At 36.4% G+C, this 134,805-nt stretch overlaps 7 protein-coding genes across 8 annotated transcripts; 3 read left to right on the top strand and 4 right to left on the bottom strand.

Moving 5' to 3' along the window:
* Positions 1-5,165: 5,165 nt before the first annotated feature.
* LOC140150087 (uncharacterized) lies at positions 5,166-13,990 on the bottom strand. The gene is made up of 4 exons (XM_072172091.1): positions 13,736-13,990; positions 9,643-9,870; positions 7,645-7,728; positions 5,166-6,088 (listed from the first exon to the last, which is right to left on the bottom strand). The coding sequence occupies exons 1-4, from the start codon at positions 13,988-13,990 to the stop codon at positions 5,315-5,317; spliced, it is 1,341 nt and encodes a 446-aa protein (XP_072028192.1). The 3' UTR covers positions 5,166-5,314.
* A 4,381-nt stretch (positions 13,991-18,371) lies between these two features.
* LOC140150741 (coiled-coil domain-containing protein 166-like) lies at positions 18,372-30,388 on the top strand. The gene is made up of 7 exons (XM_072172840.1): positions 18,372-18,540; positions 21,140-21,193; positions 22,906-22,960; positions 23,665-23,809; positions 25,213-25,292; positions 25,985-26,161; positions 27,519-30,388. The coding sequence occupies exons 1-7, from the start codon at positions 18,431-18,433 to the stop codon at positions 27,774-27,776; spliced, it is 879 nt and encodes a 292-aa protein (XP_072028941.1). The 5' UTR covers positions 18,372-18,430; the 3' UTR covers positions 27,777-30,388.
* A 2,857-nt stretch (positions 30,389-33,245) lies between these two features.
* On the top strand, positions 33,246-33,899 carry LOC140150086 (uncharacterized). Its single transcript, XM_072172088.1, has one exon. The coding sequence runs from the start codon at positions 33,246-33,248 to the stop codon at positions 33,897-33,899; it is 654 nt and encodes a 217-aa protein (XP_072028189.1).
* Positions 33,900-44,319: 10,420 nt separating this feature from the next.
* Positions 44,320-57,677, bottom strand: LOC140150085 (uncharacterized). Its single transcript, XM_072172087.1, has 9 exons — positions 57,554-57,677; positions 53,612-54,543; positions 53,074-53,180; positions 52,143-52,332; positions 50,696-50,791; positions 50,180-50,311; positions 48,027-48,131; positions 46,909-47,038; positions 44,320-46,251 (listed from the first exon to the last, which is right to left on the bottom strand). Exons 2-9 carry the CDS (start codon positions 54,519-54,521, stop codon positions 46,188-46,190), a joined length of 1,734 nt encoding a protein of 577 aa, XP_072028188.1. The 5' UTR covers positions 54,522-54,543; positions 57,554-57,677; the 3' UTR covers positions 44,320-46,187.
* Positions 57,678-69,414: 11,737 nt separating this feature from the next.
* Positions 69,415-79,213, bottom strand: LOC140150740 (lysophospholipid acyltransferase 7-like). The gene is made up of 7 exons (XM_072172839.1): positions 78,950-79,213; positions 75,718-75,844; positions 74,496-74,670; positions 72,979-73,115; positions 72,074-72,300; positions 70,907-71,074; positions 69,415-70,022 (listed from the first exon to the last, which is right to left on the bottom strand). Exons 1-7 carry the CDS (start codon positions 79,159-79,161, stop codon positions 69,662-69,664), a joined length of 1,407 nt encoding a protein of 468 aa, XP_072028940.1. The 5' UTR covers positions 79,162-79,213; the 3' UTR covers positions 69,415-69,661.
* Positions 79,214-85,481: 6,268 nt separating this feature from the next.
* Positions 85,482-102,861, bottom strand: LOC140150739 (tRNA-dihydrouridine(16/17) synthase [NAD(P)(+)]-like). The gene is made up of 11 exons (XM_072172838.1): positions 102,732-102,861; positions 97,887-98,157; positions 97,523-97,631; positions 96,687-96,737; positions 96,307-96,502; positions 95,633-95,736; positions 94,504-94,648; positions 93,477-93,656; positions 92,961-93,097; positions 89,389-89,505; positions 85,482-87,412 (listed from the first exon to the last, which is right to left on the bottom strand). The coding sequence occupies exons 2-11, from the start codon at positions 98,127-98,129 to the stop codon at positions 86,973-86,975; spliced, it is 1,722 nt and encodes a 573-aa protein (XP_072028939.1). The 5' UTR covers positions 98,130-98,157; positions 102,732-102,861; the 3' UTR covers positions 85,482-86,972.
* Positions 102,862-112,264: 9,403 nt separating this feature from the next.
* LOC140150736 (heparan sulfate glucosamine 3-O-sulfotransferase 1-like) lies at positions 112,265-119,735 on the top strand. 2 transcript variants are annotated; one of them, XM_072172836.1, is made up of 2 exons: positions 112,265-112,435; positions 117,301-119,735. In XM_072172836.1, exon 2 carries the CDS (start codon positions 117,390-117,392, stop codon positions 118,818-118,820), a length of 1,431 nt encoding a protein of 476 aa, XP_072028937.1. In that variant the 5' UTR covers positions 112,265-112,435; positions 117,301-117,389; the 3' UTR covers positions 118,821-119,735. The 2 variants fall into 2 exon arrangements, with proteins under 2 accessions (XP_072028937.1, XP_072028936.1); XM_072172835.1 differs by having other exon boundaries at positions 112,265-112,768.
* The last annotated feature ends 15,070 nt before the right edge of the window (positions 119,736-134,805 follow it).

Genomic DNA, 134,805 nt, shown 5'->3' with positions numbered 1-134,805 from the left:
AATACTAACCCTAATCACTGACCTTTCTTGCAAATCTTCTTGACCCTTGGGTCAGTCCATGTCGAAACAGATTGAGCAGGGTGGAATTTCGGCGAGAGTCCGAGAGTCGACTCTCGCAGAGACTCCCGTAAAAGTCCTATTGCGAGAGTCCATGTGGACTCCCGCTGGAAATTATCGGCTCAGCGAACTTATGTTTTTCCATGTTTACAACAAGAGCAGTTTCCGATTTTAATCAATACTACCAATTAGTCAATAGCTGCAATGACATATATGGAAGTGCATGAGAGTATGATGACACATATATTAAAAACTAAACTTTGTCAGTTTATTTGTTAGTTTGTTTGTTTGAATGCATTTTACGTAGGCCTACATGGCCTACCTTTTGGACTCCCGCAAGATTGTACAACGAGAATCCATTTACGAGAATCCATGGACTCTCGCAAAACTCTCTTGTGAGAATCCACTTGGACTCCTGTGGCACTTTACGAAATTCCACCCCTGTTGAGTGTACACCCACCCTCTTGGATTTTGCTCTCCTTTGGCTCAGGGGTACCTTTCATGGATCCCTAGGTGAGGTCACAAGAAAAAATTCAAATTCCATTTCGTTTATGAATGGCGGGCAATCAAAGTTTGGCGACCTCGACCAAAATTGTGAATTTAAGGGGTCCAAATGACAAAGTGCTCTCTTTGAGGGCACTTTCTTCTTAATTGAATCAGTTGTGATCCTCTTTTTGAATGTGGTCACTCACTGGCTGTGTCTGAAATACCTAATGCCAAAAAAGATAGATTTCGGAATTTCGTTGGGATTTCAGAGGGGGTCAAAATCAACACTTCGTACTGTTCAATCAAATTATCTTGATTTTGAAGGACCCATGATAATGTCACAGTGCACTTATCAGAGATTTTTTTTTTTTAATTTTCAAAAAATAATTACTTGTTATTCAAGGTTGGAAACCATAGAAATACTGCTATTTCAAAAAAAAATTGCCAATTTTATTTTACAAAGTTGGATAAAGTTGTACATTTTGATTACTTTTGCTTCTATTGAACAGTCAGGAACACATTGAATTAATATACATTGCTAGCTGTTCAGTAGAAGTAAAAGTAATTAAAATGTACAACTTTATCCAACTTTGTAAAATAAAATTGGCAATTTTTTGTTTTTGAAGTAGCAGTATTTCTATCAGTTTCAACATTAAATAACAAGTAATTTAGAAACATATAACTTGCATTTTTGGCCAAAAATATTTTTTGAAAATTTAACAAAAAAATAGGGGGGGGGGTCAAAAATTTGATGAATCATCGTTTTTATATTACGCATTATATATATCCATTTTAGCCATGTAGGCCATGTTATTAGGCCAAAAAAAATACTTTGGAAAATGTCTCTCATGTACAAAAGTATAGGAAACTGAACATTTAAAACCACTTTTTTGGGGATGAAGGAAGCATTTTTTTCAAAAAAGTCTAAAACTGGTTTTTTATGTTAAAAATGGCCTTTTGGGGTGCTAATTCTGCTAAAATTGCCTGGGCTTAGGTACCTAATTTGCATATTTTATGGTATAATTTTGAGAAAACAAGCCTTGAAGAATATTACATGTATAATAGATAGTCAATACTGCATCTAGGCTTGTTTTCTCAAAATAACCTTTTTTTTAATCCATTTGAATGTAATTTTACCCTCAGAAATGGTGTCTCCTGCAGTGTAAAATGTGTAGAAACCCTCTGGCTTTGGGGGGCTTCGCCCCCTCAACCCCCACCGGGGCTTTGCCCCTGGACCCCACCAGGGGCCCTTAAGCGGGCCCCTGGACCCCCGGCCGTGGGGGCGAGACTTCGGTCGCTTCGCTCCCTACGTTCGCAAATTTCAGATTTTTTTTTCATAACCCATTGGCATCTCTGACTTATAGGTCCTAATTATGTTCAGAATGGATTAACCATATGCCAATGTCTATGAGCAATTCAAAAAAAAGAGAAATTTCTAGACCCCTACAGAATTTTAGGCCACCCCTAAAGTGGTTCAGCCACAAATGGCACTTAAAGTCGGCAAATTTTGACCCCTAATAACTTTAGGTGTACACCAGATATGAATTTCTAGTCTTTTGCATCTGAAAGAATGTAGTTTAATGTTACTAGGAACATAAGATTTGTTTTGTATTTTTGTGTTTTAGTATTAAGTTGACGCTTTCAAAAATAGTCATTTTTGCCTAACATACCATGCATACAGGATACGGTACAAAATGCCAATTTTAGTATGATATTTTTTTATATTTTTGATCACTTTATAGCCATTTGTATTATTTATCCTGATATTTCAAGTTGCTCTTGAGTCAAGTAATAAGAAAAACTACTTTCTAATCCTCTGTATGGATTTTTAAGGGGTCAAAAATGCACTTCCTGGCAACGATGCACATGCAAAGTACAGGTTATGGGGTCAAATTTTCAGAATGCTCCCAATTATGTCAAGTAATATATCAAATTACTCGTATGGTCATGAGGATTCCAAAAATGTATAGTTTGTTATGGGTCAGACCTTTCAGGAGGGCGCTATGATGAAAAATGTTCATAGGTCAACGACCTTTTGAAAATATCAAAACACAAAAATACAAAACAAATCTTATGTTCCTAGTAACATTAGACTACATTCTTTCAGATGCAAAAGACTAGAAATTCATATCTGGTGTACACCTAAAGTTATTAGGTGTCAAAATTTGCCGATTTTAAGCGCCATTTGTGGCTGAACCACTTTAGGGGGCCTAAAATTCTGTAGGGGTCTAGAAATTTCTCTTTTTTAATTGCTCATAGACATTGGCACATGGTTAATCCATTCTGAACATAATTAGGACCTATAAGTGCACTGTGGCATTATCATGGGTCCTTCAAAATCAAAGATAATTTGATTGAACAGTATGAAGTGCTGATTTTGACCCCTCTGAAATCCCAACGAAATTCGAAATCAATCTTTTTTGGCATTAGGCATTTCAGACACAGCCAGTGAGTGACCACATTCAAAAAGAGGGTCACAACTGATTTAATTAAGAAGAAAATGCCTCTCAAAGAGAGCGCTTTGTCATTTGGACACCTTAAATTCCCAATTTTGGTCAAGGTCGCCAAACTTAGATGGCCCGCCATTCGGACACGAAATTGCATTTGACTTTATTTCTTGTGACCTCACCTAGGGGTCCATGAAAGGTACCCCTGAGCCAAAGGAGAGCATAATCCAAGAGGGTGGGTGTACACTCAGTCTGTTTTGACATGGACTGACCCCCTTTTGTTTTGGGAAAAAAGATTTTGTTGGTCAGTGTGAAAATCAAGGTGAAATGACTATGAAAAAAGGTTTAAATATAGCCCTATCATTGAAATGCCTACTGGTACCTAAACATTGACTTGCAGGTCAATTGTGCCATTAACTTACCCTTTTTAGCACTGGGGTTTGTGTGGCACCCCAGGAAAAAAATAAGTACAATATATGAAGAGCTTAATTACAAACCGTGTTAAGTCCACAACCCCATGTGTCTCATTTACTTGTGAGATACAATCACAATTACTTTGACAAGTTTGATATTAGCAACAATGAGTTGTACCATAACAATGCTGCATAACAATATGCAGACTATTGTTGTCATTTGGGAAACAAAGGCCTCACACAGTATTGTTACTGTGCGTCCATCCACTGTTTGCTTTGTAATGGTGCATCCAACTGAAATTATAATACCTAGCATCACAACACATTAGAATATCGCACAGAGAAATCAGAAACATGGGATAGTGGACTTAACACGGTTTGGAAATAAGCTCTTCATATACACATGTCAACTTCTTGAGGACAATTCAGAAATCAAAACTGGAATAAAAAATTATTGTGGCACTTACGTTTTTTTACTACGGCCATCTTAATTAAATCCTGTGTCTCAAAGCTTGTGAGAAATTGAAAACCTACTGGTTTTTAATTTTTTTAATATTAACTTTTTTATGTGTCAGTACAGGATTTCGGATAAACATTTTGTACAAAAATTGCAAATGTTGGAATAGCAGACAAAAAAGTCACTGCTGCAAACTATTATTCTTCTCTTTTATTATTTTCGTGTCCAAAGTTTGCGAAAATTAAAAACTTGAAATCAAATACAAATTTTGAGTTTATTTTCGCCATTTTGTTAAAAAAAAAAGAGATAAAAATTTAAAAAAAAAGAATTTCTTGATTTTCAAAGAGGACTACGTGCACGATTTTACTAACACGCACGGCAGCTTTGAGACACAGGATTTAATTAAGATGGCCTACATGTAAGTGCAAAGAAATGATATTCTTTAAATATTGGTAGTTTTTCAAATACAATATCGTTTTTCACTACCATGGATTTTGTTTTTCATTGGTATCAACAGAAAGATGTAAAACATACTATCATCTATCAGTCCTTGACAGTAAAATAAAGTGTAAAATGATTTCAATTTGGTGAATTAAATTTCAATAAATGATTTTATCAAAAACTGATTATTCAATTTGATTTGATTGACTAATTCAAGATATTGTCATTCATTTACTGCTTAAGAACGAATGACAATAAATGTTTGAAACTGATAAAAATGATTTGAAGACAATGTTCGTGCAGGCACTCATGTGCATTAGGGAACAAACCAAAAGATCAATGACGTCCTATAAACGTAACTAGTTTCGTTTCTCAGCCGACCCCTCCCTCCCTGCCCGAACCGTAATAATGAAATGTTGAAAATTTTGACATAATAACAATAATGACACATTCTTCAGACCGATTGTTCAAACGTAATCGAGTATTTTTACCCCCTCCACCTAAACGAAACTAGTTTCGTTTATAGGACGTCATCGATCTTTTGGTTTGTTCCCTTACTATTTTCTCCTTGAATTATAGATATTTCAAATTCAATATAAAATGTATAAAAATATAGTCAACTAAAATAATGTATAACCAATATCAACAGACCATTCTCATAATTGGTAGCCCATTACTGATGAGCAGAGGTAGGATGACATCATTGCCTAAAAAAGTTTGTTGCAACTTAAGGGATCGGATAGCAACATTTGCACAGTAATTTTTGTGTGACATGAGAGCACATCAAACATCGAATTGCATTCTGAATAATATGTCCACCAAAAAATACTGTGCAAATGTTGCTATCCGTTCCCTTAAGTACCTAATTATTACATTATAAATCTTCCTCATTTATCAAGGCTTCTCCTTCATTTTTGTGAACTTTTAAATTCAATGACATCATCCGTTTACCCCCTCATTGGCAATGGGCTGCCAATCATAGGAACGGTCTATATCTGAGCTATCAATGACTGTCACCATCTTGTGTCTAACAAGCCCTTATCGACAGACACAAGAACCACGTTATCTCCTCGTAAAAATAACTGATTCACATGTCTTCGCTTAAAGTCCTCCGGTCTAATCATAAACTTTCCGCCGCCTGTTTTACCACTGCCGCTCTTTCTACCTGCATCTTGTTCACACTTCTCCACACACTGTGCCGTTTGAACTTTAGTTCTTTCCAAACTACCTGTTGCTTTACTAGCCACCGGTATGTCTTTAGTTCTACTCCTCAACAGCTGCTTTTCAAAAGCCATTGGTTCTAGAAGATGATCCTTATCACTTCCTGGTACTCTAACTTTGGCAGTCTTGTCAGCTCTTGAGGTACTTACTGATTTATTACAATGGCCTATTGTTTGTTTATCAGGGCCTGAACCATGACCCAGTTTTTGTTCTGTGACTGCACTTTGTGAATCCGATGATGATAATTGAGCAAGTCCCTGTTTCACTCGTTCCATTTTCAACTCCAGCGCTTTATCCTCCTCCTTCTTTCCATCACCTTTTCCATCTTTCCTCCTCTCACCTTTCCTCTTCCCTTCATCTTCTGAAAGCCCCTTTTCTGTTCGCCTCCTTTCTTCTTCAGTCATTTCTGATATCTCGTCACCTTCACCTTTAACACTCTGTGATCCCCTCCCTTTCATGTATTTTGCCAGGGCTCTCTGCTTGCTCCTCGATGACCCTGTTCCACCTGTCCCTCTGACCTGAGGATCTTCAACTGCTTTGGGTCTCACTTTGCTGAATTCAATAATCTGTGAGAAAAATACATACAGGGTAGATTAGTAATTGGTTGATTCAGTGGACACTTCACTTGACCATGCAGTACATCACATTGATGCATTTTTTGCCTCCTATGACTCTTACCTAATTTCTAAATAATTATACAAAAACTTTTCCACTATAAACATGTGCTTCAGATTGTTGAAACATCTGTAGAAAATTAAAATGAAATACTTATAGAAAAATACTTTTCTTGGATGATTGAACCTTTATAAACCTTTTCAAATCTTATGAGCCTCTAGCAGCCCTCGAATTAAGGATGTGAAGGGGCACGGCAACTTTTTTAGGGCAAGTTGATAATTGCCTTGTATTTTCACTGAAAAGGCAAGGCAGCATGGCAGTTTGTAATATTTCAAGAGGGCATCATGGCAAGTGTTAAAAATTTGAGAAGGGCACCATGGCAATTTCCCAAAAGTGAAGAAAACACACATACAAACATAGATAGATAATTTTATAATGAAGGCTGGGGCACCAACGGCAACTTCATTAGAGGGCACGGCAAGTGACTGCCTTGGATAAAGGTCATATTTTGAAGTCATTACGGCAGTGGGGATGGGCACCCACAGCAAAATGCCATGGGTGCTGTGGGTTAATTCGAGGGCTGGCCTCTACATGTAGCAGAGGTTGTACCATCCAAAAGAGGGTGCAAGCAAGCACGCAAGGTGGTGTCAAAATAAGTAGTACCTGTTAGTTTCCAGTGATTTTAAAGATTGACAAATCCAAATTATCAGATCATTTAAAAAAGGTCTAATGCCCATATCATACTAATATTTGCAGTGAGTGACAGAATTACTATAGTTTTCAGCACAGAACTTCAGCGGTCTGCCAATTTGACGCAGTTTATGGCGTATACGGAAGTGGGGTTCTGATTGGCTAATTGAATCAAATCATTATCATATCTGCACCTCATTCACTAGTCAAATTGTGTGACCTAGTTCTTTTTACTTAATAATCACCCAGAGCAGACAGACACCGCTGAAGTTACAGTAGAAACTCGTTAATGCGAGAAACCGCTTACTACGAACAGTCACACATGGTCCCGATTTTCCCATAGTATTTACTGTACAGCTTGAGAAATCATCTAAATTTCATCAGAAAACGCTATGAGAAAAATGTCTCTTATACCGAAAATCAAAAAGGAATATTGGCCTATAATAACGATCGAGGGAATTTGGAACTGTGACATTGACAGCTGCAAATCTAGTATGAAGTTTCGCTCGTACAGTCTCACTGTGCTGACTTCTGCAGGCTTAAACACATGCAATCTATGCAATCTTCCGACACATTTTTGGCACCTGACGTTTAAAACGAACTCCACTTAATACGAGCTAAACATGCCGGCCCCGGCAATCTAGTATTAACGAGTTTCCACTGTATTTGCTGAATGGTATAGTGATCACAAGCCTGCAGTAAATGTACACTGTCACTACACTGAGAGTTCCATTGAAGTAGCAATTTTATGCTAGAGTAATGCTAGTGTAACCAACAACTAACAATACCACCAAAATAAAATATAATGTCCCCATACCTTGGAGTAAGTAAGTTTTTCTTCATGGAAGAATCGTTGACCTGTTGATGGTATCCTGTAGACCTCATCCACATCTGACAATGCCTGCAATACCAAATATATGTGTAAGTTTTAAAATCAGCAATGCTACAATAACCTGGTAGTACACATACATGTATACTGCACCAATAAAGTATCCTTACACTTGGAAAAATAATCACAATTTCCAAACTGAACAATATTGGGTAAATTTGTTTTTTTTTCTAATCCTGCACATTATGACACCACATTGAAACCAATGTAACTTCAAGAAACAAAGTTACAAGCATTTGATTAGACAAAGGTCCCGTTTTAAAAGTGACAAACTGGCCTATTAAAAACTCCACATACTAGACATCTGGTTTGAGAGTGGTGAATGGCTAATTTATGCATTTGGCTTTAATTTAAAACAAAAGGAACAAAAGAAAACCGAAACAAAAGAACTGACAAATAAAATGAAAGTTATGAAAAGTACAGAGAAGCAAAATTGAAATAAAACTGCTTTAAATAACGCTTCATTGAAGAAACTGTGTTGTCTCTTTGTTTCGCTTGTTGGAATCTTTTTGCGCCTTGTATAGGCCAGTTTGTCACTTTTAAAACTGGACCTTCGTGTACTCAATTGCTTATAACTTTACTTTTTGAGGTCACATTGGATTCAATGTGGTGTCATAATGTGCAGGATTAGATAGTGCATCTATTTAAAAAAAAAAAAATTACCCCAATATTGTTCAGTTTTGAAATTGTGATTATTATTCCAAGTGTAAGGATACTTTATTGGCGCAGTATATATAACCACAGACACTGTGATACAAACTAATAATACCGGTACATGACCAACTGTAATAATAAAGAGAATAGGTAAGTTTTGAGCTACCATACTTTTAGAAAGTGGTGATGGATTGTGATTCACAAATCATAGGAATTGGAAGCTGCAATGTGTACAGGGACCATGATAGAGTGAAGCAGCTTTAAAACCAGGTAGCACAAGGAAAAATTTGTTTTCATCACAGCATGAACTTACCCCATTTCAATAGTGAAGTCAGTGTAAGAATGGTACGATATATAAGAAATCATAAAAATATGATGGACCATAACTTAACATTTGTACACATTATGAATTCTGAGCAAAATACATTGTCCTACATGTATCTTGAGCCGTGAAGTTGAATTCAAATTTAACAGTTTCTCCAGGTTTCTGTCTCCCTAGACTGACTAAAATCCCTGGGTCTAAATTTTTCCTAAAACTTTAATACTACATGTACACCTGTATCAACTGTAATCTCGGTTTACGGGTTACCACAAATTGAACGTTTCAATTCCATACATGTATGTGGCATGATCAAGAGGAATGAGTCACATGTCAGGAATATTCAATTAGAAGTTTTTTACATATTTTTGCTGCATTTTCATGCAAACCCAATCAAAATTGGACACCTGGTTACTGAGTTATGAGAAATTTAGCAATAGCTGAAAATAATATAACATTTGAACACTGTTTTTAAATAACATTGTACCGTATATCTCAAAAACAATATTACTTATTTAATAGCGACATCTGGCTCATTCCCCTTGATCATGTCACATACCGTAACCACTCGGGTATAAGCCCACCCCCCTAGATAGCAGATTTCACTTCAAAAATGGGGGTGGGCTTATAACCGGGAGGGACTAGTACTTGAATTTAAAAATAAGAACAATCATTCCCATTTGTGTATGCTTGAATGTACCAATAGTTTCTGTCATCTGTGTCAATTTTGTTTAAATTATAAGTATAAATGTTAATGATCAACTGATATTTTTTCATACATGCTTTTAAAAGTGTTGATTTAAGAACTTTACAACTGGGCTTATACCCGAGTGCACCCTTGTCCCCAGAATGTTTTGAAAAATAGGGGGTGGGCTTATAGCCGAAGGTGGGCTTATACCTGAGTGGTTACAGTATATACTGTATCTTGTCCATATAAATTATGACAGACTTACCATGTTCATATCCCTGTCAAAAGCCACCAAGTACCCAGTGCAAATCCTCTCAACCCTTTGAATGAAGCGAACACAGACCCGAACCTTGATGCGTTGTTGAACACATTTGTACAGCAGAGAATATGGGCCTTTGGTATGCTCTGACATGCGGGATAACACATTTCTGAGTGGGACTCCATATTTGGTTGAGTCAACAAGCCCTGCTGCTTGAGCTTGCAATTCCTTTTTCTGTAACAGAAAAAAATGAAATAAAAGTATCAGTAAAACATTGACAGCAGTGGCAGCACCAGTCACATGCGAAGACACGCAATGCTGGTGTGATGCGGAACGATCGGCCCTCACATGCTCATGAATATGCGAGGATTCATACAGGGCTGTCAACTTTTTGGAATTGCTTGGCGTGAGACAGAGGTGTACGTACCGGGATTTGCAGACTCCAATGTTCATTTTTATTTGAGTCACAGCGCTCGAGAATTCATGTGAAAAGCAGGGGGGGGGGGGTTTGGAACAACAAATTATTCATGATGATGCGTGAGATTTTAATCATTTTCTTGCTTTTTTGCGTGAGATTTTATACTACCTAGACGTGAGATTATACTACCTTGGCGTGAGATCGTGACAAAGTGACCCAATGCGTGAGACTCACGGCCGATGCGTGAGAGTTGACAGCCCCGATTCATAGTAGGTATGCCAGGCAAACCTTAGTTAACACATTTGCTAGTCAACCAAATTCGCCTAGAACTCAATACATATTTTACATAGAAATTTAAAGAACAGGCTGGTCAAGGAAACCTACATAAATATGTTTTCTATACTTCACTTGACCCAAATATATGATTTTTTATGGTGATAAGACAATCGCACATGGAATTTTAGAGGGATTTGGATAGCAGTTCCATTAAAAAAATCTGCTATCATAATGAGACTAAGATCTAGAAACACCCCCGAAATGCCGTTTTGGGGAATTTTGCTAGCTGAATCTTTTTGATGAAAGTCAATCTTTGACAAAATGTAACTTTGCTACGGAAAGTGCTATGAAAAACAGGTTTTCAGTTTTGGCTTTGTTTACTCAAGGGTTTAATTTGATATATAAAATGATGCAGTTTGATGGCAAATTTGAATTCACCTAGCATACCTATTCATAGCATACATAGTACGGGTACTTTAACTGTTGATAAATAGTTTGTATTATGCCCCTGTCATACATACTTGCATGAAGCTTGCCGCTGCGGCATGATGTACTGATAAGCCTTAATTGTGTCTGTTCGGCTGCACGCCTATGGCAAGCCAAGGGGTCCAAAAGCGCGGAACAGCTACGCGTAGCTTCTTTCTCGTTATGTGCAGCTTATTAACCAATCAGATTCAAGCGGTTTTAAACACGTGGAGCTGATGTAAACATCCTCTCTCACAAATATTACGTTGTTAATTTTTGTAAATGAAAATATCTGTAGTATATCAGCAAAAAATGGTATAGGTGCTATTAAAGTAATATCTGAACAGAATGATGATTGTTCTATTAGGCTAATGAAAGTCAATGTTATGTTTAGCGTCACCCGCCCGCGTTTGGATTTTCTGGCCGCGTTTGTGATGCAAAAATCCCAAAACAGTTCATTATTTTGTATTTTGTACACAATTAGTTTCCAGTGGGGACACAAGCACAAATGCCAATGATAAATCAACCTATTCCAACATAAAAAAGAACTAAAAACAAGATTCTGTTATCAAATTGAACTATAATTGGCCATTACCCCAAGGAGGGCTGGTTTGGGACCAATAATGTGGACAGTCATTTAACAATTTATGGCCTTTTAACTGGTAAGAAAGCTGGTATAAATACCTGGATGGTGAAAAATATTTTTTAATACAAATGTGTTGGTTCATATGCCTTCAAAAAAGGCCTACTGTTGATTAGAGTTATTTTAATAGAATATTGGAGGGTATATAGTGCGACAAGTGTTGATGAAGTGGCTGCTATTTTGTAATTAATGAAACGTTGCAAAATAATGAATAATGAATAATGAAAAAGTTGCCTCATTGTGGTTTGAAAAAAAATGTTACGCTAAACATAACATTGACTTTCATTAGCCTTAGGGGGCTATCATTTTCTTCGGAAGGGGATCCCAAATATAGGGGGTCATACTTTTTGGAAAGAAAAATAAGGGGAGGGGTCATAAATTGATAATGACAAAATGTAGGGAGTCACAAGATGACTACAGATAGTGTGTTTATTGTATTCAAAAGACTGATTTCAATACAATTTTAGCCTAAGGGGTAAGGTGTATCGGTGGTGGGAGTCGGGGGTCATAACATTTTTTGATTCCGAATTAGTGAGGGCCGCAATTATACTGACGCCGACTTTTTGTAAATTTAGGAGCCCCCCCCAAAAAAAAAAAATGATGACCCATTTTACTCTCTCCATATTTACACAGTGGCATGTGATATCGCTTTCCCTGCAATATCTTTACACAGCGCTTTACATTATTTAGTAGTAGTTGTTGTTTGACCTTCATATCCCCTGCACCGCTAATACAGCCCGAGTATAAAGTTACTTGCTATTAAACACGGTGTAAACTTGGAAACACTAAATAAATATGCTGCAAGTACTGCAAAACAGGGCAGCTCGAGTCATTTTTAGATGCAATAGACTTCAGTCCTCAGCACCCCTGCGGAGAGAATTACATTGGTTGCCTGTCAATGAGAGGGTTATCTTCAAAGTGCTGCTTTTGACCTTCAAAGGTATCAGCAATCTCACACCTGGTTACCTGTCCTCATTACTCACTCAGTACAAACCAAGCAGGGAAAATTTGCGCTCCAGTAGTAATTTTCAACTTCAAGTTTCTCGTACTCGACTGTCAATAGGGGACCACGCCTTCAATGTTGCTGCCCCACGCCTTTGGAACTTGCTCCCCTTCCATATCCGCCTTTCACCCTCAGTCAATATTTTCAAGAAATTGTTAAAAACTCACCTTTTTCCATCTCAATAATGTTTTGTTCCTTATATGCATCCTTGGTATTTGCCTACATTTATTTTATCTTTATATTTGCTTTGGGGCTTTTAAAATAGTGTACTTCTTGTATCTTAATCATGTTAATAGGGTCTATTGATGATTTATCGTGTTGCTTTTTAATAATTATTGTTGTACATGTAAGTGATATTTATTTTTGCTGTATAATTTTATATTATTGTGTTTTTAACCATGTTATTTGCTATTGTACAGCGCTGTGGTAATTTTTGATATAGCGCTCAATAAATGATGTGATATATATTTGTGTCACTTTAGCCAGGCATTAGCAACATGTTCTCTTGACACGTGCTGTGATTTGCCCTCCTTACCCGCTCGTTATCTATGCTAATTCCGTAAATTAATTACAAGATAATAATTGTGAAAGAGGATACCTAGCACTATGCTACGCGCAGCTAACGACCCAACCACGTGATTAAATTTGACTATTTTGATTGGTCAAACAGCTGCTCGTAACGAGAAAGAAGCTACGCGTAGCAGTTCCACGCTTTTGGACCCCTTGGCTTGCCATACACGCCATGCTGCTCCTGAGCGGCAAGTTAAGTGGCATGAAACTATGACCCCAGTCCCCAGCATTAAGCTGAATTTATACTTGATCGCTTTTGCAGAAAAAATATCGCTTGACACCGTTGGCACGTGAATGCATCAACCAATCATTTCCTATCAACTGAATCTATTATTTTGCTAATTAATTTACCTTTCTCAATATTATTATTAACTTTCGGTACGGAATTAATTCAAAGCAATAATAATTGACAACAATGGATGTTCTAAAAATGTATTTTGTGGCATTTAAAATATTTTAATTGCCGTCTCGTCTAGACTATCTTGCCAGTCTCGTGTACGCCGTTTGTACACTGTCACTGATACGTGATAGTCTTGTCTGTAATCGCTATCGCCATGACGGCATGAATGATGAGGATGTACATGTATGTAAAATGCAAAAGGAAAGCGACGAGCGATGCATCGCAAAATTCGGCGATTGCCCATCGCTTTCCAAAAGCGGTGCATCGAAATCGCGTGGCGATCGAGTATAAATTCAGCTTTAGTCAATGGATTTAAATACACACCCTTCGCCTTCGCTGTGCATGTTCACTTTGACCTCGACCTCTTCCCTGCGATCGGCCACTCACGAAGCTTTCATATTCACTCAAATTATTAAAACATTTGGCATCTGGAACTGGTATAACGACACTAGATGAGTACAATGCTTTAAGAGGATCAAAGTCTGGGGACGACACGTCCAAATGTGGTGGAACTTCGCCAGTTTCTGTTAAAATATTACTACCAGGTTCGTTCCCGTGTTGCCCTATGGGCGCCGCCATGTTTGTTAATTTCATAGTTTTTGTCAGCATATAAAAATTATTATGAAAAAATTAATTCTTAATATTCTTCCATTGTCAATTAAATAACTAAAATAAAACATAATTATTTGAATCTTATTTTATGTGTATTTTTAAAAGAGGATAAATATGATATTTACGCAACATTTTTATTGAATATAAGGAACTATTTTTTGGGACGCGGAATTGTGCAGTACCGCGTGCGGTACTGCACACTTCCGTTTACAGTCCCGCATGCGGTACTGCACATCCCGACCTGCATTCCCGCATCAGCCCGCATGCGGGAATGCAGGTCGGGATGTGCAGTACCGCATGCGGGACTGTAACATTTTGGTGCATTTCCGCTAGGGGATGTGCAATATTTTTAGTGTTTTTCCGCATGGGGATGTGCAATATTTTCGGCGTATTTCCGCGTGGGGAACTGCAATAGTTTTGGTGCATTTCCGTTAGGGGATGTGCAATATTTGTGGTGCATTTCCGTTAGGGGAACTGCAACATTTTTGGTGTTTTTCCGCCAGGGGATGTGCAATATTTTTGGTGTTTTTCCGCATGGGGATGTGCAATATTTTTGGTGTATTTCCTCGTGGGGAACTGCAATATTTTTGGTGCATTTCCGCTAGGGGATGTGCAATATTTTTGGTGTATTTCCGCGTGGGGAACTGCAACATTTTTGGTGCATTTCCGCTAGGGGATGTGCAATATTTTGGTGTATTTCCGCGTGGGGAACTGCAATATTTTTGTTGCATTTCCGGCAGGGGATGTGCAATATTTTTGGTGTTTTTTCCGCATGGGGATGTGCAATATTTTTGGCGTATTTCCGCGTGGGGAACTGGGGATGTGCAATATTTTTGGTGTTTTTCCGCATGGGGATGTGCAATATTTAAATTATATTAAATTACTATCCTCCGTAAATTGATTGATAATCGATCCACTCAGTGAGAAATTCTCCGTTGGAACTTTAATAGAAAGTGGTCACAATGTCAAGTTGAATATATAATAGTCATCATTAAAGAGGCGTGTGAAATTGATTTTAATAAAATTAATTTTATACAATAACTATTAGGCCCCTAGCTAGGTTTCTATACTATGCCGACCTTTCGGACACGACTTTCCAAGACTCTCTTTTAAATACAAAAATGCGACATTAATTACATGCGACGATCATTGATTGTCTAAAACTAATTACTAAAAAAAGTAAAAACACCTAAGAGCCTGACGTATTTTTCACCACGAATGTAGGCCTACTAAATTGTTGTCATACCTATTTTGTTGCATGTCCGCATGCGGAACTGCAAAATATTTGGTGCAGTTCCGAATGCGGTATTTTCGCATGCCCGCGTGCGGAACTGTCAAATATTTGGTGTAGTTCCGCATGCATTTAATGTGAATGTCCGCGTGCGGTAATGTAATATATTTGGTGCAGGTCCGCATGCGGGATGTACGGTACATGTTTTTTCGCATGTCCGCATGATGAGGGAATGCAAGACGAGATGCACAGTTCCGGATACGTAGGCCTACAGTATGTTGTACATGTTTTATTTATTGAAATTTTTAAAGAAGAAAGTCTTGTTCCAAATTTCTGCATATAGTTTCATTGTTGTAATTAAAAAATAAAGTCTTCTCCAAAGGTCGGCAGAGTCAGGCCTAAAATATGTACACAATTTTATATTAAAATCATTTTCACACGCCTCTTATGATGATTAGTGACTATTATAAATCTACTTGATATTGTTCTATTATAAGAACCCAGCGGACATTCCTCAAGTGGATCAATCATCAATTCACACTGATCTCAAACGATGCATGCGCATCAATAGCAGCGGCAAGATCAGAAAACAACTTTTAATGTTTATCACAGCATGACCAAGTCAGTATTGGGCACACAGGTATGTCCGGGGTGGGGGCACTTCAATATGAAATGGATATAGGTGTAGGGCTGACACTTTCGCACTAAGGGGCATCCGGTGAGAGCAAAATGTAAAAATCTGGGGTCATTGGGTGAGAGCATGATTTTTGGCATTCGGTGAGAGCAAAATGTAAAAAATATGGGGTCATTGGGTGAGAACATGATCTTTTTATAAAATGGAATCTTTGGGTGAGAGCCAAAACAGCGCCTTAAAAACCTCGAAAATCGAATTTCTAGTTCTAAATGCCGGGTCTAAATATATTCAAAATAAGTAACAAAATCAGTGATAAATGAAAGTTGCTGTTCAAATTGAACTTGTAAGGGTCTTTGGATGACAGATCAAATGGAAAAATAGGGGTCTTCGGGTGACAGAGCATGTGTTCGTAAAAAATATGGGGTCTTTGGGTGACAGCGACGCTGAAAAAGAGGGTCTTAACAGCCCTACATACGCGTCACCTCCAAAGTGGGAGTGCCCCACTGCCCCCCCCCGGGAGGTCTGTCTGGTCTACCTGAAGAATTTTAAAGATTAAAAAAAAACCTTTTAATTTTTGTGCGTGTGTGCATAAAATGTATACAATATACGAGCGGTCATATTATTATAATCAAGACAATATGGAGGCACGCGGAATATTTGGTACAATTACGCATTGGTTATACTAGTGAAAATTTATTTTCGCATGCCCGCATGCGGAACTACAAAATATTTGGTGCAGTTCCGCATGCGGTAACAGCCGCTTTTAATACCTGGTAAATATATACATTTCATCATGCTAAATACAATTATTAGGTGATTATATAATAGTATATACATTTCATCATGCTAAATTAAATTATTATCCTCCGTAAATTGATAATCGATCCACTTGAGAAATTCCCCGTTGGAACTTTAATAGAAAGTGGTCACAACGTCAAGTTGAATATATAATAGTCATCATTAAAGAGGCGTGTGAAATTGATTTTAATAAAATTAATTTCATACAATAACTATTAGCTAGATTTCTATACTATGCCGACCTTTCGGACAAGACTTTTCAAGACTCTCTTTTAAATACAAATAATGAAACGGAAAGTAAAACGATAGTGGGCCTAGGCCTAATATTGAATTAATATTCATATCTACATGCGAATATGCGGATACATGCGACGATCATTGATTGTCTAAAATTCCATGATCTTGATCCTATTTTTATCGATATACATCGATCACTTATCGGATTAAGTATTGGACACAATAGATGAAGTATTTGATTGACAAGGTTGGGCAGCTTCTAACATGAATAAAATGCACACAATGTCAAGTTTATTACAATGGTCACTAAATAGATTCATCACAATAGCCACTTATCATTAAGCGACGTGCGATAATATTTTTAATATAATAAAATACTATAGACTTTAAAGTTTATAACACTTTCTTTTAATTACAGCAAATGAAGCAAAACTCACAATAGGCTAATATAGTCAAAGTAAAACGATAGTAATATTAAAGAAATTTATATATGCATGTGATAATATTTTCTACGCCGCAGGGCCTACAAATAAAAAACAAAACAAATAAAACCAAAACAAACAACAACAACTACAACAACAAAACCTTTTCGCCGCCGCACACGCGGAACTGTAGGGCATACAACTCGTCTTGCATTCCCTCCCCGGATTCTCTGAGGACATGCGAAAAAACATGTTCACCCCACATGCAGGGCTGCACGAAATATAATTGCATTTCCGCACGCGGACATTCGAACAAAAACCGTTCATTATGCGGAACTACACCAAAAATGTTGCAGTACCCCATGCGGAAAGACACCAAAAATATTGCACATCCCCATGCGGATAAACACCAAAAATATTGCACATCCCCTAACGGAAATGCACCAAAAATATTGCAGTTCCCCATGCGGAAAAACACCAAAAATATTGCACATCCCCATGCGGATAAACACCAAAAATATTGCACATCCCCTAACGGAAATGCACCAAAAATATTAGAGTTCCCCATGCGGAAAAAAACCCAAAAATATTGCACATACCCTAACGGAAATGCACCAAAATATTGCACATCCCCTAACGGAAATGCACCAAAAATATTGCAGTTCCCCATGCGGAAAAAATCCAAAAATATTGCACATAGGCCTACCCTAACCGAAATGCACCAAAAATATTGCACATCCCCATGCGGATAAACACCAAAAATATTGCACATCCCCCAAAAATATTGCAGTTCCCCATGCGGGACTGCACATCCCGACCTGCATCACCGCATGCGGTACTGCACATCCCGACCTGCATCACCGCATGCGGGAATGCACGTCGGGATGTGCAGTCCCGCATGCGGAAGTGCGTGACGGAAGGTGCAGTTCCGCATGCGGGACTGTGAGCGGAAGTGTGCAGTACCGCACGCGGTACTGCACAGATAGCAGTCGCTTTCAATACCTGATATAAGTCTGCAAGGAAAAAACACATAACAACGGGACGCTTTCCGATTTCAGCGACTGTTTGCTGTCATTTTCATCATAATGCCACCCAAGAAAAAGGGGAAAGGAAAAGGCAAGAAGAAAAAGTCTGGTGGGGATGGTGACTTAGATCCTCTAGAGCCAACAGAAAAGGAAATTCTGTTAAAAAATGAGTAAGTATGGCAATTTTAGCGTTAGCGAAGTAAGCTTTAACCGGGGCTTTAACCTGGCATGACTGTCGAATTTTGCACCATATAGGGCGATCCTGACTTTTAGACCACCCTCGCTATATAGGGCTCAAATATTACTAATTCATCAAGGTTTAATATTCTAACAAGCTTAAACTAAAAGTTTCATCTAAGGAGTCAAGCTTTAAACTATTAAGCAACAATGAACAAGCTAAAAATTATTTTTTTACCCGTTTTTTAACAAGCTAAAACCAATTTTTGAAAAGAAGCTTTAACATCAATTTTTTCACAAACCGTTCAAACCCAAGGGAACGTCCTTTATTATTATAATACTAGTTCTTTGTTATTATTTACCTAATCCTCTTGATCCTAATCGATTGGCTGTCACTCAATTAATATATTATAATATATTCATGATATTTAGTTATAATAAGCCCAATCGGCATTGGAAGTTTGCAATGCATTGTGGGACAGTTTTTGCAGTTTTAGGACACTTTGTCCTTTGACCTATCGGGAAAATTGCTGTAATTATTAATAATTTATTTATTATTGTCATAATGTTATCATTAAAAATATTTAAATAATTATTTATTTAATAATAATGTTTTTAAGTTTGTTTTTATTCTAGTAACACGTTTTAAATTATATTTTGTGCGCACAAAACCCGATTTTTTTTTCTGAATTTTCCAGATAGGTCAAAGGGCAAAGTGTCCTAAAAAAAACGGAAGTTACAATAGCGATTTGGCTTATTGTTTACAGTTATTTTATAATTTTCAGTGGAGAAATAAGTTTGATAATATTAATATTATTAAAAATAACACAATATAAATGAATGAATGGGATGAATGTTTTTTTAATGTTTTTTTGTAATCAATATTATTTTTAAATATTATATTACTACTATTTATTATTATTTATTTATATTATCTATTATAGTTATTTTTATTTATTACTATTATATTTATATTAAATTATTATTATAAATATTAATCATTATTTTATTATTTTATTATTATTTTATTATTTTATCTTTTTTTTTAATTTGTAAAAATACAATTAAAAAGTAGGCCTACACTGAATTCATTTCAGATTTTTTTTTTTTTTTTTTTCTTATTATATGCCTTTTCATTTATTTGTATAATAAGTACAATATATTATTTGTTTATAAATGTCATTATTTTTGTTAATTTCTTCCGGTAACTTTCATTTATTTATCATTCATGAATTAATTTAAATTAATTTAGATGGTACTGTAGGCTAGCATAGAAGCATGATTTTAATTTTGTCATGATTTATTAAAATGACGACTTTGTTTATTATTTTACATGATAAATCTCTAGTACTAATAATTCCTGTATTTTTTATTTATTTTAAAATCATAATATCATGATTCATTTTCATTTATAATAAATGTATTTTTATTTATTTTTAAATCTGCTAAAATAATGTCAGCTGACCGTGGGTGATGGTACTCAAGTACTTGTGGCTTTTGATACCACGGAATAATCGAAGTCAAGTGGTGACTTCCATATAAGGCTCATATATAATGGACGTTCCCTTGGGTTTGAACGGTTTGTATTTTTTCATTGTAAAAACCATCTAAACAATCTTTTAAAATACAGTGACCTACCTAATTTACTAATCTATGTTTCCGATGATATCCAAGAAGCTAAAATATTGTGAAAGAGGGCAGGGCTTTGAGTAATGAGGGTAAAATACATCACGTTTTTCGAGAAATTTGCCATCTTGAATAAATGCAGAATTGCGTCATGCAGTAAAACGATGTCAAGCGCTTGTGCTACGCGAAAACTTCGGAGCTGGCATCACCGGTTTTGTAACCAGCTCTTTTACGTCAAAAATAGCTATAAAACGTGAATTTTGGAACAAAATAAAGCTTGTTTGATGGAATAAAAGGTATGTTTGTACAGTTGAAAACATGTTTAACCTTGTTGCGAAAGTTTAATATGATAAATTTGCAATTTGTACCTTATATAGCTCGGGTGGTATAAAAGTCGGGATCGCCCCATATAGTCTATCTATAAGACCTTTTCCCCGTGTTGTCACTTAATACACTACAGTTAAATTTGTATTTCTTCCATGGGCGGAGCTGTATGCATCGCGTACACAAGCATGGATATATTGTGTACACAAGCATAAACACAGACACAGGTGATAAACAATCACGATACAGTGGATAAACAATCCCGCTGGCGCTGCGCTGGTTGGCTGAAGTGCAGTCTTGACAACAAGATTACTTATTACCCATTTGGTTGTGGATGTTTGTCAACTTTGTGCGTATATTGGGGAGGAGACCTTGTCCGCCAGCGCGTACCTCAACTAGGGTTGGGATTTTCAGGTAATTTTGTGCCCGGGTACCCGTTAATATTTTTCGGGCGGGTACCCGAAATTGAAAAAAAAAAATAGACCTAAATGCTGGGATCATTCATGGTTGACCTAAAAATATAAAAAATTGCATGAATGATGTTTTGTGTTTCTAATATGAAAATTGATATTTTGTATTCATGTCATACTTTATCAATGATATCAAAATGCTTTGTGTTTTATTTTTTCTTATCAAATGCAGATTGGATTTATTAACTGAGGAGCTTGCCATGTTAAAAAAGAAAGTGGAAGAGCTGTATCCTTTAATTTGCAAATTTATGCAGAAAATATAATTATATTTTTATCAACATGACTTCCAAGATATATTAATTTTGTTGGTACTGCCCTGGTACTCAAAAATGTAGCCTGATCAACTCAGGCCAAATTTTTGTTGCTCAGATTCTGAGTCTTGATATTATTCCTTGATATTATTCCTCAATAAAGTTGTCATGTTAAAAACAAAATGTGAAAACCATGACCTACCCTCTCTTAGCTGTTCTAGATATAGCTGTATTCTGAGCCTTGATATTATTCCGCAATGAAAATGTGAAACCATGATCTATCATCTCTGAGCTGTTCTAGATGTGCCTGGGGAGGGGCAGTCGTAGGACCTGTGGTGATCAGAGGGTTTGTATGTGGCTTGTACCCTAGTCACTAAACTGGACTTAATGCCATATCATGAGGGTTCTGATCGGCTGGCAGCGGTCACTAAATAGCGATCAGAGGGGATGGGCAGTCTCGGGACCTGCGGTGATCAGAGGGTTTGTGTGTGGCTTGTACCCTAGTGTAGTTGTCACTAGACTGGACTAATGCCATATCATGAGGGTTCTGATCGGCAGGCAGCGGTCACAAAATATTTAGCAATCAGAGGGGAGGGGCAGTCTCAGGACCTGTGGTGATCAGAGCGTTTGTGTGTGGCTTAAATATATACCCTAGTGACTAGACTGGACTATGCCATATAATTAGGGCTCTGATTAAGAGCTAGAATTTTTGGAAATTGAGTTACTACCATTGCTAACTTGCTCAGTACCTACACTTACTGATGTTGAATCCCCAGGTCTCGTGAATACTTGGTTGCAAAGTTATGAACCTTTTATATCCATTTTTTATATTTTTTTTATTGTTTTTTATCTCATCTCAGTTGAATTATTAAATTGGCGACTTTAGCTTGATTAGATCAAATCTGGTCACAAATATACTTCTGTTGTTGGTACATGTACTCATCAATACCATATTATAGAAAAATTATTAAATTCATGTACATCGTGGAACATTTAACTACACTTGTTACTCCGTGACTAATCATGCTAATACACGAGCGTACAGCGCTACTCTCTACGTGTCCATATTGCGAGGTTATCTGTGTACAACATCTTACAGCACAGCTATGCAAAGAGTATGTTCCACGATGTACACAAATTAAATAATTTTTCTATAGTAGTGACTTGATCAAGAAGCATTGATTCAGAACAATTCTGGAAGCACTACATCTTCTAGAAACACCATCATTGTATCTGGATCAAGTTATTGCTCATGACTAGGAAACCAGACAAGTATATCAAAATGGCAACTCTCCAATCAACATGTAATTAATTAATGGTGATTGTTTTTTCTGTAAAAACCTCATGCTTTTTTTTAAATGAAATCCACAAAAATGTTTTGTGAATATTGCAACTTCTATCAGTTGTATTCTTTTGTGAAATCATGTGCACAATTTGTGAAAATATGAGCAGATGACAAGTTCAAAAAGTTTGAAAATGGTGTTTATTAGCTTTTGCATCTAGAAGTCTTTTATATGCAAATGTATGAGCCTTTTATTGAATGAAATACATCTGGTGACTATTTCAAAATTGGCTTTTGCAATTTTGACTGTAAAGAGCAGTACCGGTACCAAAAAGAGGGTATTATTTAACAATTACAAAATAAACATTGAGCTTTGTTATGTTTATCTTAATAATATCATCTCAGACGTAGGGAAAATGAGTGGCTGCAAGAAGAAGCACATAAGACTAGAATTGAGAGCGTAAGTTAAATGTTCCGTACTATACACTGGATCGCTTCAAGTTCTGTAGTGATGTCAGTGTTTTTAAACAGTTGCACTGCAAGGGTGGCGACAAACCGTCCTTGTACGTGTAAGGTCTGCACAATTACTCTGGGTGCAATTTGATATTGCGACCTGCAAAATATGCATGTACATTACTACCGAACTTGAGGTGAACCAAAGAATATATTGTATGATGTTTTTAGGAAATGGCAAACAGATGATGATTGAAAAGGACAACCCGAAATCTAGAACATTGGTTAATACTTCAAAACAGGTGCTGATGGTATTAGAAAGACATAGAATGATTGAATTTAGAACTTTTATGGTCTGTGGTGCTAAACAATATGCTGTGCGTGACCATGGGTTTTAACATAAAAAGTCCAAATTTTGAGATATTTTCTCGAAATATCAAGAGCTATCTCAAGAACCACAAAATCAATAATTTGTACTCATTTTAATGCATTTTTCATGGCAATTCCAAATATGGATGTGAAAATAAACAATTCTGAAATTTGTGAATTTTTAAAAAATAATTTGGAATTTGTAGACTGTGGAGAATGTTAAAAATACGAAAATAAAAGATCCAACAGTGCACCTCTGAGGCTCGCAAGAGCTTTGAGATTAAGATTCATGACATGTTTTTATTATCCATGAAACGTGTTATTATTTGTTTGTACATACAGCATGAGTACATGTCATACATGTCCAAGAAGGCTCATAAGAGACAATCAACTATTGTGACATTGAGTGATCAGAATCAGCAAGAAATCCGTATGATACATGAACAGAAGGAAGAGATGCTGAAGGAATATGAAGCAAAGAAACAAGGTAAGGAGGTGGAATTTATGTATTTATTTATAACATTTGGCCGAAGCCAGGCAAAACCTAATATTGAGAGGACAGGGATATGGAAGGAGGTCCGATTTTAGAAGCAGGAGGAAAACCAGAGCACCCGCAGATAGGCAACCAAACTCACATGTGGCAACACAAGAAATTGAACGCAGGTTGCAGTGGTGAAAAACAAGTGAGGAAACCAAATACACTAACACATCATCATCCTCCCATCATGAATGAGTACTTTATTATGGGGGTGGGGTTTTAAAATGGTTATCCTGTTTTACCAAATACAACTTCGCTCAATACTAATCCGCTAGGCAATTCAACAGAACCAAATTAGGGTTACTCCTTCATGTAATTATACACGAAATTAGGGTTAGTTTAGGGTTAGGATTAGGGTTACGGTTAGGATTAGGGTTAAGGTTAGGATTAGCTTACACGAAATAATTACATGAAGGATCGACCCAAATTAGTTTGATCTTTCGATCAACCATCGATGCTTGGTTCATCAGTATTGTTTATAAAATCAATTAATTGACTATTGTTAATTGTGATTACATATGAATCTGCATGTAATGATATTGACCAATACAAATTTACCATTCATTCTGATTAATTAGTTGATAGGTATTTTTTTTATGCATCGAAGCAGCATCGACAGTCGATCCAAAGATCGACCCAATTTGATCCCGGTGCCTTAGTTGGACCTAACTGGCAATGATTTATGGAAGTAAAAATGTAATGTTTGGTCAAGTTTTGGAAATAAGGGCCATCAGAATAGGTTGTAGCGTGTTATGCTGTGATCATGATGACAATCATACCTAACATTTAGCTATACATGATCAAGGGGAATGAGTCACATGTCGGCAATTTTCAATTAGAAGTTTTTTGCATCATTTTCTGGCAGTTTACAAATGCTACATTTTGATGCAAACCCCATCAAAATCGGACATCTTGTTACCGAGTTATGAGCAATTTATCAATGGATGAAAACAATATAAAACAAAAGAATTTGTACACTGTTTTTGCCTATATCTCAAAAACAATATTAGCGACATCCGACTCATTCTCCTTGATCATGTCACATATGTGTTCTATGTCTCTACTCTCATCAGCTTATGGGACTACTATTAGTTTTTAAGATAACTTGAATTAATTCACTGAATTCTACTGACTAAAAGATGTACAAGATAATTTTGATGTAATTTCATTTCGGAAGCATTTGCCATTCACATTTGGGTCTTATTACCGGGTTAATCTTGAAATGTGCTATATTTGGGCATCATTTCAAATGATCTGCAGATTTGTATAATTTGCATACTAATTATAAAATGATATTTTAAAAAATTTCTGAGGAATCTATGAATGACTATTACTTGAATTTCTTTTTGCAGAACTGAGAGAGGTGTTAATGGAAAGAGAAACACAACTAGCTAAGACCAGAAAAGAATTACAGGATTTGGAAGAATATAAAGTAAGTTTAAACTGTATTGATGGTACATATATTTTGTGTACACCTTGGTATGCTGGTAACAAAATAAGTGATTTGAACAAACTTATATTTTCAAAGTGAAGCACATATCTTCAGCAGGAGTCCTGTGATGTAATGATGGACTTGCCTACCAAAGGTCCCCCAAAAGGACTGTCAAAACATCACAGGATATTTACAGACAAGATGTGAGCTTTACATCGAAAATTCAAAGTTAGTTGAATTTAAAATAATTCTGTGCTGAAAGTAAAATCAATTTTGAATATTTCCACAATAGAACTAGTTAGGGCCTGACCTTACCATTCTTGTGTGGCTGCACCTGCTGTCTTCTATAAGATCAAGATACTGAAATCTTATGCACCAGTTGCTGCCTCTTCCACTGGCCAGCCAGCAGTGTCCATAAAAGATAGATACTTCTGGCATGTAGACTTAAAAGTTGACTTGCGGTTTCCTTGTCCTTTCCTCCATAGAGTTGATTTCATATAATGTTTCTTGCGTTTGTTTCATGCTTCAGATGTGTTTTTTCCCCGCTTTATATGATTAAAATATTATTGGTGTTACTGTTCAAACGAAAAGTGATTTTACTTGAAAATGGATGTTTTGTTGGATCCCATCACATACAATTTACTGACATATTCTACTCTTGTCTTTTTTTACTAATCAATTTCCATACGTAGAAACTTCAAGAGGAGCAGGTACAAAGGATACGAGATCTGGAGAAAGAAGTTATGGGTATGAGGGGTGATCACACACAAACTATACAGAAACTCAAGAGCCAGTTTCTTTCTGAGAAGAGAGAGTTCCAACAGGAATCAGAGGCTAAGATCCAGGAGGTAGCCAAACAAGCTAATAGGGTGAGTACAGGTAGTGGGTTATTCCTGTTGAAATCCACACATCTCCTTAGGAGCACGGTGGCCTAGCGGAACGGGCACTGACTCATAATCGGAAGGTTGCGGGTTCGAGCCCTGGCGACGCCATCGTGTTGTGCCCTTGAGTAAGGCACTTTTTCTCGATTACTCCTCTCCACCCAGGTGTTTAAATGGGTACCGGCATTCTTAAATGCTGGGAAGGTAACAGACTCGCTGTAGAGGAGGTGTAGCGATCCCCCTATAGCAACATTACATGGAGGAGTCGGGCCCAATCGCCAATGAAAGAGAGATGGGCACTCCAATCACTGTTTATACAGGATCGTCTCCTTTACCTTACCTATGAAAGATATAGTCCATGAGACCAATTTTGTTGAAATTGGTGCATTTTTAATTTTTGGCCCCTGTGTGGCCAAAAAAACTGACCACTCCCGTTCCCCTCCAAAAAAAAAAATTGGACCTTTTTGCTTTTAACTCAAGAACGGTATGTTGCAGGTAGGTCAAACTACTTTTTCTGAATCCTTGCAATGAGAGGAATAATTTGGTGTGCTTGTTAACCAGATTTCAGCAAATTTGAAATCAGAAGGGTCCAAGGAACAAAAAAATGATAGTACCACTGGCGGAGGATCTGGGTAGGGGTGCATGGGGGCCTTATCTAGTTCATGGAGTAATATGTTCAATTGTTCATGGATAAATAGCTGCCTCAACCACACACACCCAAACATTTAAAGATGCTGCATAAATGAGCATGCAAAATAGCTGCCTCAGTCGGCCCCCACACGTTTAAAGATGCAGCATAGGTAAGCATGCAAAATAGCTGCCTCAAGGCATTGACACCACTGACTCCCCGAGACAAGAAATAAGATAGAGATGTAATACCCCAAACTTCATAATTGTTGCCTTTATACCTGGTTGGGTTAGTTCATCCATAAACATAATGTGTCACCAAAAGTGGCTCAAAATGACAACATGGATAGTACCTGTAATAGTGGACATTTGTTAACTACATTTATGTTTGCACTTTTTGCTGCCATAAAAAATCACATTATGCAATTGTATTCCTTTGTTTATATCTCAATTTAAGGAATCTGGGAGTAGCTAATTTAAAAATAACTGAAACATATCAAAATTAGCAAAGTATGAAAATTGTCACTTTCACAGGAAAATAAATATTATGTTTGTTTTTAAAGAAAATTTTGTATCTTCCCCCTTATACATAATTATGTCCATTAATACCAAAGACAGAGTGGTCAGTGTATCACTTCCCTGAATTTTATTACTGAATAAGTTTTCTCAATTCTTGAGATCACTTTCATGATTTACTCTTTTTACCCCAAACCTACAGGAAGCAATACACTGTTTGAACGAGCACACAACCCGCATCAAGTCAGAAAATCGCAAGTTACGGCAAGAACTGCTCAAACTGATCACAAAATCACGAACCCTCAATTCACACAAAACAGCCCTTGAAGACCAACAGAAAGAGTTGCTTCGAGAACAACAGTATGCGGCTGACCTGAAGAGATTGAAAGGCACAAGGCAACATAAAGTATTGAAATCTTTTGGACTGTTGGAGGAAGAAAACCAGGAACCTACTAAATAACACCTTGTTGAGATGTCTGTCTTATATTTGACTTATAATGTCATCAATAATCACACTGATATTTCAAGGATGATTCCATCATAACAATGTTGTGTCTCCTTTGTATGCATTTGATAAACTGGTTCTATGCATTCAAACCATGATTATTTGATTAATTGAAACATTAAAACCAAAGGTCTTGTGGAAGTACATGTAAAAGCAGGCATTTTCATAATCGTTGAGAGTTATTTGCATAGGAGCGGTTTTATGCATGTCAGGATATTTATGTCAGGATATTTAATGTCATTGGGTTATTCCATTTAAAATCCACACTACCCCTGTGGAAGATTTTTGAAATATCTTCAGCAGGGGGAGTATGAATTTCAACTGGAATGAACACATTAGCAGCTCCATTTCAATTTCATACACCCTCTGAGAAAGATTCAACCTGAATATCCAACAAGGGAGGATGAATTTCAAATGGAGCTGCTAATGTGTTCATTCCATTTAAAATTTATACGCCCCCTGTGGAAGGTATTTCCAAAATCTTCCACAGTGGATTTTAAATGGAATAGCCCATTGCGTGCATATGAGCACCATGATTTTGAACTCTGAAAATGCCTGTATGTGTTGGATATTATTCTCTGCTATGATGGAGTATCAGACTCAAAATTATTTAATTTCACCAAGTTTTCAATACAACGTGATAAATTTTGTGTAGTACGGTGATTTTATACTTATGCAGATAATATTTTGTTTAGTCTGGGAGGTTTTCACAAGGTTTTGAGTACTCTTTATCCCACCACATCATTAACAGTGGGTTTCTTGTGACCCCTTGAATGTGATGTAAAATGCAATGCATACATTCTTTCTTAATCAAAATATGCTAAGAAATATCACCAGTGTACTGTATAATATTTGATAACTATTAATAGGCAGTTTTGTATCCTAGAAATGTATTCCAGTTGTTTTATGAGAATAGCAATCCGTCCATGTCAAATTCAGGTTTTGAAGATAAAGATTTTAATAGTTAATGATGTACATATTACATTATATATAAGAATAAATATGTATAAAAAGTGATAATATATTTATAATTTATGTATTCAAGTGTAAAATGCTATCATAAAACTGAGGGCTTAAAACCAGACCTGGCTATGTCCAAATTTGATGTTTTGAAGTTAGATGTTTAGATTTTTTCTGGAAATGAAACATCCCAGTATAGTAATTTAACAATTTATTCTCCAATTCTACAAAATGTAATCTTGTAGAATCTTGTACATTGACACCTCTGGCAAAGTAACCATACCCATACCCAGGTTTATGCTAAAAATGGTGGACTAAATCTGCATTGTAAATCCCCTTCAAGTTAAAGTGAACATAGGCCTTGGCATTCTGGTTTTAGCCCTTGATATGTAACAAAGCATACTTGGCAGTGGGGTTTGACCCCCACCCTTTTTATTTTACCCCCACCCTTTTTATTGAGGCACCCTTTATATTGAAAATTCCTGACCCCCACCACTTTTTACTGAGGCACCCTTTATACTGAAAATTCATGACCCCCACCACTTTTTGCTTTTCCCCCTATTTGTATACATTGATGAAGTCACAGGCAATTTGGTTCTAAGTAAATCAAGTACGCCAAATTCTGCACCTATCATCACACGATAACCTAGTGGATGTAAACATGCATCAAATGGAATCTTGCGATATGGTTTGCTGGCAGTGGTTTGGCACTTATTCTTGTGGTTTGGCACTTATTCTTGGAAACTAGGATGATTTTATCATTCAATGAAAATATATTGTAAGCTGGCACTCCCACCCTTTTTATTTTACTCCCACCCTTTATATCAATCCACCCTTTTTACCAACAAAGTTTAAACCCCCACCCTTTTAAGGATTTTCCAAATTTCCAAGTGGCACCCTTTAAAAAGGGTGCCCTGCCAACAGTACAAAGGCAGTGCTCGAAATAAGATGGGTTTTCAGACTAAAAGCCTGTGAAAGTCACTACGGACCTACTTGTGAAATTTTGTCACCAAATTCAGCAAGACATACTCAATGCTGATTTCATCATCAATCTATGGCATTACCTGTTGTGATATGTGAGTCTGAATTCAGAAAGAAATGTGGACCAGTGTAACTTTTTACAATTATGAGTTCAGGCTTATGTAAATGGGCGAGGGCACGTTGATTTATACCTAAGGCCTGAATGGCCCTTGAAGATGTTGGCATACTTCAAGCAATAGACAAAAAGGTCAACATTGTAGTATCTTGATATTCAGTAAGTCTTCCACTACCAGAGTGTAACATTTTGGAGCAGTTGTCCCATGGTATTAATATATGACAAGCATGTCTTCTATTTATGTTATTGGAAATACCTCCATGTGTACATGCACTTTGTGAATTAAATCTGATTATCAAGAAGAATAGCCTGTAAAAATCCAAAGCTATAGTAAAGCGCTCCACAGACTCCGAGTATTACACGTACAATATTGTATGCAACATATCTACGTTATTTAATCTATTGCCATTCTATTTCCAGTAATGTTTAAGTTCTAACGAATGTTTGATGACGAAAAATCGATAATATGTTACATATAATATCTAGTAGAAATATATTATTGATTTTACGTCATCAAACATTCGTTAAAACTTAAACATTACTGGAAATAGAATGGCAATAGATTAAATAACGTAGATATGTTGCATACAATATTGTATGTACAATAAAAAGTCTGAATACTGCTTTAAATTCAAAGTTAATGGCCTGAGATTTCTATAGAGATCTTGTTATTCGCTGTCAAAGTTATGCAATAATCAGATTTACTACCATAGCAAAAGATGAATACAATTTTTGAATAGATCGCCCTGCACTACAAGCAGGTTGCACTCATCACATGTGTATGTCTGCAATCAAAGATTGAATACAATACCGCTCTTTTCAAAGATACTAATCATGCAGGTGCGAGTGATTAGCATTTTTTTGACATCTATAATGGTTCAATACATAGGTACCGCATCAACGTTGTACTGCAGGGCGATCTATTCAAAAATTGTATTCATCTATTGCTATGGTATTAATCCTGTTACATCATCAATTCGACAGCGAAAAGGATTGGAAGCTTTCAGTAAAAAGACTTTTTGTGGACAGTTTTCTCTTGGCCCAATAATTTGGTTTTCTTTCTGCCTGTAGCAAAACTTTATTTTTTTCCTGTAAAAACTTGTGAGCAGCAATTAAATGTATTGTATTGTGTAGCAATAAAGAGGTTTGCTACTAAAAATCATATCACTGTTGTTCTGTACTTTTACTGACTACTAACCCCTATAAGGGACATTCCAAGATTTTGAATTTCAAAATTGCACAAATTTTGTTTTATGGCAAGTGGTGACTCAACACACATATATACTCAAAATTTAGATTCTGCACCCCTCCAAGAAGTGAAAGTCAAATTTTTTTTGCATGTTTCACCTGCATTTCAACATAAATAGTAATTTGAAAGACCGTTTTAAGACCAAAATTGTTTGTTTGCCTTATAATTGGCAAAAATATTAGTGACTCATAACATAATGTATTGATATAGAATATTCTTAAACATTAAAACATTATTTTTAGCGTAAAACAACTCCGCTTCGCCTCATTGTTTTACTTAAAATAATGATGTCACCTGTGTTATATGAGATGATAGATGTAAAAACAATACCTTTATTCTCTAAGCGTACAAGCAGATGGATGTTACGTAATTCCTGACTTGACAGAACAACCCAGCAAAAACAAAAATGTTCTTAAAACGTTTATTCAAAACATTTTAAGAACATTTAAATGTTGGGTTATATAAAAATCATGAATATGTTATTAAAAAATATGATAATTCATAAATATGTTTTTAAAATGTTGCAAAATATTTTGGGCTTTGTCAAGAGATAAATAACATTTAAATTACATTCTGTTAAAATGTTTTGCATCATGTTTTCAAAAACGTTTTATGAATGTTAATAAAACATTTGTATACCCTCTTTTATTACCCAACATTTAAACCTTTACTATGGAACGTGTGTTTGCTGGGAACACAAATTAAAAGTGCAATTATGTCATATTAACCCTTACACCAGAAAAAACCACAGAAAACCACGATGAAAAATTCTGCGCATGCACGCAATCACCCGAAGTGTCAAATGCTCACGGAATTGCTGGCCGGGCAGCAATTAGCAGTGTAGCTCCGGTCCTTGATCGTGTGCTTGGCATGCGGGGTCAAAGGTTCGAATCCGGGAGTGCCAAGTCAAAATTCTTCTTCTTGACTTTTTCGGATCTTCTGTGACTTCCGATAGCAAAAAACCTGGGTCAGTGTTAGGGTTAATAATATTATCAATTTGAGACATAATTTGCTTTGATTGAAGTTGACGCAGGTAAATAATAATTATCATATAACAAATATTATCTTGGCATAAAAGTCAAATGTTTGTTGTATTCCCGGGGTTGTATTGGGCTATTCCTGTTAACCTACACAACCTCTATGGAAGACATGACCTAAAGGCTTAATGTACGATTTCCTTCAAATTTTAAATTTGTCATTATATACTCAAAATGCTGAAATAATACTAGTAATAATTATCGGGAATGGTTTCTGTTAATTTAGAGCTGAAATAACGAGGTAAAGTGAAAGAAACACTGCTTGTTACTTTGGCCGTTTAACACGCAGTTCTATGGGAGGACATAAAGTCATAATTCTAAATTATGACTTTATGTCGAACTTTGCTCTGTTTACCTGCAAACACAAGAAATTTGGCTGAATCCATTTAGGTGCAAGTTGTGACATGTAAACATTACAAATATGCCAAAAAATCAGGTTTGAAAAAAATTAACCAAATTCATATTATAAGATCGTACATTATGACTTTAATCTTCCACACAGGGGTTGTGAATTTCAAATGGGGTTACCTGAATGGATAACTCCATTTGATATACACACCCTGTGTGGGAGATTAAGGTCATGTCTTCCATGGGGGTGTATGGATTTCAACTGGAATAGCCCATTAGATTCTACTGATGTATTTGATAACATTAATCGCTAACACCAGACAATGGTAAATTCTGGGTGCTTAAACTATTTCTATTTCTACAAGTTCAAGGTCCACTTCATAGCTAGCTCTTAATTACCAAATTTTGATAGTGAATTTGCCAACAGAATTTCCACAACTATACTTACGAAAGTCAACTTTTTGGTAAGTTTGATTAACTTACGTTTAATTTCATTAAACTTCATATCACAGTACTCATGTTATTACTTCTTATTATGGTGACACATTTGTAATGCAGCTAAAGAAACAAATAATTTGGTATATACTTATCTTTATGCGGTGTTATTTTACTTGTGCATTGATATTATCAACTTGGTTAGGTTTATTTACTGTAAATAATTTGACAACATTTACTAATTCTCAAATTAATCAACAAATATATATCATCACTTTTTCAGAACAAGATGTTAAGCCATGAATGCTATTTGGACTTATTTTATGGGTGCTGATTTGACATATCATGAGCATTTGGGGTTTGGAGCCAGTGGTACAGTCTACAGAGTCACATGGAAGTCTACAGAATTTGGCACTATTGAAGCTGCTGCAAAGAAGATCAGATTTGAAGGAGATATCTCAGAGAAGCATAAACGAGAGATTGAATTCCTCAAGAGACTAGATCATAAGAACATTGTCAAGTATTATGATGCTGTTATTGAGAAAGAACATGTAGTGATTATAACTGAATATGCTGCGAAGGGATCTTTGCATGGCTATCTGAAAGATAGAGACAAGCTTCCTAAAACTCTCCTTCAACGGTGGATCTATCACCTGGCTTGCGGAGTCAACTATCTCGAAGAAAATAAGGTGGCGCATTGCGATTTGAAATCGCCCAATTGCATCATAATGGCTGATGACGTCTTAAAGATTTGTGATTTTGGTATTGCACGAGACCTTACCAGTACCAAGACTACAAGAAGTGCCCACAAAGGAAGTGTAAAATGGCAGGCACCAGAGATTTTCAAAGATGAAATACTTTCTCCAAAAGCTGCTATATATGCTTTTGGAATCATCGTTGGGAAATGGTATCATGTGAGGAACCGTATAAAGGCTTTCGACCCGAGAGGGTGATCTATCAAGTTATGGCAAATAGTCTCCGTCCAAAGATTCCTGATGATTGTCCCCAATTTTTGAGAGAACTAATAGAGAAATGTTGGCATCAAGATCGCACACAGAGACCAGAAAGCATTGAAATACTTAGACATGTGAGGTGTGAATTCCAACAAGCTCTTGGTCTAGATGAAGCTGATGGTGAGTAGTTGCTTATCCATAGTATTCCGAAACTTATGCAATATTTACATTAATTTAATTATATTATTTTTTCTTATATTCACCTTATTTTCTTATAATAAAATTCTCATTTGAATGAACACGGCTGCCAACAGCTGTATGCAATCCGACTACGAATGTATTTTTCAAAGTAACACACATCCTTGGCTAATTCAATTCTGTGTTGAGCACACACAGACATTCATCATACAAACAAATAAACATACCAAAAAAAAAAGAAATTAGCATTAATTGTTGGTACTGTTATCAGAGCACTATACTGTAATGCTCCATGAACAAATTTCCAAATACTGGTATTTTATTTCGCTTTTAAAAACAAGTGTGCATGTAAGAAGAAAATAAAAATATTTTTACTAAATAAATCATTTCTTTCATGCAAGTGATATGCTTGTGTTTTTCTTTATTTTATTTTATATTAATTAATTCATAAATTTTGTAGTTAGGGTTATAATTCCTTATATTTTTTTCATGTTCTTCGTATCATGCCTAACAAGGAAAGGTCTTGCTTTTTATTTATTTTGCCTCTTATATTTTTCTTTATTTTATTTTTAATTACGGTAATTAATTATTTAATTAATTGATCGATTAATTTTGTAATGGGGACCTTGCTCCCTTGTATTTTTTTTCATGTTTCTTGTATCATGCTTGACAAGATGTCTTGCTTTTTATTTATTTCGCTCTTTATGTATTTCTTTATTTTTGTTTTAAGCGTATATCATTATAGCGTATATCATTAAATTTCAGGATGGTAATGAGAAAAATATTATTTGGTACCAAAAACGTCTCAACAATCAGAAAATTCGAGTTAGTGATGGGTTAAGGCCCTTTAAACCTGTAAATGGGAGAAATGGCATCATGAAAAAAGGTATTCGTTGATTAGTATTGCAGGAAAAAACACGCCCGGATTTTATATTTTTTGTGACTTGTAAATCCGAATTTGACATATCCTGACTCATTCAGACTTATTCTTGACATATGTGATACGATCATGCAAAAATGAGTCTGATGTCAATCAAAATCAAAATTCATTTTTCAATCTCATTATATGAGCCATTAATTCTCAGAGCTTTATTTTGCTGAAACCCCCATCATAATTAGACTTATGGTTCCAGAGATATGGCCATTTTAGTGTTGCTCAGAACAATAAAATACAAAGGAAGTTGAATACTATTATTGATTATATTTCAAAATCAATATTCACGACATCCGACTCATTTTGCTTGACCACATCGCATATTTCGATCCATTTCGATCCATTTCGGCCTGTTTTGACCCATTTCCATCCATTTTGATCCACCTCACTAAATAGTAATTCCCGTTCACTATTATTGCACTGAGATGTGTACAGTATTAATATTTATTATTTTACACTTCAGGGTTGGAATGGAAATTGAAGCACAATATTGTTACTTCGGGAGAATGTCATTTTGTGGCTAGTGACCACCTGGCTATCTGTAGAGAACACAGTGTGGAGGTGCATCATGTGAGCAGGGAAGAGACACATCTACTGTACACCCTGACATCTGATGAGTGGAGAGGTGATGTGAGACCACGGGGTGTAGCAGTTAGTGAGTGTATGCCAGGTTGCATATTGGTGATATGCTACCAAGTCCCCTATGTGTATAAGTTCCCATGCCACAAAGCATCAAAATATGTCAAGAAATATCGGATCCATGGTAGGAATGTGTCGCCATGGTGTATTGCAGCTAATGCCAATACAGCTGTGATTGGTGTATATCATGGAGCATCAGTAGTTTGCAGTTTGCCAGGGTTTACTCAGCAAAGGATTGTAGACCTTAGTTTAGATCCATATGATCTCACTATCAGTACAGATTACTTGCTGGTAATGGGACTCCATGAAATGGTAATCAAACCAATGGGAGATATGGGTCAGGATCTGTGTAGAATAAAACCACCTGATGGTTGCAACTTCCGCACTGTATCCTACAGGAATGATGCAAGGCAGTTATATGTTGCATGTTAAGGGGAATAGGAAAGGGTGTGTGTACAAATACACCTGGGAAGGAAATGGCACACCAGATTATCACAACACTGGATGTGTCATTGATGATTTGGGTGAAGTGTGGGATGGACAGTTGTCAGTCACATCAGAGGGAGTATTTCAACTTGCACTGCGTACATTATCTGGCATTGAAATATTTAGTTTAGAATAAATAGGACCCGTCATGGGTGTTAAAAAAGTGCAAATGAAGTGCTAAATCCATGAGAGTGAAAATATGAGTTACCTATTTAAAAAAATATCAAATATAAACCGGGAACTTATCATGGGTCAGTCTCCCAGTGCGCATCAATTTAGCCTGGTAAGTTCAGTGGTGTATACATACTGGGCATTATTTTTAAAGGTGGTTGACCTGATTAACAGCCTCATCCCTCCACTTTACCTTCATCAAACCAGGAACTTATCATGGGTCAGTCTCCCAGTGCGCATCAATTTGGCCTGGTAAGTTCAGTGGTGTATACATACTGGGAATTATTTTTAAAGGTGGGTGACTCAATTAACAGCCTCACCTCCACCCCCCACTTAAAGCAGATATTGGTATCGGGTGAAAGCGCATAGTTTTTCTCATAATTCAAGTGAAATGTTTGGCCTAAAATATATTTTGTTTAAGCAGTATGAACAAAAGCATGTTAGTTTTGTGGTACACCACCCTGAAAGTCATGTGCATGTGCAGTGTCCGAAATAAGGAAAATATGGAGGTTGTCCAGAGGACAACTTAAAGCAGAAATTCTGCTTGTCCTCAAAACATTTTGGTTATCCCCAAAATGTGTCATTAGAGGTAAAATATAGTGGTTGTCCAGGGGATAAGTACTTAGCTCAATATGGTTGTCCCCAGTGATTTTTGGACAAGAGGATTTAAGCGCTTATTTAGAACATTGTGCATGTGAATGTGGGCCACTTTGATACACATTTTTGCTTCTAGGATCCAAACCACTGGCGCGCGGTTAACATTAAACTTGGAATAAGAATATGGGTGATGGACCTCAATGTGAGGTAGAAACAAATGTTAAAATAAGTCGTCCGGGTATTCTGTCGGTCGGACATCCGGGCTATCTCTAGTCTCGGGCCCAAACTGCATGTGGCTCACGGTTTGTTATGAACAACAGAAACCGACTGTGAAGGAGGCTACATAGCGATGTTGCTGGAGTGGCATTCAATTTCGGAAAAAACAACACTCGACCATGGAATTTAATTTTAAATTTGTCAGTATATAAACGGTAAATCAAGTAAGTTTCTTTCACTCTGAAGACTAAGAAACGGTTGTTTGATTCCACTGACTATTTGCGGTCGAAATTTACATAACACCAATGACAGAAATCATCAACAAAAATCGAATCACGGACTTGTTTTCACTCGAACATCATCAACCGGAAGTGACGTGACACGGACCGACAGAATAGTGCAAGAACATAGTAAATGTCATTTTTGGTTTAATTAGTTTTATAAGTGGATTATGAAAATTTAGGTGGTTCAGGGGAGAGTGCAGCTTGTCCTTGAATTATATTTTTTGCAGACTTTGAGCTTTTGCTTTACTTGTTGCATACATTTTTGTTTTTGTTAAGTATCCCCTGTACACAGACTTTCAACCATTCATGTAGTAATATGTATCTATTTAATTTTGTATTTATTTTTGTGTTTTCTTTTATACTATGAATTATGTTGTATAACAGGAAAAGGGAAGAACTCTGTGTTTGGACTTACAAGGTGTTATTCTTTAAATTTCTGTGGTCGTGCCTGTGCGTATCGCGTACACGAGCGTAAATGCAAAAGCAATAAACAATCACGCTGATTGGCTGATCAGCGCACTTGACAACAAGCCCATTGGTCTTCGGCGCTGGTAGCGTGCACTAGGCGACCTTGTCACTTCTACGCGATCGCAATTCACACCAGCGCGCATACCCGGACCACGGAACTTTCCTGAATAACCATTTGCTTGCTTGTATTAAATATATTGTTTGTTTATAATCACTTTATTGGTAATTCAAATAAATATTATTATTATTAATATTTCAAGGGATTTGCAGAGATTTTTCAGTGCAAATGTTTTGTCTAACTCCCGGGTGGGCTACTTTACATTGACAAGGGAATTATCATGAATATGTACTTTCAAAAGGCGCCTTAAACTTGTGTAAGCGTTGATCTGAAAATGCACCCTTCAACAAGTACTGCATGGCAACTGTCATTCCTATACCCTAAATAAGTATTGCATTATTTTATTCCATCATTTGGCGGAGGCGCCCTATTTAATGTTAGCTTTGGATGTTTCATTACTTTATTGATTTTTCACCTGAATAAGTCGGGTGGAAAATAAAGAAAATAATTAAATATTCAAAGCTAACGATAAATAAGGCGACTCCGCCTTATGATAGGTAAGTAAATGATTAATTTCTACACTCTAAACCAGTTATTTGAGACCCTGTTTGAGACAAAATCCCTGATTATGCAACTGGAATACACTTAAACTCACAAGCAAAGAAAGTTTACCTGATTTCATACAACTTTTTATGGACCTGAATGGGCTTTAACTTGGATCCTAGAACATGGATGATTTATTGAACAAGGAATACTTTTTTTCTCAAATTTGCTTATTTTAGAACACCATATTCATTATCAGTGCTTTGATCTTGAAAATCCTTTTTATTTTAATCTTTATTCATGGATGATACCCACTAGTCAATGACCAGTAGCTCCCATGGGTCTATTAACTGCACTGCCAAACTATCAACAATTATGATATTGACCGATTTGATCATAATATCTCATGTCTGTATCATACAGCATGTAAATAATCTACTCTGAAAGTTGCTATCCTTGGTGCCTATTGTTAGTCTGATGCTATAACATTCATCCATACTACGCTGAATTTGACAACCTCAATCATGTGATGAGAAAAATATGGAAGTAATAAAGGTGAATGACTTTGTTCTATCTTCATTTTGATGTCAGATTTTCAGGCATGATACTGCATTTTACTGAAAAAAACTGAAAATGTGTGTGAAATTGGGCAAAAAGTACCAAAAACTGGCTGAAATTAAATAAATTTGCAGATATTTTTTATTAGATTGCTTTCATGTTTCAGGAACACATCTATGTTTGTTCCAAAAATGGAAAAAAAATCTGAATAATTTTTGATTAATTTTAGGGTGAACTGGTTCAGAAAATCACTGCTAATTGCTCTAACTGTTGCAAAAGCAAATGGAGCCAAACATTTGGGAGGTGTTTTTTTTAGAGGGTGTGGATTTTTGGTATGGGATGTGTTTGTGGGTGTACAGCTGTATATACTTTTCTTCAAAATGATTTTTATACCAAATCTGTGTATATATTTAGATTCCTTTCAAAAATTCTATACTTTTGTATGTTGTACATAAATAATTAAGAAGTTGCAGTACTTGTATATAATAATGCATTTCTGAGACCATGTATTCAGAATATAGTCCAATGTCTTATGAGCATTTTGCCTTTGCATCAAAGGCATAGCAGTTTTGTCACCTATCCAGATGACATTGGCATGTCAGAAATGCTAGTGAATTGGTGTGGTCTTTAATAGTGACATTGGCGGCTTGGTAGGGTCAACAATATGAAAACAAAGAAATACAAAGGTAACTGTTGTTGTATAACTTCATTTGAGGAGGTTTGAGGTTTATTTTTATGCTTATTTGTGGTGGTCAAATAACATTGGAAAGTACTAAAAGTATAAAACCTAAAAAAACGGTACTTAAATCTGTAAAGAATATTGTATAAGTTGACCAGCTTTATACTACTGAAATAATAAACCTGTGATTCTGTGACACAATGATCATGTCCTTTTGACCTACTTGTTTTATTCAGCCTCAAACCGTATTGTCTGGGCCATATCTCAATGTGAATCAAAGAGATTACACTGGGAGAGTCCGGAGTCCATGCACCTTGTGGCTGCCAACATATTGTATCTTGGATGACATGTACACTACCCGATTCATGTTGCTGCCACCCTCAGAGGTACACTGCTGCCCAGCTACTTCACTGGTACTCTAAAGTACCTGTGTGGGTAATGTAGAGTACATACAGCAGAATCACATGTGCAGTATACACACTGGTACCTGATTAGTACTGCATGCACTGGTACTCTAGAGTAGCCACAAAAAGTAGCTGGACAACTGTGATCTTCTTTGGTTGTCAGCAGTAGGAATCTATAGCCAAAGTAACAAATTCTCGATCATGAGAGGATGTACCTTCTGCGTCAGCATACTTTTCATAGAATAACACGATCGCGCGACCTGCATGACCGAACCGTGACCTTACCTAGCAACGACCGTGTGATTGGTCAATTCTCAAAAGCTGTGTTTGCGCCGTAAGCGCCCGGTATTTGCGTGAAAGTACGCCGACGCAAATACCTGTGCGCACTCCAAGTTGGCTCTCATGATCGAGAATTTAATATTTTGGCTATAGTAGTGTACTTATGATTACATGTTGAATGTTATTCCAGTTGAAATCCACACACCCTCTATGGAAGACATAACCTTAACCTTCCACACAGGGAGTCTGAATTTCAAATGGGGTTACCCTAATGGGCGACTCTGTTTGAAATCTACACCCCATGTGTTGGAGATTAAGGTCACATCTTCCATATGGGGTATGGATTTCAACTGGAATAGCCCAAAGGAGGGGAACTACACCATAGTTTAAAAAAAATACAGCACAAACTTTTTTGGATTAAAAACATCCTGTTTTGCCAAATGAAATATAACTACAGGCTGTATCAAAATGTTTGGTACTGTTGAATATGAATATGACTACCACATAATTTGTTGATTGTCATATTAACTAAATATTATGGTCATTTCAAGAAGACCCTATGCTGCATTTAGAAGAAGCAGACTTTTCAAAAACATCAAAATTGATTGGTACCAATTATTTTGATACAACCTGTAAATCCTAATCCTTTAGTTGAAACTCTCTGGCAGTTAATGTACAATTTTAATATTTGGCAAATTTTTTTTGGGAAAAGAACCAAAAAGACGTATTTTGGTATGCTGTGACAATCAAGCCCAAAGACTTGTGCTAATGTCTACGCATATTAAACAAAATGAACATAAAATTGTAAGATTTTAAATGCTTAGACTTGTGTCAAATTTTTGTATTTTGTAGCTGTAATTGTCAGAAAACATGCAAGCCCTTTATATCTAAAACAATGGCAAAATTTTGCTTTTATTGCCAGTTAGTTCCAACTGTTTTATATGATATAACAGGATATATTTTTTTATTCCCAAAAGTTAGTGCTGTATTTTCATAGGAGTAGTGCACCTGCAGAGCAGTAGTGGCACAGCAAGCTTAATTCATTCAAAGAGTCAAAATGAACCAACAAGCAAAAGAAAACCACCAACTTTTGTCTCAATTGCCAACTGAACAAGTTTTGTCAATATATGGTTATATAAATTTTCACCCTGATGTGACAGTGATGCCAGTGCATATTTACTTGAGTGCAGCTTCAAATCGCTAGCGTTAACTCAAAACGCTGTCATACACTTGCACACGTTTCAAGATGCTGCATAGATGCACATGCGAAACATCTGCCTCTACACATTGATGTCACTGCTGCATCAGGGTGAAAAATGGTTTATACTTTGATCAGCTCATAATCGGCGGGAAATGTTAGGCTTTTACCACTATCCCGACAAATAGATCCACATTAAAGAGTGATATAGTCGACCTATCTGGTCTATTAAAAACCTCGCGTCAAGGTTTTGCCAAGTTTTAAAAATAACGGTTACTTAATGAAATAACGGTTAGTTCATGAAAAAGAAGAAGTGAAATTTAGCAAAAAGCGACAAGGTTTATTTGCCCGTAAGAGAGCTCTATTGTTCCGCTATTGTATCCGCTATTGTATCCACTATTGTATTCTATTCATAAAAGCTACTGCAAGGATCGCAGCAATCCCTGATATCGGAGGTGTGTTCCGCCGGCGTTTGGCATTTATTAACATTCAAGATGCTCCCATCCTCTTACATTTATAGACTTATTCGTGCTTTTTATATAATATTCAGAAATTGCAATTATGAAAACTACAAACTTTGAAAGTGAAAATATATTACCATCGAAAATATATCATACTTAAATTCTATAGAATCTATAGAGGCATTGCATGTGATGTATCATCCCGTAAATATGGCAGACTACTCAAATGCATTCAACAAAAGCATGATTGCAATCTACCGTGACAGTTCGTCTCACACACATAACCCTGCACTACGATCAAATAGGTTGATGACAACATTTGATTGAATGGACTGTACTCCGCCATAACTACGGTGAAGGACACCGGTTCAAATCCTTTGTTTGGAGCCAATCAATAATTTCATGCAGGGCCTCTATAGATACCCAACCCAGAAGTGCCCATTTATTTTCTAATTTTTTGTAATCGCGCCCAAATATCCCCGCAAATATCTTATACACGGTTTTATTGATTCATTTTGGGCTTGTCAAAGTCGTCAAAAATGGCAACATCCATTGATAGCAATGGTTGAGTAAACATTGTCTAAACACTAGATAAAAAGACAGCTTTGTACTACAGAGAAGATGTGAGGAAAAGGAGATAGATCCAGCTATCCTCAAACAAAATATGTGTGCTGCCGCTCATTCAAAAGTAATCACGCTATTCAGGTTTAACAATAAAATACAATAAAGGGGTTCAAACTCATGATGGGTGTGATACACAACTTGCCGCTTAATAGTTTTAAGGAAAGGTCAGTGTCTGTATATCATCGTACTATGCATACCATGCATGCAGACCCTAACATCCAGTTATATTTCAAATAAAATATGACCAAAGTTCCATGGCAAATTATAATTTCTGACGCTTGTTAACTCTTTCAACCTCTGATACAGACTATTTTCAATTATCAAAATATCTTTATTAGGTTTGCAGGAAATGACAGGAAAATACATACAACAATAAAATAAACATGATCAACAATCATCCCTTTTCTAACAAAATCCTAAAACACTCTCCCTAAATAATTATAATTTGAAATAATAACACCTATTCATTTATTCATTATAAACCTCTCGCAAACTGGAATGTGTATGTGGTGAATTGTAATTTTAATAACGGATATATGCTAAGGAAACAAACAGGTACTATAATATTATTCAAAATCAAGAATAATATCAAACAAATCCTCCTACTCGAACAGTACACTTAATTTAGGCCCGGGATTTAGGCCTGCATTATGATTATAGACCTAAGGTAAAAATACTTGAAGAGATAACAAGAAACCTTTCATGCTTGGCCACTGTTAATCATGTTAATCGGGAAGTGACCTCTTGAAATGATATCATCAGACTGATCTTTATGTTATTACAGTGCGGCCCACATACAATGTTCAACACAAAGTGAACAATGTTATAACTTGGAGGGCTAACAACCGGTACCGCCAAATTCGACTGACGTGTGTACAACGTGAGAAGCTATGAGGAAATTGAACATTCGTTGTCTGATCATGCATGTGTTTATGGTTCGGATAGCGGTTACTTAGCAGCTCTCGCCCGCTTGGGTTTTTGAATACACTCTATATATAGTCATCAATATGTCGTTTCCAGTCCCTGGCTGAACTATTGGGTTTAGCTAATATTTTTTTTAATAATTCTTTTACCCCATGCAGCTGATTGGGGTGGTTACGGGTCGTTAAAACCACTAACCGCGAAATGAGGATATCGAACATAGGCCCCCGCAGGGCTACAAAAAACTGCTAACCGCGAAATATGGATATCCAACTAGTTTGCCCCTTGTAGGGCTACAAAGAACTGCTAACCGCGAAATATGGATATCCAACTAGTTTGCCCCTCGAAGCTTCAAAAAACCACTCATCGCGAAATATGGATATCCAACTAGTTTGCCCCGCCGGGCTACAAAGAACCATTAACCGCGAAATATGGATATCCAACTACTTCGCCTCGCATGGCTACAAAGAACCACTTACCGCGCAATATCTTTTTACCTCAAAAAAAGAATTAATATCTACCAAAAAACGCGTTTCAAAAGCGTAAAAAGGGGCCAAGTTTAAAAATCTTTCCTGTGTGGCTTTTCACCCTTTTTTAAACTTGGTCCCATTTATGAAAGTTTCTAAAGACCCATACTGAAGTCATCTTTAGGCTACTTGTTTGTTTTCTTAGTTGTCAGTGTTCATTTTGTAGAGTAAATTAATTAATGTTCGTGCTTGATTGAAGTTTTTCCGTAAAGGCGTTATAATGTATTTTGATTTAAGCAAAAGTAGCAAATACTCACTTTGTTAAATTCTTCATCGTCTTGTGCGATTCTGCGCCTTATGTACAGATGTAGGGCCTATAATATGTAACAGGTTGACAGACAGTCAACTTGCTAAGTATATATAATACTCTACTACTCTTTATGAACACGCAATATAATGAAACATAAACCTTCAAATGTTTTTGATAATACATAGCCTACGTCATATTGCACCGCTTTCGAACAGTCTTAAACCTAATTGTTGCATGTAGAAATTAGGACTCATTCTTCATGTTATTACGGTACTACTTTACTGAATGGGACCAAGTTTAAAAAAGGGTGAAAAGCCTCACAGGAAAGATTTTTTTAACTTGGCCCCTTTTTACGTTTTGAAACGTTTTTTGTAGATAAATTGTTTGTGTTAAATAAAATGGGCAAAATATAGGACTTTAATTAATAATTTGTAATACTTCTGACGAGTTGCCACAAGAAAATTCTTGAAGGAAAATATATTGATATTAATCCGCGATGTTATAAGGCCCGCCGATTAAGAGCTGATCAAACTATAGTTGGTTACCTTAATATTTTTGTGTAAAAACTAACAGTAACAAGGAAAAATATAATATTATGAAGAAGTATAAATCACAAACACTTTTTCCACCTATCTTCTACTCGAAGATTGTTTGGTTGAAGTTCCAACCCCAAAATTGTCACTGGGTGCTAATTATAAGTCTGGTCTCTATTAATATACATGGCAACATATATTAGAGTGTCCCAAAATTAGTATTATGCATATGACAGTTGCCATGGTATCTTTGAGCAATGACAGTATGTATATAATAACAATCTTTTCCTGATCAACACAAAATCACTCTTTGTTACAAACTTTAGATAACAAAACTTAATATTGGACTTTGATGTCTTTGACAAGATTGTGCAATGTACTGACAGGGCATAATATAGCCCATATCACATTACACAATCTAGCCACATTGCTCATGTAACTATAATTGAAGACAGAGATAAAAAAAAAAAGACTAGTTTGCCTCTGACGTCATCTGTCAATCAAACTCGAGCACGGTTTGTTTACAAGTGGTGTGATGATGAGTTGCTGAACACGACGGTAAAACCGGGCACCTTATTGTTAATTTTGCACCTTCAAACATACAAACCATCTCAAAAGTTAGGTCTTTATACTTAATAGGTCTAGGTCTTTATAGTAGGAAACTTTCTTTCCCGAAGGCACCATGTCAACAATGCCTATAGGCACCATGTCAACAATGCCTATAGGCACCATGTCAACAATGCCTATAGGCACCATGTCAACAATGCCTATAGGCACCATGTCAACAATGCCTATAGGCACCATGTCAACAATGCCTATAGGCACCATGTCAACAATGCCTAGAAAAGTTGCTTTTTGCTGTGTAAAAGTATGAAATTTTTTGCCATTTTCTGCTATTCCTTTTCTTCGATCGGCACCAGGTAAATCAACATTCTTTTTACGCGCTATTAACCTTGTGATGGTGCCATGTAAATTTAACTTTACACATGCAATTATACCAGTCCTTGATCTCAATTATTTCAAGCAAACATGGTTCTACAGCAGAGATTCTGTGTAGCTTGGTCAATGTGAAACATATTAAACACTAAAATACAGAATAGTAAAATATCTTTTGAAATATCCATTTCTAAACATACCTGATTTCTGAGCATACTTATTACCTACAAATATTGAATACATCACAGGTAAAAAATCTGGATGACTTGTCTGCAGTCTGTATACTCCAGCTCTGTGTTTGATATTGGTATGAAAGTTCCGATCTCACTTCTTTGCATCTTGCATTGAATACAGCAGGCGGATTTCTTTCTCATAAGTTGTATCCTCTCTATCAAAATAAATATGGATAAGAAAAAAAAACCCCATTATGATATCTATAACTACTCAATTTGAAACCTTCAGGGTGCATCCAAAAATACAACGTACATTGGATAAGTGATACAGGCAAAGTCACACAACAACATCATTCATTTTCAGTCCATCAGTGTATTTATACCATGCTCCAGGGTACATGTATTACCTTAACAAATGCTAGTAAATATATCACTAAATTTGACTTAAAATGTTTAGACAATTATGTATATTAGAGTGATGAGGTGCAACATTACTAGTTTACAGAATGAGCTATTAAAATTGATTAATTTCAGGGGTGCAAGTTTCCTAAATTAATCATGAATTCAGGATGTTTTTATCTTACCTCTCCTGTACAAAAAGTATAAGAAAATTCAGATATTTAGGATTGTTGCTAGGGTTTTAGGATTTTCTGTTCATGCCTACTTTTATCCTTGTAATTTGTATGAACATTTTTAATATTGCTCAAGACACCAATAGAAATGGCATACATGTATTTGTAATTTTTTTTTTTAATTTTCACTTCAATTATAGGGGCACATGCCATGATATGCCTCTATATACTATAACACTACGCTATTTTTCAGGATTAGCGCTGGGGACTTCCTCATAACAGACCTATCTATATACTTACTCAGCTGGAGTCTCTAGGACAATAGGTATGTCATTGAATCGAGGATCATTCATAAGTCTTCTGAATGTCTTCAAACCAATGAAGCCCTTGCCAATGTTTTCATGTCTGTCAAGATGGCTGCCAACTTTGCCTAAAAATATGGGATAGTGAAAAGAAAGCACATGGGATAAGGAGAATAACACATAAATTTATTTCTTCACAAAATCCCACAGATGCCAAGTGTCAGTTTATTACGGAGACCCTGATTAGATGTCATGAGTTCTGTTGACCCCACTTACTTTCAATGAACTAGGCTATCCCAGAGACCACATGTTAAGTTGTTAACCCTAACGTACACCCATAGATACCACAAAATACCATGAAGAAAACCACTACGCATGCAGTCATCCCAGGGTTTGCGATGACGCAATCAACCTGAGTGTTATATGCTCACGGCATTGCTGCCCGGGCAGCATTACCCGTGTAGCTACCGGTCCGTGATCGTGTGCTTGGCATGCAGGGGTGCCAAGTGACTTCTTTCTTCATCTTCCCTCCTCTTTCATTTCTACTTTAACTTCCGATAGCAAAAAGCAGGGTTGGGTTAATGACAAATCATAAAGGGTGTCTTAACTTTTCCATATCTGGTTGCTCTTTGAAAAGACAACTGTATAAAGATTCAGAAGTTTATCATTATTATGTTCAATATACCCCCAACCATTATACTTCTAACCCAAATCTCTTACCCCTGACCCTAACCTTAACATTATTAGTTACCCCTTGTTTGTTCACAAAATAGGGAAAATATCTATGGTCTGGAGCCATATTCTATGAAGCCAAATTTTCCCTTATTTCATGAGAATGAACAGGGGGGGGGTAATGATTTTATCCTTTAGTGAACATGAATTCTATTATATCTTTCACCTTTTTTAAAATTTACTGAAGGAATTTAGTTTGATAATCTTACTGATGAAAAGTAGGCTAGTTTCTTCCTTGTTTTTTTACCAGAACAGCTATGCTGCACGTGAAGTATGCGCCCTAGTCTTAGGATATTGCGTGAGTTATGTTACGCATACGCGCATGTGTTAGCAAGTAATACAGAAAATAATTACCTTTTACCTTAATTTCCCTTAAATATTTACCTTTAGAATCATTGAGATGTACAGCTTTGAGGTATTTCAACCCAACAATCTTGTCAAAGTCATCCATCATGGATTCATAGCCAGACTCTGTGGAGAGGTCAAATCCTGAAAATAGAAATGAGAATATTTCACATTAAATGACAGATTGATGATGAGAATCATTTTACAAAAGGATTCATATTTGTGACACAACCTGCTCCATGGGGGAGAGGGGGCAGAGGAGGCATTTTTGAAAATTGAGTTACTATAATTATATACATGTAGGCTATATCATATACTGAAAACACCAAAGGTCTAACATACTTGGTTCTAAAGTTCTGAAGCTTTGTGATGTGTATTTTGTTATATGTATTTTATTAGGTTTTTTATTTACTCCATGTTTTTGCCTTTATCTCAATTTCAAATTTGCTGCCTTTGGCATCCATGGACCAGATTGTGTCACATTTTAAACACATTATTATTATGCCTGTGCTCACAGGTGAAAACAACTTTTCTGACATCATTTCTTTATGAAAAATTAAAAAAAAATATATGTATGCATTTATACAGCAATTTTTTTAGTGTTTTATATTTACTGGGCTGCACTAGGAATCACATCAGTTGGCTACCTATGGTATTGAAGCACATTCATTATTACTCTCCCATTTTACACCTGGGTGGAGTGAAGCAAGCAAGATAAAATTTCTTTCCCTAGGAACACAACACATTTCCTATGATGGAGTATGTAAGAACCAACAACCTTGTTATCATTGAGTTGAACACCCTGACCATTAGGCCCAGTGCATTTTGTGCAACTTGATCGGTGATACTATGGGAGCTTATGGAATTAAAAGCAACCTATTTGTGACCTGCTTGCACAAAATGAGCGTAAAGTCGCAAGTTTGTAATTTTGAGACGTTCCAATTGTTGAGTTGATGTTGATGTTCTTTGTTTGAAGGTACATGTATTGGCAGTGATATTCACTCGGTCGGACATCCGGAACATTGTCCCCTTCGTCCCCTTTGCACAAGCGTGCGCATTAACCAGCTCCAGAAAGGGGAACTGCACATGCGCACACTAGTTTTACAAGGCTATTTCCCCTTTGTGACATCAGCCTGACCAAGAGAATGTACTTTGTGAATGGGGACAGAATTGAATACAGAGTACAGCATATTATGTCCCTAGGTCATACCACTGACTATACAGGTGTTTTCAAACAAAGAACAGTATCTCAATAGCGGGAATGTCTCAAAACTCCCAACTTGCGATTTTAAGCTCATTTCACAGGAGCAGGTCACATTTCAGAAATGGTAAATCTAACTTGGATGGAGTTTTATGATAATGTGGCGATGGGATAAATTAATTTTTGATTCATTAAGGGAATGGGTATGAACGTTTGGACAGTATTTATTGTGGGACATTAGAGCACATCAGACATATCGAATTGCATTCTGAATACGAAGAATGGCCTTCTAATATCAAATAATTTTGATTTTTTGAAATTCGCAATGTAATACACATTTTATGGCAAATCATTAAACATTGATATTTTTGATATTTAACAGTACTCAAAAGTAAACTTTATAAATCTGATGATTTCTACCTAAAGTGTATGTAGGTGGGATGAAAAGCCGACGATCAATTGAAAATTTTGACCTTTCAGATTGAAGATATGGATTTTTTTCACCAAACACCAAAAAAAAAATTAGGTCTTTTTGGGAAAAAAATCCATATCATCAATATGAAAGGTCAAAATTTTCAATTGATCGTCGGCTTTTCCTCCCAGCTACATACACTTTAAGACTATATCATTAGATTTATAAAATTTACTTCGAGGACTGTTATATCTCCAAAATGTGAAAAATATCAAATTTTAATAATTTGTCATAAAATTTGTATTATGTTGTGAATTTCATAAAATGAAAATTATTTGATATCAGAAAGTCATTCTTCGTATTCAGAATGCAATTCGATAGGTTTGATGTGCTCTCATGTCCCACAAAAAATGCTGTCGAAACGCTCAAAACGCTCATTCCAGTTCCCTTAATAGAATTGAGGGCACGGAGCAGCTGGCTCTCGATCGATCAATCATAATGCGCACCGTTGAAATACAAGTAAATGAGTTTCACTCTCTCTGGACTCATTTCAAATTTATATACATGTTATACAATCACCTGCTGCAAATGCATGGCATGTGTCCAGACATACACCGACCCGTGATTTATCCTCAACACGGTCTATGATGCCTCGCAACTCTTCAAATTTTCCTCCAACAGTATTTCCTTGACGGCTCATATTTTCGACCACTGAAAAAAAAATTATAAATCTAACATTACAACACATGTATTGATATTTATTTTGAGGCATTTTCCCTATGAATTCCTGCCTTACATTCAAGTGTATGCCAACAGAGCCCTCAAATTAAGAGCTCATTTGAACAGGGTACCGATGTTCTTTTCAGGGATCATCTCAAAATGTTTAACGACCCAAGTTTTGGACATATTTTGAGTGTTTGACAATCGCGTCTTTGGAACGGGAATCAACAGTGAAGAATTGTGTGAAATTCTGTGATTACTAGACTGGTTCTCAAGTAGGCCTACTCGGATGTTTCAGTAGTATCATGGGACTGCTTATAAATCTTCTCTGACAGACTATTATTATAAATGAATTGACTGTTTTTTAATACTTACCAGTCATGACACTATTTGTTTGTTTATGCACCAAGTTGAGAGTTTCTCCAATTTTGTCCAAACATTCATCCACTGATATCTGTCCACAAGTTGAACCTTAATTAATTGTTGATGAAAATGACCAAAAAAATTATAATAAGGAATATATTATAATTATGCAGATATTAAAACAACAAATAAAGATGGCAACTTTATTGGTCACACACCAGCTAAAAATACATTAAAACTAATTTATTGAGAGGAACCCTCCCCAACAAACCAACAACTCAAAGAAGATATTTCTTTCCAAGCATTTATTTATATATAGAATTGCAGATTCATACGTAGTGGTAATAACAATGAAAATTATTAATTTAAACTTCAGACATCAGACATCAGACATTACGTCAGACCTTGGTCTCCCCGAAAGACAAGGTAGACAAGTTGAAACAGTCCGGAACAGTCTACAAAATTGCATGTGCTGATTGTCACGCCACGTACATCGGAGAGTCGGGCAGGAAGCTAGAAAAACGACTTGTAGAACTTAAGTCGAAAGCGGCTGGCTCTAAATCGGCTGTACGAGAACATGTAAAAGCGAGCAAGAACACGCACCAAATAGACTGGGACAACGTAAAAGTACTGGAGAAAGAAACAAAAGAATTTCCCAGGAGGGTCCTGGAAGCTATTCAGATCAAGCAGCAGGGGCCTTCACTGAACCGAGACACAGGATTGGAACTAGATCCTGTGTGGGACAACCTGATCAAACCCAGCGGCACCAGGGGCAGGAAACTTCCGACTTCGGTGACGTCATCAAGTGTGATGTCACCTGATCAGGTTGGTCTCTTAACCGTTTCCATGAAAACATCAGAGCTAACAACATCGGCTGATGACGAGGAAGTTCCTCGAAAGCGCTCCCGGTATGCGAAATAAACAAGTAGTGTTGAAGTTTAAATTAATAATTTTCATTTATTTATATGTTCTTACAACTGAACAGAGAAGCGAGAATTTGGTATCATCAGGCCTACATACTGCCATTGTTAAAGGAGGGTGGTCAACAATGTTAATCTCATCCCTACTTTTTCTACATCATGATTGAGATTTTGCTATCAATGGATTTTTTTTCATTGACCATCTGAAATAATAGGGTTAAAAGAAGTTTTTGCAAGCTAAAATGTGTTGAAAGTGGGTAAATTTTGGCACTCATGAAAAGTGAATGCAATTATATGACATAATGAAACTCCATTATGAGGAGCGAGGGCTAAGGTCTAACCATGGTGGAAATAGCATGTGATGAAATCAGACCATCCTCTTTCATCAATCAAAATAAAATCTTTGTAATAACAACAAACTTTTAAGGTTGGGTCTGAAAGGACAGAAAAAGTTAAACACTATTATTACTGGAACCTTCAAAATTTACATTCTTTGATAAAACTGGAATTGTCACTGAAGCTATCAATAGATACGATACCTGGATGGAAGTTGTACAAAGCCAGTCCTAATTTTTCACATCTCTTCAATTCATCTGTGAGTGTATCTCTTGTCTTCTGTAGTGTTTCTGGGTTTGGTGAGCCACAATTCAGGAGATATGAACCATGTGGTAAAATATGCCAAGGAGAGAACTTATGTTCCTTGCATGCTGCACGGAATTTCTCGGCAACCTGCATGGAAAAAAGAATGTTAGCAGCAGATTTCAGTTCGTGTTATTATGATCATAATTAGGCTATAATTGACATTTATTGGATTTCTTATGTCGCTTATAGGAAGAGCAATTACCAATATCAAGTCTATAATGGCTAGCATGCCCTATCATCGAATCGCGAGCAGTTAACTTCAAGCTAACTTTGACACTATGTTGCTAGCCAGAACTGAAAACTAGTACCAATTTGTCAAACATGACAATGCAGGGCTAGCAATTGTTTAATGGCGCACTGCGAATACTAGTATGATATGGGTATAAAGCAGTTATTTTGCTTTCTTCTCGTACTGCCCATCCTTGGGTCTCATCATGGCAATTTGTCAGACAAGATACAATTGCATAAGCCTCCAGATCAGAATGAATGTATACTCAAGCCAGTCACCTGCACATAACATCCTACAGTACTATAGCTGTGTAAGAGGCTAGCTATTACATTTGAAATTTCCACACTCATCCTTGTTGAATATGACACTAGTATAATAATTATATCTCAATTTCATTTGAACTACATGTATATGATAGTCAATCCACTGAATCTAGGTTGAATTTTTATTTTAAAATCCAACCGAGAACTTGAAATTGATAAGATCAAGTTTCAAAACCATGTTTCAGGAAATTTTGCTGGAATTCTAAAATCATCTATACCATTTGAGGTTTTTACATACATTCACGCAGAACCAGAACACATTATTACTAAGTGTACCTTATCGTCCAAAGGTTTGGCTTGCCACTGTCTCTGTGAGCGAAGAAAAAGAGCAAAAGATTTGGCTCCAATTTCTGATGCACCTATTACAGCCTTGTCAAGTCCACCTTGAGGTTGAGAGAGATAGAAAAAAAAATCATGATTGTTTATAGTATTGAGATATTTCTGACAGATTTGTTACTGACAGAATGTTTCACTTATATTTCAAGTTATAACAGAAAGTGTAGAAATTTGATGATTTCTTAACTTAACAACCAACCAAGTTTCTATACAGCAAAAAATACTACAATTCAGCTCTAATAATCAAGACTGCAGTGTCTTAACTTTTAAAACTTTCACAACACATGCCAACCAGGCAAATAATTCTAATAAGTTACTAGCCCAACTGTCAGTGGCAAATTCTGATCTCAGTAAAATTATTATTTGTCAGATGAATGGGTACTTTAGATATTTTACTCAGACCCACCCAACTTCAAGATGTGTGTGAATGTGTATATCCCCACTAAATATACTACATTATGGTGTCATGGCAACAAACCTGTAATTCCCATATGAGCACCCACAAACTTCATCCCCTGCGAATACACCATCTTTGTCATTCCTTGTTCAGACTCAGTAGAAGCCGGGTCTTCACCCAACTCCTCCTTCACTGTACTTGTCACTTCAGTTTCTCCTCCTTCCTCTCCTCCTCCTTCAGTCTTTACTGTCTTCTTTTTTCCTTTGGTTTTAACAACTTTCTTTGAAACTGTCTTCGCATCCCCTTTTCCCGAGTTGGTCTTGGTCGAAGTCTTTGATGCTTTCTTTGAGGGTTCCTTGTCTTCTTTCTTCACTTTCTTTGCAGGTTCTTTGGTGGATGCTTTTGTCCTTTTCTTCACTTCTTGATTTGAAGATGTCTCTTTACTTTTCTTTGCAGGTTTCTTTGGAGATCGACCTTCTCTTTCTTGAGGAGGTTGTGCTTTTCTTTTGTTTGCTCTTTTGGGAGATGAATCAGATGATGTACCTTCTTTAGGATGTTGTGGCTTTCTTTTGCTTGATCTTTTGGGAGGTGATGCAGCTACTCCTTCTGGAAGAATTGTCTTTCGTTTGCTTGCTCTTTTGGGAGACAATGCTCCTCCTTCTTGAGCAGGCTGTGTTTTTCTTTTACTTGCTCTTTTGGGAGGTGAGGTACCTCTTTCCTGAGGAGGAGATGATATACCTTCCCCCTCTTCAGAAGGTTGTGTCTTTCTTTTGCTTGCTCTTTTGGGAGGTGAGGTACCTCTTTCCTGAGGAGGAGATGATATACCTTCCCCCTCTTCAGAAGGTTGTGTCTTTCTTTTGCTTGCTTTCTTGGCTACACCAGCATCACCATTCTCTTGAGATTTTTCTGGTTTGGTTTTCTTGGTTGATGTTGTCTTATCATCATCCTCTGAATCATGTTGCTTCTTAGGTTTTCTTTTTTTCGGCGCCATCTAGAAATTAGTAAATTACAGTCTGCAAATAAAAAACAGATCAACATGTAAATCACAAGATGATAATCTCTGCAACTTTTGGTACCAATAGTTACTTGCCATGGGATGGATCAGCGGCTGCTATATTTGTACTCCCCCCCCCCCCAACTTGGACTTTGCCACAACCCTCATAGTCAGTATAAACATTCAGGAAATGTCCAATTTCGAGGCAAAATGGCTACTTAGGCCCATTTTTTTATTTTCATGTGTGGAGGTGGCAATGGGGAAGTAAATTTCTAGAGGAGAAATAAAAAATGTGCCTAAAAATAAACTCCTTGGGGTACTCAAGTTTGGTTTAGGTAGAGGAGAGGTGTGCCGGTCCCGGGGTGCTGGTGCCACTGAGAAGTTGAATGCGGATCCATCAATATACCAATTTTCAAGAAATTTAGACCCAATGACCCAACCATGCATCCATTAGTGCCAATCTGGCTTGAAATGTGTGTGGGGGGAGGGGCAATCAACCTGAACTGTCAAAAAGTGGCTGAAAAGAACAAAAAATGGGCCATTTTGCCAAAAGGTCCCCCTGTATAAAAATACGGATCCTCAGTTAAAGCCCTGTGGTTAAATTTGGGGGCAATTAGGGTTTGAATGCTGCTCAATTTTGGTCACTTTGCTACACAATTTTGGAAATGTGTAGCAAATTTATGCCATAAACTTAGTGAAGTGTACAAATGTAACAAAAATCAAGTAGTGCAAGCTGATAATGCTACGCATAAAAAATGTCTTACGTCCAATGCTACAAGGGTTCCACTTTAGAGAGTCCCACCTGCTTTCCCACTGCTTATTTCTATATTCTGCAGTATCTGAAGTTTATGATGGATAAATTTCCATAAAAATATGCTTGCATTTTTCCGGTAAAAAATGATCAAATATTTCAAAAAGATATTTTTAAAAAAGCTCGGAATGAGTGAAGTCAAACTGCTCTGTAGAGTGCACACTGCACACCAGTAAATACAAGTCTCCTACACCCTGGGAGGAAAAAATCAGTGTTTCAAACGCGGAAACGTACAACACGACTTAATTTAATACATTAGAAAAGGCTTAAAACCCAACTATTAGGCCCTGATTCATATTTAATCCTCATTTAGGCCTGGGAATTAGATTGTCTGTGAAAAATGAGAAGGATCTGACTTTTTATGACAATTTGGCTAAACTTTCAAAATGCATGCGCGTATTTTGGGGCTTTAGCGCCAGCCCCGTGGTAAAAGCAGGCGGCCAAAATGAAGGGGCGGCGAAAGAAGAAAGGGTGTCAAAAACAGGGGCGGCAAAAACGAAAGGGGCGGCAAAAAGAATTAGTAAATAAAAAAAGGGCGGAAAAATTTGAAAAAGCATGAAAATTTTTGAGAAAATGGTACTTTAATACATGAAAATGTGCTGCTTTTAGGGTGCTTGCGCCTGAAACCCTTTTTTTTTTTTTTGCTCTTCACTTTTCAAACGACCGAGAAAAAATTGGGTCAACCTTTTCGGGCTGTTGAGGAAGGGGCGGCAAAATTTAATTTTCTTCAGCACCCCGGGGTTGGCGGCCACGGTACACCACTGAAATGTGTTACATTTCAGAAACACCAAGCTATTCATTAGGTGGCGTAAGCTGTGTGGGCTATAGGGCGATCTAGTCTGCATTTTTCTGCGAAAAAATGCTGGACTCCGTATATAATTACTTCAATGGATGTCTTCATCTGACCTCCGACTTGCAAAAAAGTAAGTTTTGAAGAACTGAGTCGATCGCTCTGGAGTCAAGAAAATGACATTTTCCCAGACCCTGTTTGTACACAAAGTCAATAGGGGCTATTTACTGGTGTGCACCTTGTAGTGTAGCTAAGGGGCTATCATTTTCTTCGGATGGGGAAGGGGGGAGGGGGGCAATTTTTGGAAGGAAAAATAGGCAAGGTCATACAATTGACGAAAATGTAGGGATCGAGTCACAAAATGACCACAGATCTATATAAGTGTGTCTATTTTATTCAAAAAGACTGATTTCAATACAATTTTAGCCTGTTTAGGGGGCAAGGTGTATCGGTAGTGGGGGCTGAGACGAATATGGGGGTCATAAAATTGTTGTTGCCAAAATGGGGGGGGTTCACAATTTTATTACAATGCCGACTTTTTGTACATTTATAGGACCCCCTTCCGAAGAAAATGATAGCCCCCCTAAAGATGGTTGTCACGCACCCCTCGATTGCAAGTCTGTCTTTTTTTTTGTTTTTGTTTTTGGTTGATTTGTATGGCGCTTTCAACTACTAAGGTTATTTGCGCCAGTACTCACTCCTTTGTCAAGTTGCACCTGTATAACTCCATTCAGTCACAATCGTAATTTACTGCTTCACTGCATCTTATTGATTTCTATCCTTTTCATGTCTAGCTCGTTGATATCTCCTGAGTATCTGCTCGTACACTAAAATCCAGATTGTTCCTCTGTCTGCGTGGTAAAAACCAAACGGTGTCTCTTCAGAGCCACACCAGGCTGAGTCAGCCGAGGAAGGGCTAAAACGTGGTCAAATTACTTTGCATGATCCTGCGCTAGCTTGACTTCCTCGCATCCAAGCCTGTTCCCCAGAGCCCAAGTTAGCGTTATCCATCCGACACCACGTGGAGGTTTGGGTTGAGTTGCCCATGAGCAATTACTTTGCCAGCTCTCACGGACCTTGCCGGACTGCAAGTCTGTCTAGCACAGGTTGCACTTTTATATTTGGTCGCTGGCCGCATATCTCCCCCCCCCCCCACACACCCCCATGATTGGATAGATCTAGGGCTTGTTATGTGGATACAATTATGATGTTTGACTGTATAAGCTTTATTCATAAATAGTAATACAGAAGACATGTCTCTTTATGCTTTGAACTTTATTAACTTTTTTAAATAAGCTTAAACATTGTTAAAGTTAAGCTTACCTCAACTCAAGTTTTCCAATCTGATACTGAGACAGTGATATATATGTGCATATATATTTAAGATTGTTTAATGTTAGGTTACTTTCTAAAGATGAATCTACATACCAAGCAAGTTTTAAATGTGATCTTCCAGTCCACACACTCAGTCCGATTTTATAGCATGCTTGATGATCAATCGATCCAGTGTTTACATCCACTTTCGCGCGGTTACTAAATACAGCCCGTCTCCTGGAATAAAATTATAACTTGTCCCAGGCGGCTGGAAGTTGCTGGTATATTTTATAATGACATTTTGAGAAAGAAATGAAGCAAAGAAAGATTTCATAATAATGACATTTTGAGATGGAAATGAAGGAAGAACAGTAAAATAAAAAAAGAAAGAAAAAGAAACAAGATGCCAAAAAAGAAGAGAAAAATGACAAAGAAAGACAAAGATGGAAAGACATAAATATTATTCAGAAATAAAGAAAAAAAAAGTTCATTTTATCCTTAAGATTGGGTATGTGTTCCAATTGACTAACTACTAGAATTGAGAAAATGAAATTTGGTCAAACATATAATTTTCGACTTTGTCTCTTGTATATCAGTATAATCCCATCCCCGTCTCGCCTCGTCGGTTTCGCCTCATCTAGAGGGCAAATGTGTATTTGTTCAAAACAGGGATGAAAATCCTTTTTGACAAAAAGCCTTTAAAAAACAGTTTGAAAATGACCAGAACGACCCAAAAATTGACTGAAAATAAAAAATACCTAAATCTCGACTACAAAAAAGCCTGAATTCAGGCAAAAGCCTAAAAACTTGCATCACTGTTCAAAAGCTATTATTCTTTATATTTTTCATCCAACTCTGTAAAGTTCTAGTGCTGAATTAACACTTGTAAATGAATAATCTTTTGGTGGGGTATGACCAGTGCAACAAGAAAATAAAGAAAGAAAAGGAAAAGAGAATTTTTTTAAATAGTCCTCTCAGAATTCTTACCCTTACCAAACATTCTGGTTAATTTAGCCTGAATCTAAACAGAAATTATTCTAAGACCAATAAATTAACCAGAATATCAATTTCTGGTTAACAAATTAACCAGAATATCAATTCTGGTTATTTAATAAACAGAAATCATAACCTGAATCCAATTTCAGGCTAAAATCTTAACTTGAAAAGTTTTCTGGCTAAGATATTTAGCCAGATTTTGTATTCTGGTTAACATTAACCAGAATCAAAAATATATGGCTATATATTAGCCAGATTTGGTATTCTGGCTAATTATTTTTCAGGCTAATTCGTCGGCTGTATTCCATAGTGGCGTATAGTGATTTTTGGTCATTTTTTTGAAAATTGGCACATATGTCTTTAATGATGTTCTCTTTCATTTTTCTAAGTCTCATCAGTCATAATTAGCTAATTAATTAGTAATTGATTAATTAAATGTGGCGTATAGTTACAAAGTGACATTTTTCAGTATTCCATAGTGGCGTATCGACCATACGCCACTTTTATACACATTTTATAATTATGAAATATCGGCAAAATGAAAAACATCGTATGTCATAGTGACGTACGCGTATCGGACCTATACGCCACTATGGAATACGATGTTTTTCATTTTTGCCGATATTTCATAATTATAAAAAAGTGTATAAAAGTGGCGTATGGTCGATACGCTACTATGGAATACTGAAAAAAGGTTAGGTATTATGCGTTTTGTTCGCTTTTCCATAGTGACGTATAGTTTTATTGTCAGTTTGCCAGCAAAAGTATGTATTTATTTCTTTTGAAAATATATAACAATAAAATCTATTTAGTTTACTACAGAAATTTCACATCATTTACAAAATATAATGAATGTCTGATTTACACAACTCGATTTTAAATTGGCATTTCTTCAAACCCGATTTTCTCGAAAAGTTGTTTATTCGCGCGCCCACTATACGCCACTATGGAATACGGACTGACGAATTATGGTCACATGATATTAGGTCAGAGGTCACCAACTGTAAGGAAGCAGAGTACTGATAAGGCTCAGAAACTGCCACAACTTTTTGAAAAATTAACAGTTTAAAGGGTATTTTAGGGTCTTTTAACATTGTGTAGTTGATGGGGAACATACCAGCTATGTCTGTGGAAGGAAGATCAGCTGTTCGTAAGTTTCAAAGCCTGAATTTTGTCATTCTTTTTCCCCAGGAAACATTGCCTAGAAAGGTTGTTGAATTCAGCAGACATGCACTATGCATTATGCATGTATCATTTATTTATAATAATTAAATGTGGGTATACTGCAGGTTGATGCTGGCTGACCCAGGTGAAATGTTTTACTCCCGGTTTTACTGATGTTGTTGGGGTGTTAATTATGCTGATGTCTTGGGGAGGTTGTACTTTGAAGTGGGGAGGGTTATTTAGTGAGTTCAAATATGGCGAGTTGTCATTGGGAGAGTTCAAATAAGGTTGTCACATATCATAGTGGTACGTTTGTATTGGTTTTAAAGTTGGGATGATTTGGTGGGCAATGTTGATATATTGGGGATGTTTCTACTTTGAAGTGGGGGGAGGGTCATTGGAGAGTTTAAATGTGGTGAGTTTTCACCATCACCAAATTTGAAGTGTTGTATTTGGTAAACTTGGGGTGTGGTGTGTTCTGTTGATGCATAAATTGGGAGTGTTTGTACTTTGAAGTGGGAGGAGGGTCATTTGGAGAATTCAATGCACCAGGATGAGCAAAGTTATCACCTATATACACCGAATTGAAAGAGTTATATCCGGGAGTTATATTTTGTAAAAGTTGCAATGTGGTATGTCATGTTGATGTCTTGGGGATGTTTGTACTTTAATGTGGGGGAAGGGTCATTTGGAGAGTTCAAATATGGTAAGTTGTCACCTTCTGCATATTGGGAGAGTTGTGTAGTACCGTTAGGATGTGCTTTGTAAACATAAACTCTTCCAATATGCTAAAGGTAGCTCTGAATATTTGAACTCTCTAAATTACCCTCCTCACTTCAAAATAGAAACTTCCCATTACATTGACATAGCACACCACATCCCATCTATACAAACAAAACTTTTCCAATATGCTCAAGGTGACAAATTGCCACTTTGGAACTCTCCAAATGACGACTCACCATAGTTGAACTCTGCAATTGACAACTCGCCATATCAGAACTCTCCAAATGACAACTCACCATATTTGAACTCTCCAAATAACCCTCCCCACTTCATAACACCCCAAGAACATCAGTAACACTTTTCACCTGGGTTAAAGACTGAAAACAAAACTGACAAGGTTGTGACCAACATTTGAGAAAGGAGAGCATTAATTTGTAAAGAGGGTCAAGTGCACAGTATGAATATCAAACTTCTTTCAGGTTTGGAGTTCAAATAAACTGATATTATCCAGCAAGTTCTGATAACACAATCCTATAAAAGGTGTATTCCAGTGGCGAAGCATGGCATCCGATGGGGGGGCACCAACCATGATTGGGGGCACCGGGTCTGATTGGGGGGCACACGCCGGTTTTTTTTGACAATTATTTTCCTATGGGATTTCTCTAAATTTTGCAATCGATTGGGGGCACATGCCCCCATGCCCCTATGACGCTATGCCACTGGTGCATTCTGATCATGGCAATTGTGGGAATTTCAATCTACACATGTATGAGGCTGAAGTTGAGAAGAGTGAAGTCTGGTTAATATTTCTGGCTAATATTCTGTTTAATAATTCTAGCTAAAATTCTGGCTAATTTTTTCTGTAGAAATCTTTCTGGCTAAAATTTCAGCCCTAATATTTCTGGCTAATCTCATTTAAATATTTCGGCCCTTTTTCAGGTTAGAATCAGGCCTGATTTCATTTCTGGTTAATATTTCTGGCTAATAATTCTGTTTAATAATTCTGGCTTATTATTTCTGGTTAAATTTTTCTGGCTAAAATTTCAGGCCTGACATTAAATTTCTGGCTTATCTCATTTAAATATTTCGGCCTTTTTTCAGGTTAGAATCAGGCCTGAATTTAGTCATTATTTCAGGCCTGATTTCTAGCTGAATTCAGGTTTAATTCAGGCCTGACACTTTGGTAAGGGTAGACAAATAAATCACAAGTATGCAACAACAACAAAATACAATTTAATTATTTTATTTTAAATTAGTGCATAGTGAATGCTATTTTCTCTTCACAAAATTCAGTCACATCAAACATAAGTTACAGTAATTATACACATATGTAACATAATTTCCAAATTGAATCTGGACATTTGACAAAATACTGTTTCTTTCATATGTGCCAAATCTGGTCCATGGAGGCCAAAGGAGGCATTTTTGAAAATTGAGTTACTATTATTTCTAAGGTCTAGCATACTTAGTTCTAAAGTTAGGGAATTTTTTGTGTTTTGTGATGTCTATTTTCTCATGTGTATTATTGTTTTTTGACTCCACATTTTTCCTTTTTATCTCAATTTTAAATTTGCAGCCTTTGGCCTCCATGGACCAGATTGTGTCACAGAAATCAATTCGTAAAAAGTAGGGTGTCCCACAAAAATGACCAAAATGATGTGCTGAATTCAGAGCACTTGTACTATATAAAGTAACACCACTCTTGTCCAACACCCTCTGAAGTCAGTTATCATGGGTGGCGTACATCCGTACCGGATTGAATTGAACCTTTGACAAATACTGTTTCTTTCATATACCAATTCAAACAAAGTGGGGCGTCCCACAAAAATGGCCAACAATGATGTACTGAATTGAGCACTTGTACTATATACGGTACGCCACTCTTGTTCACGGTTGTTTGATGGGATCATTTATTAGTTTTTCAAACAAAACATGTAAAACCACAATTTAGGCTTAAACAGCTAAAAGTGTTATCAGATATACTTTAATTTCCCCTCTCTTACAAACTTATTCACTTTTATAGCATTTTTAAAGCTTTTTCGGATATAAAATGTATCTATTAATGACAAAATTGGTGGCACTATTTAGTTACTGGAAATTACTCTTACAAGGTTTTAATACAAATAATTCCTTTTATTGTTTGATAAAATATGTTTATAAAATTTTCTTGTTGCTTGTTTCACCTATTCCAGGTGTTTTAATGGCAGTATTAATCACCTACCCCTTGCAAATAAAAAAATATGATTTAGGATAAATAGCGCCATCTATAGTTTGCATTTAGTTAATAATGAAGCCAATTCTATATACATCAAACAACCGTGTGTTCAACACCCTCTAAAATTACATATCATGGGTGGCATACCAGATTGTAAAAACCTAGCCTGAATTCTTACCACACAAACCATTTCAGACATAATATTATGTGCATCTTTTGGGAGGTGGTATTGGATTTTGTTTGGTTCCCAACTTATGCTCGCTTCCATTCAAAAATGTGCGTCACTTTGCGTACACCCAATTAAGTGTAAGCAACTCTTCTGTATCAATGCACATTGCACAATGTTATGAGTATCATCTATTATACTCCAGTTTCTGTATGAAAATGGAATAAAATTATTCCCTGCTCATCCCCTTAATAGAGCTGTCAACAAGGCGTCATAAGTGCGACCAGAGATTCCAGAAGGAAAATTATTAATAACACTTTTCACACCAGTTGGTTAGTATCCCTGGGGTGGACAGCAGGTCTGGCCAGCTGAGAGTGAAATTGGCCAAATTAAGGCAGTAATTACAAGGAAGGCGACGAAAAAAGAAAACCCTGTTCTACGGACCCGACTGACCCAGATTTTGAACAAACTAGGAAAAAAAATTTCCTGCACAAATGAATGCCGACCCAAATTTCGGAAATTTCAGGAACAAAACTTTTTTTGTATTTTTTCAAATTGCAAATTATTTACAGATTTTAGTGATATTTTGGTTATTTCCACAAAAAAAGGCAGACCGACAGACTCTACTTCAAAGGACCGTCCGCCCGTAGAACAGGGTTTCTTTTTTTCGTCGCCTAATTGGGCAATTAGTGGCTTTTTGCAGGACACTCTATTTTGGCGAAATTGTTAAAGTTACGTTCACTAGTAAATAGCATACATTTAAAACATTTTGTGCGTTTTATTTGATCTGTGTAGGCATTTTTTCATAAATACATGTACACAATGTACATTTACTGTACAAACATAACAAATTTCAGTTCTTTGGTGCAAAAACCACTTTATTTTAAAAACACAGAACTGAGACAAATAATTATAGGAAGACGTTGCTATTCGTCAAAATATATATTTCAAGAGTTAGCGCAAGAGAACCCTATCTGCAATAGATGGCCTATAGACATTTTAAAATGTTAGCATTCTATATTGCACACATCTCAAAATTTCAAAATATGACACCTGGCAGCTATTGAAAATTGGGTTTTCTTGCACCAAGCCCTCAATCAACTAAATATGAAAGTGCCTATGAAATTTGTCAAATAATTTTCAGTTTACCCTTTGACTATCCTGTGCTAAGGCAATTTACAGGTGCCCTTGATATCTAATAGAGGGATTAAAGACATTTGATACAAAGAGGGAAATATTATATAGATCTGAATTGTCTGATATTTGGATTGTTTGCCTCATATCACAATGATCTAAAACTGTTGCCTGCCAGCAGGGTTGCTGATTTTTTTATAAATAAAATTGTTTTATTTAAATCAGATTTTTTAATTATACCGTTTTCATTCCATTAACCGCCCATGCCCCTATAAGCACCCATCCAGCAACTTTACTACACATGATCCTCTCATTATGTGCATGATCCATGCATGCAACTACTCGTGTATCAAATACAGAACCATATATCTACACACAAAGTCCATATTCTGGGCCATTTTTACATATTTATGTATGTAAACAATATAAAAAATAAGTGCCCACCCAAATGACTTTGTAAAGCGCCCAGGCTGTTAATGGAATGAATACGGTAATTGTGTTTTTTTTTTATTCCAAGGACTGCTATATACCCCATGATAAAGTCAAAAGAACCCAATGGAATGCTAGACATAAATTATGAGCAATCCTATCAGGTATTTACAAAAAAATCAAAACATGATTTTACGTGAGAAAATTAAAAAAAAAGGTATTAAAATCATTTGAAAAACCCTGTTTAATTGTGACACGATCAAGGGAAATGAGTCGGATGTCGCTAATATTGATTTTGAGATATGGCAAAGAAAGTGTTAAAATTCTTTTGTTTCATATTGTTTTCAGCGATTGATAAATTGACATAACTTCACAAAGAAAAGTGGTATCAACATGGGGTTTCAGTTTCTGAAAGCTCTAAATGTCCTCTTTAGAAACATGTGTAAAACTCATTTTCGACCAGGGTCGACATGTGACTCATTCCCCTTGATCATGTCACAATTCTGCACCTTGTAGATTATTTGTTAGCAATAGATAAAATTACATTATAGAGGTATTTAAATGTATCTAAAAGTTGTAGAAACATTGGGAATGAAGTAAAATTTCTTTGAAAAATTGAGTTTATATGCTTTTCTATGGGGTTGACCCATAATTTTCATGTCAAAAAGGGGGGCCCTGAAATTGTTGAGGTCTGTAAAGGGGGGCACAAAAAATTTTCACTATGAAATTTTTTTGCACCAGGCCCCCCCCTAACAAGTGCTTGTGAACGGTCCCTTAAAAGTAGCTCTTCTAAAAGTAGCAGCTTTCAGCTGTCTTCATGAAGTGTTGAAAAAGAAAACAGGTGTTACTGAAAGTTACAAAATCAGTGCATTTTCTTTGGATCAGGTAATAATTATGGCTAGAGCTCCATTATTTTGGATTGTTCAAAACTGAAAATTCCCATTCACTATGCTATTGATCCCTCAACCACACAATGTACATTTATGGATATATGACGGGAGTCATGGAAAATAAATTTTGATAAATTGTTTTACTTTTAGTTAGCACATAATAATGTAAATTTTAATACACTTTAATACAGAAGTTCATTTACAAAATATACTCAAGACTCAAGAGTGAACAAGGCTTTTTTTATCATACCTAAATATATTAGCAGATTGAATAATACAATATACTTTTTCATAGAGTCCATGATAGCATGCATAATTCATATTGTTAGAATTTTATTAACAATAAAGTCAATGGGGTATTCCAAATTAAATCCACACATCCACTATGGAAGACATATTACCTTAATCTTCCACACACAGGAGTGTGAATATTACATTACCCGAATGGGTGGTTCCATTTGAAATCTACACCCCCTGTATGGGAGATTAAGGTCATATCTTCTAAAGAGGGTGTATGGATTTCAACTGGAATAGCCCAAACCTGATTCTTGAAAAAGGGGATTTTGCAGAAATCACTTGATTTTCACAAATGTATAGTACAGTATTCATTCCATTTATAGGCGCTTCACAAAGTCATTTTGGGTGGCCGCTTCCTTCCGTTAAAAACTAGACGTACAGTCTTTCCCCACATGGTGTGCTGCTTATGATGTCATCGGTTTACAAATGGAAGCTATTTTTATGATTCAAGATGGCATCGCAACATAACAACCCACTCGAGCTTGTGAGTTTTAGGTCAAAGTCTTCACAAATTATAAATTTTGAGAAATTTGTTATTTAAGTGGTCAATATTGGACTTTTCAAGACTAAATAAATGCCCCATACCTTGCAACTCTGACAAGTTGGCAATCAATTTGATCATGTTTTGCACATTGAAAATTGCTAGGTGGGCGTTTATTGTGGTATATGGCCAATTAATGGAATCAAACAGCACAGTTCTTATTTTGAGAATATATGAGAATCAACTCTGATTCACGCAAACCTTTTTATGAGAATCCATTCATGACTTTCCCTGAAATTCTAACCATGTATAATTACATAACTTTGACTTTGATGATAAAGTAACAATTATTTTACCATATTTCCTTGAATAGTTGCCCCCCCCCCCCCCAGGTGGCGTTGCATTTTCCAAAAGGGGGGTGTTTATCAATATTATTTCCCATTAAAATCATTAGGTAAAGCTTAAAACACAAGCCGAAATGACGAACTATGAACTTAGGAATGACGACTTCCGGGTTCACTTCCAGGTTTATGATGCATGTATGCACCTTGGTAAGCTTACTATAGTCTGTATATCTACCTCGAGTCACCGGCACTAGCTTTGAAGTTCAGCGTGTGCTGCGTTGGCTTGGCCTGGTTTCTTGCATGTACATATGCAGCACGTTGATCACGCGCGTAAAAGTATACATGTACACGCACCAAGTAACACTAAGCTAACACAGAAGATGCTAAACTTCAAAGCTAGTGCCGATGACTCGAGGTAGATATATGGACTATACACAAGATAGCATAGACATGTTTTTAACATCTTGGTTGAAAAAAGGGGGGGGGGGGGGCGTTTATTTGAAGGGGCCACTATTCGAGGAAATACCATATAAGTCTTTAACAATGCATTGGTACTTTTACAGCACTTTTCAAAAAGTCTAGTTTCATAAGGCAAAGTTTTAGTTTAGTACTTTTAAAACACCAGATTTGACAACACCTATTGTTAAGATATATACATAAATGAACATAAATTTCTATGGCAACTCATAATTATGCACTCTTTGGCCTAAAATATAAAATATATGTTGCAGTGGTCATTATGGGAGTGGTCGATAAAAAATGGTATTCAAAATATACAATATAACTTAATTTCTTGCACACTTTTTTTTTTTTGCATTTTATGTCCCATTGTAAATTTTCTAGTGCCTATACATATAGCACTACACAAGTGAAATGGGAACAGCAATTATATTAAATCTTCCATTTTGAAATTTATACAATATGTCCTCCTCTCAGTTATTATGTCACTCAAACAGATTTGGCACCTTAAACGGGCATTTCGTGATCCACAGCCTCATTCCCACTTTTCTCAATAAAAGTAGAGATTTTTATACCACTGAAAAACTCTGGCTACATAATGTTTATGTACAAACATTTTCTTGCAGATTAATTTGTTTAGCAAAATTATCGCCAAATTTGAATTATGTTCTAGTGTACTAGAAAGTAATTCAACACAGTGGCCTATGGAGTAATGCAATGCACATGATCATGCATAACTCGCAAACGTAAAATTGGAATCAACTGAAATTTTGGGAAGAAGCCTTTTTTGTGGATAAGGATGCTAGGATCCCGAAATACTCCTTCAAATAACTCAAGTACCACAAGACAAAGCATTACACATAATGAATGGTTTCAATAGAGGCCCTGCATCATTTTATCGATTGGCTCCAAACAGAGGATTTGGACCGGTGTCCTTCACCGTAGTTATGGCGGAGTGCAGTCCATTCAATCAAATGTTGTCATCAACCTATTTGATCGTAGTGCAGGGTTATGTGTGTGAGACGAACTGTCACGGTAGATTGCAATCATGCTTTTGTTGAATGCATTTGAGTAGTCTGCCATATTTACGGGATGATACGTCACATGCAAGGCCTCTATAAGTTACAGTATTTCTAGGATTACGCAGTTGGTTATCACAGTACCGGTGCAGCTGTTGAGCTTTTGTCAGATACAAGTGTCTCTGACTTCATAACGACTGGAGAAAAGTTGAACTTTTCTTCAGATGAATGGTTTTAATACTAAGTTTAAAGTATTTCTATGTGTAATCGTGTATGCCATCGGTTATCAAAGTACTGGTGCAGCTGCATGCGAGTGCTCAAGCTTTTGTCAGAACATATGTTTTTGACTTCATCAGGACTGGCGAAAAGCAATTTTCTTCAGTCCTGATGATGTCAGAGATACATATATCTAATAACAAAAGCTTGACTACCCACACAGGGACCGGGTGCACAGGTGCTGTGATAACCGACAGCGTACTCGTAGAAATACTATAACTCATGAATTCCAGTCGAGAATGCCTATACTTGTATGAATAATTTCCTTGTGTAACTTCCTATAAGATCCATCACACTGGAGAGGTTGTGCTAGTAGTCATCTCCAACGGACACAAGATGTCAAACCAGTGTCACCAGTTTATGTAATTCATTTCTGTAAGGAATTGGCAGCCAATAGTAACTCCATGTTCAGTCAAGTTGCCTTTCAACTGCACCTGCTTGCAGAGTTATATTATCTGGAGTTTTGTGTGTCACATTCACTTCTCATGTCTCTGGCTCTGGCAGATGACTAACACAACCCATTAATTAAATGAACACAGCTTTCAACAGCTGTATTCGACCCAACCGCGATCGTATATCACATATTTCAAATTACAATGCATACACACAACCTTGGATACAATAATTACAATACTAACCAATCACAAGTGAGTTGGCATGGTCAGATTTACTTCCACATCACACACACAAGCGTTCATCACTCAGTGTACTGTACACAGAAGATCGTCACACTGTTGTGCAGCTGTGTTCATTCAATTGAAATTCCAAGTATGGTCAGGTTAACTGAATTTGCCGTAAAAGTACTGGTCTAACAGGATTAATTACCATAGCTGTTCTTTGATAATCTATATGTGCAATGCAGAGGCAAGGCATAACATTAAGTGCCGGGCAACACATTCAAAAATAGTATAGAACCATCATTAATCCTGTTATACCACTACTTCTACAGTGAATAAGTAATGTGTAAGGCTTGGTGCATGACAGTGAGTTTAAACCTCAGAACCTCACAATAAAAATAATATTAGCAAGTTTCAATTTTCATGGACAAATAACTAACTTATATGTAAGTTGTTCTACTGTAACAAAATTTGGGGAGCTGATTCTGAAGATTTATTATACTATGCCTGCAAGTCCCTGTATTGTTGTTAATTCATAAATATCGGAAATATTGCAACTTGACTAGTGGGCTGTCATTTTCTTCAGAAGGGGGTGTCATGAATATGATACTGGTGGTGGTCATAGATTTTTTAACCAAAAATATGGGGGTCATAAAATTTGTAAACTATCAATATAGCGCACATTATTTGTAGCTGTGCACAATGTGCACATTCTTCATAGCTGCAATTAAAAGTTTCACATGCTACGTGTTTCATGACCTTGAGATTAATTTGTTTTTGGTATATGTGTGTGTGGAAGGGGGGTCATACAAAATTTCAACATAAGATAGGGGTTGGGTCACAGAAACATTTCAACCCAAGATTGGGGGTCATAAAAAATTGACTCTGGTCACTGACATATTGATAACCATCCTCCCCTCCCGAAGAAAATTACACCTCTTATAATAATACCAACATTCAATGGGGCAGTCAATAAGCACCGTATGCCTCATCATTACAAACCAAGCACATTCTAATCCTGCTTTGCATTTGTCGCCCTTTCCCCAGCTACATATGCGCTTCTTCTTGGTCTATATGCATACCCTATTCCGATAAATAAGAAAGTAAAGAAATGTCCTATAAAAAATGTTGATTGCCAATATCTTAGTGTAGCACTCCACCCTAGTAAGAGGAACCCCATTGAGAGGTATTCAAACGCTCGCATACGGAAGAACCAGTTGGCCCAGTCGTAGAAGGCACGGTTGTTATCGGTCCTGAAGGCAGCTTTCATTAGATCCTCCGCAAGTAGCATGAGAGGTACGGTCATGAAGCTGAGGTAGTATCCCGGATGAATACCATGCCAAAATGCACTCACTGCCATGGTTACTGTGGTACTGGAGAGAGAGAAGACAAAAGGTAACACAAGTTAATGAATGAATCAACCTATGTAAGCGTGTGTTCACATTTAACGTGGTACTTAATCATCACTTAGTGTGTACCTGAGCTATGCTATACCATTTTGTGTGCTTAAGTTGAATTTATACTAAATCGCTGAGCTATGAGCGATTGGTTTCTAGCCAATGATGTAGAGTGCTTTTTGTTGCGTTGAGAAAAGCACGCTTTCTCATTAGTCAAATACCAATCGCTCATCTTTCAAACAGGGAGTGTGAATTTCAAATGGGGGCTACAATCAGTCAGTCAATCAATATCAACCACATCTCCACATAACGCATCTGACTATACAAATGTTGTAAGTTCAGAATTTTAATCTTTTTATTTTAAAAAACATTTTTTGTTGTTGTTGTTGTAAATCTGCATCTTTTGTTATGATGTATTTATTACAATGTACTTTTTTAAATGTATAAAATTTTGTGCAATATTGTTATCTTTTAATATTGTTACTTCAAATAAATTCAACCAATCGATCAATCAATTAAATTAAAGCAAACTCCTTGTTTCACAAACCTATAATCATCATTCAGTCAATCAATCCATCAATCAAACTTACCCATATTCTCTGATAGGACACCTGACATATACAAATGTCTTGAGCCACCATTGCACGCTCATGTACCACGATCTCATGCAATCGATCAATCAATCAGTCAGTCAGTCAGTCAGTCAGTCAGTCAATCAAACTCACCCATATCCTCTGATAGGACACCTTACATATACAAATGTCTTGAGCCACCATTGCATGCTCATGTACCACGATCTCATGCGGTCGGTCGGTCGGTCGGTCGGTCGGTCAGTCAATCAATCAATCAATCAAACTCACCCATATCCTCTGATAGGACACCTGACATATACAAATGTCTTGAGCCACCATTGCACGCTCATGTTCCACCATCTCATGGCATCTCTAAAGGTGGTAGTGAAATCACAGCCATACCCACTAATGTTATGCACAGTCTCGTAGTTGTACTCTAAGATGCTCTCAGAATCACTGTACAGGAAGATGAAAAAATAAACAGATTATTTAGATTACATATTAAAAGACGTAGTTACTGAGTAGCAATGCTAAAGAGGTATCATCCCCTTAAAATAGAATAAATTCATTTTATTTTCCATTTCCAGATTTTGACTGCCCCCATTTCCAAAGTTACATTCTCTGCATATTTCAATACCAAATGTCTGGTTAATTTACTTTTATCATCAATTTAACATTTCAACATATTGTTACAAACTTCTCACGGAAGTATCCTGCGCCTTGCCGAGCGACTTCCGGTCCTGACGGGATTCCAACCCACGACCCTGGGATTAAAAGGGAGCACACTAGTGTATAGACCAAAAGAGGGCTTTCCCGTATAACGAACTTATACCTCTGTGACAATATTATATTCAGGCCTCGAAATAAGAAAAGAAATCCAAGGGTCCTCGGACCCTTGCCTTTGAAATTTCACGGGTCCTCACCAATTTTCAAGGGTCCAACTATTACGAAGTTTTAATGTTTGTGTACACTAGCTCATTTCCTTTATGTATGTAGATTGTAGAAAATTGAAAATCCGGGTTGAACACTTCATGGGAAACTAAAATGAAAGTGTACTCAGGGAGCAGGACTCCCGGGCAGGACTTATTATGTGAACCAGATTTTCCAGTGGAACAACAAAACTAGGATTTTCTGCTCTTTTAATGGTTCATTTTTACGGGTCACTTGGACCCGTACCGTAGGAAAATTGCGGGGCCGTGCTTACTTTCACGGGTATTTTACACAAGGACGCGCCATATTTCAAAGCTGATTATATTACATCACTTTTGTATGTTATCAATTTCTTGTACTCATCAACATCTTGTGTGACTATTTATGCCAACAATAACACTACACAAACTCATTGTATGAGTATCATATTTGGTGAACATACCACAAAGCAGATGATCAAAAATAATTAGCATCACAGAAACCTTGTTGAATTTGTTGGGGTTAAAAATGCTTTCACACACTTACTTTTTATCAGGATGAGACAAGTACACAGTAGGCCCCTGGCCCCTCCTTGGTTTAGATGCTACCGGATACGCCCCTAACGTTGCCGTCATACACACGCATTCTGACAACAGCCATGCCGAATACATGCGCATTCTGAACCATAAAAACATTGGGATCATGTATAGTGTTCTGTACCAATATCCATTAGTGTAGAATTCGTCTGATGTGACATAGTCTATAGAAAGATACTGCAAGAAAAAGAAAAATAATTTTAGAATTAGCATGCAACTTTCTGTTTCAAAATATTGATTTTCAGCTATCTGATTTACATGCGTAGCAGCCGACAAGTGCATCCTTTTGATATGGATGTACACATTATATCATGCGACAAGCGACAAGTTTCAGACCGCACAATATGCTGAGGAAACTCTTAGTCTCGCCTAAGGATCCCACGCCAACAGAGAAAAAATCAGATGTAGTTTACGAGATCCCCTGTGGCGAGTGTTCAAGTTCGTATTTCGGCCAGACTGGTAGACTACTAGGAGAGAGACTGAAGGAGCATAGGTCAATCCCCAGCCGTACACCCTCTGCTGTCGCAGAGCATAAAACCAAATCTAATCACAATATTGACTGGGAATCCACTAAGGTTGATCGAGAGTACACCCGTTTAGTGCAGGAGGCCCTCCAGATCAAGAAGAAATCACCAGAACTAAATCGTGATCAAGGACTGGAATTGCCAACCTTATACAATGCCTTGAGTCGACAAAAGAGAAAGTCCATCACAATATCCTAGGACTTCTTCTGATGAACATGTCTCATCGAAAATTCAAGGTTAGTTGGATTTCTGTGCCGAAAGTCAGTTTAAACTTTTAGAAATTGTTTATTACCAGCACGTATGAACTTATATTCACATAATCTGTACTTACCTGTGATAAAAGCAAAAATAGTACTCCAAATGGCACCAGGAGTTTCATTCTAAGTAACATAGGTTCCATAGTAGGTATGGAGTGCGAATCCTTGCAATGTAGCATATCGTGGTATGTCTTGTACTTGTAGTATGGTCCTGTTAAAAGCAACAAAAAAACCCAAAAAATTAATGTTGTATTCCCTGAATGAGCTGTTACTCTTGAATAACAATGTTTGTACACAAAGAATTACATTGTACAATAAGTATATATTTCAATCCCCATTTCCTACCCACACCTTTTCCTAAATGATGGAAGAATTTCTACAAAACTTTTTGAATCATGAGGATAAGACATACCAAGTCAGGTATAGGAGCCTATTGAAATATGAAAGTGTACTCCAGGTCTCTACCATGATTAAGAAATGATGAAGAAACTTCATTAACCCTAACTCCTCTACAGCCCAACAAAATCCAACAAGGCAATTTGTTGTTGAATGTTGTTGAATAGTGTCATGAACCAAATACTATCCTACACTGTTGGACCAGGTCAGTGTCTACTGAAATGCATGTTGGATTTTGTTGGTTTAGGACTTAAGTAATGCCCTGATCAGATTCAAAAAATGGACCTCAAGGGGCATACAACTCCACTTCATCAAAGGAGTCTTCTTGATGAGTAGTGTGGTCTTTGTGGGGGAGGGGGTTAAGGGGCTGAACTCCCCTCCCAAATGAGTTGGTTTGCTACTTCACTCATTTGAACCCAAAAAGAACAACTTTCACCCCCCCCCCAAATCATCACAGGAGTCTTCCTGATGAGAGGGGGAGAGGGTTAGGGGGTTGAACACCCTAAATGAGTTGGTTGCTATTAACTCATTTGAATAACCAAACAAAATTTATTATTTTGAGCAAAAATAATGTAAGATTGAAAATTGACCTGGTAAACCACAGATTGTGGGTAAACACAACATTTCACCTTAATTTTGGACTAAAATAGTGTACAATTGGAAATATTTTCACACTTTGCATACAATTATCACAGTAAGGGGGCTGGTATTGTCTTTGGAAAGGGGGTCCTAAATTTACAAAAAGTCAGCATCAATAAAATTGCAATCCCCTATTTTGGCAACAAAAATGTTATGACCCCCGACCCCCCCACTACTGATACACCTTATCCCTTAAATAGGCAAAAATTGTATTGAAATCAGTCTTTTTGAATAAAATAAACACACTATCTGTGGTCATCTTGTGTCTCACTACATTTTGATCCCCAGTATATTTGGGACCGCCCCCCCCCTTCCAAAGAAAATGTCAGCCCCCTAACACAGGATCAAAATGATGCCCACCAGGAATTGTTTGTCTTTGCTCCCTCAGACAACTGACCCTGATACACCACTGAGTCAAGTTGGACCCCAAAAAGGAATTTTACAAAGACTGATCAATGAGAATGTGTGTGTTCACATCAGATACTGAGGTCAACTGAATATATGTGTTTTGAACGACTATTCTACCGGACTCTTGAACAAGTACATGTAGTCTTACCAGTAAGTATACCAACATAGCACATGCCATAGTGACAGATGTCCAAGAAGGATGGGTCTTCAATGATGAGTAGTTGGTTGCGATTTAACTCTTTCTCACTCATGTGACTCTCCTCCCTGCTGCATCTGATCTTGGCAGAATTGGAATCATGGACTTCAAAGGCCACTCCAACTAACTGTGAGGATGAAAAATTACAGAATAATGTGTACAGGATTCCATTGGGCTATTCCAGTTGAAATCCATACTACCCCTGTGGAAGATTTTGGAAATATCTTCCGCAGGGGGAGTATGTTTTTCAAATGTAATTGGTTGCGGTTAATCATTTTGAAACCCATACTCTCCAAGTATTATGGCTTCACCTACATCTTCCACAACTGGAGTGAGTATTTCAAATGGAAGTTACCCAATTGACTATTCTATTTGAAACTCATACTCCATCTGTGGAAGACTTACATGTAAGCTCAATCTTCCACAGGGGTAGTGTAGATTTTAAATAGCCCATTACAACCTCTCACTGTTATGTTTATAATTTGATGATTCTTGAAGACAAAAACACTAGTATGTAAATTGTAAGTCCACGGCAGCCGGTGTAAGAACACAATGGTTAGAATTTCATTGCACAGTACAAGAATCAATACTGATTTATTTAAAAGGAAGTTTGCATGATTCATTTGATTCTTGTTAAGTATGTAAAAACACTGTGTAGTAAGTTTAAAAATTTACGAGAATCAAGTTTAATTAACACAAACCATTTTACAAGAACCTTTGAGAGAATAATTATTGATTCACTGATCCTTACTGACATAATTGACATTCTTATTCTGACACCTTCCCACTGTACGTGTCAGACCCAGTTCCAATAATTGAAACTCCCGGCTCTGACTGAGAGTTCCAAGAAGTGCTATGTATGTGTCACCACGGTTTAATGTGCATTCACATGCATACTTAACCGTCGGAACAAAGAAATCCTTGCTCTACAAATAATTGCAAATTACACATTTGTAATCATTTTTCACAACAAAAGATGACATGAAAACACCTGTAGGTAAGCAATGTATGAAAACAGATTGTTAATTATTGTCAATATTAATATTTTGCGACATACAAATGAAAACAATTTACACTGGAGACACCCTATGGCACTTCCGACAACTTGAGAACAAGTCCTCAAATGTTCGGAATTTGTAGTTACTGGTGTCATACCGTACTTATCAATACTTACCCTAAGAGTTAATAGCAACTGAATGACATTAGAGAAAGCTGTAGGAGTATCAAGTCCAAAGTAGTATCCTGCTCTGAAGACGGCCAGGTAACCAAAGCAAAATGCAAAGACAACTTGGTGGCAAAACCTGAAATGATTAAATGATTGTGTCATGTTAAAGATCCATGACTCGATCCCAGGACCTGATCAACAGCCTCATCCCCATTATATTCATCAAAACTGAGATTTTGGTATCAGAAGAAAGCTCATATTTTTCACATCACACATTGATATTTTTGACATTTAACAGTCCTGCAAAGTAAAATTTATAAATCTAATGATAGGCCTATATAATATAAAAGTGTAAGTAGCTGGGAGGAAAAGCAGGCCATCATTTAAAAATTTTGACCTTTCGTAACTTTAGTTGAAGATACCGTATCTAGGGGGACCTACATTTTTCACCCAAAACACTGTAAAGGTCTTTTGGGGAAAAAATGTAACAAGCTAGAGTTCTCAAGCTCAGTACCGTAACACTTAAGCTGAATATTCCATCGCTGAGCGACGAGCGATTGTTATTTGACCAATAAGCACACTTTTCCCAACGCAACAAAAAAAGCTCTACCTCATTTGCTAAAAACAAATCGCTTTATCGCTTAGCGATGTAGTCAAGGTCTTAGCCAGCCATGCGTCCACCCGTCTTTAAGACGGCCTAATCTAATTTTAGACGGGTGGATTTAATGGATTTTACAGATGTGATAGCTCTAAAACAGATGATTTTAAGGTTATATGAACTTGAGACTAATTCAGAGTGACTTGTAAAGGCCAAATCAGGACATATTTGACCCTAGTGTGACCCTTCCATGGGTATAGACAAGTTGTTTTATATTTGAGGGTCAAATTTTGGTGTCTACTTGGACGGGTGGTTTCTGATTTCTGGCTAAGACTCTGGATGTAGTATAATACTAAGTATTTAAGTCAGCTTACTTGATGCACTTACTTGATCAAGAAATCTATCTACTATCAATCATTTGAGCAACTTTTTAGGAGCCTATACGTACCTGTCATGATGATGATCTGTGATCATATTTTAATACTTCCGAATCTCCATTGCTTTCCTTACATGGTGTCATGTTTCACTGATTTTGACACAATTTGAGATAGCTCCAAGTACTATCCTTGACTCATATCTCTATTATTATGTAAAATAGATGGAAACAAGCTAGGCAGACAATATGCATGACAAGAATATGTTTAATGGCGGATGCTAGTCTTGTTACTATGCGTAATGAACGTTGGGGGTGCTATACATGTATAAACGGTGTGCACGTACATAATACTACATCTCCCTCTTAAGTATGAAACTGTGCGTTGGAAGCTGCGTACGAAGTCTGCGGCCCATTAACAACTCGCTAGGGGACAGACCATTCTGTAATGTAGCAGGGTTGATCTGGTAGCTGAGCAGTGCTAAGTAAGGGTCATTGTTCTTTTTCAAGAGTCCTTTAATGGTGCGAACTGCTCTTTCAGCCTCACCATTGGCTTGTGGGTATAGTGGACTACTGGTTGTGTGCGCGAATCCGTAAGTTGTTGTGAACTTGCGGAACATGTCTGCACTAAACTGTAGGTCATTGTCCGAAACCACAAGATCTGGGATACCGTGTTGCGCAAATAGCTCTTTGAGCGCTATTATGGTGCTTTCTGAAGTTTCGTCATTGAGCTTTTTAATTTCAATCCATAGCGAATAATAGTCAACGACGATAACATATGTTTGACCTTGGTAATGGAAAAGATCGCTACCAAGACACTGCCAAGGTCTGTCAAGGAGTGAGGAGGGCATGAGTGGTTCTTTAGTCTCTGGTCTATGTATAGCACCAGTCATTTCGATGGCGTGGGTTCGGATCCTACCGCTGCCACCATCTATTATTATGTGAAATACCGGTACCGTAAAGCGGGGTGACTTTGGACAGTGGGGTGACTTTTGACACGCATATAGGACAGGGTTGCTCAATTTAAATCAATGATTTTTTTCTAAAAAATCATTGATTTAAATTTAAATCAATGATTTTTTTGAAAAACAATTGTGATTCAAATCAAGCAACCCTGTCCTATATGCGTGTCCAAAGTCACCCCACTGTCCAAAGTAAAGTCACCCCGCTTTACGGTACTTATAGATGGAAACAAGGCAGCCGATACAAAATGTATGCCTGACAAGAATATGTTTAATGGAGGATGCTAGTCTCGTTACTATGCGTAATGAACATTGGGGGTGCTATCGGTGTGCACATGTATACATAATTTAGGTATGCCAGGCTAGGCTCGCTTGCCAGTCCTATATACGCCGTACCTATGTATATTAAGGACTGGCTTACGCCATTTTATTTGGATGTCAATGGGAAATACACACTTAACGATTTGCGCCGGTCAGAAACTTGAAAAAAATTCTTTAAAATGTCATCAATGTATATAAAAGTGGTACCAACCTTATTGTGCTTGCTTATTTAAGACTCGGTTGAAACAAAATTAAGGATCGAATGCATTTTAGTGTCCAAAAAGGCACAATTATCGTCAACGTTCTGCGAAATCGGATCGGGAACAAAATATCCGATCTTTGCGATCAAAAACACAAAATTACAACTTTAAACATACTATCAATTGGCAAAAGACATCATTACCAAACAATATAGAATAGAACAATCGACGTCAATTTCTCAAAATATTGAAGAAATATGCTCACTAGACATTGAAAAAGTACGCAATCCAATTCCCATTCAAACGCGTGGGAAACTGAAAGTGCATAATCCCCACTATGCCAGGCTGGCAAACCTTTTAGTTAACACATTTGCTAGTCAGCCAAATTCGCCTAGGACTAGGCCTGGCATTTTCGGGTAATTTTGTACCCGGGTACCTGGCGCATTTTTTTTTTTTTTTTTAAAAAAAAAAAATTTAAATTTTAATTTTTTAATTTTTTGCGGTTTTGTAGTGTTCCTGGACCTAGACCTAAATGCTAGGATCATTCATGGTTGACCTAAAAAATAAAAAATAAATAACAATTTCAAGATGTAGATGTAAATTGTTAATTGTATTTTTAATATGAAAATTGATATTTGACTTGTAAGTTGTATTCAATATTCATCATTCATGTCATACTGATACTCTATTAATGATTTCAAAATGCATTCAAATTCAATGCATTTTGTTTAGTAATAATAATTTTAAAAAACCGCTGGTTTTACATTTCGTCTGTTAGTATACTCACCTAGGCCCAAATAATTTGATGATAGCCGCTGTCACAAATGTTGTGAAGAGTGAATGCACCGATTGTCGACCGCATAAAATCAAGACCATCAACACCCCGGATCCGCTGCAAATTAGTTGTTTCTGAGACGCAATCCGTGATATTTTCACTAAATGGCCAAGAGCAAGTGATATTAAAAGCATAAGAAGGTACACAAATTCTACAGGGCTCATTTTGTAGCCTTTTTCCGCCTGTCTAAATGCCTTCTTGATGCTAAATTCCGCAGAATTAAAAATTTCAGCATGAACTCTGACCCCTGCTGTGAGTGACTGAGAGGAAAAGACCGCTCAGTTGATACCCATGGCATGTTTTTTTGTCAAATACGGAAATTTATTGTGGATCTACTTATAGAATATTGCCTACGCAGAATCTCTAACAATAATAAGGATTAGAAAACATAACCCAAACAAACATAAGTTGCTCAACTTTCACACATTATTAGATTTAGCACCAACCGTCCGTCATAATACTCTAAACATTACGGGCGCACACCACCAAAATAAAACCCGCCAGAAAGCTCAGTCAATTTCGTTCCGCAAGTCAGTTAGTTCGCAACACAAACTTAAATAACGGGCAAAACAGACACATCATTTATCGGTATGACATTTTCGTATTGGTGCTGCCCTATCTAAGTTTGCACTGAAGTGCCATCTCAGTTTAGGTGCGCCGATGTGGATCATGTGTTAATGAATTTTTATTTATTCTGGATAAATAATGGGGTATTAATTACAATTACAAGCATTAGACAAGAAGTACAAGAAGCTGTGTAATTAATATTATGACAAACATGCAACTATTTAAGCTACAGGAGCCTTGTATTTTTTTAGTGCAACGTTGCACTAGCTTTTTGTATACACTTCATCCCATACCGTTATGCAGAGCTACTACGGTATGGGTTCCTCGTACCGTCGGACAAGTCAGTGGTACGTACAACCCGGGATTTTTTTTTTTTTTTTGAGGGGGGGCATTCAACTTTAAAAGTGACGGTATGTACCTGTCAATAGGCCCCCTTTTTAAAAATCGAATATACCCAATGACCCTCTTTTTTCAAAGTCATACCCGATGGCCCTTTTTTAGGTGCAGTTACAGCTAGTTACCCAGACCCCTAAAGGTCCAGTTACCCAATGACCTTGTAAAGTTGTATCATCAAAATGCCACAAAATAATGTGGAAACTTTTGAATTCTCTTATTTCAGCATATTTGGGTTAAAAATTTGGCCAAAGAAGAATTTTCTATCCGTCGGACCCTTTTTTTGAAATTGTATTGGCCAAAGAAGAATTTTCTATCCGTCGGACCCTTTTTTTGAAATTGTACACCCAATGACCCCTTTTTTCAAAATGTTATACCCAATGACACCCTTTTTAAAAACAAAATTTGTACCAGTAAGCTCCTACTTCGCAATACTGGTAGGAATACCCATCACTCCTCCACCCCGTACAGTTGGGAGTATGGTGGGATGTAGGCCTACACCAACCAAGGGGGCACTTTTGTCAGTGGCCAAAATTCATGCAATTTTCTTGATTTTGAGCCCTTTTCTGGGTATTTTAGCCAAATTTCAAGCTGTTTGTCATGAATCGCACCCCTGCAATTAATTTCCTTTGCAATTCTACCCAACTATATCCCCAGTGGTGGCAAAGGGGGGAATTTACCCCCCCCCAAACAAAAAAAATTACCCCGTTTATAAAACCCAAAAATTACGAAAATGTCCACTATTTGCATCAATTTTGCGCAAAATTGATTGATTCCCCCTATTTACTTTTGCCCCCCCATACCCCCTGCTTTGAGTTCAGGTTTGGCTACCCAATGCTTCCGTTTTCAAGAATATTATTAAAATACCATAAGTAATGCAAAAACATACCAATTCACTTGTTTCAGCAAATTTGTATTGGCTTTTGAAATCAAATTTTTTTACCAAATGACCCACTTTCTAACTTTGCTACCCATGACCCTTTTAAAAGTTTTTTTTAAACATTTACCGATTCCTACTTCCGAAAGATGCTGATGGGCACATGCCCGCCATCACTTCCATGGGAGCACTCAATGTAATGAACATGTGTATGCCCAGATTGTTAAACCAATATGACAACTCATAGCTACTCATGCTTCAAGTGTTAGGGTTATCAAGCTAAAATGGGCCTTTTGGTAAAACTTTACTTTATCTTTGGATACAAATATTTGCAAAACTGGTGTACATACATTTCAAATGAGCCACCCATTCAAGCTCATTCGGGTCATTGAAATTTGCACCCCTGTGCAAGATTATGTCTTCCATAGAGGTGTATAGATTTAGCCCAATAGCTCTTTGCATTAAGGGTACAGTGGCAGAGCAGGGCTGGTATTTTTTTGGGGGGTATGGGGTATTATGAGCTATTATGGAGTATATAAACAATGACACAAACTCATATAGAAGATTCAAACTATTACAACCAAATTAATTTCACCATCATCCAAATTTTAATATCTTCCTTTCTGTGAAACTGTTCATTGATTTTCTCAGTAAAATACTGCAAATCTCCACATAATATAAATACAATATTATGAAAATATAGTTCTCCAGTTAACACACAATTCATAAGAATCCCAAGTAACATATTGCTAGGTTACTATGTTGACAATGATACTATTGCCCTATATCCATTATGGTCAAATTCTACTTGTGTAAATATAAGTAGTCCAATGGGCAAAGCTTCTTGCATCTGTGATATTTGGGCTGACTGATCAATTTGTTAAGCAGGTAGAAAAAAATGATTATAAAACACACAATTCATATTTCTAGTCCTCAGATGTGCCGTTTTATTGGAATAGAACCCTTAACCATCATATGAATTTTGTGTTTAATTTTCAATGATAAAATGATTTTCTTTGAAAACATTTAATGATGTATTGATTTTGTAAGTGAGATTGAAAATTTGGATTTGTTAAACTAAGTCTCCATGAAACTACTAGTCGTTAGTTCATAGCAAATTAAAATCATTAAATGTCTGTGTAATTAGATAGTTTATGTTAATGAGTCGTGAGAAATGCCCCTCCTTCAGTGGGGCTACAGCTGCTGAAGGCAATAAAAATGGCCTATTCCAGAAATTAAAGGCACCCCTCTAAAGAAGACACAGGATTCCCAAATTTTCACCATTTTTTGCTCTGGCAATCCCCCCCCCCCCAAAAAAGGTCATTATTTTCACAATCCTAACGAAGACATGGGAATTCCCAAGAAAAAGACACCTAAAATGTTGGCGAAAATTTGTCTGTCTTCTTTAGGGACACTGGGAATTCCCAATTTTTTAATCATTTTATTGTCAACATGGGAATTCCCATTTTTTTGGGATACAATTTTGGTCTGGAATTCCCAAAAATTTATGGTATAACTTTACATGTCTTCTTCAGGGGGGTTGCCATTTCTGGAATAGCCCAATATAGTAGGAACCAAAACTGCCGCACCGGTGTGTTTTGTGGTGGGTATTTGTCTTGGCGAACTTGGGATATATAATTTCTTTTTTCCCCATTTTGTTAAATAAATTTTAGGTAAAAATATGTTAATAAGCATTTTGGAAGAATTGTGTGACTAATACTTCAAATTATTGAAAATGTTTCATTATGTGTATTGGCAGTGTGGTAAATAAGCAAAAATGATCACGGGCCATTTGGGCCCTTGTTCTTGAATCTTTGGGGGCCCTCACAAACTTTTGCAGGCCCGAATAAATTGAGCGTGAAAAATAAACACATTTCTTGAAAAAATAAGCATTTAAAATGAATCTGTATTATGAATTAGTGTAGTATGGACGATGTCTTGGAAGATTTTTTGTATTTTCAGTCCCGTTTTTTAGTAAGCTTAAGGGATCTAAAATGAGCGTTTATTGCGTTTCGACAGTATTTTTTGTGGGACATGAGAGCACCTCAGACCTATCGAATTGCATTCTGAATACTGAAGCATGTCTTTCTGATATCAAATAATTTTCATTTTTCAAAATCAAAATATGATACAAATTTTATGACAAATTATAAAAATTTGATATTTTTCACATTTTTGATATATAACAGTCCTCGAAGTAAATTATATAAATCTAATGATATATTTTAAAGTGTATGTAGCAGGAGGAAAAGCCGACGGTCAATTGAAAATTTTGACCTTTCATATTGAAGATATGGATTTTTTCCCAAAAGACCTTATTTTGTTTGGTGTTTTGGGAAAAAAATCCATATCTTCAATACTGAAAAGGTCAAAATTTTGAATTGATCGTCGTTTTTTTATCCCACCTACATACACTTTAAGTATAAATCATCAGATTTATAAAGTTTACTTCAAGTACTGTTAAATATCAAAATATCAATTTTTAATGATTTGCCATAAAATGTGTATTAAATTGTAATTTCAAAAATCAAAATTATTTGATATCAGAATGACATTCTTCAGTATTCAGAATGCAATTCGATATGTCTGATGTGCTCTAATGTCCCAAAATAAATACTGTCCAAACGCTCATACCCCAGCCCTTAAATTTATTAATCAATTTATTTTTTCACGGGCCAGGCGGGCCCCCACGGCACATTTTCATCGGGCCTGTGTTGATTTTCACAGGACCGCGGGCTCGCCTTATTTACCACGCTGTGTATTAGATAGTATTTGAAGTTTATTTTGACCAAGTTTGAGTGTGCAACAAAAAAGAGGTAAACAATGCATTATTGTGCATTGGATTTCAAAAATTCAAGACATACAATTTGGTGGGTTTGTATTTTTTTGGCTAATCAAATCCAAAAAGGGGCATCATCCATTTTGTTCAACTCCACCAACTACTATTGGTTGTCATTTATCCCAATCTAAATATCTAAAAAAATTGAAAATATCCATGGTATACATATAAGCACTAAAATATACTGCAATATTATGTTCTTGGTTGGGTCTTTCCTCCCAAGATGAAATAAGGCCTAAAAAATTGTTTGATTGGCATAACATAAAAAAATTAGGGTAGGTAGGTAGGGATTTAAAAAAATTGCATTTAAAAAGGCCTTGGAACTTTTTTTTTCTTTTTTAATTTTTAATTTTTTTTTTTAATTTTACGTAATCAAACATTTTTAGGGCTTAATACCCATGTTCCTGACCAAAAGATAGATGAAACCCCACAGAGATAGTTTCATTGCAAAACCGAATCCCTCTTTGGCTACCTCTAACAAAACTGGTCAAAATATTAATAACATTGATGTTTTTAAGAGTCTTAATTGATATTTTTCCTCCTCCCCAAAAACAAAATTGGTTCTATTTTCTAGGGATACATCAATCTTTTGGTTGTTCCCAGAGTTTTAACCTTACTTGGAGCCCTGAAGATCCTTACTAACAGCCATAGGTAGGCAGCAGAAATTATTTTATTCCATGGGGGTAAAAATCTTAATAGAAGAAAAATTCAAGCAATAATTGCCCTGTGAATCTTTCTTTTAGCAAGACAAACAGGGTGCCTTTGGCCAAAATAGGGTAAATTGCGTGTAATAGAAATATTCACCTTCATTTTGGGCCAAAATAATCAGCAAATGATCATTTTTCATCCACTACATGCGAAAATGATAACACTGGAACAAGATATGCTTATCATCCCCCAAACATGTTAATGCTTTCACCACCACAGCTAATAGCCCAGAGCTGTTAGAATAGCTGTTCATGCATGCCTGCAAAATGGTTCTAGAGGTATGCTTTACTTACTAGTAACCTACAATGTTAATGTAACATCCAAGATGCAAGTTATAACTTAGCAAGTCACAATAACACTAATGCTGGTTTCATACTTTCTGCTGCTTGCCGCTGAGCGGTGTGACACATCATCATGCCGCTTGCGCCTGCACTCTTCTGCAAGCGGAGCGACATGCCGATCAGCGGCAGCTGCATGACTATGAAAGACAATGTTGCTGCTCAGCATCGCCTCGGCTTGCCGCTAGCGTTTCTGGTGCGACTGCACAGTGAAGCAAAATCTTTGTCAAAGCAGCAAGAAAGTATGAAACCAGCATAAGAGTCTGGTATGTATAGAATTATTTTGATATCTGTATGTAAAATTCACGACACTTACAAAAATATAGATTGCATTAAGTTCCCTCATAGAATTATCACAGGTTCAGCTGATAAGCTAAAATGAAGTCATGAAAAGATAATATGTGACTGGACACTACGAATCAGCCATAAACTCGGCCCCGGTCAATTTTTTTTTATTTCGTGTTTTGAAAATATATATCATAAGCTTTAAAACAGTACATCATTTGACTTCAAACGATATCCAGAAGCGGGGTTATGGTTTGTTGAACTCGGCTCCTTCAACAAACCCTTTTCGGTTCTATATGTGTCTCTTTTTCCACTTTGCTGGTAATATTGGCAGTCATTTGAAATCATCCCAGAGTCAACGAGTTACAGGAATGTCCTCTCATTGTTAATTGTTGGTTATACATACCCAGCCAAAATTGTAACGCACCACTTAAACAAGATTTAGCCAAAGCAAACAAAGACTAGAGCTATTTAATAATTTTATATGTAGAAGATTATTATCCTCTTCAGCAATAGGATTATTGATTGGTTTAAACGCTATCAAATGAGAAACATGTCGCGCCTAATTGAGACACCTATGAATACGACTTGCGGCACATTTTGCACTGTATCTCAGAATACAATTTGCCGAGTTTACGGCTCATTCGTAGTGTCCACTCACATATTGTTAAAAAAAAGGATTTTAACACAAAGAGACTATCAACATCATAGTGATGTGATCAAGCAAAATCAGTTGGAAGTTGGAAATATTGATTTTCAGATCTGGCCAAACAAAGGAAATACTAGCAAGCCTTCGGACTAAGGAGCCTTCGGACTAGGAAACCTTCGGACTAGAGAGTTGTCACCAAAACCATAACCAGGAACAAAATTACGTAAAAATTTGGCTTTTTTTTATAGCTGTATATATTTTTTAAAGGTTCACACAATTTGTCAAGAGTTCTTTTGGGTAAAATTTAAATGCAACATTTACGATTCATAAGGTTTCATTCAAATTTTGAAATGAAGCTGATAATCTTTTTTTTTTCCTTCAAAATCATCTCCCAGCAAACACAAAATATTTTAATAACACACAAAGCTTGTCACTTGCCAGAAACATTTAAATGTTGGGTTTTATAAAGGTTATAAAATGTTTTAAAAAACAATCATTTTTAAATGTTGTCAAAAACTATTACAAATGTTACTTTAATGATTACAAAACATTCTTTTTATAAAGTTTGGCAGAATTATTTTACAGTTACATTTTGTTAATACATAAACTGTTTCAGTAGTGATTTTACAATCTTATAAACCCAACATTTAAAAGTGTGTGACCAGATTGATAGCCTCATCTTCCATTTCCCTCATTAAAACTGAGATTTTAGTATCAGAAGAAAGCTCATATTTTCTAATTGCTTCAATACAATTTAAACACCCTAGATCAAGGACTGCATTTTGAGAAGAGCGAGAGAAATGGCTCCTCTACAGCTCCTCTTGATGACCTGTTAAATTCTTTACGCTTTAATGGCCACAGGTGCAAACAGCTCTTCTAAAACTCTTCTTGAAGAGACCAGAAGAGCGCTATGCAGCTTGTATCCTCATTTTCAAAAGACAGTCCCTGCCAAGATATGTTTTGTTTCAAACTTTAGATTTTGTGAACAAAATTGTGGTAAAATGTAGTAACCACCACTGGAAGTACGTACTATGCTATGGGACATTGTTATACATGTTTTTGCTTCTCATATCAAAACTGCTGGAGCAAGACACCTGAAAAAATGGAAACAGGTTGTTTATTGGTAGGCCTCAATGTAAGATACAAAACACCACAATCTGATCACCAACCTTTAAATGTTATACATGTATCACACACCTTTAAATGTTATTAAAACATTTTGAAAAATTTTGAACAATGTTTAAAAAAATGTCAAAACATTTTTGTACTAGCTGGGCTTCAATTTTACCCATGGAACTTGAATTTAAGTGATACAATTTTCAACTCTTTGTCATCAAGTGCTCATCAGAGGATGAGGAATTCTCCCTGCCATCATGCTCCATCCTGTGGTCATCATCGCTCCCCTTCAGAGAGCATTCGGAATTGCACTCCATAGAGTCATCTTTCTTCAAACACACACTGTCCTTATTGCCACTAATACCATTGTCATGGCTACCATGTTTGTCCACAAGCATCTCTGTTCTGTTACTATGATGATCTTCTGCGATACCTTTAGAAACAACATCTTGAGTGCTGTTGGTATTTTCAACTTCATGACAGTCATGATTATGAGGGTCACCATCTTGGTTGTTATGGTGTTCGTTGCCATGGTGATCAGTAGCACTGGTTTGGTCTGGAGTTCCATTCTTGGCCTTGGCGGCCTGCTCTGCCTCCCACTTCAATCGTCTTTCTCGTTTGGTTTTGAACATCAAATTGTGCCCTGGAGATTAAAACAAAGTTAAAGCCATAATGTATGATTTCACTCTCATTTTTATTTTGTAATTTTTTGCCACAATTTATTACATAATATTAGTAACAACTGTCAAGGAGGTTTTCTGATCATTTTAAGCTGAAATAAGAAGATAAAAAACTTGTCTTAAGTTAGCAACTATTTTAAATGTTATGATTTGGTAGTTCACAGCATCTTGCAAATTGTTGTGAGTTTTGGCAAAATTTGCATTGATCATTTCATAGTGGGTGCGTAGAAGAATTCAAATATCATATATATACTTTTGTAGGCCCTGTAGTTCTTGAGTTACATAACTTATTAACAAAAATAAATCAAGAAAGTTTTTCAAAGTATATGATTTGTAGAATGAACTTTTTCAAAACATCAAAGTGTTTACTGTTATTTTTCAATAGTATATTGATTTTGATAATGGCAATCAATTTTTTGCCCGCCTCGACCATCAATACATTGTGTACCCTTAAAGAGGAAACATGGTTGACCAGGTCAGCTCTGCAGCCAACATCTGATTTTGTGCAGGAACTATTACCAGCCATCACTAAATGTTTATACTAGGATTTGGGCAGAGTGTATCAAAATGATTGGTACACGCCAGCTCTGTCATCTAATGAAATGCTTGGTTCTTCCAAATTCAACATTAAATCCTTTTGAAATGACTACAATTTACAGTTCTAGGACATTTGATTACATCAATGTACAAATAAGGTGGATGTTATACTGCATTTTGATATGACAGTCTTGGCCATGTACGCTCGTTATTGATGAGTACCAATCATTTTGATACACCTTGTACACTTGTCTGGACCATGCACAGTGTCAACACCCTGTATTATAATATGTTTTCCATAAAGCTCCATACTCCGTTGAAATCAATATTCTATTATTGACACAGATAAAGAAAGTTTACATATGCATTGTGTTATAGGACTTGCACCTGGAACTTAACTGAATGGGCTAAACATGTTCCTTTATACCTATAAAGTATAATTGTAATTCTCAAAATTAAATATATATGACAATTTTTACGGGCGATTTAAAAATCTTTACGGACAAAATGCAGTAAAACATATACACAACAAACAGCAGTCGCCGCTAATTAATGTATTGCATTTCAAGTTAGTGTACTGGAAACAAACCCCTGGTTTTACCTGAAAACAAATTGATTTTTCTTGTAATAGCAACATCATATGGGGTACTAGAGCATGCACAAATCTTAATAATGTGTAGAATATAAAAACACTGTCGTATCTCATATGATAGTCATGGTATGCTTAGCCTGAGTCGCTCTGCCTATCTCGAACAAAATCGCCATGCGTAGCTGTTGAAAAACGAGAGGATTCGCTGTAGGCCCTACTATCACGGCAATTTTTGACACAAAGACACAGGGATGACGACGATGTGCCATGGCCAGTTAGACACTTCAATCATCATGGATTATGTTTTGCCATAAAATGTTGAGGTTATTGAAGTAACACTTTATGAATAATTCCAGATGTGTTGGTTCCCTTTTAACCCATGGCCTGGGTCCTGTTCATAATAGATGTCCTTGTCAGGCCTTGCCGTCTAGATTTTAAAGGCGAGTGGTTAATCACTCACTAGCATGATGCTAGGTGAGTGGTCGAATTTTCACAAATACCATTTATTTGGTTATAATCATTATCAAGTAGAGCTTCGGTCTTAAAAACGGTATTCAATTGCTGAAATTCGCACAAAGCGTGCTAAAATTTGTGATTTTCTCCACTTTCCACTTAAAGGGGACACAGAATCGATTAAATGCTGAATTGGCTGATTCGATGGCTGATTTTGAGAGATTGACAGCTCCAGCGAGTGATATTAGTGTCTATGGCGAGTGGAAAATCGCCCACTAGAAATCGAGTTTGGGTGAGTGGTGGCGAGTGAAAGCTTCAAACGGCAAGGCCTGCCTTGCCCAAATATTACTGTTCACTTACCAGCACAATCTGCCATTGCTTTATATGCTGTATGTTTACAGCAAGCCCTGCATAAGGTGAACACACACCGTAGCCCACGTGGGTTTCCACATGTCACACACTTTTCATAATGGACACCTGCAGTTGCAAATAAAACAAGAAAAGAACAGAACTTGGTGATTAAAGTGCTCTACTTTTGCCCATATACACAACTTTACATATCGTAAAAACTTGATAGTTAGCATACCGTATTTCGTCAAATAGTCGCCCCCCTCAAATAAATGCCCCCCCCCCCACCACTTTTTTCAACCAAGATGTTCAAAAATTCCGATATTTCCATGCTATCTTGTGTAGTAAGCTTACCAAGTTGCTCACATGGTCGGTAATAGCAGCAATAAATAAGCTTACCTAATGATTTTAACGGGAATTGTCATGCTAAAAATGACCTCTAATAAACGCCCCCCCTTGGGAAAATGTAACGCCCCTGGGGGCGTTTATTTGACGAAATACGGTATGTGCTTACTATTGAGCGCTTTTGAAAACATGCAAACATGAAGTGCCCCATCCACAAAAGTGTAAAAGGTTTTGGGCAAATCATTGATACTGTAACGGAACTGGGAGGGGGGTATCTATAAGATATAAAAACGACACGAGGGAAAGCCTATGACTTATTTGAATAACCAAAATCCTATTTCAGGAATGCCTCTCTATTTTCCACCAGGTAAGAACCAGCATTATTTTGAACCAACATTTTCAACACGGTCCCTGAATATCATTCAGGCGATCAGCAACTTTTTGTACATGCACCGCGACCGTCACCGTACGTCAGCATGTCTTTATTTTCGTACCGAGCAATTTTTCACAAGATAAAATCAATGGTTCCAAACCTAATAAAAATAGAGCTGCATCCAATCCTTTAAATAGACATTATCTCTTGTATTTGATAATGAATTTCCAATAAATAAAGTAAAGCTTCAAGCAAGAAAACACAGCAGAATCAAAGTTTTTATGAGTCTCAAGTTTGCACAAATTATTATTCACGTAACGTAAATTTCCATGCTGACAATTGTTCACATTTTCATGACAAATAAATTTCAACCAATTCAGTTTAACTTTACACTGAACCTTTTACAATAAATGTGGCCCACGACTTTTTATTATCGTGTTGATCATTCCATTTTATAACTCCAAAGTCCTAAAGATGACCAAGTAGATCTTTAATGGGTTCAAGAAATATTTCATAACTTTTCCATGCATCCCAAAACTGCACAGCTCACACCTTGTGCAGAAATCCCTCGCTGCATACCATTACGTACATCAGCGTGTCACTCGCCCGTCAGACCATGGCCTTGCACTCGCCACCAGCCGGGTCGAAACACGATAGAAAATCCCAAACAAACATGAACCCAAAATCCATCTACTTGATCTTCCTATCAAAATGGGGACATGGCCGAAATCACTCATGTAAGAGTCTGAGAACAATATCCAGTTTACAATTTGCAGACAACAATAATCGTTAATTAAAAACCTAAATCATGGGGAAGTTTCCATGGTATGGTACAAGATACAGAGACGACAATGGTGACGGGAAAACGGCTAATGTCTCCAGCCATCTAGCTTGCAAGACATTGGTCCATTCGAGAATTTAAAGCCCCCGGGAAAAAGGTAAGGACATCTTTAAATTTGGAAGTGATACAACTCACTAGACTTTTCCTAAACAGAATTGAGAAACTTGAACTTTGACAATTTTCATAATAAAACAGGGAATCCAAAACAGTAACCTAACAAAAAAAACCTGCCTAGAAATCAAGACTTTTACTGGCCTATCTTTCTGCAGAGTTCAGCGTAGTTAACGCCATCTTCTGCGTACTCGACAATAACCAGTTTCCATTGGCCTATCTTTCTGCAGAGTTCAGCGCAGTTAACACCGTCTTCTGCGTACTCGACAATAGCCAGTTTCCATCTCGACGCTAGTTAGGTCATGTCACCATTCCAATCGGTGCAGATTATCAGCGTACAAACACGCTGTCCTCTGCAACCTAAGGTCCGGTGTTCAACCATCACTAGAAAAAAAAGGACCGGGAGAAAATTCCTAAGGATAAAAAACACAACCCAGGTCACCGTCCATCTCTGACTCCTGAACCATCTGCCCGAATTAGCAGATTTAATCACAGTCTACTTCCAAGGCAGTTCTAAAGCTTGCCGATAAATTCAATGTATAAAAACAACCAAAACATTTGTACACGAATAGCCGTGAAAACGGCTGGGCTATTACGCCCCTGTACAAAGACTACATACCTGTTTGCTTTACATTTTTAACCCAAAATTCAAGTCTGAAATCACAAAATAATTAATTTGCGAGAGCAAAGATCCGACGCGGCTCTGCTCTGTGAAAGCTTAAAAACAACTCTGCCAGTATGTGCAAAAACAACTTGCGCTGCCACCAACTCGCGCTTCTGATTGGATGGGCCTGTCTCCAGCTGCGCCAAGGGGATCAAGGCGCATGCGCACGGCAGCATGCACGCAGATCGTGTCATCTCATGATCATCACATGATAGCCTGATGATCCTAAAGTAGTAAACAACTATTCAGGGGGGTGCCGACACCGATCTCCTGAATCAGTTTAATTTAATTGCTTGATTAAAAAAAATTAATAAAAATAATCTAGCTGTATGAACTGCATCGGAACAACTGAATATTTTGCTGGCCAAACTAGCCAGTATAAAAAAAATCATTGCATTATTTTTAAAATGCCTGCAAAAGGCCAAAATGCAACTTTATTACAATACACATAGTAAAATAGGAACAAGTAAACCTGTAAATTTGTGTCTCAATTGGTAAAGCGCCAGACTTTGGTACAATTTCATGTTTTCAAAAGCACTCGATAGTAAGCACATATGCTAACTATCAAGTTTTTACGGTATTGTGGGTGACAAGGGTAAGGATGACCCAAGTCACTCAAACTGTTTTCAGCATATCTTAGAAGTGATGCAACAAATTTCCTGGCATCACGACAGATACATTCTGCATTAGTTGTGATAAAACAGCATGGGTGCAGTGCATTCGATGTCGCAACGCGCCTGAAGAATATTCTCCTTGTCTTGGTGTAACGCTATGGTATATCTGCAACATAAGAATGTGTCACACAGAATCGCGAAAAGCTTGCAATCAAACTGTAACTGCCGTCTTTACGCACAAGCATTACAAAGGTTTGTGCGTGTAGCACTTTCCTTGCTTAATCGCCTAAAATGCATTAGCACAAGCTATAAATCAAAGTTTGCCAAGGTCATGTAAAATAATCCAAATGTTTCTTAAATGTGCCCTCCATAAGCAACATGCAAACATAGTGGAGTCCGGAGTCAAGTCTCAGGTAACCTTAACACACAAAAATTGGGTTATCCCAATTGAAATCCATACACCCCCTATGGAGGACATGGCCTTTACCTTCAACACAGGGGAGTGTAGATTTCAAATGGAATCACCCATTTAGGTAACCCCTTTTGAAATTCACACTCCCTGTTTGGGAGAGTAAGGTCATGTCTTCCATAGGGGGTGTATGGATTTCAACTGGACTACCCATTATTAGTACTCACCTTTATTTTCAAACTTGGCCTTTGGGTTTCGCTCCTTTCGTTTCTGTTTATTTCTAGATAACCCCTCAGAGTTTGGATCGATTGACAGAGGGCGCTTCAGATTCTTTTCTTTCTGTTGCTGCTCTGTTTCTTCAGGTCTGAATGGAAAATCAAATCATATTGCAGCACATTAGTGGTCTTACTGAAATTCCTGTGACATTCAGAATTTCTCCTCACAAAATAAATTGATAACATTTATCCCACAGATCAGGTCAAAGTCATCAACTAGGATGAGTCTTGGTTTGGACAAGGAGTTTGTGAGGCATGTCACATCAGGATAAACAAGAGTACACTGAACAGAGACAACTCTCTCCTAAGCCGACTGACATCATATAGTGTCAGTGGCTCGGAATAGTTCAACAGCGCTCCCACAAGTCAGATATGGGGGCTGACAAAGTCCAAGAGTAAACTGGATGAAAGCTTTCCCTCTCCATATGCAATCAAATGTTGTGAGAAATAACAATAACATTTACTCACGTTGGTCTGACATAAGGCTGACATATCCAGTGTGGATGTCTAAGATTCTTCTTGAGGGCTGGCACTCCTTTTTCCATGTCTTCCTTTCCTCGTTTCTCCAGCTTTTCACACACATTGATGACTTCCTCTAAGGACTTGGCTTTGGCTAAATCAATTCTCAAATCACAGTGTACTTGCAATCTATAACACAAAATGTGAGAATTGGTCAAATTTAAAGATTTCTTTTTGGTCATATAAACGTAATATATCACATTATGGTTTCTTGTGGAAAAATTAAGCTAACTTGAAATTCCCCTGGACTAAGAACTTACTGGTTATTGTCCCAGTTTACCCGTACAAATCTTGTGGAGCTGATTCTGGCTGGAATGGTTATTATATATGTAAGCTGATTAGGGTTCTGTGCCTAAATAGAGCTATGTTCCTGAATCATTTAAAAGGTGTGTCATGGTCAGCAACTTTCATTAGGCATGTTCACACATAGGGCTTTTTGCTTAGGCAACCCAGTTCTTGAGCACAAACTTGGAGAAATCCGCTGCGTGAATTGCCTTGAGGATTTCAATCTCTAAGTTTGCCCCAAATTTATCCCTATGAAATTTAGGGGATTCCATGATTTTCCCAAGAAATCCTCCAGTGGTCCTCGAGATCTAGAGCTATCGCCATGAGAATGACCATGAGTTAATCATATTTAATACGCTTCAACTGGATTCAGATGGGTCACAGTCAACTGGAAAATTCTCGAATGTTTTCCTAAAAATGCATCAGTAAATGTGCACCTTACCTAGATATTTCTTTTAAACCAGTTTTCTAAAAATGTGTGCTTCATAGCTAACATATTAAAGAGCCTGAAAATGCTATACTAATCTGCTGTACATGTAACACCCTTTCACTTAACCCTGCTTCTCACTTGTCTGGAGAGCACTGTCAATGCACAATACTCCTGCATACATTAGATTGCAACTTGCAATACACTAGTGATACAATGGCATAGTGTGAATTGCACTCAGACTACATACACCGGTATGCCTACCCATGAATCCACATTTTGAACATATGACCTCTGATGAATGAGAGCGGACACCGGTACTCTTTGACTAGGTCCAGGTATTCTCGAGCCATTTCCCACACTGGAGGTGATTTACCTTCAAACAGCGCTGGATTGTGAAGATTACCCTCTGTATGAAATAGATCAGATTAGATTAGATTAGATTAGATTAGATTAGATTACACATAACGTTTAAAAGTGAGCTGTTGTAAACTGCTTATCCACAAAAATAGCCTGTTAAGTAAAATTTCTGAGCTTTCGATCCTAGCAGGATCTTTATCAAAGGCTTTATCTGCCTTTGATAAAGATCCTGCTAGGATCGAAAGCTCAAGCCCCTAAAACTTTAAAATAGATTACACATAAATAGAGCGATTAACTACTCAGTTTTATAAGCCGTTATTATGTGTAAGTCACTCAATAAAACAAAGATACAAAATATTCATTTTATTAAGAAAGATATCTTCTTTAAATGACACCTCACATTTGTGAAAATTGAGCACGAAACGACTGAGGTTAACGTCAGAAAGTCTGTTTTTTTCCACATCAAAATTTGCACTTGACGAGATTCTCAATGAGATATCACAGCAGGGTTAACCTGTTTGTTGATTGCATGCATGAATGAACACACTTTCTGTTTTGTATGATGCCCAGGTGATCTGCCTTCATATAGAGCTTTGTTATGAAGATTACCCTCTGTATAATCGAGGGTTGAGAGCCAGAAAGTCTTAACTTACAATGACAACCTGCTGATGGGGGGTGGCGGCGGCGGCACTACATTGTAACATCCTATGACATCATTCTGTCAATCATATGACGTCATCAGTGAAGGATATCCCGATCGTAGACAAGATATCATCACAGCATCATCATCTGCTGAAGACGCTAGTCGGACTACTGAAAACGTTCCAGGTGAGCGAAAAATAGTGTAGTGTTGAAGTTAAACTCTTTAATCATTTTATCTACCACTACGTATGAATATCCACTCGTACACTGAGTTTATGAATGAAAATATTGTTGCAAACCCAACAGATTGTTGGCTACCAACTAAAAACTAATTCCTAATTGCAGCAAAAATCACCATTCCTACACTAAAAATTTGTTTCTGTCTACATACCTGCACTCATAATTCCGTCTACGCCAGTCTCTTTAAGACATCTTTCTACATCAGTCAAGTATTGTATGTTCCCATTGGCAAACACGGGAATGGACACACTTTCTCTGCAAAAAAACCAAAACATACCAAAATTAATTCTGAACTTGCAAGGAAAAATGATGTTTTAACTTAAAATTTGTAATCTCCTTTGGTGGTTTCAGAACATATCAATATATACATCTCAAATATCAAATTTTCGCATCTGTAATCCAAAATCTAACCCCTTTGAATGTGCACATCAATGCACACAATTCAATATCTGTAACATATCTGAATAAAGTGAATATATACCCTTTTGTCAAGGTAGGGCACTATATATATGCTAATCTCCATGTAACCGGCTTAGATTGTTTGAAACATTTTTATGTGCGACAGCCACTGAGGGGAAAAGATAAAACTTGTACAGCCTTGATCTTTGCATTTGGTCAGAAAAAGGAGAAGGAGACAGGAAAGGAGACAGAAAGATGACAAAATGGAAACAACAACTTGGGCAAGAACAACAGAAGACAGAAACAGATGGAAAATGCTGGAGGAGAGCTTTACACAACAGTGGGTGAAATAGCCTGATGAAGTGAGGTGAGGTGAGGTGACGTGAGGTGTCAAATGTAATGGCACAAATGTTGATGCTGTCTTACTTGACTGCTCTGATCAGGTCCCAGTCTGCTAGACCTGTCCAAGGTCCTTTCATGTCTCTTGTCCTTCCATGGACAGTCAAAAGCTGACATCCAGATTTCTCCAGCATCTGAGCATAACGGATTGTCTTCTCACGATCGGGAAAGACTCGGATCTTACAGGTGATGGGTACGCTGAGCTTCTCGTGTGCCAACTTGACTGGAAATTTAAGGACAAATATCAGGGAAAACAAAAAAATTAGAGAACAATTATGAATTTAATTTTTACAATTACAGGAAAACTGTCCCAGTCAAACTGAATGTAAACACACTTTCAGTCTTTTTTTTATTTATGCAAAATAATAAAACCTCAAGTGTTTAGTAATAAACTGTCCATTTCTTACCCATTTTAGAAATCAATTCCCAGTCATCTTGCAAGTATGCTCCATAATGACCTGAAAAGAAACCAAATAATAATATTCAAGAAGTTTTTCTGGAAAATAGCACCATAATACAGAGTTCCCGCACCTTGAAGTCTTCAAATTCAAGGACTTTCAAGGTCCAAAAGCATGATTTTCAAGGACTTACCACAACACAAAAATCATGACGTGGCTCTCCATCACCATGTGGGCCAAAACTGGGTGTGTATTTACAAATTTGGGTGTGTAAAACACTCCCTACATGTACACGGCTGGCTGCTTAAGCCCTTGATGCCGATAGAGACACAAAATAAGGGTCTTGTCTAAGAGCGCAATACGATGGCACAACAAACCCGCTACCTTCCAATCATCAAAGCCTGTTCCGCTGTGCCACCATCCCGCTATGGGTATGGCCAAAACAAGCGAGCACTTAATTTCTTGTGTTTCACATGTCATTCACCATGATCATATCTCAGTAACTATATAATGCGGCCTTTAGTCTGCACAATTGAGCATGAATTAAGAAGAATAAACAGCAAGATCAATTGTGTGTGGCAAACTATCAAGATGTTTAAATCGGGGCTGTGCATGTATTTCTGTATGCTTTATAACACTTTGCAATCATGTGGAAAAGTAGGTTTAGAACTTATTGGTCCAGAACTTATAACGCAAGTGTTAATGTTAATGAAATGCATGCACCTCTGGTCACACACAAGATACTAATACACCAACACATTTTTTCCCTACTGCAGTGCATGAGACTTATATTAGATGTAGGGCCTACTATATGGTTCCTAAGGTAGACTCTGACACATGCTTACCTCTCTTGGCAATAGATTGAGGACAACCCAAGTTCAAATCAATGGCATCGCAGCTAGACTCCGCCAACAGACCTGCTTTGACAAATACCTCCGGATCATTTGCACAAAACTGAAAAGTAAAATGATAATTCCTATCAAACAGTTCGAAATTCTAACAATACATGTATGCCCGTACTGTAAAAGTGGTCATTTGTGTGTGTAATTTATTGCTCGATGACTTAACAAGTCACCTTACGGAAGCAACCATTCTCTGTACAGGTAATGAGTTTTTTCAAGATGAGCATTCAGTAGCATTTATAACACTTTTAACAGAGCACATGATCAGCCTTCTTGCATTTAACTGCCAAATAAGTGTTGTCTTTACCTGGACAATAAGTGGTCTGTCCTCAGGACAAGACGCCAATCCTTCCTTACGATAATGCGCATCCCTCACAAACACTGACGCATGCAACATGGGTGTGAAACACAACTGAGCTCCGTGTCGACGACTCAAAATGCGCCATGCTAATTCACTCTGATCCACCATTGGTGCAACGATCAGCTTGGGTTTACCCAAGACTGTGTTGTAGAAATCGTACCCTTCAAGCTTAGGCATGTTGTGTGACATTGTTTGTACAACAAGTTTGTTGGTTCTCCTGCAAAATTATGAATTTGAATGAGAAGTTGTGTAGTTAGAAACTAGATAAGGCTGGAAGTTGATTCTTAGTTTACCGTCACCAGCCCGCATCACCTTTTGACCAAAACTTTCATTCTTTTCATAAAAAAGTAAATTATCTGAAAATTGAGATGGAAATAATCAAAATTGAAACTCTCAAAATGTCTGACATCCCCTACTGATCATAATCAGCAGTTTTCAAAAAGTTCGGGCCGGGGGAACCCCAGATTTTAATGCATCACACTCAAAGTGCTCTAGACTTAGTACGGACATGTGGAGAAGGCTACAGACTTGGTTTCAGAGAAGAACTGCAGATTGACGTGAGTACCTTTAAATGAAAGACATACGTGGAGCGTTGTGTTCCCTTCAAGCATGCGGAATCTGCGGATCATCGCCAACCAACACTGAACATAAAGTCATAAATCAACCAATCAGATACATGTACATGGATCGAATCCATGGGTTCCTACAATTCCTGAGGGCCGATCAGGGGTTCAAATTCGCAATCAATTGCGGGAACCAGTTTAGGTTCTCGCAAATGGCTTTTGCGAGAACCTTTGGTTCTCATCAGAACCAGGCTTTCGATTCCGCAAAATATTGAGAAAAAACCCTGTAAAATCATAATACCCTATAAATAGGTGGGAATTTGTATGCAACTTACTATAACATTATTAATAACAAAACCAAGTTGATTATCTTTTTTTTTGTGTTAAAAGCAGTTGTTTCAACTTTGAATCCTGAAAGTAATTTTAGTTTACCGAACGTAAAATACTGACTACACTGTACACAGCAAGCTCAGCAACTCTTTAAGCTTATTAAACTTCGACTCTCGCTGTGACTTACCTATCATGCATTAATGAGACCTCAACATAACATTCATGTATTAAATATAGTGCAGTTTAAAAAGTTTTACACCCGTATGAGTTCTATTTTTGGAGAATGTGAGGCCGCGGATGACCCAATCTCCTACTGCTAGCTACGCGATGAGAGATGTCAAAACATGAAAATATACCATATACCGCAATACCCCTAATTTCACTTGATTTATTCATACCTAAATTTATTACAAATTTCCTTAAATGTTCGCTGAAATTTGCTTAAAATAGCTTTTGTATGTACTGTTATATGATTGGCAATTTTAAACCATATCTTTTCAAATGAAATGCAAATTAAATTAAATTAAATTAAATTAAATTTATTCCACGTATTATTTTGTACATCGGGTAAAGGGTGAGCACGTGTGTAATAAAATGACGACGTCATTTGACGATTAATTATTCATGTTACGATTAATTATTCATGTTTACCAGACACTTTCGTAAGAAAGAGATGCCGTGATTGGTGGAAATAGGCAAGGTGAAAGTGATACAAACCAATGAAGGAGACTTTCATTACTAGCGAGGTCGCGGCTATTATTATGGGTCATGGATTTCATGCTCACTGTGCTTTCTGTTCGTGATCGTACAATAAATTGACAGCTAAAATGATGAAATCTTTGCCTTTTCCCCCAAACATTTCAGAATTACATTTTTTTAATGCACTAATGATGTTATTAAGGTGAGCACACATGCCCGGGGCACATGCGTGTAATAATTATATTATAATAAGCTTTAAATTGACGATGCCATTTAACGATTAATTATTCATGTCATGATTAATTATTCATATAACCCGACTCTTTGGTAAGAAAGAGTTGCCGTGATTGGTGGAAATACGTGAGATGAAGACCAATGACATAGATGCTTTTATTACTAGCGAGGTCATATCTATTATTATGGGATGGTGGGTTGTAAACACATGCCCGGGCGAAACTTTCACACTCTGTACGTGATCGTACAATATAAAGTAATCAACATAAAAATGATGAAAACCTTGCCTTTTTTCCCCAACATTTCAGAATTATATTCATGGATTAATGAGATTATTAAATCACATTTCCGTTGCAGTAAAAAAAGGTAAAAATAACACAAAATGTGATCTTAGACTTCCAAGCTTGTGCGCGAACCAATTTTGGTTCGCCCAGTTGCAACCCGGCGAGAACCTTCACGCGAGCCGGTTCGCGTCGGATTTGAAACCCTGCCGATGACACACATTGGATGGGTGTTTCAATCAGAATTAGATTTAATATCGGTCTGTAAAAGACTCAGAGTCTTGCCATGGTTGTTATGATTGTCAGACGATTAAAACGGCCAATCAGAACCCCACGGAAGTTCCGTGTTTACACTGTGCAGTGTGCACACTCTCAAAATGTAAGGGGCTGTGCAATAATTATGTGTACCCCCCTGTCCCCCGGGGTGTTGAATTTTCAAAATGGTCTGCCAAAATTTGCTTGCCCCCCTTTGGCCATGCCAAAAATCTTTGCCCCCCCTTTTTTGATGTGCCAAAAACCTTTGCCACCCCTTTTGACGTGCTGAAAATTCTTTGCCTCCCCCCTTACACATGCAAGATTTTGGGGAAAACCTTAAATTGTTTTATCATATACCGTATAGGAATGTCCACATTGCTTACTATTAGGGCGACGTTCAACTCAAAAGTTGCGACCACAGTAAATGGCTTAACTGTGGACACCAGAAACTTGGAGACATAGTCTAAAAATTGCTGGTACTTTTACATTGATACAGAAGTATTCATGCAGTGATACTGATAGTTAGATTTCATGAAATAAAAACGCCTTTTTGTAAAACGGATCACCATGGTGAAAAATGATGCATTTACTTGCTTTTTTGTACAAATGTAAAAAACCGACATTGCCCATACATAACTTTGCTGATATTTGACCTACAGACATAGTTCACCCAGGCCGCGACAAATTTTATTTTTTAGCTTGCCCGATCGGGCAGGCAATATCCAAAAATTGGTTGCCCGAAATTAACCAATATTCCCGGCAACAATTGTCGACAAAGTCACATACCGTACACATCATGCGGTGCAGTGCATAGTAGGCCTACCGTAAGTGTGCCGAATTTGGCAGTTTCATTCTTACGGAAATCCAATACTTTTCTCAGTTAAGTTGATAAATAAATGAGTATTCATGAAATGCATAAAAAATGAACATTTCATTCAATTATTTCACTGTTTGTTTCTTACATGTGGAAAATAATGTGTATTTTATGTGAAATTTTGTCAGTAAAATCACGGCGATTTACGTATTTCGCCAACCACTAGTACATCTCAATCTCAATCATATGCAAATACATGGACGTCATGATATTTGCACGAAACAGGTTCTATAATTGGCCAAACTTCCAATACGTCACGTAACGGCATGATGTTCATTAGCATATATACATACATATGTCTGCAAGTCTGGTGTGAGATACGAGTGCCTAGCGAAATTTGAGTTACATTTCAAGAAGTTTTCTACTTTGTTTTGACGTTTTTTTACTTCTGTGAACACGCCAAGTTGGACAGAAATACTCCATTTTAAATCATCAAGCTTTAATTGGTTTAAATTTAGACTTGCCCGATCGGGCACAGCTCTTCAGAGTTTTAATTGCCCAACAAAAAATGTGATTGCCCCGGGCTATCGGACAGGCGATTTGTCGCAGCCTGAGTTCACCCCTCATATTTTAAGTTAAATAAACACCTTTTTAAACAAAATAATTTCAATGTGAAATATCCTACTTGAAAATTTTGTGATCATGCCTATCATATAATATATCATAAATTTTGCATTATAGTTACCGTATTTCGTCAAATTTAGTCGCCCCTTCAAATAAACGCCCCCATCACTTTTTTCAACCAAGATGTTTCAAAAATTCTGATATTTCCCTGCTATCTTGTGTAGTAAGCTTACCAAGTTGCTCACATGGTTGATAATAGCGTCAATAAATGGCGAAAATCGGCATCCGAAACCCGGAAGTGAACCAAAAGTCGGTGTCAAAAGGTCATAGTTCGTCATTTTAGCGTGACTTTTAAGCTTACCTAATGATTTTATCGGGAATTGTCGTGCTAAAAATGACCTCTAATAAACGCCCCCCCCTTGGGAAAATGTAACGCCCCCGGGGGCGTTTATTTGACGAAATACGGTATTTGAATGTGTTAATAACATGTTCCTACACCTTTTTAGGGCGTAAAATAGAAATGGTGCCCAAAATATCTGTGCAAAAAAATCGCTTGGATCTCCCCCCCCCTTTCGACCTGCCAAAAATCGCTTGACTCCCCCTTTCGACCTGCCAAAAATCTTCCCCCAGTACAGTGTTTAGTCTAGACCGGCAGCATGACCGGGGGTACACATAATTATTGCACCACCCCTAAACAACTGCCGTTCTTCTCTTCCAAAAACTGTCAAGGAATTCCGAATTACCACTCAGTTACATCACTTTCTTCAAATGACTACACGTACATGTACATATGACACACACATGGCATGCACACCATCACATGCATGCATGATCATGTAGAGTGTACATGTGTAGAGTCAATGATTGAATGTGCAATGTGTGGTATTGAAAATTAGCACAAGTCAGCCCAACCATGACAACAACAATTCATATGGCTGATATGGTAGGCCTGCAGCGTTTATAATATAAACAATCTTACATATTTACTTACAGATCAGTAGTTTACAGGATAGATGCGGTAAAAAACACCTTTCAATTCAACATGTTTATTCAAATTATTGTAAACATTAGGCAATCGTGATCCATCAGCAACAAGAAATGCGTATATTGTTTTTCATGGCACTTCATGCTCTGTGTAGTTTATGGAGCTTGGTGAAAGTTGCAAACAAAAATACAAAAGTAAATATTTTTAAGTACATTGAAGGCATTATTAAATAAAATATATATTATAACATTGTAAGGTACTAAAAGTCTGCTCTTTACAAATATTTGTGAATGTTTAGTAACAATTCTTTGAACCTTTTATTTATAGCTGAGAGCATAAACTGCACTTTCCAGAGCACTTTCTACAAGTTGAAGGGCGCCCTCTCCAATCAATTACTGTTGCCGAAAATAGTTGTGTTTGCTGTATTTAGAGGATTTTTTTTACCTGGTTTTCGTCACTATAATTATATGAACCCTGCAAGCGCCAGTGATAATTTTGGCAGCTCTGTTCTGGAGTTTTTGAATCAGTCCATGTCATTAACATTTACCAGTAGACCATATTTATTAATACACCACAGTAATAGTTCCAATAGGAGCTGATCAGCATTTTATATCAAGATCAAGAGTCTTCTTGTGTTCTCACAGGCTCAAAAATTTGTGTGGGTTAAGCAGCTGCTTGATCCTAATTATTCTAGTTTTTGGAAATCCCTTGAACTTTCTGTGTTATCTTCTTTTTATCCAGATTATACTGTCTTGTTGAAGACAGATGCTCCAGATTGTGTTTTAAATACCCTGTCAAATTGTCAGCTAATTGAGACTATCAAATTATGGTATTTATACAAATGCAAGATGAACTGAGGAAAAATTAAACTGGTCTGATTTCCATCTCCAGGACCCAATTTGGTGGAACAAAGATGTTCGGTTAAAAACAAAAAAGTTTTTCTTTTACCCTACTTGGGATGAAAAAGGGATCCATTGCATTTCAGATCTTTATATGGGTCACAATTTAGTTAAAACCTTTGAAGATTTGGTTTTAGAATTTGATATTTCCATTAAAGACAGGAGAAAATACAATTATTTAATGAATGGGATTTATTTGGATTGGTTCCAGAACCCTAAGAACATTCAAGAAAACATTTTGCTACTATTTCTGCTTCGCTTTTAGATGCAGAGAAGGTTTCAAAACATGCCTACTCAACTCTTAGGAACCAAGCCACTGTTGAAGCTGAAAACAAATGGGTTGATTGTCTCGATGTGTTTGATGAAATTGAATGGAACTGTGTGCATAGTAGCAATTTTAAATGTACTATTGAAACCCAGTTACGATCTTTTTATTTTAATGTTTTTCATAGGGCAATTTGTACAAATAATTTTCTTAGAATTGGTAGGGTGGATTCACCCAATTGTTACTTTTGTAATGAATTGCCCGAAACAATTTTGCATTTATTTTGTGAATGCAAGAATGTGTCTCCCATGTGGGATGAACTATGTTTTTATATCAACAGTGTCACTGGGGATTCTTTTACATTTTCCAAATTTGATAAAATGTTTGGTATCAGGGATACCTCAGAACATGACCTTTGTATTAATTTCCTTTTTCTGTGCCTTAAATTTTACATTCATAAGTGCAGATTTAAACAGACTAACCTTAGTTTCAATGCTTTTCTGAATATGGTCAAATTGAAGCAGAAAATTGAGTATAAAATTGCTGAAAGTAAAGGTAAACTGCGGCTCCATTTCAAAAAATGGACCATTGATCTTGAAGCATCTTAAATTGTTGTCCTTTTCTTCAATTATTTTCAAACTGATTATGGCAGGATCAAGATGGGTGTAACCAAGTAATGTGTGCACTTGTTTGACACAAGACTGGTGCTTGTGTTTTGTTTGTAAGAGTGAACGTTCTCTTTGTCCCTGTTCTTAAAAATTTTGACTATAATATTATGATTTAATTCATGATCGTTGGGAACTGGTGGCCCATTATGTATGTTTTTTCTCCCTCCACCAGTTCCAAGAACAGGGAATAAAAAACTTCAAAAAAAAAAAAAAAAAAAAAAAAAAAAAAAAAAAAAAAAAGATCAAGAGTCTATGTGAGTTTCTAATCAAATAATTTCATTACATTTTAGAAAATACCACTCCAAAACAGGTAGGCCTATAATTCTTCTTCTTCTTCTTCTTTGTGATACTGCACAACGTCCCTTATGGAACTAGACGAGCAGGAAATAATGGTGTGCGCGTGTTAAATTTATATTTCTTTAATCTGTGAGTGATTTGTGTCTGTGTCAAGAAGTAAAAGTCAAAACATTAGTCAATGTAATTATGAGGTAATACCAAATAAAAACATACCCTTTCCATCTAAATTTATTGCTTTTTCTCTACCTAGGAGTAAATGGTGAGTGATAATTAATGTAAGATTTTTAAATGTCCAAAGTGAAACTAATACGATAGGCCTGTACAATTTTTCTTGAAAGTTGCAACATGTATGATAGCTATGAATATGCTAATATCAGCTAATATCTATACAAGATGCATTTAGAAGGAGGGTAAAGTCCACTCACATCAAAGCCAACTTCCACGCAAAACTAGGTCTACATTTCCGAAAATCCAAACGCCCGGATGCCATTAATTATTGGTGCCCACCCAGTAAACTATTTTCCCCAATTTGAGGGCAGTAAATTAAATTGCCCACCCAGTAAATTATCCTTATTTACCTCCCTGGCTCATCTGGGTCATTAATTAGTTAGGTTCATCTAGTCCTGGTTGAATACAAATTATATGTATTTTCAAATTAGGCCTAATTGAGTTGAATAACAAAACAGCTTAGGGGCCATTTAAGAATTTTTGAGAAAAACGTGTTTTTGTGATTTTGCACTCCCGTTTATTAATGACTTGTTCGAATTGATTCATTTTGATTTGGAATAAAGTTTTTATGGATAGGAACTAAAAAGCTCTAAAATAATAGGTTTGGTGGTAATTTCAAGCCTTCGGTTTTATTTTATTAATTCTTTTATTTCATGGATTTTATGGATGTAAGCTGTCTTTAGCTCTGATTTATAGTACATGAAGCATGATGATCCAATGTTGGATTTAACGAAAAGTGTCAAAAATTGACAGTATACTATTACCAAATTCTTCTGATCACTAAGATTAAAAACTATAGTTTGTGCTATCTACTACCTATCGAGCTCTATCGTTTAATATTAAGCTATCCCACAAAAACTCAATTGGGTAAAATGTCACGTTTTTGGTTGTAGGTTATACAGGGGTAAAATCTTCAAAAATTGTGTTTTCATATAAGGAGAGTGGGGGGGGGGGGGTACTTGGATTCTGGCCACCGGCCATAATCATGATGATCGTTCGGACTCAACCAAAGGGGTATAAAAAGCTAATTCCATGCCCACGTATCTTATTTTTTTAAATTGTTGATAAAATGATGAAAAAAAAGTGACTTTTTGACTTTCAAATGTCACTAACAAGTACAATAATTGTCATATTGGTATACTTTCTAGCAGAACGACAGAGAACACATATGAAGAAATTATTTCCAAACCGTGTTAAGTCTGCAACCATTATGTTTCTCATTTTCAAGAATGCTGGTTAACAATGCTTTATCGTTCACCCCAGTCATACCAGCTCATTGCAGAAACAAAAACATGTGTTGTGTGGATTTAACCAGAGAAGATCTGATTTAACATAGTTGAGCTATTTTCAATGAGTGTTATCTTGGTTTAATAGCTTTTAATGGGGGTTAAGTCCTGCAAAGGTCGTGGTGAATTCTACTGTAGACATGACTGCACAGTGGATTTGGCTGAAAAAGGACCAAAATGTTGAAAATGGCGATGCCTTCTGACCCCTTTTTCAAAAAGACATCGACGCGACGAAAAACATATCCTTACGTTTTTCTTGGACGCGGCATGTGGGTGCGTAGCAAGTCAAGCAGTGAGTGGCCCCGCAGGGTCCAACACATCATACACAATGACCCCAGTCACCGAAAAACACCGTCACACCCATGCTCTGTGAGCATACACCTTGGATTTTTTTGAGTGAATTTATGAGCATTGCGAATTTTCTAGCTGGCAACACGATTAACAGTCTCAACTATAGACAGCACAGTTCAGAGTTACCATTTGGCGTGGAGCATTTCGTCAATTTTTTTCACTGACATGACTGATGTTGTTGAGATGATCCCTGAAACTTGTGTCCTTGCTGGTAAGCGTTGGATTCGTGCGCTTAGAAGGAGGTCATGAATATTTATATTATGACGTTTTCAATAGCTTCGGGAAAACTAACAAGAGCTACTTAGCAAGCGCGTTTAAACGACCGACCGCCCCCTGCTCACTTTATTTCCCCATACATTTTTATTGACACTTAGGCCTAAAGGAGTATATCGTGATCCTGGCATCCTCTTTTTATGACAATTTTCACTAGATATCCACGCAAAAAGCTTATTCCCAAAATTTCAGTTGATTCCGATTTTGCGTTTGCGAGTTGTGCATTTAGGGCCTAAATATATGTTTTTATCATAGGCCTAACTGCTCCATAGACTGAAAGTGTTGTAATTTCGTTCTGGTATACCAGACCGAAATTCAAATTTCACGATATCTTTGCTAAACGAATTAATCTGCAAGAATTTTTGTACATAGACATTATGTAGCCAGAGGTTTCCAGTGATATAAAAATCTCAACTTATTTGGAGAAAAGTGGGGGATGATGCTGTGGATCACGAAATGCCCTGAGGGTAAAACGCGGAAAGGTAGCACCAAATTTTGGGCTGTGATCACTCATTTCAAAACAAAGAAAATAACAAGCAGGCCTAATAATTAACAATTAAAAGTTACTTATTCACACACGGGCACACGGCCAAATGATAATAATAATTATATAAATGTTTTTTGTCTTCGTGTGTTTTATTCAACTTTTCACAACAAGCCTCATGGGTGACATTTAACAATTTTTTTAATTATCCCAAGATAATTATGTTATCTCAGGATAATTATCCCGATATAATTATGTTATCCCGGGATAATTATGTTATCTCGGGATAAGTATCCCGATGAATCATGTTATCCCGGGATAATCATGTTATATCGGGATAATTATCCCGAAAGAATCAGGTTATCTCGGGATAATCAGGTTATCCCGGGATAATTATCCTGAGACAATCATATTATCCCGGGAAAATCAGATTATATCCCGGGATAATTATCCCGATATAATTATGTTATCCCGGGATAATCATGTTATCTCGGGAGAATTATCCCGAGATAATCATGTTATCCCGGGATAATCATGTTATCTCGGGATAATCCGATTATTCACAAGTTTGATCACAGCCATAGTGTACAGGCTATGTACAGGTTATCCCGGGATAATCAGGTTATCCCGGGATAATTATCCCGAGACAATCATGCTATCCCGGGATAATCATATAGATAATCATATTATCCCGGGATAATCCGATTATTCACAAGTTTGATCACAGCCATAGTGTACAGGCTATGATCTTAGGCCTAAAGGCCATTGGGTTATTTTTTGGCATATTTGCAATACATAAATGGAATCAGCCACATTTATTGTGTTTGTAGGTCCTGTTGTAGGCCAACCAGAGCAATTTAAACGGTCAAAATAGCCAGGGATTAGGTCTAGGCCTATAGTTATCTTCAGTAGAGATATCAGATCAATATAACTATCATCAGTAGATAGCAGATCGACATAGGCCTAGCTATCTTCTGTAGGCTAGATAGCAGATCAATATAGCTATCCTCTTTAGATAGGTCAATAGGGCCCTATAGCTATTTTCAGTAGGCCTAGATAGATCAATATAGGCCTAGGTGATAAACTTTAGTCAGTAGATAGCAGATCAATATAGCTATCTCCAGTACATAGCAGAAAAATATAACTATCTTCAGTAGATAGTAGATCAATACCGCTATCTCCAGTAGATAGTATATCAATATACCTACCTTCAGATCAATATAGCTATCTTCAGTATCAGTAGATAGCAGATTAATATAGCTATCTTTAGTAGATAGCAAGTTAATATAGCTATCTGCAGTATCAGTAGCTCAATATAATTATCTTCAGTAGATAGCAGACCAAGTTATCTTCAGTATACAGCAGACAGTATAACTATCATAAGTATAGCAGATTAGAATAGTTAGGCCTATCTTCAGTAGATCAATATAACTATCTCCAGTAGATAGCAGATCAATATAGCTATATTCAGTAGATAGCATATCTTCAGATTAATAAAGCTTTCTTCAGTAGAAAGCAGATATAGCTATTTTCAGTAGATATCAGATTAATAAAGCTATTTTCAGTTGATAGCAGTTTAATATATAGCTATCTTCAGTAGATTGCAGATGAATATTAGTATCTTCAGTAGATAGCAGATCAATGTAGCTATCACCGGTAGATTGCAGATGAAAAAGTTATCTTCAGTAGATAGCATATCTTCAGATTAATATAGCTTTCTTCAGTATAGAAAGTAGATATAGCTATTTTAGTAGATAGCAGATGAATATAGCTATCTTCAGTAGATAGCAGATCAATATAGCAACCTTCAGTAGATAACATATCAATATAGTTATCTCCAGTAGATAGCAGATCAATATAGCTATTTTCAGTAGATAGCAGACTAATATCGCTATCTCCAGTAGAAAGCAGGTTAATATATAGCAATCTTCTGTAGATAGCAGATCAATATAGCTATCTTCTGTAGATATCAGATCAATATAGCTGTCTCCAGTAGATAGCAGATCAATATAGCTATCGTCAGTAGATAGCAGATCGATATAATTATCGTCAGCAGATAGCAGATCGATATAGCTATCTTTTGTTGATAGCAGATCAATATAGCTATCCACTGAAGATAGCTATATTGATCTGCTGTCTACAGACGACGGTTATATTGATCTATCTACTGACAACAGCTATTGATCTGCTATCCACCGAAGATAGCTATATTGATCTGATATCTATTGAAAATAGCTATATTGATCTGCAATCTACTGAAGATAGCTGTATTGATCTGCTATCTACTGAAGATAGTTATATTCATCTGCAATCTACTGGAGATAGTTACATTGATCTGCTATCTTATCTACTGAAGATAGTTATATTCATCTGCTATCTACTGAAGATAGCCAGAAAATGGTCAGAAATGGGTTTCCAGGGTACATTCTTGGGGCGCCTTTTAAATAAAATGCTTTAAAAAGGCTTAGGAAAACCGTACGGAAATGCAAATTTTCTTTCTCGCTGCGCTCGCAACATGTATACGGTATAGGCCATTTAAGGTTTGCAAATTAGGATCCCAAAAATTTGACATGTGCAAGGGGGAGCAAAGATTTTTTGGCGGGCCGAGAGGGGGGAGCGATTTATTTCAAATTTATTTAAACAGTCTCCTACCCAGATAGAAACTCCAGATTTACACTCCATCGCCGTACATCCTATGATATGGACGTCTATTACAAAATTTGCATAACCAACATTGCTGCGTTAAAGAGATTTTGCATGTAGGCCTACAATTATCCCAAGATAAACATGTTATCACGGGATTATCTCGGGATAATTATCTAGGGATAATCTTATTATCCCGGGCTAACATGATTATCTCAGGATAACCTGATTATCCCTGGATAACATGATTATCCCGGGATAACATGATTATCCCATGATTATCCCGGTATAACATGATCTCGAGATAATTATCTCGAGATAACATGATTATCTTGGGATAATTAAAAAAAAAATTGTTAGGCCTAAATTTCGGAGGTTCTAAGAATCAAGGTCGATAATACAAGTAGGCCTATCATGTTCAGAAATATCTCTGATACCAAATATTTTGGCAAATTTGGAAAATGTGAAACCTGTGCCAGTCAAACTGTTTAGGCCTATATAAAAACAAAGTTCATCCCACAATGAGGATATTTTCCTACAATCACATAACATGTGGAAAATAGTTTCAGGGAATTCATCACAGAAATAACAATTTGGAGACTCTGCTCTGCCAATTTTATGAAGAAAACTCACTGTACAAAACTCACTGTACAATAGCGCTGTGAAAAGTTTTGAATTAGAACGAGTACCTCGTCAAACATCAAGAAATTCAATCTATTTAGACTCGGTATTTTCCCCGGGGTCACTCCCATTGTGGCCTGACAACATCCGCGATAATGAAAACGCGTAACATCATCATCATCATCATCATCATCATCATCATCATCATCATCATCATCATCATCATCATCACCTTTGTCATCATCGTTATCATCATCGTCATAATAATAATAATAATAACAGAAATTCACCTAAACATCTTTTCAAAATTGTCCCACAAACATGATAAATGTGTAGCAAACACAAAACGTTTTCGACATCATTCGCAAAAGGTTATAAAAGGTTGTAAGAAAACGTTTAAATGCCGGGTTATATAAAGGGTATATTAAGAGTATAAAACGTTTTCATAACCTTAAAAAACATTTTTTGATAATCTACTGCTCACCAAACAAAAATGTTTTACAGAAAACGTTTAAATGTCGGGTTATATAAAGGGTATAAAAACGTTTTAATAACATTCCAAAAACATTCTTGAAAACTTGATACAAAACATTCCAAACAGAATGTTATTTTGGGATTGAAAAAATATTTTGCGAAAACCGTTTGACCCAAATATTTTAAATAACCTTTTAAAAACTTTCTCGTGAGATTTATATAACTAGACATTTAAATGTTATTAACAGGTTTTGAAAAAAAACATTTTAAGAACATTTCTGTGTTTGCTGGGTTCAAATATTTTAAGATAATGTTATTTAAGTATTGACACAATATTTGGCAAAAATGTTTGCAAAAATAGTTTACAATAACATTTTTTTAATACATTTAAAAATATTGTTGTAGTGTGTTTTCATACAAAACGTTTTAAAACGTTATCATGACCTTTATATAACCCGGCATTTTAATGTTATTAAAACGTTTTTACCTAAACCAAAAGGCAAAATATAACTTATTTAAAACGTTTTTAAAACGTTTTTGTGTTTGCTGGGGAGCAGCAAAATTGTAGCCTCTGTTATAATTTATATATTCACCCCTATACTCATCATGCTTACAAGTTTACAAGTTTTATTAAACTCTATAACTACCTTCAAAAAGGTATGAGAGAATATAATCAACCATACAGTCATTATATATACATACATACACATACAACCAAATCCAAATATATAATCAAAATACAAATCCAAATAGATAAAATAAAATACATATAAGATAATACCGTTTCAATTTTACGACTTCAAAATATACGACAATGCATAATAATAGGTTACTCAAATTTTTTGATAATGTAGGATTTGCAGCATTTGGCCAGATTGACCATTTCACTGTCTTTTTGAGAATTCAGAACAGGGATATGACTCCATATGAGACCACGGAATAAATTCTGTGTATGAGACGTACATGGACAATGATGGACAGTGACGTAGCCTCGCGTATCAATATTCATGACCTCCTTCTAAGCGCACGAATCCAACGCTTACCGTCCTTGCTTGTGTCAAAGGAGTTATGGGCCTGTGACTTTCTTCAGTAGAATTTATTGAAGACGTGGACAACAATCTTCTTCAAGGTCTAATTACTTCTTGACATGTGATTGTCTGTGTCTGTGATGTAGTATACTGTGGATGGGTGACCAGTATTGTTGATCAAGGAGGTTTAAATGTAAGATTTCAATAAGCTTACACATAATTATTGTGACTGGTTGCACTGCACTCCGTCCATAAACATTGTAAAACATCCATGACATCAACACACCCCCACAAGACAAGTCGACATATCATTCGACATGTTCTACTCATGAATGTACTTTGCATAGTATGTCTTGCAGCTGATAAAACATTAAATAGCTAGCTGCACTACATGAAGCTGTCATACTGGTTTAATGCATTCTTGAAGGATCATAAATTGCATTTGTGACCCTGCTCGTCTTGCATGTCTTGTTCCGCACGGAGCGTTGCCGTTGTGCAGTATCCACACAGATACAGATAAAAAGAGGTGAGTTCTCGTATAAACTAACTACACTACTTTATAAAGTTAGTCAGTGGGAATTCCCCATTGTGACACAATCTGGTCCAGGCATGGGGGCCAAAGGAGGCATTTTTGAAAATTGAGTAACTGTAATTATTTGCATTACACATAGATTAGGCCAGCCCATGAAATAATGAGGCTATCATTTACTGAAAACCCGGGGTACTGCCATTACAAGGTGGACACCATGCTCATGTATGGACTTTCAAAATGGACCCTAAACAAGTAATTATCCTTCGATCTCAGAATACCTAGGTAACCTAGGCAAACCTTAGTTAACACATTTACTAGTCAGCGAATTCGCCGAGACCGGGGCCCCAACACAATGCATATTTACATAGAAATTTGAATTTTTTCGAGAATAGGTGGGTGAAGGAAACCTACATAAATATGTTTTCTATACTTCACTTGACCCAAATATATGATTTTTATGGTGATAATCAAGTCGCACATGGAATTTTAGAGGATTTTGATAGCAGTTCCATTAAAAAAAGCTGCCATCGCCATGAGACTAAGATCTAGAAACACCCCGAAATGCCGTTTTGGGGAATTTTGCTAGCTGAATCTTTTTGATGAAAGTCAATCTTTGACAAGATGTAACTTTGCTACGGAAAGTGCTATGAAAAAAAGGTTTTCAGTTTTGGCTTAGTTTACTCAAGGGCTTTAATTTGATATAAAACGATGCAATTTGATGGCAAATTTGAATTCACCTAGGATACCTAGAATACCCTAAACAAGTATTTTGTCATGTTTTCCACACCCTAATTTAAACAAGTATTTTCAAATCAAGTCTGAAATTATACCATTTTCAAGTAAGCCTTCATTAATGTTTTGCATACGATGTTCTTAGCAATTATATAGGCCCTACTGCCCTTTAACAACACATTTGCTATCTATCACTATCATGCTGTACACGTCAATAAATGCTTTATATACCCTTTACACGCAACCAAGCTGATTGTAAAAGTATACCCTTTTCCCCCGATTTTGGTAATTTTGACACCCTTTGCACTGTACGCGCGTACATCGCCCGTCCGTGAAAAACTACCCTTTTTACGCGTTTTTGTACACGAGCATGGTGTCCAGTCCACCTTGTAATTGCAGTGGCCCCCCGGGCTGAAAACACCAAAGGTCTAGCATACTTAGTTCTAAAGTTATGAATTTTTTTATGTCTATTTTCTTATAATTTTATTGTTTTTTACTCCATATTTTGACCTTTATCTCACTTTCAAATTTGCCGCCTTTGGCCCCTATGGACCAGATCATGTCACAATTAAATGAATGCAGCTTTCAACAGCTGTATTCGATCCAACCGTGATCGTATTTTGGGTATTTCAAACTACAACACAAATGCACGACCTTGGATACAATATTAACCAATCACGAATGCGTTATTATGGTTGGATTCACTTCCGCGTTCATGCACAGTCGCACACGCTCATGCGCTGGCGTACATCACACCTGAGTCTACGCAAAAATCGTCCGGCTGTGTTCATTCAATCGGAATTTCCATGGGGGCATTGTAGATATGGACACCATGAAAATTAAATAAGGGCTGATATTAATGGAGAGCAGGGCCAGATTTACCAAAGGGCCGGATGGCCTCGGGTCAGGGCCCTCAAAATTTAGGGTGCCCAAAATTGCACAATGCATCTTTTCGCGCTTCGCGCACATTCAAATAGCAAAATTCATGTTGATCTTGGGGTAAAATAGTCTGAAATTGAATGTTTTCGCATGCTTTGTGTGCAAATGTCCTAGTAACATCGGAACAAAATATGCTAGTCTCCCTTTATATTATACATAAACCAAAACTTGACCACTGACTTGAGTGAATACATGTATGCCTTCCTCGGCAAGTGAGTTCGGGGCCTCCAAATTTTGGCCTGGCCCAGGCCAGGGCCCCCATAAGGTAAATCCCGTTCTGGTTAAAAGGGCCCGTACTACTCCTTGTCCATGGGCCCCTGATGCTCTTGCTACGCCCCTGCATCAACTGTATCTTTTGAGTAAAATTTGCCTAAATTTTGAACAGTCTAAAATTGTGTTGAAATGCAATTTTAGTAACATTTTTGATGCAATCCCCCATCATGATCTGCTGTGTTTACTTTTGAACTTCCATTGCTTTGCACAGTGTCATGCTTCAGCGAATCCGACTAGATTTTGAATGCAATGGTCTCTAGCCTCAAATGTGTTTGATTAAGGGATCTAAAATGAGCGTTTATTGCGTTTCGACAGTATTTTTTGTGGGACATGAGAGCACCTCAGACCTATCGAATTGCATTCTGAATCTGAAGCATGTCTTTCTGATATCAAATAATTTTCATTTTTGAAAATCACAATATAATACAAATTTTATGACAAATTATAAAAAATTGATATTTTTCAAATTTTTGATATATAACAGTCCTCGAAGTAAATTATATAAATCTAATGATATATTCTTAAAGTGTATGTAGCAGGGAGGAAAAGCCGACGGTCAATTGAAAATTTTGACCTTTCATATTGAAGATATGGATTTTAACCCAAAAAGACCTAATTTTTTTTGGTGTTTTGGGAAAAAAAATCCATATCTTCAATCTGAAAAGGTCAAAATTTTCAATTGATCGTCGGCTTTTCATCCCACCTACATACACTTTAAGTATAAATCATCAGATTTATAAAGTTTACTTCAAGTACTGTTAAATATCAAAAATATCAATTTTAATGATTTGCCATAAAATGTGTATTAACTACGATTTTCAAAAATCAAAATTATTTGATATCAGAATGACATTCTTCGTATTCAGAATGCAATTCGATATGTCTGATGTGCTCTATTGTCCCAAAATAAATACTGTCCAAACGTTCATACCCCAGCCCTTAAATTAGGCCTGCTAAGAATACGCGATTTTGGAGGCCAAAAACGCACCCCGATTTTCCAAAAACGCAAAAATCCGCGATTTCCGCCAAAAACGCAAAATCAAAAAAAAAAAAAAAAAAAAAAAAAATTTTTTTTTTTTGCGATTTTAATTTTTTTTCGCGGATTTGCAGAGTCCCTGGGCCTAACATCAAGTGCTACCATCATTAAAAAAAATTGAAAAAAATTAAAAAATTAAAAATTAAAAAATAAAAAAAATAAAAAATTGCGTTTTTTTAAAAATATTTTGCGGATTTAGAGAGTCCCTTGACCTTGAGTGAGGTACTGCAATCATTTGTGGCTGATTTAAAAAAAAATTGGAAAAAGATAAAAAAATTACAAGTTTGTATCCAAATGGGACCGATTTGTAACTTGTGTTCACTGCATAGTCTATTGAAGATATAAAAATGCATTGGTTTTGTACAGAAGTCTGTATCTTAGATAGATTTTGAAGTGAACACAAGTTACAAATTGGTCCCATTTGGATACAAACTTGTAATTTTTTTGTATCTTTTTTCCAAATTTTTTTTTTTTTTAATTTTTTTTTTTTTAATGATGGTAGCACTTGATGTTAGGTACAGTGACTCTCCAAATCCGCGAATAAAAAATTAAAAATCGCAAAAAAAAAAAAAAAAAAAAAATTTTTTTTTTATAGATTTTTTCAAAATGTCAAAAAACGCAATTGGAGCCAAAATACGCAAATTGCGGCGCAAATAACGCAATTGCGTATTCTTAGCAGCCCTACCTTAAATTACCTGGAATATGATTGTATGGTGTTAGTACCGTATGCAGTTTAAATTGAATTGTAAAAATGTGAAAAAGGAAACGGACCTCTTGCATCACATGACCCCTGGGGTCACTTTTATTAAATTTGCTCCTCACTGATCCTCCTCCACCCAGCACATTATGCTAATTAGATGCTAATTATTCAAATGTTAATAACTTTTTATACATTTTTGTAGGCGCTGGAATGAAATAGCAATTTTCTTTGTTTTACCTCATTTGTTAGCTTGAAATCAAAAGGCGATATTATGTGATGAGTGAAAACTAACATTTTGTGGAAAACAAATACCGTACTGACGCGAGTATAGTCCTACCTTCGAGTAAAGTCCCACCCCCAACTTTTAGAACAATTTCAGAAATTAAAAAAAAAAAAAAAAAAAAAAAAGAAGAATTTTAGTAAAAGAAAAAGATATAAAAACTAAATCTTTGAAAAAGACCTAAAAAAGATTTTATGCCCTTGAAAAAAAAAAAAAAAAAAAAAATTCAAGATATTTTGTATTTTTAATATGAAAATTGATAATTTGTATTCATGTAATACTCTATTAAGGATATCAAAATGCATTCAAATTCAATGCATTTTGAAATCATTTAAAATAGAGCATGACATTTTTTTTTAGGTCAACCATGAATGATCCTAGCATTTAGGTCTAGTCAAATTTTTTTTGAAATTCGAGTATAGTCCCACCCCCCCAAGAAAAATATTCACCCAAAAACGGGGTGGGACTATACTCGCGTCAGTACGGTAATATCTATTCTTTATTGAAATCGTACATTATTTGCTTTATGTGATAAATTCCTTTAAATGTGTTTCTTTGTTTTACAGAAGCTGTCAATCTTGGGCAACTAGTCAAGGACATCATTAATAGCTGAATTGTGTCTCCAATATGTGACAAAGTCTCATCACCAATAAACATGACCAAATTTTGCTCAAAGAAGGTCCTCATCATTTGTCTGTGTTTCACCACCATTCTTGCCAGTCTGCTGATAGGCAAAAACCTGTACCAAGGGACGCCAACATTCCAGAATGCCTTCACCAATAAGTTGTCGGATGATGGTGATGCTGGTGAAATGCATCAAGGTGGAAGAAGGCAGATTCAGGATAACGAGAATAACCTCAGGTTAGATATTATACGTCACGGTGGATTCGCTAACGACGGTACCAATATTGTGCAAGGTGAAACGGGGGAATTGGTGCCAAGGCAAGAAATAGATGAGAACGATGATTCGTCAGAGGCTAGTTTCCCGAAGGCTACAAAGAATAAAGAAATGGAAGATGATTTAGCTAAGATAACCAAGCAGGATGAAGCACCTAGGATTATACCCCCAAATAATAATGGTCCATTCCAGAAATGGACTCTTGAATCTGATCCACGAGTGCCCAGAATTTTAGCAAAGATGATGTCATCAATGCCTAAAGAAGTAAGACAGGATATTCCTCAAGAATACCTACAAATGGGGCCAAGAAAATATCTTGGAACACGGTTTAAGGTTGTCAGCGATGCATACAAGAAGCATGGAATGACCCAACGTCTGCCAGAGGTCATCAGTATAGGCGTCAAGAAAAGCGGAACTAACGCGGTGGGATTCTTTGTCACACAGCATCCTCAAATTGTTCACTCCGTAGGCAATGAAGTACATTTCTTTGATAGAAATTACCAGAAAGGGCTTGAATATTACCGTATCCGAATGGGCTTTGCAAAAGAGGATCAGTTCTGTTTTGAGAAAACCCCAAAATATTTTGTACGCCGAATGCCCCAAGCAGATCTTGTCAGACCTCCGAAGAACATCAAATTTGTACTCAGTGTGCGAGACCCTGTAAAGAGGGCGCTCTCCGATTTCAGACATGAGCGGGAGTTATATGTGAGAAGAAAAATGGGAAGAAATCTAGGACGCGTTAAGTCTAGCCCGGAAGACGAGGGCAAAATATTTGAGCAACAGGTGCTCGATGAACATGGCAATGTGAACGCGTCAAACATGATTGTAGATACTAGTTATTACGCCAAACATTTCAAACATTGGCTTGAATACTTTCCACGAGATCGATTTTTAGTAATAAATTTAGACTCACTTGAGAAAGATGCCTTCCCTATGCTCAAAAAATTTGAGCAATTTGTGGGTTTAGACCCATACTTTAAAGAAAGTATGTTTTATTATGACTCTGCAAGACACGGAACTTGTATGCACGGTACGAGTAGATCTTGCCCTCCGAAAAGTACACCAGGAGTGTTGCCAAAAGCAGAACCCAGTGATGCCACATTGAAAAAACTTTATGAATTTTATAGACCATCTAATAAGGAATTTATGCAGCTAACAGGACATGACTTTGCATGGGCACGTTTATGATAGTAACTTAAGCCATTTTTTCCTTTGTAAGAAAATAGGGAATGTGTGTGTGACTGTATTTTATAGAAATATCATGTGGTATACAAATGTAGCAACTGTTCTTTAATTCCTGCAGTTAAACTGTTGCAAAATATTTACAGATTATGCTGGAACAGTTAAAATTTAAAAATAATTAATTTAATATCAAAATGGTATTCAGTCAGTAGTATCAATATAGTTTTTCATTTTAATACAGGAACTTCATGAAGGATTCCTAACATTAAAAAAAGAGAGCAATTTACAAGTAAGAGACTGTAATCATACAGATTAACTTCTGATCATACAGTGCAACATTTGCTAAACCACAAATCATGCAATAAGTTCTTGTGCCACCTCAATGGTAAATTAGAATAACATAATTTTTCTTTGACACCACAACACATTTCAAATTTTTTGATATGCACTTCTGTTGGTCGTCCTGTTTTAGCCTGATCGATTTTTGGAAAGGCAAAACGTTAAAATTGTTTATTTTTGAGGAAAATTATGTGTTATTTTGTAAAGTGAAGAGATGAAAGAGCCGGTTATGAATGAGGTTAGTAACTTTGCATCAATAAATGCCGGGCATTGTGAAAAATCTAAACATTTTGCTTTGGACCTTGGAATATCCCTTGGGGCGCATATTCCTCAGTTCCAAAGGCAAAATGTTTAGATATTTCACAATGCACTCCATATAACCGATGCGCAGTTAATAACATTCTAATTAATCCAATGGCGACGTCAAATATGGCAATATCGCATCCACGACCACCTGCCAACATCCTTTTAGTGAGAACAAACCAGCCACGCCCTCAAGGATGACATCAGACGCAACATCGCAAGTTAATCTCTGCTGGCAGCTGTAATAATGTGCAACATTTTGTGTGACACAAGTACATGTTTTTTGGGAAATGTGTATTTTGTAGTACTCCTTACTAACTACATACATACTAACTAGTAGTGTAAAATAAAGGTGGTTATGGTTTACTGACACTGATTTGTGTAAATGTATGTATGCTGAGAAAACAAAGTATTCATTTAAATTATAAGAAAATATGGTTCATGTGCCAGGGTCTTATGAGCAGTGGCGGTAGCCATGTTTTTTTTGGGGGGTGAATTTCAGGGGTGGGAAATCACCAAATTTTGTGCAAAATTACATAAAAAGTGGAAATTTTCATAATTTTGTGTTTTTACGGGGGGAGTTCTGACCGGGGGCATTTGTCCCACCCCTCCCCATGGCACCACCACTGCTTATGAGTTATGTAAGGGCATTAATAATGTGCACGTTTCTGCTATTGCTATGTACATATTGTTTCTAAGATATAATATTTCTTATTTTATTTTTGGTCAATTCTTGGTTTTGTTTTTTAAAGTATTTACATGCAAACTGTAATAATATATCAATGTGGTACATGTACAGAAAATGGTACATTCCTGAACATGAAATTCTTGTTGATATCATATTTTTATTATTTTTGTTTATGTTTATTATAAATTGAGAGTAAGATATATGCATACGTACATTGTATGCAAATTTCAATGGAATTGCGAGTATGCAGTATAGCAATTTGCTAGATTTAAAACAAGTCACATTTTTTATAGGAAATTCCAATCTACACTTGAATTGTGAATCTGAGTCACTTGCAACTTGCAATGAGTCCAATACACTCAATGTTAGAGGCAAACAGTTACAATAACGTGTGTGTATCAATATGTGGCCACGAGGTTAAATTTACCACACAGTGAAAGGTTATCCCTAATTAAAGTCCCAACTATTTTACCTGGTCTGATGGTCTAATTAATTAAGGAAATTGTGACATGAAAGCAGCTTGCATGGGGGGGGGATACCCCTTTTGTTTGTTTGTCAGTTAGTCCAAGGATTTTCATTCAGTTGTGGATATTTGATGAACTTTTCTACCCAGGTTTTTTTTAATTTTTAGATATTGGGGATTTCAACACCTTTTCCCTTCTACCCCTACTAGAAGATCATGTGCATATCTGCAAACAAAATTTTACCAAATCAAGTGGTCAAAATTGCAAAATATATCCACAGTGGAACTGGAACAAGACCTGTCCAGTATCAAGAGCAAAGGTAGCATCCACTGAGTATCCAGTGCTTGAAATGGAGCAAGCTTCACGGGTGTGAAACTCATTTAGGGCCCATCATCGCCAAAGTCAGTAAGATAACTCAATACCGACTCAACATCAGTACATGGTAAGGCCCAAAAAAAGGGTAGTCTCAAAGCTTGCATTCACTCGGTCGGACATGCGGGAACATTGTCCCCTTTGCACAAGCGCGCGCATAGCAACCAGCTCGAGAAAGGGGAACTGCACATATAGTACAAAATGTACATGCACACACTGGTTTTACAAGGCTATTTCCTCTTTGTGACGTCAGCCCGACCAAGAGAATGCGCATTTGTAAAATCACACAATTTGAAAAAAAAAGAAATGTAGACATTTTTTTTATTTCAACAAATTTTTTTCCAAAAATACCATTAACCAAGTCGGGAAAAAAAAAAACCACTCGTAAGCTTTGAGACAAACCTTTTATTGGCCTAATGGTAAGTCAGAAGTCGTATATGAATGCGGACCAGTTTGGACCCATGAAAGTTGATGGAGGGCCTGTACATGTAGGTTTCAAACTTGAGAACCTTAATGGCCCTTGAAGATTTTAGCTTATTTCAAGCACTGGTACATGTAGTTAAAAATAAAAATTCCCTTCCTCAAAAATAAAATAGATAACATGTATGTAAGACCAATATTATAAACTGAAAACCGGTAGTCCAAGATTGTTAATTAGGACTACATGTGTGCATATGCAGTGTATCAATTGTACCAGTTTTAATAATGTAATGAACATTGCATTATTTCCTATGTTGACACTTACAAGGTAGTATATATCGTTATGAACACGGCAGAGTGCCGAATACGCAAAATTGCTGTTCTGAGTAAACGGCGTTTGAAAATATTGGTACCATTCCATTGGTCCTTCCAAAAATTGAGAACATTCTTGAGCACTCATTTGAAATGTATGTTATAGCAGTGAATGTACACGAATTATTTACAATAATTAGATGTTCTGAAACAATCTATATCATCCCTCAAAACGGGTATTTACAGCTATTCGGCTTTATGCTGAATCCAAAATGCCTCTACCGCTGCTTTAAATAGTTGTATACGAGGTCGAATACGCATTCAACTACGTGTAAACCATAGCACGCATTCTTGATTTGGGGCTTTCGTGTAGAAATTACTGATTGTACAAAAGCTGTAGACTTTACATTTGATATATAAGTTATAAAATAGTCGTCCCTGTAATATTTAGCAAAACCCGAGAATTTTAAACCAGAAATAACAATATTGACCTATATTTTGCATACAATTTTTGGGATTTTACAAGGGCGCACTCACATTGTTAAGCCATGGCGATATCATGTGGAGAATGTTTGTACTTATATTGGTATCACTGGATAGAAGACACCTAAAGCTATCCATTGGTATCAAATATAATAGTATAGGACACTTAATATAGAAAATTCGGGGTTTTCAGCTATACAATAAGTACTACAGATCAACCTGATTTGTACAGCTAAGTATACTGATTAGTCTTTTGGTCGAATTCATTAATTGCACTCAGGCGCGATTCGTCCAAATCAAAATTTCGATATCTACGTCATGGAGTAACATTTACCATTAATTTTTGGTGGAAATAAAAGATCATCTGAAACATAATCACAAGCATACAATAACTCAATTTACTCAAAATTCTTGATTCGTCACTCTGCCGAATTCATAACGATATACAAGCATACAGACTGTACAGTGTATTTTTGTTACATTTTAAATTAATTTTATATTATATTTTATTTTAAAAGTTATTATCAAGTCATATGTTGAAATAAGTCTGAAACTTTACAGCTTGCCAGGAAGATAGGGTGTCATCCCATATAAGGAGCTATAAGGTGTTCATTTTCATACAGTGAAATTAATTTTATGTTGGTTTGTACTGTAAGGGGCTGTGCAATAATTATGAGCCGGGGGGTAAAATTTCCAAATGGCTTGCCAAAATCGCTTGCCCCCCCTCTCGGCCCGCCAAAATTCTTTGCCCCTCCCATTTGAACATGCCAATTTTTTTGGATCCCAATTTGCTAACCTTAAATGGTCTAGATGTATGTTGCGAGCCCAACGAGCAGGAAAGTTTGCATATCGTTTCCGTACTGTTTTCCTAAGCCTTTTTGGAGCGTTTTATTAAAAAGGCACCCCATGAATGTGTGCCAAAAATTGCTTGCCCCCTTCTCGGCTTGCCAAGAATTGCTTCACCCCGTTTGGGATCGCCAAATAGGCCTATTTCTTGCCCCCTCCCCAATTTTACCCTCCCCAGGGATCATAATTATTGCACAGCCCCTAACAAATTGTGAAAATTTCTATATTTGTGACACATTGTATTTCCATGAACCCCATGTACTTTCAAGTTAAACAATGTTTGAAACTACTTGAAAATATTAATAGTCAATGTATTGAGGAAGTTAATAATTAGGTAAAATCGCAAACCAGAAAATAAGCTAGAAGATATAATGATGAGTGATTGAAAGAGGTCATGCAGTTTTATTTTATGAATAAAATTGTTCATATGAAAAAAATTCCTTTAAAAAGAAGTTAAGTCTTCTTACTATCTTTATACCATTTATACCATAAAACAAATTTTGCAGACAGTGCAACTGTTCTACAATGTATGTGATTACCTGCATTACCATAAACCATCACTGTTACAATCAAATTGACCTCCTTTTTAATAGTTTTAATTTTTGTTTAAAAACTTTACCTTGTTTATTCATATTTTGTGTTGAGTAAAACTGTTAAATTGAATGAATGCAATTCTTAGGCCAATGCTAGCTTCTGTGTAAACAACAGAAACTCAACTGAAAACCAGTCACAATAGAGTGAATTTTAATTGATTTAGAATAGTGCATGCATTGGGCTATTCCATTTAATATCCACCCCCCCCCCTGTGAAAGATTTGGTTAATGTCTTCCACAGAGGGAGTATGAGTTTCAAATAGAATAGACAATCGGGTAACTTCAAATTGAAACACTCACTCCAGTTGTGGACAATATAGGTAAAGCCATAATACAGGGGGAGTATGGGTTTCAAAATGATTAACACTGATCAAATACATTTGAAAAACATTCTACCCCTGTGGTAGATATTTCCAAAATCTTCCACAGGGGGAATGTGGATTTCAACAGGAATAGCCCATTGTTGTTAGGAATCACATCCCTCAGATGTCTTATTTTGCCAATCCTTACAGCACAGTTTGCCATTTAATTCAGTAAAGAGGATTTTTATTATTAGAAGTACAAGCAGTGGGACTTAACGTTTTTGCATTACAAATATACTAAAAGGTTAAATATACATTCTAGTTCTGCATATTATTTTGTTAAAGCGTTTGACAGAGATTTCAAGTCCGTTGTGTATTTCTTGGATGATGTTTTAGATCAGCACATTGATTTCAAAGCAGCTATGTTTTTCTTGAATGTTCTATATATGCACAGATTTTGATTTTTAATTCAGCCAGGAGGCCAGGTGTATACCAAAATAGTGCTACTGAAGCGCAACATTACAGGGTGGCCTACATTATAATACTTGAATTGAGTCACTTTGATATTAAAAAGAATTCTGATAAAATGTAGAAAAGTATTTCAACTGTGGTCCTACATAGTACATGTGTATGCAGTGGTGTAGCCAACTTTTAAAACAAAATTAAAAAACAAGTAAGTTTACACATTTTTTGTCTTTTAAAATAAGAATTTGTGGTGGTACTTAAGTGCATTCCAGAATGTTAACAATATTAATGTTAAATTGCGCTATGAATTCCGAGTGCTGGTTTGAGAAACTGCCGAACTGTTTTTTACAGCGGATCATGACGTTTTGTTGTTTGTGTGACAGTGAGATCCTATCAAAGTAGGTACATCTTGCCAGGGGCTATTTTAACGTGCCTCACTGTCACGTACGTGCCGAGATAAAATATTCGTACAGTGACAATTAACAATCCGTGTAGATATGCTTTAATAGTATACAATGGTAGAGCCTTTCTTACTGCATGCTTACGGTCACATTCAGGTAAAAATGTCAATTTTTTTTTGTTGAAACGCACTCTACTTCATCAACACTTTTATCTCATTGTACGAACGTGACAGTGAGGCACGTTAAAATAGCCCCTGCATCTTGCAATAGTCGCATAACTCTTTAATACACCCACAGGCCACGGCACAGGTTGCAAGATGTACCACAAAAAAATTGATGATACCGAGGGAACAGCCCCTCCATCCATCTTGCTTTGGCTACACTTCATGTATTATACTTGTTGCCCTGATAATTTTGTGGGCTTTGTGCTTTCTAAATCTAAAGAAATACTCAATATCTCACAAGCGACACACAACGAAGACATGTACCATCATGGCGACTTCTGCCGTGAAGATATCGGGTCGATGACAATGTGCGACATCTAATTAAGAAAAATGGCCTACAAAACACAAAATACATTTTGCATGAATACAGATTAAACATTAAGTTACATATAATACTTTTTAGCATATTCTTGTTGCTTTCACCTCTGAAAAAGCCTTGGCTACACCACTGCTATATACATATATAAAATTTCACTTTATTTTGAAACAAAAAATGAGCGACTCTTTGTGATGAAATCTGTGCCAATTCCATTTTGTTTTTATTAAATGTTGTATGTTGTATTATTTTTCACACACATGGTATCATGTGTATATATATTGTAACTTTGTTGGTGCTTTATCTTTAATAACCTATGCTAACAATATAGTATTTTTGTATCAGTTTATCCAGCAAGGTGGTAGCAGTGGTCATTTAATTTTGTTTTTGTTGTATACAATGCTAGGTGCATGTATATCACAATAAGGGACAGATCTATATGTAATATGCCAGTGTTGAAGGGAGAAATTCAAAAATTTGTGGACAAGAAATTTTGTTTCCACTATGTGTTTGCTTCAAGAGTGACTTCGTGTTTTCACTGCCCCTCATCTCTCCCTTTTATACCCCAGGAATGTTACTTCCCTTTTCCTGGAAAAGAAAACAAAGAATTTTTGTTACCCAGTTTGTTCTCCCTGGTGTAATTATTGATCAAATATCTTTAAAACCAGCCCTCGAATTAAGGATCTGAAGGGGCATGGCAACTTTTTTAGGGCAAGTTGAAAATAGCTTTGCTCCAAAGCCGACCTATTTTCCACCCAATAGAAGAAAAACTGAAAAACCATGCCATATCCCCTCTGACACACTAGTAAAGACTGGCGCGTCGGTTAGTGGACTTTCGCGGTTTGTGGGGTGGGGTCATCAGTGGTCTTTCCTGCAGTGTGGCCCTGTTGTGATGTTGGTGAGCCACTGGCTCGCTTCGCTTGTGTGCCTTTGTTGCCTTCTGTTACTTCTGAGCACAGATGTGTTGGTGACTAAATGTCGTTTTGCCTTAGCATGCTTAGTAATGGTAGTGATATCATGTTTTACTATACATTTTCTTTACTAGTCACTTGCTTATTTTACTCGTGGATCACTGGATCTTCTTAAAGGGTACACCGAGGGCTCTGACCAAGAGCTAGTTGAAAATTGCCTTGGATTTTCACTGAAAAGGCAGGGCAGCTTGGCAGTTTGTAATATTTCAAGAGGGCATCATGGCAACTGTTGAAAATTTGAGAAGGGCACCAAGGCAATATCTCAAAATTGAAGAAAACACACACAAACATAGATAGATTATTTTATAATGAAAGGCCAGGGCTGGGGCACCGACGGCAACTTCATTAGAGGGCACGGCAAGTGACTGCCTTGGGTAAAGGACATATTTTGAGGGCATTACGGTAGGGGGCACCCACGGCAAAATGCCATGGGTGCCGTGGGTTAATTCGAGGGCTGTTTAAAACATTACAAACATGTTTTGGTCTCAGGCTAAAATTTAAAAAATGCTATGTCTCAAAGCGCCTGCATGTATTCGTTTTTCTTGTTTTTGCAGTAAAATCATGATATTCTGGGAAATGTTTTGAAGAAAATTTACTTGATTTGATTATAGGTATGCTTTGAACACACACATGACATCTTAATTCAAAATTAGTTTTAAAAAAATAAATTAAAAAATAATTATAAAAAAAACCCACATTCATTGAAACTACCAAGGGCATTCAGACATAGTGTATTTTAATATTTTAGCCGTAACATTTTAATGACATATAAATGTCAGTTACAAAACATTTTATATAAAAAAATACTACAACAACATTTTAAAATGTTATTGCAAAATATTTTTTTGGCAGGTAGTTTTGTAAACTCTTAATAATTTGGTAGAATGTTTTGTAACAAAAAATGTTATTAAAAAAATGCTTTATACCTTTATATCACCCAACATTTAAATGTTATCTGTAAAATGTTTTATGTTTGCTGGAGAGACCCACAAGTAACTTTATCTCTCTTTGTATAATTTGTATTGTTTGAACTGGGACTGAAACAGGGAACAATAGTATGTATTGCTAGCACAAGAAGTAATAACCATATACTACACTAAGCCAAAAAAGAAACTTATAATTTTTCACAAGGTCATATCTTAAAATCCTGTCTATCAAAATTAACTAAAATTACACACAGGATTGCCTCAATACTCTACTCAAAACACATGTCAGCAACCAATCAGTTGGCCAACTGACACAACCGCAAAATGCACTGATATGGAACAACTTCCTGGACCACATTCACAGCCCTATTGGCACCCAGCAAAAGAAATCTGTGAGAGTGATCTGTGAGAGGTCACAGCCAACAATTTTAACAACATTAAGTTAAATTAAGAGTCAAAACAAACTTACCAGGATCATCATGTCACATGTCCAAACAAATAATGAAGTCCTTTAGTAACGGGAAGCATGGGGCAATCTTCCCCAGGATATCATCAGGAACTTGGTTGGAAGCATGAGAAGCAGGTGCACAGCATGCATGCAAGCGCACAGTGGACATACCCGTTACTAAAGGACTTCATTATTTGCTTGGACATGTGACATAATGATCCTGGTAAGTTTGTGACCTGTGATTCAAGATGCTGTTCTCACAGATTTCGTTTGCTTGGTGCCAATAGGGCTGTGAATGTGGTCCAGGAAGCTGTTCCATATCACTACATTTTGCTATTGTGTCAGTTGGTCAACTGCTTGGTTATTGACATGTGTTTAGAGTGGAGTATTGAGGCAATCATGTGTGTCATTTTGGTCAATTTTGATGGACAGGATTTTAAGATACAACCTTGTGAAAAATTATAAGTTTCTTTTCTGGCTTAGTGTAGTACATTTACTTAATGTTAAAATATTTCTGAAGGGATTCTGAGAAGTGAAGTATGTTGGTATTAATGGCAAACATTTTGACAAACATACATTTTATTGAACTTCTTACTATTTCTGTATTCATCTGAAAAACAATATTTTTTAAAATTCATTTCTATATATAAGGGTATAAGGTAAAATTAAAAAAATTCAATATATATTATTTGCCTTTGCACAGATCCACCATCTTGCTACCAAAACGAGGTTCTGCCTGCAAACGCATCTGCAGAATGCGTTTGAGAGGTGTAGCATGCACTTTGTGGTAGAACCTCCTTTTGAGATCGGCAAATATTTGACAAGATCTTATTGTACCTAACCATGCTGCATATGTGATGCGATCAAGCAAAATCAGTCGGAACTCGAAAATATTAAATTTTCAGTTTCTTATAGGATAGTGAAAAGCATTTACAAAGCTGCATTTTGGAGAAAACCCCATTGAAATTGAACAACCAGTTCCAATGATACGAGCAATTAAAGAGTTTCGGAAACAAAAGGAAATATTGCCTTTGTTTGGCTATATCTCAAAATCAATATTTCCGAGTTCCGACTGATTTTGCTTGATCGCATCACATATGAGTATCATGCAGGTTTTATAAGTGCATCAGCTTGAAAAATGTGATACATTCCAGCAAAATATACCTTGGGGGATTGGATAGCAACATTTGCACTGGTTTTTGTTATGGGACATGAGAGCATACTAATTTCATGGCAAATTATTAAATATTGATATTTATATATTTATTTTAAATTTTACATGTATACAAAAAATGTATATTTAACAGTCCTCGAAGCAAAACTTCATAAATCTGATGATATGTACTTAAAGTGTAAAGACGCATACGCTTTCAACGATGTAAATTTATTGTTTTGTTTTGGAGTTAAAGTTCAGTGTTCAGCTATTTATCTGATGATCGCCGTTTTAGGCGTGAAGCTCCGAGTAATAAATCATGCTGTTATAACATAATTACGCTGTTTTATGTATTTTAAAGTGTACATGAATGTAGCTTGGAGGAAAAGCCATCCATAATTTCAAAATTTTGACCATCCTTATTGAAGATACATTTTTTTCCCCAAAAGACCTTAAATTTTTAATTAATTTTTTAGGTATTTTGGGGAAAATGTTTTATATCTTCAATACGAAAAGGCCAAAAGTTTCAAATGATGGACAGCTTTTCCTCCCAGTTACATACACTTTAAGTTCATATCATTAGATTTATGAAGATTACTTGAGGATGTTAAATGTCAAAAATATCAATTACAATAAATATCAAAATTATTTGATATTTGAAGGGCATTCCTCGCATTCGGAATGCTATTTGGCGTGTCTAATGTGCTCTCATGTCCCACAAAAAATACTGTGCAAATGTTGCAATCTGAAAAGAAACAAGGTTTAATTTTTCAAACTTTGAATAATTTAGCTACATGTAGGCCTACTATTCAATTTTCTTTCTTTTTGTATATTTTGCTGGAATAGGTCACATAATTATGTTTTTATAACCAGAACAACATGTTTACCAAATCTTTCCTGAAAGGGTAACAATAATGTCAATAATGTAAATAAAAAAGATTTTCTAACTCCAGTTGAGATCACAGTTGTGTCTGCTTATTTGTGTCTTCAAACAGTATCAATGATTTTGTTAATGAAATGCTTAGTATGTATGCGTAGGTGATTTATAAAACTCTTTCTCCCTGGTGGTGACATTCCCTGGTGGTGACATTCCCTGGTGGTAACATTTCCCTATGGCAACATTCCCTGGTGGTAACATTCCATAATGGTGACGTTCCCTAGTAGAGACATTTCCTGGTGGTGACATTTTTATAACCCCCCTTAAATAATGCCCATTATTCAGAAACGGGCGATTATTACAAATCTGTAAAATGCGTTGGAAGCGGAATTTATTTTTGCGCATTTTGACACCTCATTTGTAGCAATTGTCTAAATATTGACGTCACAGTGTACAATGAAATCAATGTAACCCAAGTTACCCAAGATTTGAAAGTTGCAGTAAATTTAAATCTGAGCGTTTTTGTATTGTTGTAATTGCAACTTTCAAATCTGGACCTCACTACATTAAATTGCCTGGTGTTAGTATTGTTTTCTGGGCTATCATATCAAATGATCGGTTAAAATACGCAGAAATAAATTCTGCTTCCAACGCATTTTACAGATTTGTAATACAATCGCCCTGTTTTTGAATAAATGGCCATTATTTAAGGGGGGTTAGTTACTTTTTTTGAGATGTTTATTAAACCAGGATATATAAACCACTTAGTTGTAGCTATTTCAAGCTTAATTCCAGAGAGAAATATGTACCTGGTTAGGAAATCAGTGTTCACCAGACTAGAAATTGTTAGAATTACATAAATATTGTAAACATCTTGTGTGCAAACTGGTAACAGTATATTGGACCATATTATGCATTTTAAACACCTTGCCATGATTGCCATTTCATAATCAAATGGCAAAGGTTTTTATGTTATGGATGACGGGTCCACGGAGAGACCCTTCTTTTTATAATGTCACTTACTGTGATCCCTTTGCAATTGAAATAAATAATATTTATTCATACACTCTTGAATAGCGAAACCAATTGGAGCAAATGTTAGAAACTGAACCATGCATTAATTGTGAATAATATTAAATACATGCGCAATGCTTTTGGAAAAAAGTTAATTTTTCTTGTGGGTTGATGCATTTATATTTGCTTGTATTTTCCAACATAGCGACAATTTTGTTATAAAAATAGCAAAAATCATGGGATTTCTTTCTTGTGTAGGCCTATGAAATAGGTTAATAAAATGTGTATCTCTTGTAGCTCCAGAACAAAATAATGTACTTATACTGAGATGTTGATGCGTCTAATGTGGGGCTTGTGCATTAGATGCACCATCGTCTCCGTACGCATGCATTATTTTGTACAATTTCACAAGTGATACACATTTATTAACCTATAAATAAAATATAATATATTTTAAATAAATAAAATATTATATGTGTAATAATTTAAAAAAACCAAAATACACTAAAATATATTTAAAAAAAAGCAAAAGTCATATCAGCGGGCTTTATATTAACAATTATTAAAATTCTAGTTGTGATACATATCCATTTAAAATATTAATGAATACTCTAATTATTATTTGATATGTCAAAGTAATAGTATTCAGAACAGATGGTATATGAATTGCTTAGATTAAGGGATCTGGAATGAGCGTTTTGAGCATTTCGACAGTATTTTTTTGTGGGACATGAGAGCACATCAGACATATCGAATTGCATTCTGAATACGAAGAATGTCTTTCTGATATCAAATAATTTTCATTTTTTGAAAATCATGATATAATACAAATTTTATGACAAATTATTAAAATTTGATATTTTCCACATTTTTTGATATATAACAGTCCTCGAAGTATATTTTATAAATCTAATGACATATTTTTAAAGTGCATGTAGCTGGGAGGAAAAGCCGATGATCAATTGAAAATTTTGACCTTTCATATTGAAGATATATGGATTTTTTTCCCCAAAAGACCTATTTTTTTTTGGTGTTTTGGGAAAAAAAATCCATACCTTTAATACGAAAGGTCGAAATTTTCAATTGATCATCGGCTTTTCATCCCAACTACATACACCTTAAGTATAAATCATCAGATTTATAAAGTTTACTTCGAGTACTGTTAAATATCAAAAATATCAATTTTCAATCATTTGCCATAAAATGTGTATTACATTGCGAATCTCAAAAAATCAAAATTAATTGACATTCTTCGTATTCAGAATGCAATTCGATATGTCTGATGTGCTCTTATGTCCCACAATAAATACTGTCCAAACGTTCATACCCCACCCCTTAATAAATGCAATAAAAGTTTAAATATGTGTCTGCATTATTAAACTGGGTTGCAGTACAATATACTGCTGATGATATTAGACCATGATATTTTATTCCAAGGTGTCATTACTAGCTATTACTGGTTAATGGTTTGTTTTCAGGGATATTAAATTTTGCCGCATCTTTTATATTATTTTATAATAAGAGCATGTTAAAGGGGCATTTCGTGATCCACAGCCTCATCCCCCACTTTTCCAAAAAAAAAGTTGAGATTTTTACACCACTGGATACCTCTGGCTACATAATGTTTATGTACCAAATATTTCTTGCAGATTAATTCGTTTAGCAAAAATATCGGCAAATTTGAATTTCGTTGTCTATGGAGCAGTGTAATACACATAATCATGCATAACTCACAAACGCAAAATCGGAATCAACTGAAATTTTGAAAATAAGCTTTTTTCGTGGATATTTACTGAAAAATGTCATCAAAAGAGGATGCTAGGATCACGAAATACTCTAGCAAAATTTTCAAGGGGGTGCAAATTATCCTGCTGACCAGTTGCCAAATTTTTTAAATTTTTTTTAAGGAGGGAATTAAAAAGGATAAAAAAGTCATTTAAAATTTGATATATGAGGGTCATTCAAGATGGTAAAAAAGGATCTAAATTTGACTTTTCAATTTTTAAAACAAACAAAAGATTTTTATCGATTTGGAAGTTTAGGGTAAGTGGTTGTGGCTGGCCAATAAAAATCAAATTTAGCGCTTTTCTCAAAAATTGCTCATTTTGGTAGACAGTCTATAATATCGAATTGATTAATTTGAATTAAACAATTCATTAAGTGGCCATGGGCAGCACCATTAGACATGTTACAAGACTACCAAGTGACAGGTGATCAAACACACAAAAGAATAGGCACTTTTTTGATAATTTTCATCAAGGTTACTCAAAACTTGCCTAGCTAATTTATTATACAGCAGGGGTCTCTGCCTTTTTAATATTTTATGAAAAACTTAATTTAAAAAATATTAACCGATGGAAATAAAAATCCATCAACGGATAGTCTTGTTATATGCTCTCACAAACTTTGAAAAAAATCTGAAAAATCCAAAAAATTGGCCAAGGTTACTGCCATCCCATTCAAAAGCACAGGTAGACCACCTACAGCTTTGAGGTCAACTTTCTAGACTTCCTGTCTACTGCCAGTAATGGCTACTACCCAGTGCTAACATCAATGAATTGTTTAATTCGAATTAATCAATACGATATTATAGACTGGTAGAAATGAGCCATTTTTGTACAAATATTTCCTTTGAGTAATAATTTGAACAGAATTGAACAGGTCGTAACAATGGTGTTCAGGCATTATTAAGACTGAATCCATATGACACGATCAAGGGAAAAATTGATAAAAAAATCACAGAACTTTGTAACCAAAAGTCCAATTTTAATGTATTTGGAACATATTTTAAGCATTTTTAAAGCATGAATAAATTTATCAATGAAAAACCAGCCTCATTTCTCATGATCATTATCATGGGCAAACAATTTAGAAAACTAATTCCTGGAATAAATTATCTGAAATTTTGGAAGCATGAGGAATATGGTACATATTGTGACATAATCACTCCTGTATAACACAATCACTTCCAGTCAGGCCCATACGCAGGGGGGGGGGGGGCAGTGGGGTACATCGCACCCCCCCAATTTGCCAAAGTGTACAAAAAGTCCCAACATTTCAGAATTTGCGAGCTTGGCGAGCAACAATCAGGTTTTTTACGTTTTTTTTGTCAAAAAATGTCCAAAGTTTGGAAAAAAAGTCCACTTGCCCCCCCCCTTGGGAAAAAGGTCCACTTTTTCAAAATCAGCACCCCCCAAACAAAATCCTGCGTATGGGCCTGCTTCCAGTGCTCCATTTAGCATGTTTATGCAAGCATCAATTTGAAGTTTGAACCTACCCACCTCAAAAAAGGGTAAAGGTAAAGGAGACGATCCTGTATAAACAGTGATCGGAGTGCCCATCTCTCTTTCATTGGCGATTGGGCCAGGCTCCTCCATGTAATGTTGCTATAGGGGGATCGCTACACCTCTACAGCGAGTCTGTTACCTTCCCAGCATTTAAGAATGCCGGTACCCATTTAAACACCTGGGTGGAGAGGAGTAATCGAGATAAAGTGCCTTACTCAAGGGCACAACACGATGGCGTCGCCGGGGCTCGAACCCGCAACCTTCCGATTATGAGTCAGTGCTTGTTCCGCTAGGCCCACCTCAAGCCTCAACATATTATCGTTGTTGATTCGATGCTGATGATGACCTCAATCATCAGCATCAAATTGATGTCGATATTATGCCGAGCCTTGAGGTGGGTAAGTTCAAGCTTCAAATTGATGCTTGCATTAGTGTTTCAGAAATTTAAAGGGGCTCTGGGAGATTTTGCAACAAAAAATGCTAATACATTGCCTTATATTGATAGATTGAATACTCAAAGAGGGCCACCAAGCAGTAATTTAGAGACAAAAATCTGTACTAATTATTGTAAGCTTATCTGCTATAGAACTGTGTTGTGGAATAAAGTTTAAAAATCATTAAATTTTACACGAAAGATGCTGAAATAAGCTTAACTATTTCAAATGCTGATTAGTAGTTCGACAAATATTGTTAAAAACTGGGTTTGACCAATATTTGAGGTGAAATGGTTGTGAAATTTCACAATGCTCCTTTAAGTTTCACAAATTCCTTTTCACTTACAAATTCA

This window comes from Amphiura filiformis, chromosome 4 (genome assembly GCF_039555335.1).
Source record: "Amphiura filiformis chromosome 4, Afil_fr2py, whole genome shotgun sequence".
Lineage (NCBI taxonomy): Eukaryota > Metazoa > Echinodermata > Ophiuroidea > Amphilepidida > Amphiuridae > Amphiura > Amphiura filiformis.
Note: the sequence above shows the minus strand (reverse complement) of the source record. Positions and strands in the feature narration are given on the sequence as shown.

Coding starts and splice junctions, on each gene's coding strand:
- LOC140150736 (XM_072172836.1), top strand. CDS start 117,390: ATGACCAAATTTTGCTCAAAGAAGGTCCTCATCATTTGTCTGTGTTTC.
- LOC140150739 (XM_072172838.1), bottom strand. CDS start 98,129: ATGTCACACAACATGCCTAAGCTTGAAGGGTACGATTTCTACAACACA. Junction 97,632..97,886: donor ACAGACCACTTATTGTCCAG/GTAAAGACAACA, acceptor TTTACTTTTCAG/TTTTGTGCAAATGATCCGGA. Junction 87,413..89,388: donor AGCAATGGCAGATTGTGCTG/GTAAGTGAACAG, acceptor TTTAATCTCCAG/GGCACAATTTGATGTTCAAA.
- LOC140150087 (XM_072172091.1), bottom strand. CDS start 13,990: ATGGCGGCGCCCATAGGGCAACACGGGAACGAACCTGGTAGTAATATT. Junction 7,729..9,642: donor TTGACAGGGATATGAACATG/GTAAGTCTGTCA, acceptor TTGGTATTGCAG/GCATTGTCAGATGTGGATGA. Junction 6,089..7,644: donor AAAAACTTACTTACTCCAAG/GTATGGGGACAT, acceptor TTTTTCTCACAG/ATTATTGAATTCAGCAAAGT.
- LOC140150086 (XM_072172088.1), top strand. CDS start 33,246: ATGAATGCTATTTGGACTTATTTTATGGGTGCTGATTTGACATATCAT.
- LOC140150741 (XM_072172840.1), top strand. CDS start 18,431: ATGCCACCCAAGAAAAAGGGGAAAGGAAAAGGCAAGAAGAAAAAGTCT. Junction 21,194..22,905: donor AAAAAGAAAGTGGAAGAGCT/GTATCCTTTAAT, acceptor ATATCATCTCAG/ACGTAGGGAAAATGAGTGGC. Junction 26,162..27,518: donor TAGCCAAACAAGCTAATAGG/GTGAGTACAGGT, acceptor CCAAACCTACAG/GAAGCAATACACTGTTTGAA.
- LOC140150085 (XM_072172087.1), bottom strand. CDS start 54,521: ATGGCGCCGAAAAAAAGAAAACCTAAGAAGCAACATGATTCAGAGGAT. Junction 50,312..50,695: donor AACAAATAGTGTCATGACTG/GTAAGTATTAAA, acceptor TTTTTTTTTCAG/TGGTCGAAAATATGAGCCGT. Junction 48,132..50,179: donor ATGCCATGCATTTGCAGCAG/GTGATTGTATAA, acceptor TTCTATTTTCAG/GATTTGACCTCTCCACAGAG.
- LOC140150740 (XM_072172839.1), bottom strand. CDS start 79,161: ATGAGCCCTGTAGAATTTGTGTACCTTCTTATGCTTTTAATATCACTT. Junction 72,301..72,978: donor TATTTTTGCTTTTATCACAG/GTAAGTACAGAT, acceptor TTTTTCTTGCAG/TATCTTTCTATAGACTATGT. Junction 71,075..72,073: donor TTGTCTCATCCTGATAAAAA/GTAAGTGTGTGA, acceptor CTTCCTGTACAG/TGATTCTGAGAGCATCTTAG.